At 44.8% G+C, this 144,179-nt stretch overlaps 3 protein-coding genes across 3 annotated transcripts; 1 reads left to right on the top strand and 2 right to left on the bottom strand.

Annotated features, from left to right (window-relative positions):
* Positions 1–55,363: 55,363 nt before the first annotated feature.
* Positions 55,364–57,688, bottom strand: LOC132399061 (small integral membrane protein 10-like protein 2A). Its single transcript, XM_059978987.1, has 2 exons — positions 57,042–57,688; positions 55,364–56,328 (listed from the first exon to the last, which is right to left on the bottom strand). The coding sequence occupies exons 1-2, from the start codon at positions 57,213–57,215 to the stop codon at positions 56,308–56,310; spliced, it is 195 nt and encodes a 64-aa protein (XP_059834970.1). The 5' UTR covers positions 57,216–57,688; the 3' UTR covers positions 55,364–56,307.
* A 6,852-nt stretch (positions 57,689–64,540) lies between these two features.
* LOC132399057 (ras-related C3 botulinum toxin substrate 1) lies at positions 64,541–84,667 on the top strand. Its single transcript, XM_059978985.1, has 6 exons — positions 64,541–64,694; positions 66,671–66,742; positions 67,855–67,972; positions 74,330–74,392; positions 76,553–76,712; positions 82,994–84,667. Exons 1-6 carry the CDS (start codon positions 64,660–64,662, stop codon positions 83,122–83,124), a joined length of 579 nt encoding a protein of 192 aa, XP_059834968.1. The 5' UTR covers positions 64,541–64,659; the 3' UTR covers positions 83,125–84,667.
* A 4,722-nt stretch (positions 84,668–89,389) lies between these two features.
* Positions 89,390–143,355, bottom strand: daglb (diacylglycerol lipase, beta). Its single transcript, XM_059978984.1, has 15 exons — positions 143,137–143,355; positions 135,116–135,267; positions 132,331–132,505; positions 130,497–130,758; positions 127,489–127,614; positions 126,053–126,186; positions 117,753–117,879; positions 115,961–116,044; positions 115,258–115,335; positions 108,142–108,222; positions 102,284–102,411; positions 100,956–101,024; positions 100,797–100,869; positions 100,206–100,459; positions 89,390–93,878 (listed from the first exon to the last, which is right to left on the bottom strand). Exons 1-15 carry the CDS (start codon positions 143,229–143,231, stop codon positions 93,680–93,682), a joined length of 2,037 nt encoding a protein of 678 aa, XP_059834967.1. The 5' UTR covers positions 143,232–143,355; the 3' UTR covers positions 89,390–93,679.
* Between the last annotated feature and the right edge of the window lie 824 nt (positions 143,356–144,179).

Raw genomic sequence — 144,179 nt, 5'->3', positions numbered from 1 at the left:
TCTCTGACAACATGAATTACAATAAATATATACATATACTGTACACACACACAGACACTATAGTTTGTGGGGGGTTTTTTACTATTATTATGGATTGCATTGTACTGCTGCTGCAAAGACAACAAATTTCATGACATATGCTTGTGATACTAAACATGATACTAATTATTTAATTGGTTTAGCACAACATTGTGAAACGAAGGTCCTGTTCCATGTTCTGTAGTCTATGAAATTTGCTACAACAGGGAATGTTTGAAACAAAGACTATAGTTGTATTTGACGGAAGGCTGCATGAACGTATGTAGAGAAGTATGTAGGGAAGAGGGAGTTACACAGAAAGACTTAGATGAGAAGTGAGAGGAGTTCAGGAGAATCATAAGCACTAGCTTAAAACATTGCAACTTAAGTGGCCATGGCTACATCCTATTGTTTAATTTTAAAACTCAAGTGCTTGGAATGAAATTTGAACCACAAGCTCATCATGAGAAGACAAAAGGGTTACCACAGATTGCCACTAAGTTGCAGGTGACAAATTTATAGCCCAAGGTAATTACATCAGCAGAGAGATTTTTTTTACTACAGAAGAGTGATTATCTTACAAAATTTAACACCAAACCATATCTTGTTCTGGAATCCTGAAATTGTAAGAGGTGAAAGCTATAGGAACATGGGGCTGTGGGGCTAAAGATGGTTAAGGGTACAGGTGGGGTGAGGTCATGTAGAGATTTATGAATACAGATGAAAATCAAAATGCAATAAAAATAAAATGAGATTGAATGCAAGTGCAAAGACAGTACATAAATAGGAGTAGGTATAAATTAGGACATAATGTATATCTAACAACTTTATTAGATGCACAGTGGTTGCATCATGGCCTGGTATGGAAACACCAATGCCCATGAATGGAAAAGCATACAAAAGGTGGTGGATACAGAGAAGTCATCACAGGAAAAGCACTCCTCACCACTGAGCACATTTAAAAGGAGCATCCATCATCAAGGATCCCCACCATCCAGATCATGCTCTCTTCTTGCTGCTGTCATTAGGAAGGAGGTGCCAGAGCCTTATGTCCCACACCACCGGGTTCAGGAACAGTTATTACACCTTAATCATCAGGCTCCTGAACCAGTGTAGATAACTTCACTCACTTCAACTCTGAACTGATTCCACAACCTATGGACTCACTTTCAAAGACTCGACAGTTCAAATTCTATATATTATTTATTTACTTTGCTTTTATTGTTATTTATTTTGTTTAGTACAGATTTTGATTTTCTTTGTTTTACTGTGAATGCCTGCAAGAAAATGAACTTTGGGGTAGTATATGGTGACAGGTAGATGGAGGGGACAGTAATGGAGTAGTTAGGGTAATAATGGAAAGTGGAATAAGAGGGTGTGGCCAGGTGAAGTTCAAAAGATAAAGGTTTCAGCAACAGATGAATTGAGATTGAGGTGGATTCGGGTGAAATCACAGAAGTAGACTTGGTGTTTTCAAGGATGTTTGTTCTAAAACTGTAACTTTCAGAAAGATGACAAGGAAAGAGATGGAATAAAACAGAAAAGCAAAGGAACAGCAGCAGGACAGACAGTGTTTGTGGAAGAGTCAAGTTGAGGGCAGAGTATAGCAAATGAGGTAGTTCAGCCAGAATATTGATGAATGCTGAGAATCCTTGAAAATCCAGATATCCTAATATTGTTCCTAATTCAAGGACACCTTCAAACAGTGATGCCTCAAGAAGGCGGCATCAATTATTAAGGACCCTCACATGCCCCTTCTCATTCTACCATCAGAGAGGAAGTAAAGGAGCCTGAAAACACATACTCAACATTTTAATAACAGCTTCTTCCCCGATGCCATTAGATTTCTGAATGGTCCATGAACATGACCTCACTATTTTGCTCTCTTTTTCCACTACTTATTTATTTTTGTATATATAGTTCTTATTGAAACTTGGAGTAAATTTTTAATATATTACATTGCAGCGCTGTCACAAATCCACAAGTTTCAAGATTCAAGATTGTTTAATCTCATTTTCTGTACACAAGTGTAAGGAGAACAAAATAATTGATACTCTGGATCCAACGCAGCCCAAAAAAAGCATAAAAATATAAAACACAATAATAATAATTTTTAAAAGACATGTATATAAATACATTATCTTATACACATAGATTGATTGTATGTCCATAAAGAGATGGTATCTGTACATACGATGACTGACGGGAAATAATAAAGTAGCAGTGGAACATACAGAAACATACTCAGAGATCATTTTCTTTGGTACCTCCTGTATCTAATAAAGTGACCACTGAGTGTATTTTCTGTATCAAATCAACAGTTCAGACAGAATGCTCAGCAGAGAGACAGTGAGGCTGCCAAAGCATAGACAAGAACTCCAGTTCCAGACAGGAAATAAGATTAAGTTAAAGGAAACTTAAGCCTCTTTTTTTTAGAAATTTCAGATTCAATCAGTGGGCCTCACATATCTTATGTATATAAGCATATGGCTCTGCAAGCTTGCTGTACCATTCAATAAAATTATGTCTGATTTGATCTTAATCTTAATTTCATTTTACTGCCTGTTCGTCAAACATCTTAATGTGCTACAGTCCAAAAGTCTTCTTAGCCTTGGAAACATCCTCCTCAACTCTGAGGCAGGAAATTCAGAAGCATTACAATCCTTTGACAGAAGGAATTCCTCTTCATCTTTGTGGACTGTAAGGATGTAATGCTTGAGACTTCATAAGGCATTGGTCAGACCACACTTGGAGCAGTTCTGGGCCCCTTATCTAAGAAAATGTGTGCTGGCATAAGAGAGGGTCGAGTGGAAGGTTAAAAGGTTCATTTTTATTATCAAAGTATGTATACAGAATACAACTCTGAGATTTGTTTTCTCCAGATAGCCATAAAAAGCAGAAAATCCATAGTAGTTGAAAGAAAAAAAACATTAATCCCCCCCCCACACACAAAAAGAAAAAAGAAAACTAAAACTCACAAACCCCAACCCCATCCTGAACCAGCATGGATAGCTTCACTCACCTCAACTCTGAACTGATTCCACAACCTATGGATTCACTTTCAAGGACTGAATAATTCATGTTCTCTGTATTATTTATTTACTTTGCTTTTATTATTAATTACTTTGTTTTGTGCAGGTTATAATTTTCTTTGTTTTACTGTGAATATCTGCAAGAAAATGAACTTCAGAGTAGTATATGGTGACAAGTAGATGGAAGGTAGAGTAATGGAGTAGTAAGGGTGGTTATGGAGAGTGGAATAAGAGAGTGTGGCCAGGAGAGCTTTGAAAGATAAGGGTTTCAGCAATAGATGAATTGAGATTGACGTGGACTCAGGCAACAAGAACATCAAACTCCAAACCCTCAGACCACCAATCAATAACAAGAAAAAAAACAGAGGAATGAAATAGGCCAATATGAAATACAGTTAGTTTGAACTACAATCCAATCCATAAATCTCAGAGTTCTGATAACATTTCTAAGGGCATTGACTGAAACCCAGCAGCCTCTCTAAGGGAAGCTCCTCCTACCCAGCGACCTCTCCATGGGAAGGGCCTCAAACCCAGTGGTCTCTCTGAGGGAAGTGCCTTGAGTATCTATGGTAGCTCGTGCATGGGATCAGGGTCCTTCCCAGAATGATTCTGGGAATTAATGGGTTAAAGTGTGAGGACCATTTGACGGCTCTGGGTCTGTATTCACTGGAGTTTAGAAGAATGAGGGAGGACTTCATTGAAACTTAACTAATATTGAAAGGCCTAGACAGTGTGGATGTGGAAAGAATGTTTCCTCTAGTGGAGGAATCCAGGACCAGAGGGCACAGCCTCAAAATAGAGGGATGTCCACTTAGAACAGAGATAAGGAGGAATTTTGTTCACTCAAGGGTGGTGAATCTGAAATTCATTGCCACAGATGGCTATGGAGACCAAGTCTTTGGGTATGTTTAAAGCGGAGGTTGATAGGTTCTTGATTAACCAGGGTGTCAAAGGTTACAGGGAGAATGGTGTTGAGAGGGATAATAAATCAGCCATGATGAAATAGCAAAGCAGACTTGAAGGGCTGAATGGCCTAATATCTGCTCCAATGTCTTATGGACTGAGACTTCTAGATTCTCCCCCTTTCTATCAGCTCCTTTGGAATATTTCAATGTGATTGGTTCTTGTTCTTGTTAGCTCCAACAAGTTAAGGCCCAGTTTCTAATAATACAACAATAGGAACTTCATTAGAAGTGAAAATATCGTTTTCACGTATGTACATGTAAAGAGGGTTTCTTCTTTTTGTTAACTAGCAGGAATGCTAATTTACTGATAACGAGAATGGTATTCCTTTGTAAACCAAATGGGGATTAATGTTCTTTCTTCTGAGTCTGTAAGCTTTTGTTGACGGGTTTTTGGGCAGATCGACGCGAGGGGGTCGAGAGAGAGGACGCAATGCTCTAAGCTGGGCGAGGATCGGACCCCAAAGGGGGGTCCGAGGCCGGGAGATTCTCCGAGGGGGGAGGGGATGAAGCTAGATGTGCTTGGTTGACCACTCGGAGGGTCCTGAGCTGTTTGGAGAGTCGAGGAGTTCGGAGGGGAGCGAATGGTGGCCAGAAGACTTCAGTAATTGAGCTCCAACGGTTGTGCACGAAGTGGTTTGGACTTTGATAAGTTTGGCGCCTTTTCTTTAATTTTCTCTTCATATATACTGTATCGTTATTAATCACTTAGTTATAGTAACCTTTATAAATTGTACTCATTTAATCGCATATGGTGTACTGTCTGGTTTTGGGCGAGGCGGGGACATCACACAGCATCCACACCAGCTGATTACCCAGTTTGGCGGGGCCGAAGGCTGCTCCCCCTAGACGAGAACGAGCTGAGCGAGCCTGAGGCGACCCAGGGGGTTACATACATCTGCAGACTGAAATTATCAAGATCCAGGTCAATGTGTCCACATTTAAAGATACCCTTCATATTTCACATGCACATCAAAACATACAGTGAAATGTGTCGTTTGAGTCAGATCAAATCAGCAAAGATTGGCCAGGGCAGCCTACAAATGTCATCAAGCTTCCAGCAGCAACATTACATGCTCAAAACTCACCAACCCTAACCCATGTGTCTTTGGAGGGTGGGAGGAATCCAAACTCCTTATAGGCAGCAGTGGGAATTGAACCCACCGTTCAATCACTAGCACTGTAATGTGATGTATTGACTACTACACTACCTTGCCACATAGGGCAGACTTGCCTAATACACCTCATTCTTGCCCTGTACAGTTCTCTTTCATCCACATTTGTCTCCCGTTCCAAATCCTTATGAACTCTCTAATATGAAAAAAATCTGGCCCCTAACACTGTTCACTTATGCTATTCATCCTGACCCTACTTAATGCATAAAATTATACAAGTACACCCATCAACATCACACACTGATTAGCTGGTATGCACTTAAAGGTCTTAGGAATGATTTTTTGTTGTCAGTTTGTATTTGTCTTAAAGTAAATTGTGCTTTTCTTTGACATATTTACTCTAAGATATTAAGTGAAATACTATTCCTTTTGCCCTTGTGTTTAGAGAATACGGTTACTGCCTTTATAGAATCAAACCCATTGAAATAGAATAAAGGACAAACCAACAGTAGATTCCGTGTTGCAAATTAGACTTCCCAACTGTATAAATAGTCACCATCTGTCCTTTGATCTAACAAGTTAGACTGTAGGAGTTGACTTAGTTGACGATGCGGGAAACAGTATTTACCAATTAAAACAGATAAGTAGTATAAAAACAGCTGGATCTGTTTTAGTTTTCCAATATGTTTTTATTCATAGAGCTTCTAAAATGGGATTCTTGTGTTTAACCCAGCTTTTCCTCAGCCAAGCAATCTTTCCTGCGAAGATCTCTCTGCAAGGTCACTGAGTTCAAAAGTGAGGTTATGTTGCAACTATATAAAACTCTGGTTAAGTCACATCTGGGGTATTGCTTACGTTTCTGGTCACTCCACTGTAGGAAAGATGTTGAGGCTTTGGAGAGGATGCAGAAGAGGTCTATCAGGATGCTGCCTGGTTTAGATCGCACGTGCTATCATGAAAGGCTGGATAAACTTGGTATGTTTTCTCTGGAGTATCGGAGGCTAAGGGGAGATCTGATGGAGGTTTACAAGGTTATGAGAGGCATAGATAGAGTGGACAGAGAGTATATGTTTCCCAGGGTAGGATTGTCTAATACCAGAGGGCATGCATTGAAGGTGAGAGGGATTTTTTACTCAGTGATTTGTGGATGCTTGGAATGAACTGCCTGGTATAGCGGTAGAGGCAAATACATTAGAGGCTTTTAAGAGACATTTGGATAGGCACATGGATTTAAGGAGGATGGAGGGATATGGACATGGTGTAGGTAGGAGGGACTGGTGTTTGGGTGCTTTTTGATTTGCTTTTTAACTGGCTCAGCACACCATTGTGGGCCGAATGGCCTGTTCCTGTGCTGTACTGTTCTGTGTTCTATGTTAACCATTTTCACTAAAACCAGACTTGTAACTCAGGAGACTGGTGAATACAGAGTCTCAGCCCAAAACGTTGACTACTCGTTTCCCTGGATGCTGCCCGACCTGCTGAGTTTCTCCAGCTTGTTGTACATGGTGAATACAGGTGTGGCAAGAAGGAGATGCAGGAGACTGCAGATGGAGGAAGTCAGCAGGTCAGGCAGCAACTGTGAAGCCAGAGGGATGGGTGATGTTTTGGGTCGAGAATCTGAATCAGGTCTGAGCAGTATCTGAAAAAAGACATTGAACTTAGAACACGTACAATACTACAGGCCCTTTTCCCCCAGAATATTTTGCCAAGTTTTTAACCTACTCCAAGATCAGCCTAAACCTTACCTCTCACATCACCCTCCATTTTTCCTCCATCCATGTGCCTATCTAAGAGTCTCTTAAATGTCCCTAATGTTAGCCTCTTCATATTAGCTATTTTCACTCTGGAAAGATGTCTCTGGCTGTCCACTCAAACTATGCTTCTTATGCAGCTCTATCAAGTCACCCCCCATCCTCTTTCATTCCAAAGAGGAATGCTCTAGCTCACTCATATGACATGCTCTCTAATCCAGGCACTATCCTGGTAAATCTCCTCTGCACCCTCTCTAAAGCATCATTCCCATAATGAAGTGACCAGAACTGCACAAAATATTCCAAGTGTGGTCTAACCAGCATTTTATAAAGCTGAAACATTACCTTGAGGCTCTTGAACTCCATCCCTTGATTAATGATGCCCAACATACTGTATGCCTTCTTTACCACCCTCTCAATTTGTGCAGTAACTTAGAGAGATCTATGGATGTGGCCCCAAGATCTCTTTCTTCCTCCACAGTGCTATGCCTTTACATATAGTGGGATCTTGCTGTGCAGAAATAGGCTGCCATTTTCTCAGACAACAATACTGACTAGACTTTAAAAGGCACCTCATTGTTAGTCTTGGAAGGCCTGAGGTAATTCAAGGTACTATGGAAATATAAGGTTATATTTTAAACTGCACACTGACAGAACTTGGCAGCTGTGTTGGAAAGGTATTTTTAGCAATATTGTTTATTTAGAATACAGGGCATAGTGAATTTGGATTCTGTCCAACCAGTTGCAATCAGCTGCTTTCAAAAGCTTAATCTGGAGTTTGCCCATACACTGATTCCTGAGATTGCCCACTATATCTACAGTGCCAAATTAACACTCAGTTTGCACTTTTTTAGATACACCTGAACACCTGCTCATTAATGCAAATATCTAATCAGTCAATCTTGTGGCAGCAACTCAATGCATAAAAGCATGTAGACCTGGTCAAGAGGTTCAGTTGTTTTTCAGACCAAACATCAGAATGGTAAATAAAGGTGATCTAAATTACTTTGACTGAGGAATAATTGTTGGTGCCAGATAGGGTGGTTTGAGTATCTCAGAGTCTGCTGATCTCCTGGGATTTTCGTGCACAACAGTTTCTAGACTTTACAGAGAATAGTGCAAAGGAAACAAAAAAAATAGTGAGCAGTCCTGCAGGCAAAAATGCCTTGTTAATGAGAGATCAGAGGAGAATGGTCAGACAAGAAGGCAACAGTAACTCAATAACCATACATTAGAACAGTGGTGTGCAGAAGAACTTCGCTGAATGCACAACACATCGATCCTTGAAGTGGATGGGCTTCAGCAGCAGAAGACCACGAACACACACACAGTGGCCACTTTATTAGGTACAGAAGGTACACAATAAAACGCCCACTGAGTGTTTTTAGGACTTGAATTTTACAGGCTTCATTTTTGGCTCAGATCCTGATCCCAAGCATTTTTCAGTACTATCAATATTTGGCAAATTGGATATGTTCAGTAAATAAATGAAATTTTGGTTCGACAATAAATTGCAACAAATTAGTAATGACAATATACATTTCTTGCATAACACACTCTGTCCATTGCCACCTGTATTTCTAACTATGTGTTCCCCATTGCATTCCTGACTGGCAGTTTCCATTATGTATACACACATAAGTGAAATTGGTCAGGACTTTGACATGATATCTACACTTTGAAAGCCATACTAACCAAGCAGAATGCACAGCTGATGTTATAAAATGTATCATTAGCAGCAAAAAAAAGGCAAGACTTTGGGTGCAAACACAAGGAAATCTGCAGATGCTGGAAATTCAAACAACAACACACACAAAATGCTGGTAGAACACAGCAGGCTAGGCAGCATCTATAGGGAGAAGCACTATCGACGTTTCAGGCCGAGACCCTTCATCTCAGCCCGAAATGTCGACAATGTTTCTCCCTATAGATGCTGCCTAGCCTGCTGTGTTCTACCAGCATTTTGTGTGTGTTGTTGCAAGACTTTGGGTGTTTTTTTTTCATTTATTATTGATACAAACCAAAACCATCCCTCCAGAGACCAGACCAGGCATTACTGTCTGGTGTGGAGGGGCCAATGCAAAGGATCAGAAAAAGTTGTAGAGGGCTGTAGACTCAGCCAGCTCCATCGTGGGTACTTGCCTCCCCTGAGAGTGGGACATCTTCAAAAGGTGATGCATTAAGAAGACAGGATCCTTCATGAGGAACCATAACCATTCAGTACTTACCCTCTTCTCATTACTACCGTCAGAGAGTAGTAATTTAAACGTTACAGGAGCTTTGAGATACACACTGAACATTTTAAAAACAGCTTCATCCCCTCTGCCATGAAATTTCTGAACTGTCCATGAACACAACCACGCTACTTTGCTCTCTCTCTTTGCACTACTTATTAATTTGTTAGACACGGTTCTTATTGAAACTCTTTAAATCTCTTCTTAAAACTGTTCATTGTTTCCTTTTCTGATCCCTTGATGAGGACTGGTATGTGTTTCCTCAACTTCCCCTTCCTGAAATCTGCAATCAATTCCTTGACAGGGAGAGAGCAAACCCACCTAACACTCACCTTGAGTCACTAAACACTACCCAGAGACCTCACCATGAGCTTGTGTTCATCTGCAATGCCTTTAAAGCATAATAGTTGCTTAGGACATAGACTTGTAGAACGAAAGAAGCAGTTCCTTATTTGGCAATGGTGATCAACATCAAGGATTTGAAAATTCATGGAATGTGGGTTTTACTGAAAAGAAAATATAGTGGATTTTGATTAATTGGGACACATCGGGACCAGTACATTTGGACGCAATTAAGCACCTGCCCCAGTTAGCCAGTGTTTCATGGAAATAGTTAAAAAGGTATAAAAAATGCAAACTACCATTTAACTTAATAAATGATGTATTTAAATAAAATACAGAACAAGTTAGACCACTACAGATACTACTACATTACTATACATCAGTTCATAACATTTATCAACAGAGGTGATAATGGCTCATGTTAAATCTTTTCCTGGCATCTTGGCAAGGGTCTGAAATTTTTTAAATCAAAATAAAAGCAAAATTATCAGAAATCATTGCCAGTTGAATCAGTGCCCGTCGCCCCAAATGGATAACATAACACAAGCACATGCAACTGATGTTATTTAAAAGCTGTTTGCTCTAAGCATGGTGTAGTGTCTAAAGGCCACACCAATGTATGCAACTGACAGTAGTTAGAAACTGTTTAGCAGCAGTATCCTGCCCCAATTAAGCAGCACAGTGTCTCAAATAAACGAAGGGAATCCCAGCTATTTTCTTAATTAGATTTTGTTCTTTTAAGAGTTGACCAAATAGCAGAAATTAGCCAATGGCTCAATTAACTGGATCCACTGAATGTTGCTTTTTTTTAAAAAAAGCAGAATTGAACCAATTTAAACCACTGCAGACCTTCCCATCGTCGGGAAGAGATTTCCAAGATCCAAACCCAGCATTAACACAGCAATGACAACGTATTTCCAAGTCAGGATACTTATGGAACTTTAAAATTAACTTGTATGTTCAGGGAAAAACAGCTGGTTTTAATATACTAAATAATGCCAAGAACACAATACGATCAAATATTTCAAGTGGACACATTGTAACTGAGAAATGCAAAAAGGAAATAAATATTATATTTTGGCATTACTGATTTCTCCAGAATTGCCAAATTTTCTGATAGTGCTACAGCTATTAAAGCTGGCATTCAAAGCTTGTTAATTGCAGGACAACAAGTACAAGATGATCTGGACCAGCTGGAAAAATGACCTGAAAAAAAAAACCAGATGGAATTTAATGCAGACAAGTGTAAAGTGTTGCACTTTGACCATAAGAGATAGAAGCAGAAGTAGGCCATTCTGCCCATCAAATCTGCACTGTCATTCTATCATGGCTGATTTATTGCCACTCAACCCCATTTAACTGCCTTCCCCATAACTTTTGACATCCTTACTAATCAAGAATCTGTCAACCTCCACTTTAAATATACCCAATGACTTGAACACCACAGCCAACCATGGCAATGGATTCCATAGAAATCACTTGGAAGAACAAAGCAGGGTAGGGTTTACACAATGAACAGTAGGGCATTGAGAAATGCAGTAGAACAGAGGGATATGGGAATACAGATCCATTATAACCTGCAAGTGGCATCGTAGGGAGATAGCTTTTGGCACATTGGCCTTCATAAATAAGAGTATTGAGTACAGGAGTTGGGATGTTAGGTAGAAGTTGTATATAATATTGGTTTGGCCTAGGTGTGGAGTATTGTGTACACTTCTGGTTGCCCACCTATAGGAAAGATATAAATAAGATTGAAAGTACAAAGAAAATTTACAAGCATGTTGCCAGAACTTGAGAATCTGGGTTATAGGAGAAGTTTGAATAGGTTAGACTTTATTCCCTGGAGCTTAGGAGAATGAGGGGAGATATACAAAATTATGAGGGCTATAGATAGGGTAAATGCAAGCAGGCTTTTTCCACTGAGGGTGGGACTAGAACTAGAGGTCATATGTTAAGAGTGAAAGGTGAAATATTTAAGGGGAACCTGAGGGGAAACTTCTTCACTCAGAAGGTGATGAGAGTGTGGAACGAGCTGCCGGTGGAAGAGATGGATGCAGGTTTGATTTTATAATTTAAGAGAAGTTTGGATAGGTACGTGGATGAAAGGCTGTGATAGAGGTGCTAGGTGGGACTAGGCAGAATAGCAGTTCAGCATGGACTAGAAGGGCCTTTTTCTGTGTGTAGCGCTCTATCACTGTGATTCTATGCTGAGGTCAAATGCTGAAGAATTACAATGTAGATATTCAGAAGATGTGATGGTCTGGGACTTTGAGGTATCATCCATGAACAGATGATTAGGTTCAGGCATGGGAATAGAACAGAGATAAGAATTAGGCCATTTGGCCCATCAAGTCTGCTCTGCCATTTGACTATAGCTGATTTATAGATCATTCTCAACCCAATTCTCCTGCCTTCTCCATATAATCTTTCACACCTTGACTTATCAAGAATCTATCAATCTCTGCCTTAAGAGCACCCTGTGAGCTGGCCTCCTCAGCTGCCTGTGGCAACGAGTTCCACAGATTAACCACTCTCTGCCTAAAGAAATACCTCCTCATCTCCATTCTACATGGACACCCTTCTATTCTGAGATTATGTCCTCAGGTCCTAAACTCCCCCACTATAGAAAACATCCTCTCCACATCACTCTATCTGGACCTTTCACCATTCAATAGGTTTCAGTGAGATCCTCTCTTATTCTTCTAAATTCCAGCAAGTATAGGTCCAGAGCCATCAAATGCTCCTCATATGATAAGATTTTCATTCCCATAATCACTTCTGTGAATCTCATTTGAACCTTCTCCAATGTTTGCACATCCTTTTTTAGATAAGGGGCCCAAAACAGCTTATAAGTACCTCAAGGGAGGCCTCACCAGTGCCTTATTAAGCCTCAGCATTAAATCTTTGTATATTCTAGTTTTCTCAAAATGAATGCTAACATTGCATTTGCTTTCCTCACCACCAACTCAACCTTCAAGACAACCTTTAGGGAATCCTACACGAGGACTCCCAAGTCCCTTTACACCTTGGATTTTTGAATTTTCTTCATATTTAGAAAACACTATACTTTTGTTCCTTATATCAAAGTTCATGACCATAAGCTTTCCAACACTGTATTCCATCTGCCACTTTTTGCTCATTGTCCTAACCATTTTAAGTCCTTCTGCAACCTCTCTGCTTCCTCAACATTGCCTGTCCCTCCACCTATCTTTGTATCGTCTGCAAACCTGGTAACAAAGCCATCAATTCCATCATCCAAGTCATTGACATACAACATAAAAAGAAGTAGTCCCAACACCAACCCTGCTTAACACCTCTAGTCACCGGCAGCCAATTGGAAATGGCTCCTTTTATTCCCACTCCTTGCTCCTACCAGTCAGCCAATGCTCTATCCATGCTAGTATCTTTCCTGTAATACCATGTGCTCTCATCTTGCTAAGCAGCCTCATGTGCTGCACCTTGTCAAAGGCCTTTGAAAATCCAAGTACTGTACATAACATCCACTGATTCTCCTTTGTCTAACATGCTTGTTATTTCTTCAAAGAATTCCAACAGATTTGTCTGACAAGATTTTCCCATGCTGACTTTGACCTATTTTACCAAGTGCCCCAAACCTCATCCTTAACAATTAAATCCAACATCTTCCCAACTACTAAGGTAAGGGTAACTAGGCTATAATTTCCTTTCTTCTGGCTGCCTCCCTCCCTTCCTGAAGCATGGAGTGATATTTGCAATTTTACAGTCCTCCAGAATCATGCTAAAATCTAGTGATTCTTGAAAGAGCATTACTAATGAATCCCCAATCTCTTCAGCCACCTCTTTCAGAACTCTGGGGTGTAGTCCATCTGGTCCAGGTAATTTATCTACCTTTCTTCATATTTCATCTTTTCCCTCCTTATGGCTTTTTAGTTGCCTTAGTTGGTTTTTAAAATTTCCCCAATTGTCTGACTTCCCATTATTTTTTTTCTCTCTACTATATGCCCTTTCTTTTGCTTTTATGTTGGCTTTGACTTCCCTTGACAGCCAATGTTGTCTCATCCTGCCTCTTGGAATACTTCTTCTTTGGGATGTATCTATCCTGTACCTTTCAAATTGCCTCCAGAAACTCTAGTGATTGTTGTTCTGTCATCATCCTTGCTCATGTCCCCTCCTTATCAATTTTGGTCAGCTCCTCTCTCATGCCTCTTTAATTCCCTTTACTCCACTGTAATACTAATACATTTGGCTTAAGCTTCCTCCTCTCAAATTGCAGAGTGAATTCTATTGTATTATGATCACTGTCTCCTAAGGGTTCCTTAAACTTAAGCTCCAAATCAAATCTCATAGACATTCTAATGGAGAGGAATCATCAGATAATTTTGAAGTATAAAGTGAATTTATTATGAAAGTATTTCGCCATATACCACCCTAAGATTCATTTTCTTGTGGGCATTCTCATTAATCCATGATAGAATATTAACCATAATAGAATAAATGAAAAACCACAGTTACTAGGTGTTCAACCAGTGTGCAAAGGACAGCAAAATGTGCATGTTTTGCATGTGTTCCAGGATTCTGGTTATTCCTTTCTTCTATTTTAGGGCAGTTTGATCAGGCCGATCGTTACAGACTGCAACGCTTCAGTGAATGGCCCTGTGACCCGTAGTGCAGTGAAATGAACTAAACTAATACTATTGGTTTGATATTTGATATTCCTCCACAACATCTTATATACTGGCTGGGTAGCCTCCAACCTGATGGCATGAACATTGACTTCTCTAACTTCCGTTAATGCCCCTCCTCCCCTTCTTACCCCATCCCTGACATATTTAGTTGTTTGCCTGTTCTCCATCTCCCTCTGGTGCTTCCCCCCCCCCCTTTCTCCCGAGGCCTCCCGTCCCATGATCCTTTCCCTTCTCCAGCTCTGTATCACTTTCACCAATCAGCTTTCCAGCTCTTAGCTTCATCCCACCCCCTCCGGTCTTCTCCTATCATTTCACATTTCCCCCTCCCCCCCACTACTTTCAAATCTCTTACTATCTTTCCTTTCGGTTAGTCCTGACGAAGGGTCTCGGCCCGAAACATCGACAGTATTCCTCCTTATAGATGCTGCCTGGCCTGCTGTGTTCCACCAGCATTTTGTGTGTGTTGTTTGAATTTCCAGCATTTGCAGATTTCCTCGTGTTTGCTCAGGAAATGAATAATAATAACTGTCAAATACCCTTAATTTATTCAATATCACTGAACCTTAGAACATCCTCTTTCATACGTTCTAACATTGGGTAGTCACTGTCATAATGTAGGAAACATGATGGTCTGCTATCAAGGATCAAGGACCAATTTTTTTTGTAATTAGTAAACACAAAGTACACTGCAGATGCTGTGGTCAAATCAACATGTGCAAACAAGCTGGAGGAACTCAGCAGGTCGGGCAGCATCCGTGGAAACAAGCAGTCAACGTTTCCACTGATGCTGCCCAACCTGCTGAGTTCCTCCAGCTTGTTTGTACATGTTGTTTTTTTGTAATTTATTTTTATTAAGTTCATCATCAAACAAACATTTCCATAAGATGTATTTCAGATATTGTACATATATATCATATAATCATATATGCCACAGATCTCCACATTATATTTATCTGAGGTATACACTTATAGAAAAGAGAGGAAAGAAAGAACAAGCGAAAGTAGAAAACTATGTACAAGTAGGGGGTGATTTTTTTTACAACATATTCATTGATTTGTGAGAATAAAATCAGGCCTATGAGGTGTTATGTAGCAGTAGTCTCTCCTAAAATCATTCCCATCACTACCCACCTTTTCTGAAAGCTCCCTCCTAGAAATCACTTTTTGGCTTTAAAACAAAAACTTCACTCCATTTTAAAAGCTTCTTCCCCTGAGCAGTTAATCAGATCAACCATTCTATTTACCCCCCCCCCCCCCCATCTACTTCCACATCTGAGGAAGACGGATGTGTTGCACAGTCAACATCTGTGGGCATGCATATGACTTCTGAGGCTGAAGTCCGAAGCACAGATACGGTTGCAGATGGGGCAAGGAGCACTGCCTGTTGGGGCAGGAGCGGATGCCTTCCTGTGTCTTTCTTGACTCACCCTGAGGCGCTGCATGCACCAGTTGGCTTGGAAGTTGTTTGCTGCCTTGGAGCATAGATTGCGCCACTCGGACCAATCAGCAGCAGTGTGTTCGAGATCGCGAGGCTGGAGTTTGGCCCACTTAAGGTTTGACTTGAGGTTGTCCTTGTACTTCTTCCTTGGGCGACCTTGGGCATGGTTGCTCTGCTCCAGTTCTCCGTAGAACAACTGACGCGGCATTCTGGACTCATCCATGCAGATCACATGGCCGGTCCATCTGAGCTGAGTCTTCAAAACCTTGGCTTCAATGCTTGTGGAATTGACTCGGTCCAGGACTGTCAGGTTGGAGATACGGTCTTGCCAGCAGATTTGCATGATTGATTGCAGAGTGCGATTGTGAAATTGTTCAAGCTATTTGACATGTCTGCAATACAGTGTCCAGGTTTCACAGCCATATAGAAGTGATGAGACCACAACAGCATTGTAAACTTTCAGTTTAGTGGAGAAGCGAATGTCTTTATGCTGCAGAACTTTGACCCGGAGCCTTCTGAGTGCCTGGCTTGCTTCCTGGATCCTTGATGTGATTTCTTTATCAAGGGCACCGTCGCTGGAGATGGTACTCCCCAGGTATTTGAAGTTGTCAATGTTCGGTGTTATGTAGTTAAACCATTTTTCCCAGTGTGAATCAAATTGTTCCCACTTATAATTAACAGATCCTGTTATCTTCTCCATATTGTAAATGGATCAAGGACCAATTTTAATCACCATTTATAGGCATTTGTTGTGCTGTGTTGGTAAAGATGTGACATGCAACAAAAACAGCATCAACAGTTATAAAGAATAAAGAATTATATAAAAATAAAGTAAGGGAATATGGAATAAAATGTACAACAATACCTGCGTGTATTTACAATATAAACAGCATTCTATTCTAAAAAGTGGGTTTAAGTGTTTACAGTGCATTGGTGAGGGGTAGTAGATGGGGGGGTAAATAGAATGGTTGATCTGATTAACTGCTCGGGGGAAGAAACTTTTAAAATGGAGTGAAGTTTTTGTTTTAAAGCCAAAAAGTGATTTCTAGGAGGGAGCTTTCAGAAAAGGTGGGTAGTGATGGGAATGATTTTCCTGCACTTCTTTGGCCTGGACCTTTTGAGCAATTCATAGCAAGCTCCCATAAGGTAAAGATCATCTGTTTTAGGTAAACAAACATACGAGCAGGGTGAAAAAGCAGAAAAACAGGCCTCTTGGCCCTGAACTGCAATTCATTAAGAATAAAGGCAAGAGATTCTGCAGATGTTGGAAATCCAGAGTAGCACACACACAAAATCCTGGGGCAACTCAGCAGGTCAGGCAGCATTATGGAAGTGAATAAACAGTTGACATTTCAGGCTGAGACCCTTCACTGGAAAGGAAGGGGAAAGAAGCCAGAATTAAATGGTGAGGGGGGAGGGAAGAGTACATGATTAGTGAAATCAGGTGAGGGAGAATGTATTAAGAATGTGTGAGTTGTAATGTTGATTGACTGTAACCTCAGCCCTACAATCCTCCCCCATCCTAGTCATCTTCACCCCTTGCTTGTCAAGAACCTTTCTCCCTTTCTTTAAAAGTATTCAAAGGCTCTGTGCCCACTGCCCTTTAATGAAGAGAGTCCCAAAGTCCCCATGACCTTCTGAAAGAAAAAAAAATCAAATCAGTTTTGTCTTAAATTGGCAACTGTTTAGTTTTTAACAGTGACCCACAGCTCCAAATTCTACCAGCAGAGCAAAGAGCAACTATCTTCTCTGTCTCGACTGTGTCAAGCCTTGGGATTGATAAGTACCAATCAAAACACCTCTCATGTTTCTAAACAGCAGATAACCTAGACAACCTTTTCTCCCAAAAAACTCCTGCACATTTTGAAGATTAGCTTTTACATGTACATCAAAAAAATACAGTGAAATGCTTTTCTGTGCCAAATCAAGTCAACAAGGATTGTGTTTGTAACACATCTGGCACCAACATTGCAATGCCACAATTTACTAACCCTAACCTGAACTGCAATGAAACTCAGGCAGTCACAGGAAAAATGTATAAACCCCTTACAGCATCGGGAATTATACCCTGATCACAGGTCACTGGCACTATAAACCATTACACTAACCACTATGCTACAGTGATGCCCAGAACAATTCTATAACACAGAATAGATTGTAAAAGTAAAAACAGCATTCAATTCCTAATTTGTGATTGAGGATTAAAACCTAAAAGGGTTAAAGAACTTGTTTGGAAACCTAGAAAAGAACACCTGATTCTAATTGGCCCATGCTGCAGTCCCTTCCAACACATTCTCTCTGGCTTCCTGTTGGCCTTCATCCACCGGACCTTTCCTGACATATCTGAGCTTCCTATTTCTGGTTTGCATTCCCTTTCTCTTTCTTTATCCCTCTGCTTTTCACATTACTCTTCAACAACCATTCTGTCTAGATTCCAAGTAAAGAATACGGCCACAGTGAACAAAGTGGAAAATAAAACAGATGCAGGAACGCAGAAGCAAACGTGGAAATAATTGGCCTTTTCTCCTGGGCGTCAGCAGCAAGGCCACGATTTATTGCCCATCCCTGGATAGCGTGTATGGAATGCCATTCCAGAGGGCACGAGGCATAGAGCACTTCAACACAGAAGCAGACTTTTCATCCTACCTGGTCCATGTCGAGCCGCTAATCCACCTAATCCGATCGACTTGCACCTGGATGATAGCCCTCCATACCTAGCTGAAGTGGTGGATTGCCAGTGCAAGTAGTGAATTTGAGTTTGATTTCAACATTTAAGACAAATATGGATAGGTACATGAATATGAAGAGTTATGGCCTGGTCAATGGGACGAGGCAGATTAATAGATCAGCATGGACTAGTTGAGCCAAAGGGCCTGTTTCTGTGTGGTAGTTTTCTGTGATGGCATGACCCTTCCCATCTATGTACTAATCTAAACTCCTTTTAAATGCTGAAATCAAACTTGCATCCACCACATCCGCTGACAGCTCATTCCACACTCAGACCGCCCTCATGTTCCCCTAAATAGTTCACCTTTTACCCTTAACCCATAACCTCCAGTTGTAGTCTCAGCTAACCTCAGTAATAAAAGCCTGTTGGCAATTACCCTGTCTACACCCCTCATGATTTTGTATACATCTATTAAATCTCTTATGCTCCAGAAAGTAAATTGTGGATCTGAAATCACATGTAGGAGACCTTTTGGCTCATTGTGTCCAAGCTAGTAAATATGTCTATTGCAAACTTCATATTAATTCCTCAATTTTGTTTTTGTATTCCTTCATGCCCTGACTAATCAAGAGTCTACCGAACTCTGAGTTAAATAACACTCAATGACTTTTCCTCCAACTGTCTATGGCAATGAATTCCACAGATTCACCACTCAGGCTAAAGAAATTCCTCGTACACATTCTAAATGAGTATCACTGTATTCAGAGACTGTGTCCTCTGGTCTTAGATTCCCCCACCACTGGAAACATCCTCTCCACTTCCACTCTGTTGAGGCCTTTCAACATTTAGAAAATAAGCTTTTATTTCTTCTACCAAAGTGCATGATCATACACTTCCTGACACTGTATTCCATCTGCCACTTCTTTGCTCATTCTTTTAATCTGTTTTAAGTCCTTCTGTAACCTCTCTGCTTCCTCAATGCTACCTGCCCCTCAACCTATCTTTGTAGCATCTGCAAAGTTGGCCACAAAGCCATCAATTTCATCATCTAAGTCATTGACATATAATGTAAAAAGAATCTGTCCCAATACCAATCCCTGTGGAACACCATTAGTTACCAGTAGCCAACCAGAAAAGGCTCCCTTTATTCCCATTCTTTGCCTCCTGCCAATCAGACATTGCTTTATCCATGCTAGTACCTTTCCTGTAATACCACGGGCTCTTAACCTGTTTTTTTGTCCATTTTATGTGTCAGTGTCAAAGTAAAATTTATTATCAAAGTATGTATATATTCCCTTACACTACTTCAAATTTTATTTTCTTGCAGAAAGATAAAGAAACACAATAGAATCTATGAAAAACTATACATAAAGACTGACAAACAATCCATGTGCACATGAAGTCAAATTATGCAAGTGAACAAACTATACTGAAAATATGAGTTGTAGAGAGGGAAAATAAATCAGCCATGATTGGATGGTGGTGTGGACTCGGTGGGCCAAATGGCGTAATTCACCTCCTATGTTTTATGGTCAAAAAATTAAGCACAGCCCTTAAAATGCGTTAGAAGAATTAACAATCCCCAACTTTCCTTAACGTCAGGGAAATATTTTTGATAGATGCAATTTGTCATAGTTCTAAGTGACGAAATCTATTGAGTATTGCAGTTAACGAGAAGGTTCACTGCCCTTCTTTCAGCACCTTGTCTTGATTCTATTCTGTCAACATTCTGATCCCTGTGTCATACCTACGACAATCATTAAGTAGAGTGCACACACGCCTCCTTGCTCATGAATTAATTCTCTGCATTGTTTTACAGTGACGATTTCTGTTGTATAGACCTGATGCCTGCTGTAGTACATCCTCTAACCAAAGCAGCTTTTGGGAACAGTCACACCCATAAATATTAGCAGGTTCCAGCCTGCTGTGAGTGATGTGTCGTCACCAACCCAAGGCCGACAGATGCAGAGAGTGGAGAATTCCTGCTCATGTGAAAGGGAGTGGTTAGTCAGTGCTCATCCAGTGAATAATTTATTGCCTTGACAACCTTTCGGTTATTTTAGTCCAGGCTCATATTGAAGTAACTGTCATTACCGATAATAAAATAACTAAAGTGACTGGGCCCAGAACACACCCACTCTTACAACTCAAGCATATGTTGTGCACACGCAGAGTTAGCATGGGTTCCTGTCACCCACACTGTTCTGAAGTCTGGAGAGAAAACAGCTATTTTTACACAGAACTGGCTTACAGATATTGATTATTTTAAATTGTATTATATTTAAATATCTTACTTGCAAGATCAATGGCCATTCATCATAGTGATTTTAAAATCGATCAAAACTTCAAGCGAACTCCTGATGATATCTTGAAGTTAAAAAAGACAATAGGGCCTTAGTTGTTGAGGATATTTAACATCCTTCTGTTATCTCATCTGTCTCCAGCACCTCCAGTTGTGCAAAGGGACACTATGTTTCAGGAAAATCTTTCTGGAGAAGTCTCACTACAGAGGCCTCACTCGACTGGCTTGAGTACAAACTGCCGCCTAACCCAGCCTATCATGTCTGTAGTAAGAAGTGTCTCTGGTGGTCTCACTTTAAAGGTTTTCCTTGACTACAATTGCCTCAGGCTACCCTTGCCTTACTGTGACTTCCACACTGGTATTTATACCTACCCATGCCTTTTCTTCACCTCGCCACATCAACCATCCTTCCTTGTGTGTTAATCTTCCATCTAGTCCATTTTCTCAAGTCCATCACCACTACTGGGGCATAGGTAGCTGACAGCAGCTCACCAAAGTCTTCTACATTGGGTCAGTCTTTCAAGTTGTCCTCAGGTGTAGCCCATCTTCAAAGATCCTTCTTTTCCCAGGGATGAGATCTTTGGAGCTTCTGTTGGTGTTTCTGTAACTCTGTCTGGGTTTTTACAGGATGGATTTGCTAGTCCCATGTCCAACCCTCCTTTCACAGCTGGGGTTAGGACTAACCATGGTAGAGTTCATCTAGTCAACTCTGAACTGTTATTCTGCCTAATCCCATGACCTAGACCATATCCCTCCATACCTTACCATTCAAGTACCTATTCAAAATTCTCTTTAATGCTGCAATCAAACCCACATTCACCACTTTGATTGCAATATCTAAGATAAATTTTGATAGGTATATGGGTGGGAGGGCTATAGCAGATCTACGAGACTTAGTCATTTCCAATTGTATTCATTGATGTCAATCTTCAACAAACAGCTCAGTATTTTGGTCTTTGCAACAGCACCATTACACGCTGTCTGCCAAATCTTTTCATTGTCCTAAGAATGACAGTCAGGTCACTGCAGCCATCTAAAACAGGAATGGCCTCACCATCTACAGTGTGGGATAAGAAGCTTGAAAGGTCCGTCTCAGAGTTCGATTGCTGTGAACTGTTTGTAACCCGAATAGTTTTCAAGTTGGAACTGTGTCCAACAATCCACACAGACGACAGTAAAACTCTCCTGTCACTCTCCCATGTACTAGTGCATACAAACAGTGAGCATTCATAGAATGTCAGAGCATCATAGAACACTACAGTACAGCCCTTCAGCCCTTTCAGTTCATGCCGAGTCATTAATCTGCCCAGTCCCATCAAGCTGAAATGCATTTAGCAAAAATCTAGAGATGTTACTGTTTTTTTTTGAGGAAGTGAAGACATTATGGAGAAAGATTATAACAACAGAATCCAGTTTAATATCATTGACATACATTGTGGAGTAAGACCATAAGATATAGAAGCAGAATTAGCCCATTTGGCCCATTGAGTCTACTGCGCCATTTCATTATGGCTGATCCATTTTTCCTCTCAGCTCCAATCTCCTGCCTTCTCTCCTGTATCCCTCATTCCTTGACCAAGCAAGAATTTATCAACCTCTGCCTTAAATATACATAAAGACTTGGCTTTCACAGCTGCAGGTGGCAACGAATTCCACAAATTTCACCACTAAAGAAATTCCTCCTCATCTCTGTTCTAAAAGGACACCGCTCTGTTTTGAGGTTGTGTCCTCTGGTCTTAGACACTCCCACCATAGGAAACATTCTCTCTACATCCACTCTCTCAAGGCCTTTCACCATTCAATAAGTTTCAATGAGATTACCCTTCATTCTTCTAAATTCCAGTGAATACAAGCCCAGAGCCATCAGACACTCTTCAAATGACAAGCTGTTTAATGCTGGAATCACTTTTGTGAACCTCCTTTGAATGATCTCCAGTTTCAGCACATCCTTTCTAAGAGGCCCAAAACTGCTCACAATACTCCAAGTGAGGCTTCAGTAGTGCTTTATAAAGTCTCAACATTCTATGCTTTGTATTATAATCCTCCTGAAATGAATGCTCGGATTGCATTTGCCTTCCTCACCAGAGACTCAAGCTACACATTAACCTTTAGAAAATCCTGCACAAAGACTTCCAAATCCCTTTGCACCTCAAATTTTTTGTATTTTCTCTCCATTTAGAAGAAAGTCAACCCTTTCATTTCTTTTACCAAAGTGCATGACCATACACTTCCCGACACTATATTCAATCTGCCATTTCTTTGCCCATTCTTCTAATCTGTCTTCTGTAGCCTCCCTATTTCCTCAAAATTACCTGCCCCTCCATCTATCTTCATATTGTTTGCAAACTTTGTAACAAATTTTGCAATCAAATCCATCATCCAAAACATTGACAGATAACGTAAAAAGAATCAGTTCCAACTCAGACCCCTGTGGAGTTTACCGACAGCCAACCAGAAAAGTCTCCCTTCATTCCCAGTCTTTGTCTCCTGCCAATCAGCCACTAGTTGATCTACGCTAGAATCTTCCCTGCAATACCATGGGCTTGTAGCTTATCGAGCAGCCTCATTATGTGGCACCTTCTGTAATGTGTTGTTTTGCGGCAGCAATACAGTGCAATACATAAAATGTTCAATAAATTACAATTAAAAATATACATATAAATAAATAAGTAGTGTAAAAAGAGAGCAAAATAGTGAAGTAGTATACATGGGTTCACTGTCCATTCAGAAATCTGATGGTGGAACAGAAGAAACTGTTCCTAACACATTGAATGTGTGTCTTCAGGCTCCTGTATCCCCACCCTGACGGTAGTATTGAAAAGAGATTGTATCCTAGGTGATGGCGATACTTTCCAATTCATCAACTAGCAGGGGAGCATGAAGGGAATGTGATTGGGAATAGTAACGGGAGACATACCATCCCTTGTCTATTCTCAATTAGATGAGGTTATGGACATCCTCCATAAAAGGATAAATCCCACCCCTAATGGAAAATGAAGAAATACAATGGAATGTATAAAACACTACGTTATCTTCTGATCCCTATTGGATAATCTCCAGATAGAGTGGAGGTGATTGGGTAAACCCTCCGTCAATGTCTGAGATTCAAAGCTCAAAGTAAAAGTTATTATCAAAGTTATTTATTATTATAAATATATGTTACCTTGATAATCATTTTCTTCATATACTACCTTGAGATTCATTTTCTTGCAGACATTTACAGGAAAATAAAGAAATACAATAGAATGTATGAAAAACTGCACATAAACAAAGACTAACAAACAGTCAATATGCATAGTGCAAACAAAAAAAAAGTACTGAAAACATAAGTTGTAAAGACTCCTTGAAAGTGAGTTTGTAGGTTGTAGAATCAGTTCAGAATTGTGATAATTGAAGTTATCCAGGTGCCTGATGGCTGTAGGGTAACATCTGTTTCTGATCTGGTGGTGTGGGACCTAAGGCTTACTGTACCTCTTTCCCGATGGTAGTAGTAAAGGAGAGCACAACTTGGATGATGAGGGTCCTAGACGATGGATGCTGCTTTCGTGTGGCAGCAGTCTTTGTTAATGTGCTCAGTGGTGGGGAATATGGGCTTTACCTGTGATGGGCTGGGCTATATCACCACTTTCTATAGACTTTTCCATTCCTGGCCATTGATGCTTCCATACTTGGCCATGATGCAACCAGTTAGAATGGTGGTAGTGAGAAGAGAGCATGGCTTGGTTGGTGACATGGTCAAACAGTTCAGACTAAACATCAGAATGGGGAAGGAATGTGATCTAAGTGACTTTGACTGTGGAATGATTTTTGGTGCCAGACAGGGTAGTTTGAGTATCTCATAAACTGTTGATCTCCTGGGATTTTCATGTACAACAGTCTCTAGAGTTTACAGAGAATGGTGTGAGAAACAAAAAACATCCAGTGAGCGGCAGTTTTGTTGGTGAAAACACCTTGTTAATGAGAGAGGTCAGAGGGGAATGGCCAGACTGGTTCAAGCTGACAGTAGCTCAAATAACTACACATTTATAACAGTGATGTGCAGAACACATCTCTGAATGCACAACATGTTGAACCTTGAAGTGGATGGACTACAGTAGCAGATGACCGCAAACATACATTCAATGGCCACTTAGGTAGAAGAGGTACCTAATAAAGTGGCCAATGAGTATATAGATCAAAACTGGGATTGAAAGTGACTCAAAATAGAATTGCCTGTTAGTTTTCTGCATACCGGAAGGAACTTGTTAGTTACCAAATGCTGGGAATAGTTGACCTGATGGAGATGGGAATGCACCTGGCTGGTCTCTCCTTTTGAGAAATGGTTGAGGCAATATTGGGAAGAAATTAAAATTGAGACTGTGCCTGTGGCTGTTTTTTTTCCACTGATAATGATGCAATGATGCAATCAGGTGAACACTTCAGTACAGGTCTGTCTCTTGCCTTATTGTCTAAAAATGCTCTGTTCTAACAATGACGCCCACTGAAAATGCCTACTCTGTTCCACAATCCTTCATCATCTTCACACTTGACTTACACATTGTTCAACTCAACTGCACTCAGTCAAATCACTCAGAGGTCACGAACAATTGACAACCACAGTAATCAAAGAGGAAATCGTAGATACAAAAGTTTCTGTGGATGCTGGAAATCTGGGGCCCCACACACACATCAAGTCACTCACATCCAGGCCATGCATTCTTCTCCAGGAAGGAGCTACAGGAGACAGACCCCACATCACCAGGTTCAGGAACAATCATTACCTTTCAATCATCAGGCTCCTGAAACGTGGTGGATAACTTCCACTGATCACTTAACACAAGCTATGGTCTACCATGAGCACCATGGTAGCATAGTGATTAGTGTGGAGCTGGGGGCATTCCAGAGTTCAGAGTTCAGTTCCAGTGCCATTTTGTAGAGAATCTCTGTACATCTTCCCGTGGAATGCTTGGGTTTCCCCCAGGTCCTCCGGTCCTCCCACAGTCTAAAGATGTGCTAGGTAGGTTAATTGGTCATTGTACATTGTCCCATGATTAGGTTTGAGTTAACTGAGTCTGTCAGGGTTTGCCAGAAGGGCCCACTCTGCGCTGTATCATTAAATAAGTTCAAGGACTCTACAACTCATGGTCTCTATTATTTATTTATTTATTTATATTTCTATCTGCACATTGTCTCTTCTTTTGCACATTGTTTGCTTGTCAGTCTTTGTGTATAGTTATTCATTGATTTTATTGTATTTCTTGCTTCTGGGAATGCCTGCGATAAAATGGTATATGGTGACTATATATAGAGTATGTACTTGATAATAAATTTACTTTTAACTTTGTTCTTTGAACATATACTTCCACAATAAGGCCATATTCAAGATGCCATCCACATCAAGCATTTCATTACAACAGTTCATTGAGGTAGTACAAAGGGAAACAATAACAGAATGCAGAATAACGTTTTATTTTACAGAGAAAGCACAGCACAGGCAGACAATAAAGTGCAAGGTAATGACGAGGTAGATTTTGAAGTCAGCGGTCCATCTTACCCTACTAAGGGACTATTCAATAGTGGAATGTGTTGGAACTACAATGGCGCTAGACAGCGACTTCTTCAAGCTCATCCGCGGAAACAGTTTAGTTTCTACCTTTAATGTCTCTGCTCTTTTCCAAGGTGGACGGGATTCTGTCAAAGACCCAGACCTACAGCTGCACTCAAACTTTGGTCTTTACAATATTGGTTCCCACTCTTGGGCTCACTGACCAGCCGTTTTCGATACCCTAAGGGACAGCCTAGAAGACAAGCATGTCTTCTGGGTTCTGAGGCTTTTTGGCCCAGGGGACAAGCCGATTCTAAGCTGGTGCCACCGACTGAAGCATTGCGGAAGAAAACGGAATATCAGGAAAGCCACATAGACTTTCGGAGGGCTCAGTACTCAGATTGCTCTCTCTCTCACTCTCTCTTTTTCTGTCGTTGGTGAAGGAGAGTTTGCTGCCGATTTGCCAGTCAGAGAACTCAGAAAAACAGTGATGCAGCAGACTTTAACACCATAAATCAGTCAGTGTTTCTATTTTGTCTCCCCTCTAGCTGTGTGATACCTCTCTGTCCTTTTATTGGGCAGAGAGCCTGTGGCATGTCGAATTGTCAGGTGAATGATTAGCTTTTGCTGTACTGCAGATCATGGCCTTTCGTGGGGGCTTTGCTGTTGCTTGCCTGGTGGGTGGTGGGTGCGGATGCTTTTTTTGCTGAAGTAAGAGGGGGAGGGGGATGGTCGATGCTTTGCTGCTGCTTGTGCTTGGGAGGGGGGAGTAAGGGGGCTTTGGGGGTTCTAACATTTTTACTGTCACTAACTCTTTAGAGCACCCTTTTGTTTCCATGGATGTCTGCAAAGAACAAGAATTTCAGGTTGTATATTGTATATGTTCTCTGATATTAAATGGAACGATTGAGCTATTGGGCAATAGAAGCTGCCCTTGAGCCTGGTGGTATGTGCTTTTAGACTCTTGTATCTCCTCCCTGATGGGAGGAGGAGAAGAGAGAATGTCCACAGTGGGTGGGGCTTTGATTAAATTGGCTGCTTTACTGGCAACAGAAAGTGTAGACAGAATCCCTTGGTTGTTGGCGAGTTGGGCGGAAGCAGTATTTACTACTCAAGGCAAGTTGTCTACGGTTCAGCAAACAGAAAGTAATTTTGCTCAGAAGCAAAGTCTAAAGTCTAAAGTCAAAGACCACACCAACTTCTCCGTAGAGATTCAGTGAATGGGGCAAGAGGTGTAACATATACACACAGTAGCCACTTTATTAGGTACCTCATGTACCTAATAAAGCGGCCACTGAGTGTATGTTCGTTATCGTCTGCTGCTGTAGCCCATCCACTTCAAGAATCAACAAGTTATGCATTCAGAGATGCTTCCTGCACATCACAGTTGTCAGACAGAACATAGATCAGCACAGGAACAGGCCCTTCGACCCACAATGTTGTAACGAATGAGCTAAAAAGCAAATCAAAAGCACACAAACACTTATCCCTCCTACCTACACCATGTCCATATCCCTACAGCATTCTTATATCCATGTGCCTATCCAAACATCCCTTAACAGCTTCTAATGTATTTGCCTCTACCAGCATACCAGGCAACAGATTCCAGGCATCCACCACTCTCTGAGTAAAAAACATACCCCTCACATCCCCCTTGAACCTACCTCCTCTCACCTTCAAAGCATGCCCTCTGGTATTAGACATTGTAACCCTGGGAAATAGGGTTTCCTGTCTATTTTCTATCTATGCTTCTCATAATCTTATAAACTTCAATCAGATCTCTGCTCAGCCTCTGATGCCCCAGAGAAATCAACCCAAGTTTATCCAGCCTCTCGTGATAGCACACGCCCTCTAAACCAGGCAGCGTCCTGGTAAACCTCTTCTGCACCCTCTCCAGAGCCTCAACATCCTTCCTATAGTGGAGCAACCAGAACTGTATACAGATGTGGCCTAACCAAATTTTTATAAAGTTGCAACATAACCTCTTCACTTTTGAACTCAATGCCTCGACTAATAAAAGCAAGCATTCAATAAGCCTTCTAACCACGTTATCCTGACAAAGGGTCTCGGCCCGAAACATTGACTGCTCATTTCAATGGATGCTGTCCGACCTGCTGAGTTCATCCAGCTTGTTTGTACATCTTGAACCACCTTATCGACCCATGTAGCCACTTTCGTGGAACTATGAACTTGGATCCCAGGATCTCCCTGCTCAGCAACACTATAAAGGATCTTGCTCTTAACAGTGTACTGTCTCCTTACATTTGCCCCACTGAGGTGCAACACCTCACATTTATCAAATAACTATGACCATGTATGTTGTTATTTGAGTTGCTATTGTCTTCCTGTTAGCTTGAACCAGTTTGGTTATTCTTCTCTGACCTCTCTCATTAACAAAGCATTATCTCCCACAGAACTGCCACTCACTGGATGTTTTGTTTTGTTTTTTGCACCATTCTCTGTAAACTCTAGTGACTGTCATGTGTGAAAATCCCAGGAGATCAGCCGTTTCTGAGATACTAAAACCACCGCATCTGGCACCGATAATCATTCCATGGTCAAAGTCACTTACATTACATTTCTTCCCCGTTCTGATGTTTGGTCTGAATGACAACTGAATCTCTTGACCATGTCTGCATGCTCTATGCATTGAGTTGCTGCCACATGATTAGATATTCATATCAGCAAGCAAGTGTACAGCTGTATGTAATGAAGTAGCCACTGAGTATTTGTGCCTGCGAATGCTCCTTTTTAAATCTCACTCACGGACCTGTGAGTTGCATCCTCTCTCACTCCTGATTCGATTGGACTGTGGGGAATAGCTGCCAGTTTAATCCGGGAGCTTCTAGTAAGGAACTTCATTGGACACTGGTCTCTGAAAATAAGCGAATCTGAATCCATATCCTCTGTTGATTGCATCTTCCATGGGCCGTTGCTGTAGTTTATGTGTCCTCAGCATTTCAGACCTCATTTTTGACTGAGATGACTTTGAACAATGAGATAAGGTGAGAGAGGGAAAAGGAAATGGTGAAGGGGGAGGCACGATTACTGCCAGTTCAAGAAATCAGTGTTCATACCATCAGGTTTAACAATCTTAGGAATAAAATGAAGAATCACCCCAATACTTTCCTGTAATCACCTTAAAATTATACCCTATCGGATTAGCCATTATGCCCCCTCATCTTAGAAATTGTGAAAACTGAAATAGTGCAAAATAATTTGCTAAAGTGACAATAACTAAATAACTGAGAGAGTCTGTGAACATGGCAGCGTCACCAGGAAGGGAATGTGAACAAGGTGATTGGCTCCGAAGTCAATAGCAGTGGGGAAGAAGCTGTTCTTTAAGTCTGGACATCTGGGATTTCAAGCTTCTGTATCTTCTCGCAGAAGGTAGAAGAGAGGAAAGGTAATGGCCAAGGAGGCAGGCATCATTGACAATACTGTTACAGAAGCACCTTCTAGAGTGTCCCGTCATGCTGCATCATTGTGTGGTATGAGGCTGCAAGGCATCACAACACAAGACCCCACAGATGATAGTAAAAACCTCCGAGAAGATAATCGGAGTCTCCTGTCCTCCCATTTGTGACATTTACTGGGAGCTTTGTAAGTGAAAAGCCCAAAGCATTGTTGTGGATCCCTACCACCCATCTCATAATCTCTTTGACCCACTACCATCAGGAAGGAGGTACAGGAGCATCAGGACTAAGACAGCTAGACTGGGTAACAGCTTCCTTCCTCAGGCTGTGAGACTAATGAATACCCTAAGCTACCGAGGTCTTGTCACTAGGAGAGCGAGCTGCTTACTGCAGTGCACCTATATGCATTTTAAATTATATTTTAGTAACTTATTCATGGTAATATTTTGGTTTATGTGCTGTGTGTGATATGTTTTATGGGTGTATGATGGTCCAGAGGAACATGGTTTCATTTGGTTGTATACAGTAGATGTACAGTCAGATGACAATGAACTTGAACTTGAACTACTAGCCTTCCTGAAACAACACCCTGTGAAAATGGACTGGATGGAAGGAAGAGATACCTGTAAACTAGGCTGTGTGATGTGCATTGAATCACTCTTAGTCATCACCTAGTTGGAGAATCAACCAATTGCCTCCACTCTACCTGGTTACAGGGTGTGTATTCTTTATAGAAAGAAAGTATGTTTATTTCTAAGTAAGGTCTTTAAAAAATATTGTTCTAGTGAGCTGTCTTGGCTTCCCAACATCGCTAAGTTTGTTCAAATTCTAAACTATATTCATTACAAACTTGGATTAGTTTAATTCTTCAGAGCTGTGAGTTCAGAATAACAATCTTAGGAATGTAATGAGGAAACTGGGTCGATTGAGAAGGATTTCACAAAGGAACCATTGTAAGTTTTAAAGAATGGCTTCAATGTTTCAGCAAGTATTGGAATGTCTAGACTGAGAGTTTTAATGAGCTTATTTAGGTCATATTACTCCTTGGAGAGAAGAAATTTAAAACATGGTGTCATTTAAACAAATAGTCTTTTTCCTCAATTGGAAAGCTAACTGATCTTAATAATGGTACCAGGAGATCTTCAAGGGAGGGGAGGATTACAGTTGTAAGCTTAGACCGGAAAAGTTGGGCTCCTTCTTCTTCACACAGAGTTTGAGAGGAGATCTGGTTAAGGTGGGCGCAATCATGACTGGTTTAGACATCGTCACTGGGACTCGAGGATCTGAGTTACAAGGAAAGGTTGAATAGGGTAGGGATTTATTCCCTGAGCATAGGAGAATGAGAGGAAATTTGATAACGATATACAAAATTATGAAGGGTATAGATAGGGTAAATGCAAGCAGGCTTTCTCCACTGGTTTTGGGTGAGACTACAACTGGGGGTCATACAGTAGTTTAAGGATTCAGGATGAAATGTTTAAGGGGAATATGAGAGGGAACATGTTCACTCAGAGGGTGGTGTGAGTGTGGAATGAGCTGCCAAAGGAAGTAGTGGCTGCGAGTTGAATTTCAACACTTAAGTTTGGATAAGTACATGGATGGGAGGGCTGAGGTCCAACTGCGGGTCCAGAATAACAGCTTGGGATGGTCTAGATGGGCTGAAGAGCCTGTCTTTGTGCTGTAGTGCTCTATGACTCTAACCAGACAGAAGTTATTCCATTAACGTATTGATTAATTGACCACTGTAAATTGCTCCCCGTGTGTATGTGAGGGGTAGAATCTGGGGGGAACTGAAGGGAATGTGAGGAGAAGAAAAAAGGGATTGATGTAGAATTAGTGTAAATGGCTGGTAAATGTCACACAGACTGAGTATTTCTTCAAAATTCAAAGTGAACTTATTATCAAAGTACATATATTCCCACTGCTGCCTGTAAGGAGTTTGTACGTTCTTCCTGTGACTACATGGGTTTCCTCCAGGTGCTCCAGTTTCCTCCCACAGTCCAAGGACATACCAGTTAGTAGGTTAATTGGTCATTGTTCTATTGAACAATGTAAATTGTTCTATGATCAGGCTAAGGTTAAATAGGTGAGTTGATGGTTGGCCCAGCTCAAAGGGCAGGAAGGGCCTGTTCTGCACTGTATCTCAATAAATAAATAAATGTCACCATATACAACCCTGAGATTCATTTTCATACAGGCATTCATAATAAATAGAGAGAAATACAATTAAATCAATAAAAAACAACACACAACAGAGATGGATAAACAACTAATGTGCAAAAGACAGCAAACTGCAAATATGTAAAGAAAAGAATAATAAATAAATAAACAATGAATGTCAAGAACACAAGTGGTAGAGTCTTTAAAAGTGAGTTTATGGGTTGTGAAATCAGTATTGTGGTGAGTGAAGTTATCCCCTGTGGTTCAGGGGTCTGGTGGTTGAGGAGTAATAACTGTTCCTGAACTGGTGGTGTGAGTCCTGAGGCTCCTGTAGCACCTTCCTGATGGCAGCAGCGAGGAGAGAGCATGGCCTGAATGGAGGGGGTCCCTGATGACGGATGCTGCTTTCCTGTGACAGCGTTTCATGTGGATGTGCTCAATGGTGGGGAGGGCTGTTTCCACCACCTTTTGTAGGATCACAAACAGGAGACAATCTGCAGATGCTGGAAATCCAAGCAAAAAAAAACACACACACACACACCCCACCTGGAGGGGGGTGCAGGCCAGGAAGCATCTGTGGAAGGAAACAAATACAGTCGACATTTCAGGCCGAGACCCTTTGGCAGAACTGGAGAAAACAAGATGAGGAGTAGATATAAAAGGTGGGGGAGGGGAGAGAAAAACACAAGGTGATCGGAGGGAAGGATGAAGGAAAGAGCTGGGAAATTGATTGGTGAAAGAGATACAGGGATGGAGAAGGGGGAGACTGATAGAAGAGGACAGAAGGCCATGGGAGAAAGAAAAAGGGCGAGGACAACCAGAGGGAGGTGATGGGCAGGCAAGAAGATACGGTGAGAGAGGGAAAAGGGGATGGGGAATGGTGAAGTAGGGGGAGGAATTACCAGAATTTCAAGAAATCATTGTTCATCCCTTCAGGTTGGCGGCTACTCAGAAGGAATACAACTTGTTGCTCCTGGCCTCATCGTGACAGTAGAGGAGGTCATGGATTGACCATGTTGGAATGGGAATGGAAAGTAGAATTAAAATGGGTGGACACTGGGAGATCCTGCTTCTTCTGGTGGACGGAGCATCTCCCAAACTACGTTGAGTCTGATCGATATACAGGAGGTCACACCGGGGACACCAGACACAGTAAATGACCCCAACAGACACACAGGTGAAGTGTCACCTCACCTGGAAAGACTGTTTGGGACCCTGAATTGTACTGAGGAAGGAAGTGTAGGGGCAGGTGTAGCACTTGTTCTACTTGCAAAGATCAGTGCCAGGAGGGAGATCAGTGGGGAGGGATGATGGACAAGGGAGCCTTGTAGGGAGCAATCCCTGCAGAAAGCAGAAAATGGGGTGGAGAGAAAGATGCTTGGTGGTGGGATCTTGTTGGAGATGGCGGGAGTTCCAGAGATTTAAGTGCTGGATGTGGAAGCTGGGACAAGAGGAACCCTGGTAGTGTGGGAGGATGGGGTCAGAGCAGACATGTGTAAAATGGAAGAGATGCAGTTGAGGGCACAGTGTTGCTGATGGATGAAGGTAAGACCCTTTCTTTGAAAAAGGAGGACATCTCCTTCATTCTAGAATGAAAAACCTCATCCAGAGCAGATGTCGCAGAGACGGGAATTGAGAGAAGGGGGTGACGTTTTTATAAGTAACAGGGTGGGAAGAGATATAGTCCAGGTAGCTGTGAGAGTCTGTGGGTTTATAATAGACTTCAGTAGATAAGCTGTCTCCAGAGGTAGAGACAGTGAGATTGAGAAAGGGGAGGGGGGTATCAGAAATGGACCGGGTAAATTTGAAGGCAGGGTGGAAGTTGTAGGCAAAGTGGATGAGGTCAATGAACTCGGAAAGGGTGCAGGAAGTAGGACCAATCATCGATGTAGTGTAGGAAAAATGCGGGACAGTCACCAGTGTGGGCTTGGGACATAGACTGTTCCACATAAAAGTCAGGCATAGATGGGGCTCAGGTGAGTGCCCATGGCTACACCCTTTGTTTGAAGGAAGTGGGAGGAGCCAAAGAGAAATTATTAAGAGTGAGGACAAGTTCCTCTAGATGGAGGAGAGTGGTGATGGAGGGGAACTGGTTGGGTCTGATGTCCGGAAAGAAACAGAAAGCTTTGAGGCCTTCCTGGTTGGGGATGGAGGTGTGTAGGGACTGGACATCCATAGTGAAAATAAGATGATGGGGGTCAGGAGACTTGAAATCATTGAAAAGAACCAAAGTGTGTGAAGTGTCACGGATGTAGATAGGAAGGGACTAAACTAGGGGGGTAAGACAGAATCGAGGTATGCAGATATGAGTTAAATGAGACAGGAACAAGCTGAAATAGTGGGTCTACCTGAACAAGTGGGTTTATGGAAATTTGGGTAGGAAGTAGAATCCGGAGGTGCGGGGTATGGGAACTATAAGGTTGGTGGCAGTGGATGGGAAATCTCCAGACCTAATGAGGTCAGTGATGATTTAGGAGACAGTGGTCTGATGCTCCTTTGTGGGGTCCTGTTTAAGTAAGAGGAGCTGTCTGAGAGTTGTTACTGGGCTTCAGCAAGGTAGGGTCAGTTCCCCAGACTACTACAAACCCCCTTTATCTGCGAGTTTGATGGAGAGGTTAGGATTAGTGCGGAGGGAGTGGAGAGCAGAACATTCAGAAGGGGTGAGGATGGAATTGTAGAGAGGAATGTTGAAGTCAAAACAGTTGATATCCCATTGGCAGCTGGCAATGAAAAGGTCTAGAGCAGGCAAAAGACCAGAGTGGGGTGTAAGAGGAGGAGGGTTGAAGATGGGTGAAGGGGTCATCAGTGCAGGTTGAAGAGTCCTTGCCAAAGAAGTAGGCCAGGAGACGGAGGAAGAAGAGCTCAACGTCATGGCGGGCACGGAACTCACTGAGGTGTGGATGCAGGGGGACAAAGGTGAGGCCCTTACTGAGAACATTCTGACTCAGAGAGGGGAAGGTCAGAGGGAATGGTGAAGACCTGGCACGGATGAGAGCTGGGATTGGAGGTGGGGAAGACAGTTGGTAGTGTCTGAGGAGAAGGGAGCTTTGGTGTGTTCAGGGATAGTGCGGTAAGAGAAAGATGGATTCACCAAGGGCCCAAGAGCTGGCGGTAGGACTTGAGAGAGACCAGATTGTGTTTTGTAGGATCTTCCATTCAAGGGCATTTGTTGTTTCCGTACCAGGCTGTGGTACAGCCAGTCAATATACTCTCCACTGCACATCTATAGAGGTTTGTCAAAATCTTTTTGCATTATGCTGCTTCCTGTGTTGTCTCTCCCACTCTGACTCAAAAAGGTGTTAGGGCAGAAACAGTTGATAAGAACGTCTTTAATGGCAGGGAGTTAGGGAGGAGATTTCAGAGCTCACTGTTGGGGCAGTTGAAGGCTCAGCTGACAACTGAGGAATTATCATTTACAGAGTCCAGAACTGGTGAGATCATGTAGCAACAGAAAACTCCTCGACTAGTTTAGCTATCATTTGAAGACTAAGATTACATCAAGGCTGACAACCTAGACATAACAACCTTATCTTCTGAGGCTAAACTGAAAAAGGCCATTCAGCAAATCTGTTGAATTAGGCAGTTAATCTGATCAACCATTCTAGTTAGCCACTCCCACCCCCTCCATTATCTCAGTCGCTGCGTTGCACTTTAAACCACTTTTTATAATGCTGCCTACATTATAAATTGACTCATGGAATCATAGAGTCATTAAACACTGGAGCAAAGAAGCAGCCGCTTTGCCCCATCTAGTTCATGCTGAACCATTAATCTGCTTTGTCCCATCAACCTGCACCCAGACCATCGCCCTCCATACCCCTCCCAACCATGTACCTATCTAAACTTCTCTGAAATGTTGAAATCGAACCCATATCCACCACTTCCACAAGCAGCTTGTTCTACACCCTCACCACCCTGAGTGAAGTTCACCCTCAAGTTCCATTTAAACATTTCACCTTTCACCCTTAACCCATGGCCTCCAGTTGTAGTCTCAATCAACCTCAAATACATAATGGTACTTAGGGATTTATGCACAATTTATTTCATATCTGTACTTTCACTTCAAAGTCGATTTCATATGTAATTCTTTATTCTTATACAGTAATTGTTGAATGTTGTTTTAATTGCGTTTCACGCCAACACACCACAGCAAATTCCTAATATATGTAAGTACACACATATGGCAAATAAAGTCGATCCTTCATCCTTGAATTGTTATTTATCTAGTACTTTCCTTGTAGTTTAACTTTCCTATGCTTGCTTGTATTTTTATATAATCATCTATATACATGTAATTATTCAGTGAATTTTCCAGCAATTATGGTATAGTTGTCTCTTAGCTTTTCTGAGCAGGTGTTACCCCACTTGAATCTGGCTTTTTATTGAGGCCCTCCGTTGGTCAGGGTTGACCATAGATATTCATGAAAATGATTCCAGGATTGAATGGCTTGTCATATGAAGTGTGCTTGATGGCTCTGGGCCTGTATTCACTGGAATTCAGAAGAATGAGGGGTGACCTCATTGAAAGCTATTGAATGGTGAAAGACCTTGATGAGTGGATGTGGAGAGGATGTTTCCTATGGTGGGACAGTCTAAAACACAGCCTCAGAATAGAGAGGTGGCCTTTTAGAACAGAGATGAGGAGGAATTTCTTTAGCCAGAGAGTGCTGAATCTGTGGAATTCATTGCCAAAGGCAGTTGTGGAGGCCAAGTCTATGTATATTTAAGTCAGAGTTTGACAGATTCTTGATTGGTCAGGGCATGAAGGGTTACAGGAAGAAAGCCCGAGACTGGGGCTGAGAGGAAAAATGGATCAGTCATGATGAAATAGCAGAGCAGACTCGATGGACTAATCGGCCTAATTCTGCTCCTATGTCTTATGTTCTTATGATTGTAAGAGGAAACCAGAGCAACCAGAGGAAACCCACAGAGAGAACGCACAAGCTCCTTACAGGCAGAGGCGGGAATTGAACCTGGGTCATCTTTATTGTAAAGTGTTGCACTAACCACTACCCCACCATGCTGTCAGATAAATTGTTACCACTGGATTTTTGTTACATCTCCTCTGAGATGTGCACAGCTATACAAAATCTTCGAGTGCCACATGTGGCAGCCGTATTAGAATGGTACAGAAAACATTGACCATGTATGTACCGAATGGAAAGTCATGAGGTGCATTGTTCTTATAAATAATTTTTATTGTGTATAAAGTTTATTTTGCTTCAAAAAACAACTGCTTTTTCCTTTTTCTTTGTTTGTTCTTTTAACATTTAATGAAAACACCTGTCAGCAACACGTTTTATGCTTCATTCTTGACTTTAGAAAAACATCTGGATTGCAAAAGCATCAGAACCCAGCACATCCTTACCAGCACCACGCCAAGGCACACCATACAACCCTGTTGCTTTGGCCTCTCTCCTCTTGTTTCAGCTACATATCGAGCAGCAGTTTTGAACTCTACTATTGAACCTGCCTTCACTGCTTCCCATCAGCAGCTTTCAGGTCTTAGCCTCTCACAATATCAAAAGCATTTACTCTTGTCCATTTTGCCTCAACGAGGCAAATCCATGATTAGTGGGTCCTTGAGGTGAGGCCCAGAGTTCAGACCCCTGACAGGTGAATTCTGGGGGGTGAGGGCCAAATGTCAAATTTGTGATTGATGATACTTCGAGGTCAGCAAGGTCTGAAAGGTAAAGCCGAAAGTAAAAGACCAGAGCCTGGCTAGTCCAGAGGTAGAAAGCCTGAAGGGTCAAAGGCCTAAAACAGCGAGTCCGGAGGTAGAGGGCGAGTCTGGGAGTCCCAAGTCAGAGACTGAAGGCCTGATGTCTGAGAGTTTGAGAGTCTGGGGCTGAGGACTGGAGCAGCCTGTCCTGGAAATGGTGGAATCAAATCAACAGGCTGAGTGACTTAATTCTGCTCCAAAATCTTTTGGTCTAATACATAAACCTCTCATTGACTCTATTATGTTTATTATTTTATGGATTTACTGTATATGAGATTGTATATGGTGACATATACTGTACAGTATGTACTTTGATAATAAATTTACTCCGAACTTTGAACCTCAGGATAGACTTGTCTTCAGCCTCTAGCCTCCAGTGGATTGTGGATTCACAGACACTGGCTCCCAACTTTCCCAGTGGACTTGCAGGCTCAGGTTTTTATGTACGTGTGATGTGAATGTGAACTTGAATCTCCTTTGCCAGTCAGCTCCATCTCTCTGTCTCCCAGCTCTTCACCCTCTGCCAAAGGGAACAGTGCTGCCACTGGCACATAAAGTCTCAATTTTGGCCAAAGAGAGCATGTTGTAGCTATTGCCTATGTTTTTGTATTTCCACATTCCAGTTTTGTCCTCTTCTGCTTCCATTTTATTGGAATTACTGTTTTGCCACAGGAGCTGGGAAGGGAAAAGGAGATGACAAGAAATACACTCAGTGGCCATTTTATTTGCTACCTCCTGTACCTAATAAAGTGGCCAGTAAGTGTGTGTTAGTGGTCTTCTGCTGCTGAAGCCCATCCACTTCAAGAATCGATGTGTTGTGCATTCAGAGATGCTGTTCCCACACCAGTGTTCTAATGTGTTTCTCACATTCATCATGTATAACTATGACCATACGTGTGGTCATTTGAGTTACTGTTGCCTTCCTGTCAACTTGAACCAGTCTGGCCATTCTCTTCTGATCTCTCTCATTACCATGTTTTTGCCCACAGAACTGCCGCTCCCTGAATGTTTTTGTGCCTTGCACCATTCATTATAAACTAGAGACTAGTGTGTGAAAATCCCAGGAGAGCAGCAGTTTCTGAGATACTCAAACCACCCTGTCTGGCACCAACAATCATTCCATCATCAAAATTACTTAAATCACATTTCTTCCCCTTTCTGATGTTTGGTCTGAACAACAACTGAACCTCTTGACCATATCTGCATGTTTTAATGCATTGATTTGTTGCTACATGATTAATTATTTGCATTAACAAGCAGGCGCAAAAGTGTACCTAATAAATTGGCCACTGAGTGTAGATGTGTGCATTCTGACACTGGCATGGCCATATTTTATACGCTGGTAAATATTATTCAGGAGCCTTGCCACAGAAAAGTAGCATTCGGCCCTTTAGGGTGGTACTGACAGTTATGCTCCACAGCCTCAATTGACCGTCTGCAAGTCAAACTGGAATTTATTAATGTCTGCACAAGTCCATGTGTGCACAGATGCAATGAAAAACTTACTGCAGCAACATCACAGGTGCAGAGCATCAGATAAGTGGCACTCTCAAGAAAAAAAAATAAACTATTAAACTTTCTTCCACTGAGGTTGGGTAGGACTACAACTAGAGGTCATGGGTTAAGGATGAAAGGTAAAAAGTGTAAGGGGAGCATGAGAGGAAACTTCTTCACTCAAAGATGGTGAGAGTGTGGCACGAGCTACCAGCACAAGTGGCGCATATGAGCTCAATTTCAACATTTAAGATAAATTTGTATAGCTATATGGATGGGAGGAGTATAGAGGGCTATGGCCCAGGTGCAGGCAGTTTAAGTGGTTTGGCAGACTAGATGGACCAAAGGGCCGGTTTTGATGCTGTACTTTTATTTCTGTAAATTATTCACGTTTTATGGAAAAAGAACACAATAAAAACCAAAAATCAAACAGATTCAGATTTGTTTATCTCATGTACATTGAAACATACAGTGAAATGCTTCATTTGCATTCACAACCAACACAACCTAGGAAGTGCTGGGGGCAGCCCACAAGTGTCACCAGACATTCCAACACCAACACAGCATGTCCACAATGTTCAGCAGAACATCACAACACAACAAGCAACTAAACAACTGCAAAACAAGACCCGTTCCTCCTTCCCACCCACAACTTCAAGACAGGCCTCTGAGCCTCCAGTTTCTAGGCTTTGACGTCCAGGCTTCAATCTTTGGTATTTACCCTCAGACTAGCTGAGGACTGGACCCGAAGCTCCGGGCTCACCATCTGTTTTCATACAAAGTGATAAAAGTAGTCCGAGTGTTGTCTAATAGCCATGGTTAGGGTCCTGCTAATTGGTTCAAGAGCTGCATGGTTGACCTGTTCATGAACCTGGTGGTGTGGCTCCTGCCCAGTGGTTGCTGTGAACCTGGGTGTTCTCGGAGAGAGAACATGCAGTCACCTTGGGTACAACGGGGGATTTCCATGAATGGTGGGCCCACTAGAGAATTGACTGTTCTATAGACAGTAATAATTACATTTTAATTTGAAATTGTTCGCTATGTTCTCGTTGTCCATGGGAATGGTACCGGAGAATTGGAGGGAGGCGAATGTTGTCCCCTTGTTCAAAAAAGGTAGCAGGGATAGTTTGGGTAATTATAGACTAGTGAGCCTTATGTCTGTGGTGGGAAAGCTGTTGGAAAAGATTCTTAGAGATAGGATCTATGGGCATTTAGAGAATCATGGTCTAATCAGGGACAGTCAGCATGGCTTTGTGAAGGGCAGATCGTGCCTAACAAGCCTGATAGAGTTCCTTGAGGAGGTGACCAGGCATATAGATGAGGGTAGTGCAGTGGATGTGATCTACATGGATTTTAGTAAGGCATTTGACAAGGTTCCACATGGTAGGCTTATTCAGAAAGTCAGAAGGCATGGGATCCATGGATGTTTGGCCAGGTGGATTCAGAATCGGCTTGCCTGCAGAAGGCAGAGGGTCGTGGTGAAGGGAGTACATTCAGATTGGAGGGTTGTGACTAGTGGTGTCCCACAGGGATCTGTTCTGGGACCTCTACTTTTCGTGATTTTTATTAACGACCTGGATGTGGGGGTAGAAGGGTGGGTTGGCAAGTTTGCAGACGACTCAAAGGTTGGTGGTGTTGTAGGTAGTGTAGAGGATTGTCGAAGATTGACAAGAGAGACATTGATAGGATGAGAAGTGGCAGATGGAGTTCAACCCAGAGAAGTGTGAGGTGGTACACTTTGTAAGGACAAACACCAGGGCAGAGTACAGAGTAAATGGCAGGATACTTGGTAGTATGGAGGAGCAGAGGGATCTGGGGGTACATGTCCACAGATCCCTGAAAGTTGCCTCACAGGTAGATAGGGTAGTTAAGAAAGCTTATGGGGTGTTAGCTTTCATAAGTCGAGGGATAGAGTTTGAGTCGTGATGTAATGATGCAGCTCTATAAAACTCTGGTTAGGCCACACTTGGAGTACTGTGTCCAGTTCTGGTCACCTCAGTATAGGAAGGATGTGGAAGCATTGGAAAGGGTACAGAGGAGATTTACCAGGATGCTGCCTGGTTTAGAGAGTATGGATTATGATCAGACATTAAGGGAGCTAGGGCTTTACTCTTTGGAGAGAAGGAGGATGACAGGAGACATGATAGGGGTGTACTAGATATTAAGAGGAATAGACAGAGTGGATAGCCAGTGCCTCTTCCCCAGGACACCACTGCTCAGTACAAGAGGACATGGCTTTAAGGTAAGAGGGGAGAAGTTCAAGGGGGATATTAGAGGAAGGTTTTTTACTCAGAGAGAGGTTGGTGTGTGGAATACACTGCCTGAGTCAGTAGTGGAGGCAGATACACTAGTGAAGTTTAAGAGACTATTAGACAGGTATATGGAGGAATTTAAGGTGGGGGGTTATATGGGAGGCAGGGTTTGAGGGTCGGCACAACATTGTGAGCCGAAGGGCCTGTAATGTGCTGTACTGTTCTATGTTCTATCTTGTAAATGCTTGATGTTTGTATTTTATGTATTTTGGTGAGGATAAACTTGTGTGGTTCTGGGAAAATTGGTTGCCTGCATGGTGGAAATCTTTGCATTTTCAAGGCAGCACCTCCTATAGATACTACCAGTGGTGGGGAAGGATGTGTTGGGCAGAATCCACTACTCACTGCAGCTTCTTGCATTTGAATTGCCCTACCAGACCATGCCACAACCAGTCAGGATACTACCCAGATACATCTGTAGAATGTATGGTGTGTTGGCCTTTATTACTTGGGGGACTGACTTCAAGACACACCTAGCCCCGAGACACCAGGCAGGATCATTTGATTCCTAACAATTGGTTGATTGATCTCTCTCTGGTGCTTCCCTCTCCCTTCCCCTTTTCCCAACCATGATTCCCCTCTCCCTTCCCACTCTCAGTCCACAATGGAGACCCATATCAGAATCAGGTTTATCATGACTCACATACGTCATGATTTTTTTTGCGGCAGCAGTACAGTGCGATACATAAAATGACTACAGTACTGTGCAAGTCTTAGGCTCCCTGGCTATATATATGTGCCTGAGCCTTTTATGCAGTACTGAACAAGGGATGTCAGAGGCAGGTTTTTATTTGCACAGTGTGGTGGGTGCATGGAACACGCTGCCATGGGTGGTAGCAGGGGCAGATACATTAGGGACATTTGAAAAACTCTTAGGTAGGCATATGGATGAAATAAAAATTGAAGGCTATGTAGGAGGGAAGTTTTAGATTGATTTTAGAGTAGGATAAAAGGTCAGCACATTACCTCATCAGCCCACAATATCTGTGCTGACTTAATACGAATTTATACAAATGTCCTTCTCTCGTATGCTCTTTGTATTCATTAGTCTGTCTGAAGATCTCTTATCCCACTATCGTATCAATTGCCATCATAAGACCATAGGAGATTGAAGCAAAACCAGGCCTTTCAGCCCATTGAGTGTGCTCCACTCTCCATCATGGCTGATTTATTATCCCTCTCAGACCCATTCTCCTGCCTTCTCCCATACTAATGATGCCCTTACTAATTAAGTTTATCACTTTAAATAGCATAGCAGTTAGGGTAACACTTTGCCACACCTGCTTTTGAGGATTAGTTTAATTCGGCATTATTAGCTTAAGTAGTTCAGCGCAGCATTGTGGGCCAAGGGGCCTGTCCCTGTGCTGTACTGTTTGATGTTCTGTGTCAGTAAGGACTCGATGGGCTGAAGGGCCTCTGGGAGATTAGAATGGGGCAGCTTCCTCAGCTCAGTGCTGGAGTGACAACACAAAGGAAACTGTTTCAAACTTAACCAAACAACAATTAAATGCAGTTTCCCTTCAGGAGAGCTTTCCCATTGTGAGATGTCTTAAAATAGAAATGTGCACAATACATTACTAATTTGGGTCACGGAGAGAACTGACAATGCTACAACCAAGCTGAACTTAACCCTTAATAGTTTCAGCCTCTTCAACATACAATGTGGAACAAACAAGAGAGAACAGTACAGCACAGGAACAGGCCCTTCAGCCCACAATGTTTGTACTAGCATCCTGTATATCATCCACCTCCCTCCATTCCCTTCCTGTTTCTGCTTCTACTGCCATATCTATTCTTTTCTTACGGAATAGGTTGAGCAGTTGGTGGGGTTGAGGTGTGTCTCTACCAAAGGAGGTGTAAGGTGCTCCTTCCCTCCGCCAGCCTGCAGGTCACCCTTGGGCAAGGTGTAGCACCTGCTTAGCTCCCGATCGGGGTAACACAAAGCCATGGGAGCAGGTGGTGGTTGGTCATATGAGCAGCTGGTGCACATCACAATTACTGGTTATGCGACCACTGATGCCAGGCAGACAAACTCTGAACATTATTGATAATAGTTGGGGTAACAGGACTTGTAAAGACACTGCTCAGGAGAAGGCAATGAAACCACTTCTGTAGAAAAATTTGCCAAGGACAGTCATGGTCATGGACAGACAGAAGGCCATGAACGCCCACATCATACAACTCAGCACAGAATGAAGCAACAAGCTTGAGCAAACAAGGGCTTTTCTCTTTGGAGCAAAGGATAATGCGGTGACTTGATAGAGGTGTACAAGAGACAAAGACTGAGTGGACGGCCAGAGACCTTGTCCTAGGGTGGAAATGACCAAAGGTGGGAGCATTTGGAGCAATGTTGTAGGGGAGATATCAGAGGCAGGTTGTTTATACACAGAGACTGGTGGGTGTGTGGAATGTGCTGCCAGGGGTGATAGTGGAGGCAGATACATTAGGGGTTTTGAAATGGACACATGGATGAAAGAAAAATGGAAGGCTATGTGGGAGGGAAGGGTTAGAATGATCTTAGAGTAGGTGAAAGGGTTGGTACAACATCGGGGCCAAAGAGCTGTGATGTTCTATGTTCTATGTTCTATTCTTTCTTATCCAGGTAACTTTTAAATGTTGTTAATGTACCTGCCTCGACCACTTCCATTGGCAGTATAGACCACCGATACGTTGCCGTTCATGTTCCTATTAAATCTCCCCTTTCACATTGTAAACCCATGCTCTCATACAGGTGTGAACATCACCTATGTCTGTCATGGCCAAAAAAGCTCACCAACACTTCTATTTCCTCAAGAGAAATTCTGCATGTTCCTGTCGACTCTTAGCAACTTTTATCAGAGTTCAACGTTAATTTATTATCAAAGTATGTATACATTATACAACTTTAAGATTTGTCTCCTTACAGGCAGTCATGAAACAAAGAAACCCCCCCTCCAAAAATTAAAACATTCAAAAAAGATTGTCTGGATTTGTAACAGTTTGGTATGGCAACTACTTTGCATGTGACTGCAAGGAACTGCAGAGAGTTGTGGATGAAGTGCAGTGCATCACAGGAGCCAGTCCCCACTCCATGGACTCAGTCCACACTTCTCACTACCACAGAAAAGAGGTCAACATAATCAAAGACACACCCACACTGGACATTTGCACTTTCCTCCTCACCCATCGGGCAGAAGATATAAGAGCCTGGAAGTACATTCCACCAGGCTCAAAGACAGCATCTATCCCACTATTATCAGCCACTCGGATGTGGACCTCTTGTACGATAAGATGGAATCTTGGCCTCACAATCTACCTCATTATGATCTTGCACTTCATAGTCTGCCTGTACTGCACTTTCTCTGTAGTTGTCACATTTTATTCTGCATTGTTATTATTTTACTTTATTCTTCCTCAGTGCACTGTGTAATAATCTGACCTGTATGAACAGTGTGCAACACAAACTTTTCACTGTTTCTTGGTACAAATGACAATATTAAACCAAGTCCAATCTAGTGCTTGATTGCCCAACCCTGAGGAAAAAAACAGACTGTGTGCATTGACCCTGTTTCTGCCCTTCATTCCCTGTCGGTGGGGAGGATTGCGGTCCATAATCATGATGGATCTGGCTGAGCTTACAACCCTCTGCAGTGCCTTGCGATCCTCTGCATTGGAGCCTTCATACCAGACAGTGATGCAGCGAATTGGAATGCACTCAGCTGCACATCTGCAGCAATTTGCTAGTCTTTAGTGACAGACAAATCACCTCAAACTCCTAATGAAGTATAGTCTCTGACATGCCTTCTTCAAGATTGCATTGACATGCCAGGACCAGGATAGATCCTCAGAGATGTTGATGGTGAGGAAATGTGAAGCTGCTCAGCCCTTCTACTGCAGACCCCTCAATGGGGACTGTGTGTAATTCATAGTAATCCTGATGTACTGCTGCAGCACAACAAATTTCACAACTTATGTCAGCGATGGGAAGGAAGGAAGGAAGAGGGAGAGAGGGGGGAGGGGAGAGAGGGGGGAGGGAGGGAGGGAGAGGGAGAGAGAAGGAGAGAATGAACAACCCCTCAACCATCAGGTTCTTGAACCAAAGGGGATAACTTCAAGCAATTTCACTTGCCTATCAGTGAAATTTTTCCACATTCCATAGACTTGTTTTTGGTTTCAAGGACTCCTTGTCTCATGTTCTAGATATTTATTGCTTATTTATTATTATTACTTACTTTCTTTGTGTATTTGCACAGTTTATTGTCTTTTGCAGACTGGTTGAACGCCCGAGTTGGTGCAGTCTTTCATTAAAAATAAATCTCAGGGTTGTATGTGGTGACGATATGTACTGATAATAAATTTACTTTGAACTTTGGGGTACTCAGCAGATCAGGCAGCATCTATGGAAATGAATAAAGAGTTGACATTGCAGGCTCAGACCATTCCTTTCATCAGAACTAGAAAGGAAGGGGGAAGATGCAGGAATAAGGAGATTCCTCCAACTTCTGGTAATTTCCCCCCCCCCCCCTTTCTTTATTCTTCTATTCCGCACTCTGGCCTCTTATTACTTCTCCTCACCTGCCTGGTCCCCTCTGCCTTCTCTTTCCTCCATATCCACTCTCCTCTCCTATTAAGATTCCTTTTTCTCAAGTCTTTCACCTCTTCCACCACAACCCTCCCATCTTCTTACTTCATTCCAAATCCCCCACCCACCTTTTTATTCTGGTAACTTTACCTTTCCTGATGAAGGGTCTCAGCCCGAAACAGCGACTGCTTATATTCATTTTCATGGATGTTGCCTGACTTGCTGTGTCCTTCCAGCATTTTGTGTGTGTGGTTCTGGATTTCCTGTTTGCCTTTCAATCAATATTCCTAAAAGCTGATGATCAGGCTGCTGTCACGTTGATGGTTTTGCTGGTGAGGTGAGGAAGAAACAAGGTGATGGGGGCCTGGGTGGGTGTAGGTGGAGAAAGAGGAGAGGCAGAGGGGGATACAAGGAACTACAGGTACTGGAGCGCTGGAGGGACTCATTAGGTCAGGCAGCATCGGTGGAAGGAACAGTAGACATTTCATCAATACTGGAAAGAGCAAGCCTGTTTAAAAGGGCTGGAGCAAGAGCTGGCAGGTGATGGGTGGATCCTGTGAGGGAGAGGTGATAGGCAGATCCCCATAAAGGGAGTGACAGGCAGATGAGGGATGACAGGAGTGTGGGAGATGTTAGAAAGAGGTGACAAACGGCTGAAGATAAATTTCAGTCGACTAGTTTGGAGATCAATTGGAAAACTGGCAGCTGATGGCCAAAGACTGGAGGCCTGTCCTGCTGGGAGCACTGTTTGTATCGATGTTTATGTGAGAAATGAATCGGAATGATGGAATGTGACAGGAGAGGAAGGTGGAGCATAAGGAGGAGGAGGAGGGAGCTGGGGAGAGGATCCAGTGTGTCAGTACCAGGCAGATGGGGAGGTGAGGAGAGGATCTGAGGGGAAAGATACAAGGTGACGAGGTCCATGTGGATCAGGCGGAAAGAGGAAAGAGAATTCAACATTAATGCCACCAGGCTGGACACTGCCAAAGTGGCATGTGGTGAGATTCAGGTTCATCTATTAATCAAATCGATACAGTGAAATGTGTCGTTTGTGTTAACAACCAACTCAATCTGAGGGAGTGCTGGGGGCAGCCCGCAAAGCATCACACACATTCCGCCAACAGCGTAACATGTCCACCGTGTTTGGCAGAACAACACAAACGACAATAACAGCAAGACAAGCCTCTTTCTGGGCGCCGCTGTAGTGTACTGTTTAGCGTGACGCTTTTACAGCTGGGGACGTTCCAGTGTTCGGAGTTCAATACTGGTGGCCTCTGTACGACCTCACCGCGAAATGCGTGGGTTTCCTCCAGACCTCTAAATTCCTCCCACAGTCCGAGGATGTACCGGGTAGTTTACTGGTCATTGTAAATTGTCCCGTGATTAGGCGAGGGTTAAAGAGGTGGGCTGCTGGGGGGTGTGGCTCATTGGGCCAGAAGGGCACTGTAGCTCCAAAAACAAACAAATAAATAAAGGAGAGCCTATCTCAAGATCAAAGGAAAGAATAGCTGAATGTGTTATTTTAATTTTTTTTCTTTTAGAGATACAACACGGTAACAGATCTGTCAGGCCTAAAGAGCTGCACCACTCAATTAACCTAGTGACCTGTACATCTTTGGAAACCTGAGCTCCTGGAGAAAACCCACACAGTCACAGGGAGAACATACAAACTCCTTATAGATGCTGATGCAAAATGAATTAAGGTCACTGGCACTGTGACAGCTTTACACTAACTGCTATAGCACTGTGCTGCACCAACTTATCTTCTGTTTTCTGTTATCTTCCTTTTTAGTCAAATTCCCGAGTGAATTAAAAACAGTATTTCAATGGTTGTGCTTTCCAAAGAAAACAATTTGTAAAATAACTCTACAAACCTGCTCGTTTACCCTAACATTGCACCAAATCTAAAGGTAACAAAGATTAAAGATGAGCTTTATTGGTCACCTGTACATTGAAACATTCAGTGAAATGTGTCATTTGCATCAACAACCAACACAGTCTGAGGACATGCTGGAGGCAGCCCACAAGAGTCGTCCAGCGCCAATGTAACATGTCCACAACTTACTAACCCTAACCCGTACGTCTTTGGACAGTGAAAGGAAACTGGAGCAGCTGAAGAAAACCCACAGAGTCATGGGGAGAGCATACAAACTCCTTACAAACAGCAGCAGGAATTGAACATTTATCTCACAGCCAGCGATAGAAAGCTTTATGCTAACTGCTACTTTACCAGACTGGATCTGGGGTGGTGTGGTAACATAGTGGTTAGCACAACGCTTCACAGTACCAGTACCCCGGGTTCAATTCCTGTTGCTGCTTGTAAGGAGTTTGAATGCTCTCCCCAGGATCGCGTGTGTTTCCTCCGGGTGCTCCAGCTCCCTCCCACAGTGCAAAGACGTACCAGTTGGTAGGTCAATTGGTCATTGTAAATTGTCTCATGAACAGGTTAGGGTTAAAGTGGGGGATTGCTGGATTGTGCAACTCAATGGGCTGGAAGGGCCTGTTCTGTGTTGCATCTCAGTAAATAAACAGATAAATCAATCAATCAAGGACAGTTACAGAACCATTTCCCAAACTGCTACCATGGCTATGTGAAGTATTTCATAGCAGTTCATCGAAGGTACAGAATCTAATCTTTAGACTATGTCCTCACAGCCAAACCCTCCAACTAGTTCTAAGTTCAAAGTGAATTTATTCTCAAAGTGTTCATACATTACCATATACTGTCCTGAGATTCCATTTCTTGGAGGTATTCACAGAAAAAAGAAATACAACAGAATCAATGAAAAACTACTCACAAAGACTGACAAACAACCAATTGCAGGAGAAGACGATCTGTGCAAAGACAGATAGATAGTGAATTGTAGAGTCCCTGAAAGTTCATCCATAGATTGCGGAATGAGCTCAGAGTGACGTTATCCACACTGGTTCAGAGCCTGTCGGAAGGAAAAACTCTTCATTCACTACCTTATTGATTCCTATGAGTATCTTTAAAACCAATCAAAATTATCACAGCCTTCTAAACAACAGAAAAAATGATTCTTCCCTGTGTAATCTTGTAATTCAACCTTTGGACTTTACTTTTTAATGCGAACAAATCTCAACAGCACTCTGTCAAAGCCACTGGTGTACAAAAAGTGTGGTGCCTGCACTGGAGTACTCCAGGAACATCGATATAAAGGCCACCGATTATCTCCTGTTCATTAGTGTCTGATGTAAATCTATCAACACTTTACACCATTTAGACAAAGCTCTTCATGCTTTTTTCAAAGCATGCAAAGGCTCTGAATTAAGGCTCCAGTCTCTTTGGCATGTGGGTTTGAATCCCTCCACTTCCACTGGGTATACATCCATTCCTCCACATTCACCAGTACCTATTAGATGGTTTGGTAATGTAATGCTTAGCACATCATTTTACAGTTTCAATTCCCATTGCAGTCTGTAAGGAGTTTGTACATTCTTCCTGTGACCACACAGGTTTCCTCCCACATTTCAAAGACATACAGGTTAGTAGGTTATTTGATTAATGCATGTAATTGAGCTGGAAAGGCCTGCTGTACCTCTAAGTTAAAATTAAATCAAAGTTGATGTTAAAGTTTATTGAAATCAACTTATGACAGTTTCAATCAACATATTAAACTCTGCCATTTTAGAAACATAGAAAACCTACAGCACAATACAGGCCCTTCGGCCCACAAAGTTGTGCCGAACATGTCTCTACCTTAGAAATTACTAGGGTTACCCATAGCCCTCTATTTTTCTAAGCTCCATGTACCAATCCAAAAGTCTCTTAAAAGCTCTCTTTTAGCATTCAATTTATCTTGCTTCCTCCAAGAGAACCACAACCTTGTTATTGGGTTTGGAGGCTTGCGTGCCTCAATGACCCAGAGAGCTATGTGGACTGGAGTCAAAGTTTTATGCTTTGGCTCTTGGTAGGGTCACCCATGTCAAACAGGTCAAAGGGTAGAGGCCAGACTAACAGTGGTCCACCAGTCCTCCATGTTTGGGGTTCAGCTCAGGGCTAATAATCCCGATTAGTAAAACAAAATTGTTACGGAAACAGCAATGAAGAATCCTTCTACGTCTGAGTGCGAGGGTATTCCTGAGTCTCCACCTGGGACTTGCATGACTGACAGTAAACCAAGAGAAAGCTACTAACACAAAGAAGGAAGACCTGAACACCACTAAAGATGGAGGACCTTCATTGCTGCCCTACATGTCAACAGCATAACGGACTTTCAATGGCACCTGACATTCAAATGCACAACTTTCTAGTCCCCAACACCAAACTGAGTCGTAATGTTTTATAGGATGGAAACAGGATGTTTGGCCCAACCAGACTGTGCTCACTACCCGAGCTAGTACCAGTTTTCTTTTCGAGATATGGCATGATAACCGGCTCTTCTGGCCCACGTCGCCAACTACATTCATGGCCCTTTATTCGGCATTGTTGTTTTAAAACCTTGCTCTAGCTCACTCCACTGTACAATGAATTGATCTCCATGTATGGTATTTGTTATTCCTCCCTGTGCCTTGTGGTGCATCAGGCAGCAATCTTGCCGTTTCTTTAGCACTTTGTTTTTTTTTTACGAGGCCCAGTTGCTAGCTCAACGCTCAACCCAGCATGGATGGAAAGCATGCAAGGAGCTGGCAGGATTCGAACCCGGGACCACTCGCTTCGAATCCCCAAGCGGATACCCCTGCATCACCAGCCGGCTAAATATAAATGGTACGCAATACAAGCTTTTCCACCATCCCAGTACTTGCGACAATAGTAAACTATTTTAAATATACTTAATGATCCGGTGTAATCTACCTTAGGGACAGAGAATTCCAAAGATTTACCAAGAGAAGCAATTTCTATGCATCTGTTTACGTCGAATCAGCCACGGTGCTGTCAGGTTTTGTGTAATTCCCTAGCTTGGCAGCCTTGTTAGTGTAACCTCCTTCTGAGTTTATTAAAGTCTGTTGTGAATTGGCTACCCATCTCACTAAGGAGGCAAGATAACCTCACCAGCGATATCTCCATCACCCCAGGGAATGCTCTGAGTGGCATTGGGCGATGCTTTACCTTTTTAAATTGTGTTTATTTGGAGATATAGCAGGCCGTTCCGGCCCAATGAGACCCACACCACTCAATTGTGTCCATGTGACCAATTAACCTACTTATCCATTTGTCTGAGATGCGGCAGGAAACACATGCAGTCACAGAAAAACATGCAAACTCCTTACAGACAGTGGCGGGTTTGAACCGGGTCACTGGTGCTGGAATAGTGTTATGCTTACCACTACACTACCATGTTCCCCCCCCCCCCCCCCGATTTCTGAAGAGATTCACAAACCAATGGATCTGCTGACCTTCTTCAAGGCCATGGGCAGCTTGAGTCTAATGGAGGGTCTAATCCTGGGTCTAACGGAGCCCTCACTCCCTTCCCTACCAGAGTACCCTGATGGCTAGTGGCTCCCAACTAGATGTTGGAGATGCAGTCAGCCTCCCCTCCTGGACGTGTCTCAGATTGACACCATTCCTCTCAGGAGCCCACTGTTGAATTCATCATCGTTGTGTTGTGTCGTATGACGTAGGTGATCATAATTCCATGACCGCGATTGTTCTGGGTAAATTCTACAGAAGTGGTTTGCCATTGCCTTCGTCTGGACAGTGTCCTTACAATACAGGTGATCTCAGCCATTACCAATACTCTTCTGAGACTGTCAGCCTGGCGACGGTGGTCACATAGCCAGGACTTGTGATCTGCACTAGCTGCTCATATGACCATCAACTATGTGCTCGCATTGCTTCATGTAACCCTGATTGGGGGTGGGGGGGGAAGAGGGGGCTAAGCAGGTGCTACACTTGCCCAAGGGTGCAAGGGTGACCTGCTGCTAGCGGAGGGAAGGAGCACCTTACACCTCCTCTGGTAAAGAAAGATGCATCTCCATCCCGCCACCCAAAATGTTTTCCTTGTAGTTAAACTTTCCTACACTTATTTGTTTATTTATATCATTACCTATATACATGTAATTATTCAGAGTATTTTCCTGCAATTACAGTACAGCTGCTTCTATATTTTTCTAGAAGTTTCTCAGATTTTCTCCAGGTGTCACGCCACATAAATTTGGCTATTGCATAGGTTTATTGTTATTACTGGGATGTTGTTATCTCCAGTCTAAGAATGAGGCAAACACAACTTGCTTTGCTTTGTTCTTTCAGTTCTTTCTTCGTAATGAAACGGCTGTAAGCACAAGTTTTATGCCTCATTCCTGACTTCCAAAGAACCTGTGGATGACAAAAGCATAAGCATCCAACACAACCCACCTCACAAAACCACAGGACTGCAACAAAAACTGACACCTTCCTCACTCTGCAGATTTGTTGTATGAGGAGAGACTAGAATATGACACAGGAGCAGAATTGTATTGTCTACAAACTTGGCCACAAAGCCATCAATTCCACATCCATGTCATTAACGTCAATCTGAAAAGCAGCAGATCTAACACCAAACCCTGCAGAACACCACTAGTCATCAGCAGCCAAGCAGAAAAGGGCTGCTTTATTCCCATTCTTTGCCCCCTGCCAGTCACATCTGTGTTACACAGAATTCACAGCAAAGATCTTGTTAAAGTTTACCGAAATCTTGCAGGACTGGAAAGGGTCGACGTTTCCCCCACTGAGGCAAACAGAACATAGAACAATAGAGCACAATACAGTCCCTTCAGCCCACAATGTTGTTGCAACCTTTTAACTGACTCTAAGATCAACCTAATCCTTCCCCTCCTACATAAGTTTCCATTTTCCTATCATCTGTGTGTCTATCCAAGTCGATTAAATGCCCCAATGTATCCGCCTCTACCAACACCCCAGGCAGGGCATTCCACAAACCCACCACGCTCTATGTGAAAAAGTTACCTTAGATGTCCCCCCTCTATTTTCCTCCAATCACCTTAAAATTGTTCACCTGTGTAAGCCATTTCCACCCTGGGAAAAAGTCTCCAGTCATCCACTCGATCTATGCCTCTTATCATCTTGTACCCTTGTATTGAGTAACCTTTCATCCTCCTTCGCCCCAAAGAGAAAAGCCCTAACTCAACTCAGCCTTTCCTCATTAAGGCATGTTCTCTAATCCAGGCAGCATCCTGGTAAATCTCTACACCCTCAGTAAAGCTTCCACATCCTTCCTATTATACACCAATTCCAATCCTTGTTACCCCTGGAGGACCTGTCTCACTAGAACTGTTTACTGGAGGGTTTGAGCCAGACATCTCTGACTCAGAACATAGAAGAAAACCACAGAGGCAAACTGCCTGCAGCAATAAAGGGCTGAGGTACCGCTGCTCAAGTCAAGGAAAAGCAGAAACCGCCACTTTTTGATTTTGTAGGAATCTGCTATTTTTGGAAATGACTTGGATGAGGAAATGGAAAGGTAGGTTAGTACATCCGTAGATGACACAAAGTTTGATGGAGTTGTGGATAGTGTGGAAGGTTGGCATAGGTTACAATGGGATATTGGTAGGATGCAGAGCTGGGCTGAGAAGTGGCAGATGGAGTTTAACCCGGAAAAAGAGTGAAGATATTCACCTTGGAAGGTCACACCTGAAGGCAGAATACAGGGTTAATGGCTGGATGACCCTCTCATGCCTTCTCTTACCAAAGCTCTCAATAGTCTGGCACTGGTCTCAATGGTGTGGAACTCAATATCTAAAACTATAAGGGATGCAGACTCAGTTGACACTTTTAAACACCAGCTCTAAACCTATTTATTTAACCTTGCTTTTAAATAACACCTTTTTGTCTTTATTTTCATGTTTGCACTCTAACCCATTGTAAAGCACTTTGAACTGCATTGTTCCTATGAGAAGTGCTCGATAAACAAGTTATTATTATTCTCTTCTCCTCACCTGCCCATCTCCTCCCTCCCCTCCTCCTTCCTTTCCCTTTCTTCCATGGTCCACTGTCCAAGATTCCTCTTTCTTCAGCCCTTTTACCCCCTTCCACCCATCACCTCCTGAATAAAGTTGATCCTTGAACTCCATTCATCAACAGCGACCAAACCTTTTCTGTTCATCATATAGCAGGGAAACAGGCCTTCAACCCAAAAAAATGTGAAGCGACTCACTTTGGAAAGTCGAGTTTGAAGGAAGCATAACAGTGTGGAGGAACAGAGGGATCTTGGGGTCCATGTCCATAGATTCGTCAACATTGCCAAGCAAATTGATAGAGTGGCTAAACAGGTGCATGGTGTGTTGGCCTTTGTCGGGGGACTGAGTTCAAGAGCTGTAACTCTGGTGTTAAGATGCACTGCATAGCCACTTTGCTAGGTACAGAAGTGAAGCTAATAACATGCCACTGGAATGGATCCCAATGTGGTCTTCTGCAGCTGCTATAGCCCATCCACTTCAGGGTGCAACATGTTGTAATGCATGGTTATCTAAGATGCTGCCATTTTCCTGTCAACTTGAACTAGTCCAGCCATTCTACTCTGACCACTCCCTGTAAACTCTATAGAGAATGCTGTGTGTGAAAATCCCAGGAAATCAGCAGTTTCCAATATTCAAACCACCCTTTCTGGCACCAACAATCATTCCATGGTCAGTCACATAGATCCCATGTATATTTTAGAGCCTGAAGTGTGTGCATGTATGTGTTCTGACCCTTTCTCCTTTCTTACTGAATTTCCAATAATCCATTAAGGTGACTCTGTAAGACCACAGGAGAAGAATTAGGCTTTTCAGCCCATCGAGTCTGCTCCACCATATCCTTTGATGCCCTGACCGATCAGGAAACAATCAACTTAAATATACTCACAGATTTGGCGTCCACTGCACTCTGTGGCAGAGCATTTCCCAGGTTCACTAACCTCTGGCTAAAAAAATTCTTCCTTACCTCTGTTCTAAAAGGTCGCCCATCAATTTTGAGGCTGTGCCCTCTAATTCTGGACACCATCAGAAACATCCTCTCCACACCCACCCTATTTAGTCCTTGCAACATTCGGTAGGTTTCAATGAGATCCACCCGAAATCTTCTAAATTCCAGTGAGTACAGGCCCAAAGCTACCAAACGCTCCTCATGTGTTAACCCCTTCACTCCCTGAATCCTCGTGAACCTCCTCTGGACTCTCTCCAATGACAACACATCATTTCTGAGATATGGGGCCCAAAACTCTTGACAATACTCCAAGTGCGGTCTGACTAGTGTCTTATAAAGCCTCAGCATTATCTCCTTGCTTTTATATTCTTGAAATAAATGCAACATTTATAGACTCAATAGAGGTGTACAAGAGGCAAAGATTGAGAGGACAGCCAGAGTCTTTTTCCCCAGGGAGGAAATAACTGAAATGAGGAGGACATAACTTTTAAGGTGTCTGGAGGGGTATAGGGGTAGTTGTCTTTTACACAGAGTGGTGGCTATATGGAATATGTTGCCAGGAGCGGTGGTAGCAACAGATACATTAGGGAAGTTTAACAGACTCTTAGATAGGCACATAGATGAAGGAAAATGGTGTGCTATGTAGGAGGGAAGGGTTAGATCAGGGGTTCCTAACCTTTTTATGTCATGGACCAATAGTGACGCATTTGCATTACAAGCAGGTGTACCTGATAAAGTAGCCTCTGAGTATACAATTGTACTAAGTCTCAAAAAATGCCGTTACCAAGAGAAAATTTATGATCTGTATTTGTTTTTATCAAACTTGAAAAATATTCAGATTTAAACAGTCACTCAGCCATTATTGCACAAATGGAACAGTACATTTGGAAAGGCAGTTATCATGCCATAATTGCAGTCCTGAGGCCCATCATTTTAAGTTAACTATCTTACACCATTGTGCTAAGCACTACATTGCAAAAGGAACACTTCAGATCAGACAGAAGAGGTTTCTATGGAGATTGTCAGGAAGCACAGAGCCTGCTGATACCCAGAGAAAGGTGGTTGGATCACTGCGAGGGGGTTAAAAGGAAAAGCCATCATTTCAATTTTGAAATCATCTCCTAACAGCGAGGGCTTCATGTGCAACTAATAAGATTAATTTGTCTTTTAATATTCCCTCATCTGACTGCAGCCTCTCTTAACAACTGGTGGTTGGCAAAGTGCAGACATTTTCCCCCTGGGTTCCACCATGTCCTGAACAGCTGTAAAACTTCACTCACTCTCCCCAGACAGTCCATCATTGCCGCTGTGTCGGGGCTTTTAAAGTGCTCATCCAGATTTCCCTCTGCTATTGCCAAACGTGGAGAGACATGCACCCTCCGAAGATTCCTTGCTGAAAAGCAATTTTGAATAAAAGAAAGAGGCTCTTTCCCCTCTCTACACAGTGATTTCCGCTGTTCTATTAAAACACCAAGTCCATTTCTTAAAGGAAATGTAGCTTGAAGCTGCCAACTGGAATCCTGCGATTGTGTAGAAAGCCCATGGGCACCTGTGACCGCATCATTCCTTCCGCTGCAGCGCTGATAACTGTTTACATTTTCCAACGCATTCACAGTCTGCGTACTCCAGTATAGTCTGAGATTTGAAGTCACCATTATCAATGGTTGATAAATAGACAGCAATTTCAAAGTCCAGGACTGAATTAACACAGAGACATGCTCCGAATCACCTAGTGGATCTCAATGTGAACCTGTTAAGAAATAAGACATGGAAAATCTCCAAACTCATCTGATAATTCTTTCTCCACACTCACACTGCCTGCCTCCGGCCCTCACTCCCATCCCAAACTTCACACACAAACCTTACTCAGCCTCCTTTTATTCCCCCTCTCCACATACTATCTCATCACCCATCCCTACAACACCACCACCCCCCACCACAGAATCTGCAAACTGCTGTCCCCTCAACTCTCTGATCCCACCCACTCTGACTGCACAATCCCCTCCTTGGCTCGCTGATCCCACTGCCCTCCCACCTCAGTCAGCCCGTTTCTCTCCTTCCCTTCCCCATTCAATGATCCCTAGAGCTTCCAACCCCAAAGTTCTACCTCACCCTCCAACTGACACCTAACATACCCTCCTCACCCAACACCCTCGCTTCCTACACCCCTCTTCCATCCCACCAGCAGCACCCTCCTCCTCCTTCCACACCCCCTCACCAACACCCAAGTCCCCCACCACTCCACCTCCTCTCCCCTCACTTTCACCCCACCTCCCTTCCATTCACTGCTTGCACTTCCCCTCGCCCACACGCTCCCTCCCCACCCCTCCACTGACGGTCCCTCTTCCCTATCCCCTTCTCTCTCCCTACACCTTCCCTCCGAACCTCCTCTCTTCCAATCCCTCCCTGCCCCTCCCCTCTCTCCCCACCCTCTGCATCCTCTGACCTCTCCCTACCCCTCACCTGTAGGCGGACGTTCAGCACCATGGAGGTCACCAGGTAGAGGTAAGGAAAGCGGAGGCGGAGCCGCCAGGCCAGCTCAAAGAAGGTGACGAGGGTGCGGCTCAGGCCTTTGGCGAAACCGCCGTAAGAGATGACGGCGGGGCGGCTGAGGGCCAGCTGGAGCAGGCCCGCCATACAGCGCCGGGCTGGGACGCGGCCCTCAGGCCCAGGCCCAGGCCCAGGCCCGAGCCCGGGTACCTGCTCCGGCCCCCAGCATCGTCCACCCTCCGCCGCACGGAGCACTTCCTGCCCGGGTCACGCCCACTTCCGGCCTCGGCGCCTCCACCACTCGAATTGGGGCGAAAGTTTGGTGATTTGAGCCTGGCTTCCGTCTGCTGGGTCTGTCCGGAGAGCAGGAGGCAGGTCAGCGTTGTGGCGAGCAAGCTGGGGGTGTGACACTGTCACAATTACAACCAGCTTCATTATCACCCACTTGAGTGACGTGTGGGCTGTCCAGGGAGAAGGGCTTGTCGTGTCCATTCCGGGGCAGCTCATCCACCTTTGGTCCCCACCGGACACCCAGCTCTCACCTGTGGCTCCGAGGAGCTGTTTGCAAGTGACAGTGCTCACACCCCAGTACACCAATTCGACAGGTGAGGGTAGCCAGAGAGTACCTCAAAGTAAAATTTATTATCAGAATACATACAAGTCACCGTATGCAACCCTGAGATTCTTTTTCATGTGGGAAAATGTATAGAATAGTAATTGTAAACAGGATCAATGAACAACAAACTGTGAAGTTAGGTTTGGTCGATGATTGTGACCAGGAGGACAGTTGTGCAACACTTTGTGCAGAGCAAAGGGTGTGACAAGGCATAGAAGTCACACTCATCCACTGCCACCAAGGAAGACCCCCGTTCTGATGACTACCTGTACCAAAGGTCCTGGAGATCCAAGGTTGAGAGAGTGGATCTGTCCCAGTGCAACAGCCTCCCCACTTTAAAAACTCTCCCACACAGGTTTCACCGTCTTTCTTGGAAATAATGGACAACCAACACAGAGCAAGACATAAGGGACATAATGGTGCGGGACGCCACTGATCATGGACCTCCAGGAACAAAACTCTGCCTTCTGTGGGCAAGCCAATTCCGAATGCACACAGTCAAGTTTCCAGGCTCCTGTTCTCCTGTAAAATGACCTGATACAATTTTCAATTCATTATTCCCTCAATGATTGCAAGATGTTCAGGCCCTGAGGCAGCAAAGCAGCCTCAAACCATGATGCTCCTTCCACCATGTTTCACAGTTGGGATGAAGTTTTTGTACTGGTGTGCAGTGCTCCTTTTCCGTCCAAACATGGTGTGCATTTCTGCCAAAAAGTTCAACTTTTGTCTCATCTGTCCACAGAACATTGTCCCAGAGTGTTGTTGAACATCCAGTCAGTCTTCTGCAAACTTGAGACATAAAGCAATGTTTTCTTTGGAGAGCAGTGGTTTCCTCTGTAGTGTCCTTCCAGGAACACCATTCTCATTCAGTGCTTTTCTTATAGTGGACACATGGACAGAGACAATAGCGAGTTCTAGAGATTTCTGCAGGTCCCTTGCTGTTATCCTTGGGTTCTTTTTCACCTCCTTCAGCACTGCACGTTGTGCTCTTGGTGTGATCTTTGCAGGACACCCACTCCTAGGGAGAGCAGCAACTGTACTGAGTTTCGTCCATTTGTAGACAATGTCTCTTACTGTGGACTGATGAACACTCAGGTCTTTAGAAATGAATCTGTAGCCTTTTCCAGCTTCATGGATCTCTACATTTCTTCTTCTAATGTCCTCTGAAGGTTGTTTTGATTGAGGCATGGTACATGTAAACAGGACTTTCTTGAGAAGAGCAGGCTCTGTCAGTAACCTGATTTTATTATAGGGCAGGTCACCTCTATAATCCACACCTCCAATCTCCTCTCATTGATTGGAACACCCAACTCCAAATAGCTTTAGTAGAAGGCATTACCCCAGAGGTTCACATATTTTTTTGAACCTAGACTGTGATTGTTCAAATGGCGTACTCGGTATTGACGAGAAGTACAATTGTTTGTGTGTTTTAGGCAGATTGTGTTTGTCTATTATTGTGACTCAGACCACATTTTATGAGTAATTAATGTAGTAAACCAGGTAACTGCAAAGGTTCACAAGCTTTTTCTTGCAACTGTGTACACTTACTGTAATTCACAGGTTTTTTTCTCTATTATTATTTATCCTGTATTGCATTGTATTATTGCTGCAAAGACAACAAATTTCACGACGTTTGCCAGTGATATTAAACTTGATTCTGAAAAAGAGAGGAAAAAAATAGTGAGGTGGTGTTCATGGGTTCACTGACAATTTAGAAACCTGATGGCAGAGGGGAAGACATTGTTCCTGAAATGTTGAGTCTGTGTCTTCAGACTCCTGTACCTCCTTCTTGGTGGTAGCAATGAGAACAAGGCATTCCTGGGCGATGGGGGTCCTAAATGATGGATGCCGTTGTTTGAAGGTATCCTCAGTGCTGGGGAAGCTAGAGCCTATGATGGAGCTGGCAGAGTTTACAACTTTCTGAGGCTTTTTCCAGTCCTATGCAGTGGCCCCTCTATACCAGACGTCAATGCAACTGGTTAGAATGCTCTCCACGGTATGTACGTAGAAATTTTCAAGTGTCTTTGGTGACATACCAAGTTTCCTCAAATTCCTAATGAAATATGGCTGCCATTGCACCTACTTTGTAATTGTGTCAAAATGTTGGACCCAGGTTAGATCCTCAGAGGTGTTGGCACCCAGGAACTCTTTTCACAGCTGATCCCTCAATGAGGTCTGTTCCTTTGACTTCTCCCTCCTGAAGTCCACAATCAATTCCTTGATTCTATGAAGGTTGAGTGCAAGGTTGTTGTTGCAACACCACTCTATCAGCTGATCTATCTCATACTTGTATGCCCCCTTGACACCATCTGAAATTCTGCCAACTATAGTTGTGTGGCCAAGCAAGTTTACAGGTTGTGTTTGAGCTGTGCCTAGCCACACATTCATGGGTGTAGAGAGAGTAGAGCAGTGGGCCAAGCACACATACTTGAGGTGTGCCAGTGTTGATTGTCAGCGAGGTGGAGATGTTATTATCAATCTGCACAGGCATCGGTCTCCTGGTGAGGTAGCCAAGGATCTAGTTGCAGAGGGAAGTGCTGAGGCCCAGGGTTTGGAACTTGTTTATTAGAACTGAGGGTATGACTATGTTAAACTCTGAGCTGTAATAGCTGTAATCAATAAACAGCAATCTGTTGTGACTCTGCAGATTATCCTATATTCTGTTATTGCTTTACCTTGTTCTACCTCAATGCTCCATGTAATGATCTGATCTGTGTGAATGGTATGCAAGAGAAGCTTCTCACTGCATCTCCGTACATGTGACAACAATAAACCAATTCTAATTACAATTACTACAATCCATATACACCACATCCAGTGTTCACTCTAAGGTGTGCACATGCCTGAGCGCACACATCTTTTGTTACTAGTGCACAAAGGAATTTAAACTGCACACAAAAGCTTGACACCCTCTACCTTGTTGGCAGGTTAAGTATATGTCATGATCGTACACAATCATGCTTCCTTTTCCAGTTTCTGATGTGGACGGTTTAAAGCAAGCAAATCACATATGGACGGTGTGCAAAAGCTGCTGGTGAGAAAATCCTTCATTACCCGCTACAGGCCTGCTACGTATGTGTTGTGAGAGTGGAAATGATCAAACCCAGAGGAGGTCGAAGTTCTTTATTATCAGTGTTATCGGTGCTAGCTGTTAAAATGAATAGCTACAGATAAAATCTGGTGCATGCATGATGTCGTTACTGGGCAAAAAAACTGCACAGCACAAGATTTTTGCTCACACTGATCATTACAAATTAGACCACAATTTGTTTTACTAATTTTGTTCCCTAAGTTTGTTATAATCAGGGGTGGTAATGGGAACAAGCTCCCACTACCCATTAAATGCTCCCAATGGTGTGCATTTCAAATAGCCTCTGGCAACCAAGTCCAGCTCCTGGCCTTCATGTGTGGCTTAGCTACTAAACCCAGTGTAACAGTTTTTACTGACAGGAGAAGGGGCAAAGGCCGGTTACTGAAGCCGTAAAACCAGTTGCTTCAGGTAGATGGGGCTTGTCAGCATGGTTGGCAGCTCATCTAGGAGAAGGAAAACTCTGATCTCAAACCTCCACTGCCTTGTGGCGGTACCCACCCATGGGGAAGGCTTCAGGAGTAAATCCTGAGAAAAAGTCTAGAGCTGGGGTCACTAAGGCAGTCCTACATTGAGTTCAAAGCTGACAGGCAGCTCCTGCGATGCCCCTGATGCCAAACTGTATCAGCTACTGCCATTCCTTTGGATTCATCAACTGTGTGGGGTGGGGGAGCCTGATGCATGGGTAACAAACAGCTTGCTCTCTATATAGTACTGCCCAGGCTTAGATATCATATAGACAGTTGGGACACAACATCCATGGTCAACCCCAATCAATAGAGGGTCTCAAATTTTGTTAACTTAACCCCTTGAGAAACTCAATCCAGCTGATAAGGCATTTTGTGCCCCTCACAAGTCAACACTCCACCTTGCTGTCTGGCTTCTAACTGGAACCTGACCTGAAATGATGAGCAAAGACTTTTAGAGCTTTTTCACATTTGTTTCAACCAAAATCTCAAAGTTGATTTTATTGTCACCAGGTGCACAAACGCGGTTAAAAAAAAACTTACTTGCTGCAGTGTCACAGGCACGTACCATCAGAGACACAGTAAAATTAAAGGCAAACTATATACAGATATGAGGTCAGCTGAATAACATATCTTCAATATCCCTGAGTCCTATTTGGCAAACGACAAAGTAAACTTGTTAATAGAATTTTCGAGTGGAATGATTGATGAGTCGGATCAAGGGAGAGGTTTTTTTCCAGCACAGAAAATATTATCAGTTTGAAAGCCCATCTTGACTGTTTAAAAACAAACCATGCAGCAAATAAGGAGGAAAAAAAGATTCCACAATAGCACACACAAAATGCTGGAGGAACTCAGCAGGTCAGGCAGTGTGAATGGAGAGGAATGGACAGTCGATGTTTCGAGCCGAGACCCTTCATCAGGGCTGGAAAGGAAGGGGAGAAAAGCCAGAATAGCAAGGTGGAGGGGGAGGAGTACATGCTGGCGGGTGATAAGTTAGACTGGGTGGGTTGGGGTAAGTAGCAGGAAGGGGTCATGCCTTCTCTATCTACTTGCACTGCGACTTTGATGAAATTATGGCTTTGGATCCCAAAGACCCCTCTTTTCCTCCACAATGCTTCGAATTCTGTCATTAGCCCTATGTTCTTCTTTCATGTTCCACCTTTCCAAGGTGTTACCATTCATATATAAAAGGCAGACAAAATTGAAAGGGTGAATACAGGACTGAAGGTGTTGTATTTGAATGCGTGCTGTGTACAGAATAAGATAGATGAACTTGCAGCACAGTTGCAGGTTGTCAGGTATGCTGTTGTAGGTATCACTGAATCATAGCTGAAAGATTACAGCTGGGAGCTTAACGTCCAAGGCTTAGATTCGAAAGGACAGGCAGGAAGGCAGAGAGGACGGTGTTGCTCTAACATAAGAAATAGGAGCAGGAGTAGCCTATCCAGCCTGCTCCAACATTCAATAAGATCATGGATTCATCTCCTCCTACCTGCTATTTTCCCCATAATTCCCCTACTATGCAGAAATCTATCCAACCTCGTCTTAAGTATATTTACTGAGCTAGCCTCCACTGCTTCATTGGGCAGAGAATTCCACAGATTCACCACTCTCTGGGAAAAGCAGTTCCTCCTCATCTCCGTCTTAAATCTACTCCCTCGAATCTTGAGGCTATGTCGCCTAGTTCTAGTCTCACCTACCAGTGGAAACAATTTTCCTGCCTCTATCTTATCTATCCCTTTCATAATTTTATATGTTTCTACAAGATCTCCTCTCATTCTTCTGAATTCCAGCGAGTAGTCCCAGGTGACTCAATCTCTCCTCATAGTCTGGAATCAACCTGGTGAACCTCCTCTGCACCACTTCCAAAGCCTTACTTAATGAAGGAGACCAGAACTGCATGCAGAGCTCCAGGTGTGGCCTCACCAGTACCCTGCACAGTGACAGCATAACTTCCCTGCTCTTGAATTCAATCCCTCTAGCAATGAAGGCAGACATTCCATTTCCCTTCTTAACAGCCTGCTGCACCTGCAAACCAACCTTTTGTGATTCATGCACAAACACTCCCAAGTCCTCTGCACAGCAGCATGCTGCAATTTTTACCATTTAAATAATAATCTGATCTTCCATTTTTCTTTCTAAAGTGGATGACTTAGTGGTTCTTGTTGCTTTTTAAAGTTCTCCCAATCTTTCAGCTTCCCACTAGTCTTGATGACTTTGTACACACGAGCTTCTAGTTTGCTGCCTTCCTTTATTTCCTTAGTTATCCATGGCTGGCTCTCCCCACACTAAAAGACCTTGCTTTTAACTGGAATATACTTTTGTTATATAGGGCTGGAATATACCATGAAAAGCCTCTTTGAAAGTCTTCCACAGTTCCTCAACTGTTCCACCATGTAGCCTGGGTTCCCAATCTACACGAGCCAAATCCTCCCTCATCCCATTGTAGTCTCTATTGTTTAGGCATAATACACTGGTTTTAGATCGAACGACTGCACCCTCCACTTGCAATTACCTCTGTTGGTAAAAAATTAAATCAAATCATTAGAAAGAGGTGACGTAGGGTCGGAAGGTGTTGAATCATTGTAGATAGTGCTAAGGAACTGCAAGGGTAAAAAGACCCTGATGGGAGTTGTATACAATACCCCAAACAAATTACAACGAGAGATAGAAAGGCAATGTTACAATGGTCATGGGGGGGCTTTAATATGCGGGCAGGTTGGGAAAATCAGATTGGTGCTGGATTACGGGGGGGGGGGGGGAATTTCGAGAGTGCCTCTGATATGGCTTTTAGAGGAGGTTGTGGTTGAGCCCAGAGGAGATTCCGCTATTCTGGATTTGGTGTTGTGCAATAAACCAGAATTAATTATAGAGCTTAAGGTAAAAAAAAAATCCCTAGGGGAAAGTGATCTTAAATTCAAGACATTTATAGGAATTAGTCATTTATCGGAACCTGATAAAAGGTGCGAGAGCAGTAACTGTCCACTGGATGGAGTGGAGGTCCAGCGGTTCCAAGCGACGCTGCAATGACCATGGGAGCCGCCGGGCGGGTGGCGCTGCCGAGAACAACTCAGCGAGGTAGCTGTGGTATCACTGAACGCGGGGAGGCGCTACTGCGCTGAGAGGAGAGACTGCAGTGTCTTTAGGCACCGCAGGCCGGGGCGGCGCTGCTGAGAGCCGAGAGCGCGGCGTTGGCTGCAGTTTCCCTGGGAGCCGTCGGGTGGCGCGGCGTTGCTGAACCCGAGGAGTTATGTGCAGTATTCCTGGGAGACGTCGCCTGGGGTGGCGCTGCCGCAATTCCCGTCCGAGCCCACGGGGAGGCAGGTTCCGGAAGTGGGGGTTGGTAGGGCTGGGCTGGACTGGACTTCCGGTTAGGGAGCGAGGCTGCGGTGAAGAGGGACGCGGAACGTTGGACTGATGCAGGCCATCAAGTGTGTGGTGGTGGGCGATGGGTGAGTGTCGCCGCCGTCGCTCCTCAGCTCCGGGACCTTTCCTCTCACCTAGTCCGACCCGGAGCCGCTCTCTTCTCTCCCCCCTACCCATGCCGTCCCACCTCAGCCCCCGCCCTCCCGGCCTGGGCCACGGTTTCGGTTGGAAAATCTCCGGGCGGCAGCCCCGCCCTTCTCCACCGCCCCCCAGACTCCCCCCCCCCCAATTTGCCCGCCACCACTCCGGCCCCTAATGTCTCTCTCCCACCCCCCCATTTGCACCCCTTCCCCTCCTCGCTCCCATTCCCGACCCTTTCCTCCCCCCTCACTCCCTATACCCGAATGGGTGCCTTTCCCCAACCCCATTCCCGGACGTCCTCTCACCCCACCGGACTCTTCTCACCCAACCCCACTGGCTGTCTTTTCATTTTTCCCTCCAACTCTCTACTCATAGACTCGTTGTCACAGTGGAGAACAAACAGTCTCTGATGTTTACGGCTTAGTTGATCATTTGTACATTTTCTTGAGGAATTGGTAGTTTTTACAAAATTCCAGGCAATTATCTTGAGTAGTTTTCTGGATGATTCTGATAATTCCTCCGTCACCCGAGTTTCAGGCAGACTGGAGATCTGTACAGTTTGTAAATAGCCTGTACTGTTTGTTTTCGTACATAATTTTGGATTTCGTATGTATTCATCTAAAAGATCGATAAAGTGTTCTTTAACTTGCTCCTAACGTGCTCCGAGACCCATTCCTTCTAACTTGCATTACCGCCTGGTTAAAAACACCCTGATTATGTTCTCTTAACTCTTCCAATCCATTCATGGCATTGCTCTTCTCCTCCTCCCTGTGTCCTCCTGCCATCTGATCCCCAATTCTAATCTCTTGTCCGTCCTGTATTACTAGCGGCTTTGCTGTCAGATGTCAGTGTTTATAGGTATGTGCTCCCCTGCCTATAAAACTCTACCCCCATGAACAATAACACAAGAGATTCTGCAGATGCTGGAAATCCAGACCAATTCAAACAGAATCCTGGAGGAACTCAGCAGGTTGGGCAGACCTGATGAAGAGTCTCAGCCCGAAACGTTGACTGTTTATTCCCTTCCGTAGACGCTGCCTGACCTGCTGAGTTCCTGCAGCATTGTGTGCGTGTTGCCCTCATAAGCAACACTTTACACTGCAGCTAAGTTAAAGGTTTGCCATTCCTGTGATATTTTGTAGAGTTTGTCGTTCTGCATTCATCCAGGTACCTATCCAAATTTCTCTGAAATGTTGAAATCAAACCCATATCCACCACTTCCACTGACAGCTCATTCCACTCTCGTGCCCCCCTGAGTGAAGAATTTTCCCTTGAACATCTCACCTTTCACCCTTAACCCATGACCTCTAGTTGTAGTCTCACCCAACCTCAGTGGAAAAAGCCTGCTTGCAGTTACCCTATCTATACCCCTCATAATTGTGTATACCTCTTATCAAATCTCCCCTCATTCTCTACACTACAGGGAAAAATAATTTCTAACCTATTGAATCTTTCCCAGTAACTCAACCCCTGACGTCCCAGCAACATCCTTGAAATTTTTTCTCCGCACTTTTTCAGTCTTGTATCTTCCCTGCAGGTAGCTAACCAGAACTGCTGATAATTTTCTAAATGACTTGTACAATTTCAATATAACATCCCAACTCCTGTATTCAGTATCCTGACTTCTGAAGGCCAATGTGTGGAAGAGGACTCTCCAAAAGTTAGTGGTCCCTCAGTGACAGGACTGTTAGTGGGTGACCCCTCAGTCTGGCTCACTGCTTGCAGTGCGTCTATTTTGAAAGTTCCTTCAGCTGGCGTTCTTGGAACTAGTGCATTCTCTGTTAAATGGCTGGTCGATGGTGTGGAACCAGTGAAGTCACCACCGGATGTATCTCTTTTAAAGCGACGCGCGTCAGTAAAAAGTCTCTTCCCCCGTGGGAGCTGGTGGTCCCGTCTAACTCCTCTCTGCTCTCTTTTGCAGCGCGGTGGGTAAGACCTGCCTGCTCATCAGCTACACGACCAATGCCTTCCCTGGCGAATACATCCCCACTGTGTGAGTCTACGTCTCGCTCTCTGGGTCTGGGTTCTGGGTGTTGGGAGGCTGGTGGAAGCTGAGTGTGATGGCATGGACATTAGGGAATTTACTGAAAGTTCAGCTTTAAGTGTCATAAATTCTTACAGAATGCAAACAGGACCTTAGGCCCAACATGTTTTTAAGTATTGCTAATGTACCCGCCTTAACCTTGGCCCAAAACATCAGCTGTTTATTCATTTCCATAGATGCTGCCTGACCTGCTAAATTCCTCCAGCAGTTTTTGAGTGTTTACACGATTTCTGGCAGTTCATTCCAAACACGCACCACCCTCTGTGTGTAGAAGCTGTTCCTGATGACCCTTCAATATTCTCCTCTCTGAACTTAAACAGGAGGGCACATATTGCTGGCAAAAATACCGAATAGAAAGGTTAAGCTGCCATTTATCCACTAAATATGGTGGAGCTGATTTTGTTTGTGTGTGGGGGGGGGAGGGTGGTACAGATTATTTGGAGGGTTAAAAAAGGGTGTTGGTTATTGGGACAAAGATTGTTGGTGGGCTTTCTGTAAGTAACATCCAGGAATCCTGACAATCTAGTCTTGCAGTGGATTGAAGGGAAAGAGGTAAGAGCAGGCTTGGTAGTGTAATCTTTATACTGCCAGCAAGTGGTCTCCGTTTCCCACCGCTCTCTGAAAGGAGTCTGTACATTCTCCCCGTGATCGTATGGGTTTCCTCCGGTGCCCCAGTTTTCCCCCACATTCCATAGACATACGGGTTAGAGTTAGCAGTTGTTGGCACTGGAAGCATGGTGCCACTTGTGGGTAGCCCCCAAACATCCTCAGACTATGATTGTTGATGTAAAGCAACACATTTCACTGTATGTTTTGATAAATAAAGCTCATCGTTTTTAATCTTTGCAATGTGGATGGGGGTGGTGCAGGAGCAGGGGCAAGAAGTCAGTTGGGGTGATGCTGCCAGGTGGCTGGTCTGAGTCTGGGTTGACCTCAAGTTAGGATGGAGCCTTGGTGAACTCATGGCTGTGTGGTGTTGAGAGGGGTTTAGCTGCTCCTTTGGGATGCTCTCTCCCCACCCAATACTCCTGCGTGCTTCTGAATCTCTGCTCTTCCTGCAGTTTTGACAACTACTCTGCCAACGTGATGGTGGATGGGAAGCCGGTGAACCTGGGCTTGTGGGACACAGCGGGACAAGAGGATTACGACCGACTGCGCCCACTTTCCTACCCGCAAACTGTGAGTGTATGACTCTCGCCAGAGGTCAGGTTGTTGTGGGATAGTGGTGGTGTGGAGTTCGCTTACAAGGGAGGGGAACTTCCAGTGTTTGCAGGAGAGGATGGCTGGTCATGTAGCAGCTAGAGTAATGCTTTACTGTGCCAGCGATCGGGATTCGATTTCTCTCACTGTCTATAGAGAATTTGTACGTGCTTCCTATTTTCCATGTAGGTTTCCTCCTGCATTCCCAAAGACATAGAGCTTAGGGTTTGTAAGTTGTGTTGGTGCCAGAAGCATTTTTACACCTGTAGGCTGCCCCCTGCAGAATCCTCAGACTGTGCTGGTAATTGATACAAGTGACGCATTTCACTGTATGTTTCATGTGACAGATAAAACTAATCTTTAAAATTAGGCATAGGACGGGTGCTCAGTAGAGACTGGTACATGCTGTCTGAGGTAGCAGGACTTAATAATGCAGTGATTAATACAGCGCTATTACACATCGGGGTGTTGGGGTTTGATGTTTAATTCTGGCGTCCTCTGTAAAAAGTTTGTACGTTCTTCCTGTGAGCACGTGGGTTTCCTCCTTGTGTTCCAGTTGCCTCCCACTGTCTAAAAGCATACTGTTTAGTAGGTGAAATGGTCATTGTAAGTTGTTGTGTGAGTAGGCTAGTGTTAAATAGGCAGGTCGCTGTGTTGGTGAGCTGGAAGGGTCTGTTCCACATTCTATCTCTAAATAGAACAATTTAAAATTAATTTATCAACAAGGAGGGGTCTAAGTGAAGGATGAGTAAAGGCCAGGTTTGTTATTTAAAGATGATGTTCTGACTTTGCAGCAGATTGACGGAGCCAGTGGTTAATTTTCCCTTGCATCCTTCTCTCCTTGTTTGTGTTGTCAGCTTGCTGAGCAGGTAATGGAGGGATGATAAAGGCTGTATAGACGGGGGAGGAGTTGATTTGGGCCTATTAAAGACTCTGGATTTCCCCAAAAATTTTTGCTTCCTCCTTGCAGTGGAGCAATGATTCGAGTCTGTTTCTCTGACACTTTAACCATATCCTGTTGTTATCCCAAATTCTCTCTCACTCCCAGGTACGGGCAAGTCTTTTGTCCTTGACACCAAATCATGCCATGGTTGTTCACCCTGACGTTTTTCACCACCACCCATCATGTAGCTTCGTGGTTAGAGCAGCTCCTTTACAAGTGCTGGCTTTCAGATCGAGGTTCAATTCCTGCCGCTGTCTCAGTAAAGTAGCCAGCATAATCGAAGACCCCACCCACCCTGGGCGTTCTCGCTTCTATCCCCATTATCAGGCTCTTAAATGGACCTTTTGTCTGGTGGAATGGTCTCTTGCCTCACAATCTACCTCGTCGCGGCCTTGCACCGTACCGTCTACCTGCACTGCACTTTCTTTGCAACTGTAATGCTATATTCTGTTTTCTGCCCCAATGCACTGTCGAGATGGCAGCTTCTGCCCGTTACACCATTGGTGTTTAGGGCAACAATAATGGTCTTCCATCTCTGGCAGTGTTCAGGGCTTCCTTCATCACGTCAGTCACTCTTTTTCACTCCTGTCAGCCATGCTGGGTGGCTACTGTAGAAAGATGTAGAAAGATTCTTTATTGCTGTTTTCATAACAATTTTGTTTGACCAGTCAGGGTTGTTAGCCCTGAGCTGAACCCCCGAACCTGGAGGACCAGTGGATCACTCTTGGTCTGTACACTTTGATCTGTTTGGCATGGTTGACCTGACCAAGAGCCAAAGCATAAAGCCCTGGCTGCGGCCAGCAGTGAGGCACACAAGCCACCAAACCACAGCAAGGCTGTGACCCTCTTAGAGGGTAGAGATGGCAGGCAAAACAAATATTTTTATAGTAGCTCAGTGAACCAGACATTATTGGAAGACCCCAGTTTGTGCAGAGTACTCATATCACTAGACTCAGACTTTTGAAGTCAAGAGAGTGAAGCTCCCCAGCACGTTGTCTTTTCCGCTTTAAAACTATGCCACATAGATCTCCTGTTATTGTTGGATATGGTGGCCAACCAGCAACTGGGATTGGTTTCTTATTGTTGCATTTATTGAGATACAGTGAAAAGTCTGTCTTGCACTTGGTTCATACAGATCAGAGTGTTATACAGAGCACTAAGGCAGCGGAAGGTAAAACATTAACAATGCAGAATCAAGTGTAAAAGCTACCAAGAAAAGTCATGAAATTTGTTGCTTTGTAGCAGTAAGGCAGCGTGAAAGAGGAACGACGAGGCAGTGTTCCTGGGATCATGGTGGAGGCGAAGAAGCTGTGTGTCTTCACCACCTGATGGTAGTAGTGTGACGACCTGTCCTGGGTGATGAGAGACATGTGCCAGTAATAAAATCATTCACAATAAAAATAGCATTGCTGGAAATACAGCTGAATGCTTGGCAAGAGAAATGGTTGTCTTTGGCACTCAAGGTCAGGTGTAATTGTCATTCAGCCATATACATGTATACAGCTAAATGAAACAAGGTGCAAAATCAGTACATACAGTCACACAAGCACATATAGTTATGTTAGCACATACAGTTACAAACTAAACTTCTTGAGTGACATTGCCTGAAGATTGATGGGACCTGGGATGTTGTCTTGGAGCCATGTTTCTGTAAGAATAAACACTGCAGAGCAGCACCAACAAGGGAACACTCCTAGGATCCAAGTTTTCTCAAGCTATTGGAAGCTCAGCCTGATCTACAGAGCCCTAATCTCTTGGAATTAATCTCTGAGCCTTGCCCTTTAAAGGAGGAAATGCAGTGATTTTTTTTTTAAACCATAATTGGTTGCATCAGCCTGGCACGGAGGCTTCAATGTCCAGATTCTTAAGGTGCTGCAGAGTTACAGACAGACAGCTCCATTGTAAGACACGGGAGTGGAATTGGCCATTCGACCATCGAGTCTGCTCCGCCATTCAATTTTAGCGGTTTTATTGCCCCTCTCAACCCTGTTCTTGTGCCTTCTCTCTCTAACCTTTGACACCCTTACTAATTAAGAACCTATCAACTTGCACTTTAAATATACCCAAGTGACTTGGCCTCCATTATACAATGGCTAATTTAAAGGGGCATAATTTTAAGTGGTTAGAATAAAGTTTTGGGGTGGGGAGAAGTCAGGTAGATTTTTGTTACTCAGACTGGTGTGCATAGAATGTGCTGCCAGTGGTGATAGTAGAGGCAGATACTTTAGGGGCATTTAAAACTCCTAGATAGAAACATGGATGAAAGGAAATTGGGAGGGAAGGGTTAGATTGGTTGAAAGTTTGTTAAAGGATCAGCACAATGTCGTGGACCTCAGTCTGTAATGTCTATTTTCTGTTAACATCAACTGCGTGCAGTGTCGGGCGGGTTCAGTGTGAGTGTGAATTCCTTGCTCTGGTGCTTTTGTGACGCAGGCAGAGTCAATGTGTTGTAACTTGCCGTCCTACCTGCGTCCGTATGACAGGAACGGTCTGAGCCACTGTTGTTTGTTTTCAGGGTGTGTACACTTGGCTGTCTGCTGCAGTCTCTCGGAGAGGTGTTCAATGCTTGGGGGTGGCAGGTTCAATAAGTGGGCAGGCCACTGCAGTGAGGGACTGTGCCCTTAGGTCAGTCCTCCGTGTTCTGACAGAGAGGGGATCTCTGTCACCTCACCCACAACAGGGAGAAAAGTGCATTCAGCCCATAGAGTCTGCACCACCATTCCAATGTGGCAGATTTATTATCCCTCTTAAATCTATTTTCCCGCCTTTTCCCTGGAACCTTGTACACCTTTACTAATCATGAACCTATCAGCTTCTATTTTAATGAGTGGACCCCCACAGCTGTCTGTGGCAACAAATTCCACAGATTCATCACCCTCTGGCTAAAGAAAGTATTCTCTGGTCATAGACTCTCCCATTATTAGAAACATTCTCTGAATGTCCATTCTATCCTTAGCCTTTCATTATGAGATATCCCCTCATTCTTCTAAACTCAAGTGAGTACAGGCCCAGGGCCATCAAACACTCCATTTATGTTAACCTTGGGATCATTCTTATGAAACCTCTCTGGTGATTATTCTTATGAATCTTCTCTGGACCCTGTTTAATACCAGCATATCCATTCTAAGATAAAGGACCCAAAACTGCTCACAGTTCTCCCAAGTGCGGTCCAACCAGTGCCTGATAAACCCTCAGCGTTACATAACATAAGAAATAGGAACAGGAGTAGGCCATTCGGCCCATCGAGCCTGCCTCACCATTCAATAAGATCATGGCTAATTTGTCTGTAAGCTCAGCTCCATTTACCTACCTTTTCTCTAACCCTTAATTCCCTTACTGTGTAAAAACCTATCTGTTTTTAAAATATATTTAGTGAAGAAGCCTCAACTGCTTCCCTGTGCAGAGAATTCCACAGATTCACCACTCTCTGGGGGAAAAAACAGTTTCTCCTCATCTCCGTCCTAAGTCTCCCTTGAATCTTGAGGCAATGTCCCTTGCTCTTATATTTTATCTCTTTGGAAATGAATGCTAACATTGTATTTGTCTTCCTTATCACCAACTCAACCTGCAAACTTACATTAGGGTATCCTTCACTGGGTCTCCCATGTTCTTTTGTATCTCCGATTTCTGAATTAGTTTCCTGTTATAAAAAGTGATTTAAAGTATTAAACTTAACACTTAATACAGTGTTAATTGCAGGATTCTTAGCATGTGGAGGAACAGAAAGATCTTGGAGTCCACGTGCATAGATCCCTTAAGGTTGCTGTGCTAGTTATTAGTGTGATTAAGAAGGTGTTCAGTGATTGAGTACGAGAGCTGTGAGGTAATGTTGCAGTTCTATAAAACTGCATAGATCATACAGTACTTGGAATATTGTGTTCAGTTCTGCTCATCTCATTATAGGAAGGATATGCAAGCTTTAGAGGGTACAGAGGAGATTAACCAGGATGCTGCCTGGATGAGACAACATGTCTTATGAGGATATGTTGAGTGATCTAGGGCTTTTTTCTTTGGAGAGGAGGATAAGAAGTGACTTCATAGAGGTGAACAAGAGATGTAGATTGAGTGGAGAGCCAGAGACTTTTACCCAGAGTGGAACTGGCTAATATGAGGAAGCATAACTTTAACATCACTGGAGGAAAACATAGGGAGAGGGGATGTCAAAGGTATTGAAGACAGTGGTGACTGTGTGGAACACTCTGTCAGGGGAGTTGGTAAAGACAGATATATCAGGGTCTTCAAAGAAACTCTTAGATAGGCACATGGGTGATAGAAACATTGAGGGCTATGTGGTAGGAAACAGTTAGATTGATCTCAGGGTACTGTTGTATGTTCCATTGTCTGAGAGGTTGCTTGTGTTTCCTACCTCGCATTTCATGACTCTTGGTTGTGAAGAGGTTGGGATGGCCCAAGGTGATGGCAGCTAGGGCAATGCAGGTTCGTTCTTGAACAGAGACCTAAGAGAGTACAGATGCTGGAATCTGAAGCAGCACGAACTTTCCTGGAAGAACCATAATCCACAGCTATAAAACGCAGGAGCAAAATTAGGCCACTTGGCCCATTGAGTCTGCTCTGCCATTCCAGTGACTCTGCCTCCACAGCCGTCTGTGAAAATGGCTGAAGTAATTCCTCCTCATCTTTGCTCTAAATGGACTTCCCTCTGTTCTGAGGCTGTGTCCAGTGGTCGTAAACTCCCCCACCATTGGGAACATCCACTCTAGATCCCCCTACTCTTCTAAACTCCAGTGAGTACAGGCCCAGAGCCATCAAACGTTCCTCATACATTAACCCTTCCATTCTCAAAATCATTGTCATGAACCCCCTCTGGACCCTCTCCAATGCCAGCACATTTCTTAGATAAGGAGCTCAAAGCTGCTCATTATACTCCACAAGTGCGGTCTGACCAATGCCTCATAAAGCCTCAGCATTACATCCGTGCTCTTATATTTAGTCCTCTTGAAATGAATGCTAACATTGTATTGCCTTCTTCAGCACTAACTCACCCTGCAAGTTAACCTTTAGGGAATCGTGCACAAGGATTTCCAAATCCTTTTGCGCCTGATTTTTAAAATTTTCTGCCCTTTTAGAAAGTAGTCTACAGCTGTGAGGGGGGGAAAGGAATTGTGAAATGGGGTTTTTAACATCCGTGGTCATCCCGCTTCCCCCACTGAGTCACTCTAGTGGATTGCTGGAGATGCTTTTCTTTGTCAGTTGTAGGAGGTGGTGACTTGCTGGGCCGAGCCAGCTGCTGGTGGATTTAACAGTGTCTCCCTCCCTCGCCATTGAGTGTCTTCTTGAGTCAGACACCCTGAATGGGGAGGGATAGACACCTGGGGGAGATAGTGAAACAGGCCTTTGTAACCTATATGATTCTGTTTCTTGTTTTTGAACAGGACGTGTTTCTGATCTGCTTCTCCCTGGTGAGCCCAGCCTCCTTTGAAAACGTCCGTGCCAAGGTAAGTGCCGACTGTCACCGCGCGATCTGCTTCTTGTCCCGTGACACTGCAGTCAAAATCTGTGGTGTCAAGTTTTGTGGACGTACAGTAGTATAATGCTATTATAGCACCCTTGACCGGGGTTCAATTCCACCAATGATATTTTGATTACATGACAAATGAAGCTAATATTTATAATCTTCATACAGCACACAACTGGGGCATTCATCCCAATTCATCCATACTGACCATTGCCTGACTGAGCTTATCCCATATCCCTTGAACTCCTTTCTATCCACGTGCCTGTCCAAGTATCATAATTGTACCCCTGCCACACTCAAGATAGAATGTAGAACGTAGAAACAGTGAAGGACAGGAATAGGCCCTTCCTCCTACACAATGTCCATATCCTTCCATTTTCCTCACATTCATGAGCCTATCTAAACCTCTCAAAAACAATGTTTCTGCCTCTACCACCACCCCGGGTAGTGTATTCCAGGCACCCTCCACTCTCTGTAATAAAAAAAAAGCAACTTACCCCTCACATCCCCTTTGAAATTAATCTGTCTCACCTTAAACAGTGCCTGTAAAAAGTATTCACCCCCTTGGAAGTTTTCATGTTTTATTTTGCAACATTGAAATAGTGAGTTTAATTTCATTTTTTGTGACACTGATCAACAAAAAAGACTTTTATGTCAAAGTGAAAACACATTTCTTCAAATAGGTCTAAATTTATTACAATTATTAAACACAAAATAATAGATTGAATAAGTATTCATCCCCCCCCCCAACCAATCAGGTCAGTAGTTAGTAGATGCACCTTTAGCATCTTGAGCCTTGAGTCTGTGTAGAAAGGTCTCTATCAGCTTTGCTCAGGGCACTGCAATTTTCCCCATTCTTCTTTACAAAACTGCTGAGCTCTGTCAAATTGAATGGGAATCATGAATGAACGGCCCTTTTCAAGTCCAGCCGCAAATTCTCAATTGGGTTGTGGTCTGGTCTCTGACTTGGCCACTCCAGGACATTTACTTTGTTGTTTGTAAGCCATTCTTGAGTAGCTTTATTTAGCCTTACGTTTGGGGTCATTGTCTTACTGAACAGGAGATCTTCCCCCAAGTCACAGTTCTCTTGTAGACTGCATCAGGGTTTCCTCCAGGATTTCCCTCTATTTTGCTGCATTCATTTTACCTTCTACCTTCATAAGCCTTCTAGGGCCTGCTGCAGTGAAGCATCCCCACAGCATGATGTTTCACGGTAGGGATGTTGTGTTTTTGATGATAATGGGCTTAGTCTGATAGTCAAAAAGCTCACATTTGGTTTCATCAGACCATAGAACCTTCCAGATGATTTCTGAGTCTCCCACATGCCCTTTGGCAAATTCTACCAAGATTTCATGTGAGTTTTTTTTTAACAATGGCTTTCTCTTTGCCACTCTCCCATAAAGCTGTGACTTGTGAAGCACCCGGGCAGTAATTGTTGTATGCACAGTCTCTCCCATCTCAGCCACTGAAGCTTGTAACACCTCCAGAGTTGTCACAAATCTCCACTTCTTGCACGGTCACTCAGTTTTTGAGGACGGCCTGTTTTAGTCAGATTTACAGCTGTGCCATATTCTTTCCATTTTTTGGTGATTGACTGAACTATACTCCAAAGAATATTCAGTGACCTGGAAATTTTCTTGTTTCCATTTCCTGATTTGTGCTTTTCAATAACCTTTTTGCAGAGTTGCTAGGAGTGTTCCTTTGTCTTCCTGGTGTAGTTTTTGCCAGGATACTGACTCACCAACAATTGGACCTTCCAGATACAGGCGTATTTTTACTACAATCAATTGAAACACCTTGACTGTGCACAGGTGATCTCCACTTAACTAATTATGTGACTTCTAAAACCAGTTGGCTGTACCAGTGATGATTTGATGTGTCATATTAAAGGGGTGAATACTTTTCTTCTCTCCAAGGAGTGATATGACCTAAATAGGCACATTAAAGCTCTCAGTATAGACATTCCAATACTCACTGAAATCGTGTGCCATTTCCAGAATCATTGCTCCAGTAGTGTGTTAGCAAATGTTTCTCAAAATTGCTGTAGGTGGGATTGAGGATTACCTGTGATGTTACTGAATGTGGGATAGTTTGAATGGTCTGCTGTGATTTATGTCTCGTCCTTTTCCTTCCCCACTAGTGGTACCCTGAAGTGAGGCATCACTGTCCAAACACGCCCATCATCTTAGTGGGGACCAAGCTTGACCTGCGAGATGACAAGGACACGATTGAGAAGCTGCGGGAGAAGAAACTGACCCCCATTACCTACCCACAGGGTCTGGCTATGGCCAAGGAGATCGGTAGGCACCTCTTTCCCCTTGTGCAACTTTCATCGTCAGCCCTCTGCATCCCCAGCCGCTGAAAACCCCTGTCGAGGATGTCTGTGTGATGAGAGACCTGCTCTGGTTGGGGGCAGAGAGATGTCTCCTTCCTCCTGGATGGATCGCTAACCAGAAAGCTGTTCTGCCCCCCATCTTGTGGGCGGCACGATAGCATAGTGGTTAGCGTGATGCTATTAAATCTTGCGCAGTCTGGGGTTCGGAATTCAATTTCAACATTGTCTGTAAGAAGTTTCTTCGTTATTCTCCGGTTTCTCCAGGTGCTCCGGTTTCCTCCCGCAGTCCATAGACTCACTGGTTAGTAGGTTAATTGGTCATTGTAAATTATCCTGTGATCATGCTGGGGTTAAATGGGGGGTTGCTAGCGAGCACTGGAAAGGGCTGTTCTATGCTCTAGCTCAATAATTAAATACATTTACATAGGGACACAGGACTGGGTGCTGCAATCCCAGCACTAGCGTCACTGGAGGAAGGTGAAAGATTAACTTTATCTGTCACTTATACATTGAAATTTGTCATTTGCATCAACAGCTAACATAGTCTGAGGATGTGCCGGGGGCAGTCAGCAAGTGTTGTCCTTGCATCTGGCACCAACGTATGATTCCCACAACTTACTAACCCTGACCCATACGGCTTTGGAATGTGGGAGGAAACCGGAGCACCCGGAGGAAACCCCCCATGGTCACAGAAAGCGTATAAACTCTGGGTCATTAATGTTAAAAAGTGATGCATTGACTGCTGTGTTACTGTGCCACCCAGTTATTATTACAGGTAATGAGATAAAATGGAGCTGGATAAATATTTGTAAGTTCAAGGAGCAGTAGTGGGGTTTGAGGCCATCGTGGATCAGCTGTGACCCTATTGCGTAGGAAAGGTTGTGGGGGCTAAGTGGCATTCTCATGTTCTTGTGTCCAAATAGGTGAGAGCAGTGGGTGACAGGGAGGGGCAGATTCCAGCGCTTGGGGTCACCAGTGGTTGAGCAGTTAACAGGATAGTGTAGAGTGGGACGGTAGCATAGCATTAGCACAGTTGCTTTCCAGCGCCAGCAAACACCGATTGGGGTTCAATTGCCACCACCGCCTGTAAGGAGTTTGTACATGCTCCCTTTGACTGTATTGAGTTTCCTCTGGGTACTCCAAATTCACCCCACCCCACCCAACAATCTGATTAGGATTAGGGAGTTGTGAACTCCCTTTCTGGGTGCTGGAAGCTTGGCAACACTCGCGGGCAGCCCCAGCACACCCTCAGACAGTGCTGATTGTTGACGCAAACGACATTTTGTTTCTATGTTTGATATGCGTGCGACAAATCCAGAAGTAAAGGAACTCCAGCCTGTTTGATTCATTTATTTACCAGTGTAAACCGAAACATCATCTGCGTTAACCACGGTTGTTCAGGAGGAAGCCAGCAAGAGTCACCACACACCACGGTGTCAATATAACATGCCCACAATGTTCAACAGAACAGAAGCTCCCTTACCTTCCTCCCACCCAGCCCCTCACACAGACAGGCCACCTCCAGACTTCAGTCCTTGGTCCCAGATTCTCACACTCGCACAGGGACTCGTTGACACAGCCTTTACTGGAGGTGATACTCCTTTCATCTTTCAACAAGTTAAAATTATGATTAAACTAAAGCACTTTTGGACCTGCAGTTTAACTCTGTCTCTGAATAAGACCATAAGACACAGGAGCATAATTAGGCCATTCAGCCCATTGAGTCTACTCTGCCATTCCATCATGGCTTGATTTGTTATCCCTCTTAATCTGTGGCAATGAATTCCACAGATTCACTAGCCTGTGACTAAAGATTCACTAGCCTGTCATCTCCATTCCAAATGGACGACTCTTCTGAGGTTGTGCCACTATTAGAAAGATCCATTCTATCTAGGTTTTTCAATATTTGATAGGTTTCAAAGAGATCCCCCCCCCCCATTCTTCTGAACTCCAGTGAGTACAGTCCCAGAGCCTTCAAACACTCCTCATACATTAACCCTTTCATTCCCAGTCTTGCCTTTGGGTAAATTACCTGAGTTGTACAGGATGAGCTTTATGACAGAAACTTTGGGCTTTCCTTTCACAATGTACATTATTTTAGATCACTTTCCCTCTGTTGAATCAGTGATCTCAATTTCAGCAGTAGCTTCAGGGCTTGTTTGTTGCACAACTTGTTTCACGGCAGGGAAGGTGAGCAACTCACTCAGCGTGTTTTCAAAAAAATCTCACCTCACTCTTTGGAATGTAAACTATTTGTTGTTTTTCAACTTTGTTAAAGCTCCTTCAATGAACAGACTACTGCACAAACTTTTGGCCGGGTGTTAACGGGAACAGAACTCTACAGACACTTTTACACGCAATATTGTACTGACCTTTTTATCTTCTCTAAGACCAGTCTAACCCTTCCTTCCTACATTGGCTCTAGGGGGAGAGAAGCTAACTACGATTCAGATCACCAAGGAAATGGTACCTGCTAAATTAATGGGACTGAAGGTGGATAAATCCCCTGGACCGGATGGCTTGCATCCTAGGGTCTTAAGGGAAGTGGCGGTCGGGATTGTGGATGCATTAGTGATAATTTTTCAAAACTCGCTGGACTCGGCAATGGTCCCGGCAGATTGGAAAAATGCTAATGTAACTCCTTTATTTAAAAAGGGCAATAGACAGAAGGCTGGGAATTATAGGCCAGTTAGCCTAACATCTGTGGTTGGCAAAATGTTGGAATCGATAATTAAGGAAACAGTAACAGGGCATTTGGATAAACATAGCTTAATAGGACAAAGTCAGCATGGCTTTACAAAAGGGAAGTCATGTTTGACAAATTTGTTGGAGTTCTTTGAGGACATAACACATAGGGTAGATAAAGGAGAACCAGTGGATGTGGTGTATTTGGACTTCCAAAAGGCATTTGACAAGGTGCCACACCAAAGATTATTACTTAAAGTAAAAAAATCATGGGATTGGGGATAATATTCTGGCATGGGTGGAGGATTGGCTTTCTAACAGAAAACAGAGAGTTGGGATAAATGGTTTATTTTCAGACTGGCAGTTGGTGACTAGTGGCGTTCCGCAGGGGTCGGTGTTGGTACCCCAACTCTTTACAATCTATATTAATGATTTGGAGAAAGGAACTAAGTGCAACGTATCAAAGTTTGCTGATGACACAAAGATGGGAGGGAGTGTAATGAGTGCGGAGGACATTGAAACCCTGCAGGGGGACATAGATAGGCTGAGTGATTGGGCAGACATTTGGCAGATGAAATATAATACTGACAAGTGTGAGGTCTTGCACTTTGGCAGGAAAAATAATAGAGCAAGTTATTATCTAAATGGAGAGAAACTGGAAAGTGCTTCTGTGCAAAGGGATCTGGGGGTCCTGGTGCAGGAAACACACAAAGTTAGTATGCAAGTGCAGCAGGTGGTCAAGAAGGCCAATGGAATGCTGGCTTTTATTGCTAGGGGGATGGAGTATAAGAACAGGGAGGTCTTACTGCAGTTGTACTGGGTATTGGTGAGACCACACCTGGAGTACTGCGTGCAGTTCTGGTGTCCATATTTAAGAAAGGACATACTGGCTCTCGAGGCAGTGCAGAGAAGGTTCACTAGGTTAATTCCGGGGATGGGTGGGTTGATGTATGATGAGAGGTTGAGTAGATTGGGACTCTACTCATTGGAGTTCCGAAGAACGAGAGGCGATCTTATTGAAACATATAAGATTGTGAAGGGGCTTGATCGGGTGGATGCGGGGAGAATGTTCCCAATGATGGGTGAAACTAGGACTAGGGGGCATAATCTTAAAATAAGGGGATGCCGTTCCAGGACTGAGATGAGGAGAAATTTCTTCACTCAGAGGGTAGTGGAGCTGTGGAATTTACTGCCCCAGAGAGCTGTGGAAGCTACTACACTCAATAAATTCAAAACGGAGATAGACGTTTTCCTGGATAAAAATGGCATTAGGGGATACGGTGAGCGAGCAGGTAAGTGGACATGAGGCTAGGTTTAGGTCAGCCATGTGATCTCCTGGGCCAGTTTTCGATAGCCTGGATGGATTGGAGAGGAATTTTCCAGATTTTTTCTCCTCAATTGGCAAATCGTTTTTTTTTCCCCCGGGTGATCACATGGGTTTGGGCGCGATGAATAATAAAATAAAATGGGCGGCATGGTGCCCTGCTGGTTGGCACTGTTGCCTTGTGGGATTCGGTGAAAACTAGAGTTAAGATTGGATCAGCCATGATCTTGTTGAATGGCGGAGCAGGCTTGAGGGGCCGATTGGCCTACTCCTGCTCCTATCTCTTATGTTCTTATGTACATAACCCTCCATCTTTCTATCATCTATGTGCCTATCTAAGATCTCTTAAATGACCCCAGTGTATCTACCTTTGCCCCCACCCCCCACCAGCCTGGCAATTTATTCCATGTGATAGAGCAGAATTGGACCATCTCTGAAATTCAGTCATGGCTGATTATTTACCCCCAACCCCACTTTATGTCAAAAAGAAAATCTACCTTTGACATTACCCTCTCCAATCACTTTAAAATTATGACCTCTTGTACTGGGTGTCCAACTTTCTGTCTTTTATCTTGTTACCCCTCTATCAAATCACCTTTCATCCTCCTTCACTCTAAAGAGAAGAGCCCTAGCACCCCCTACCTATCCTCATAAGATATGCTCTCCAATCCAGGCAGCATCCTGGTAAATCTCCTTCTAAAGCTTCTTTATTGTTCATAAGAAGTGGTGACCAGATCAGAACAGAGTATGGGAGTGATTTTTCAGTGTGTGCGTCTGGCACTGATGCGTAGTGCAAGCAGGTCTTTAATCAGCTAGAGGAGATAAAAATGATGGGGTGGCATGGTCTTTAAACACTATCTGCTCTGTGACAGCCACCTGTAGTCAAGGTGGTGGGGCCTCAACTAGAGAATGTAAAGATTCACTCACTTTCTGTGATTCCATCTATTTATTTAGAGATATGGCAGGGTAACAGGCCGTTCCAACCCGATGAGCCCCTGCCACCCTGTTGAGCCTTACTACTTTGGAATGTGGGAGAAATCCAGAACACAAACATGGTCACGGAGGGACTCCTCAGAGACAACGGCGGTCACTGAACCGGGGTTGCTGGAACTTTAATAGTGTTACACTAACCACTATGCAATGGTGCCGTACTACTTGTGGGAAAGAATTCTATAAATATTGTGTTCTGTGCTTCGAGTCTGTTAATACCTGATCTGATACACCAATCGCACTATGGTTATTCAATCAGGCTTCTCTGTCAGAACTTGCCATTTGGCCCATTTCTCTCAATACTAGCTGTTGGGAAAAGCTCTCTGATTAGATCCAGTTTCCTTTTTCTTTTCCCTTCTCCCTTCAATGCTTGTAGTTTCTCAGGGTGTGTCCAACCCCTGTTTGTAGATAAAATGTTCATTGTGGGCCTCTGTACCAGTTGGAGGGCGAGTGGGGGTAGTTAGAATGTGTCTGTCTGTCTCCCTTTCCCCACATAGACTTGACTTCTAGTTTATTTGTTTACGAAGAATCAATCAGGTTTATTATCACTGAGATGTTGTGAAATTTGTTGTCTTGTGGCAGCAGTACAGGCCAAAATATAAAATACCACTATAACTTACAATAAGAAATACATAAGGACATGCCCACTTCTCAATGCTACCATCAGGAAGGAGGTACAGGAGCTTGAAGGCACACACTCAATGTTTCAGGATTAGCTTACCCTCTGCTGTCTAATTTTCTGAATAACCTTTTCTTTCACTTTTTGCGCTATTTATTTTAACATTTCAAACTATATATATTTACTGTAATTTAGTTTTTTATTATTATGTATTGCCCTGTACCATTCCACAAAACAAATTTCACAATTTGATATGAAACTTGATTCTGATATTTATTTAAAAAACAGGTAGTGCAAAAAGAGAGCAAAATAGTGAGCTAGTTTATTTAGAGATTCAACATGGTAACGGGCCCATCCGGTCCGATGGGTCTGCGCCACCCATGTGACTAGTTAACCTACTGACCGGTACGTCTTTGGGATGTGGGAGGAAACCGGAGCATCTGGAGGAAACCCAGAACATTCAGACAGCACTGGGAATTGAACCCAGATTACGGACACTGTAATGGTGTCCTGCTAACACTAGGCTGGCATAGTTGTAGGATCTTTCTCCGCAGTCTCTCTAGGGGGTGGGGGGAGGGGGGAAGAGGCTTGTATAAATGCTGCTGTCATAACCTGCTTATCCCCCCAGGTTCGGTGAAGTATCTGGAATGCTCAGCACTAACCCAGCGAGGCCTTAAGACTGTGTTCGACGAAGCCATCCGTGCAGTGCTCTGTCCTATTCCTGTCAAGAAGAAGAAGAGAAAATGCTTCATTCTGTAACTCTTCTTTGTACCAGTTTACCAGGCCTACAGCATTGATTCAAAAATGCCAATATTCTCCCTTTCATTGTGATCACTTGCCCTTTTAGAATTGCTATCGAACACACCCACGTACTTTTTCCAATATTTAATGAGGATTGGTTACTACTTGCTCCATCCGCCTTCCCTCCCCCATTTCCCCTCCTTACACTCATTTGTATTTAAATTGCCAAATTATCCACTATAAACTAGCAAAACACTTCATTTGCACTGCAAACACTAAATCATAGAAGGAATTGCACCTTTCTGTCATCTGGTACTGTTTACAGCCTTTCCAGAACTCTAACCATACCAGTGTAGAACCTACTCCCTAACCATCTCAGGATCACTCCAAGTTAACGGTCAGCACACTCTGGAGGTGACGGTGTTGATGTAGACTGACTCAGTACAGCTCTGAAGGTGTGACTGGATTTAGAAAACTTCAGAGGCTGTAGATGACTTTTGTTGGCCCTGGTTTTTTCTATATAACATTACGTGCTAACACATTACCTTGCTAGCTCCAAGTTGGCACAGATGCTTTAGCGTTAAGTACGAGTTAATCATGTCTGCTGCTGTGTTATCCGAACTTTTAAAAAAAACTAACACTTAACACATTGGAAAGTCTACGCAAATAACTAATAAGGCTAGGATGTGCTCCAGTTTGGAGGTGCAATTAACAATAAGGCATTGGACTGAGAATTTTCAGTATTCTTGGATAGAAGCAAAGCAGATGCTAGATTATGGAAGGACCCCCGAATGTGTTCTTGTTGAATTGTATATTTTTGAGTAATGATGCTAGAGGAATGAATAATCTCAGGAACAGATGTAAAACTTGGGGATTTAAAAAGAACAATTGAAAGCATTGACTGGGTCCTAACAAGCTCTGATTTGTATTTTGTAAGGGATTTTTCTGTAACATAACCTCTCGTGTTTCTGAAATAGTTAACTTCTCAGCTGTATGTGGCTAACAAAATCTTTAAAGAAAAAAAGTAAATTTTAACAGTAAGTTGTATGGAAATGTCATTTTTCATGTTGCATAAACTGGAAATTAGAACAAAGTTGCAAATTTTAGTTAACACCTTTCTGTGTCATTGCTTCAAGTAACAATCCTGTCAGTAAAAGAGCATTTTTAGTACCTTGGTTGTAATCCTCCATGACTGCAGATCTTAAAATACTTCCCTGCTTCAACATCGAGAAGCCTTAAAGACCAAATCCTGCGGCGAGTCACTAACACCTGCTTGTCCTCGTGCTTGGTTTAACTCTACCATAGACGCCTTATCTAAAATGTACATAATCCCAATGTATTTTCTACCTAATTTTTTCTAATGGTTATGTTCTGTGCATGTTGCTAATCTGTTTTTGGAACAGTGAGTTCCTTGGGTGGGAGGGGACAGCTGTTAACAAAAATTAATCTGCTTTTTATATAAACGTGTTAAAATGTTGGAAAAAAAAAGGAACAGCTTGCTTGCATTCTAAATACTGTCTTATGTTTACTGTGTGATTTAAATAAATGGTTAATAATCTGATTGTTTAGAGATTTGCATGTGACTATCTTGTCAGAAATGCTTGTGTTCAGTGATACAGCTAGAAAAGAATTGCATTAAAATTTTCCCATTCGTATAACGCAAAAGATTCTGCAGATGCTGGAAATCCAGAGGAGAACACGGAAAATGCTGGAGGAACTCAGCAGGTCAGGCACCGTCTATGAAAATGAAATAAATGATGTTTCGAACCAAGACCTTCATCGGGGTATATAATATGAAGCATTAAATGCAATGCTGTTAGCAGGAGTTTGTAATGAATGAGAGGGGGGTGACTAAGCTGAAGGTTTGTCGAGGTCTGGGAGGGATATGTGAGGCTTGTTGAATTGCAGATGCTAAGTGAGAATGTGTCAGGCTGTAAATGAGGGTTTCAACACTGGGTACGTTGGTTTACTATTGTCACATACTGGGGTACAGTGAGAAGCTTTGTTTTGCAAGCTGTCCATGTACGTTGAGGGAAACATTAATATTACAGAGTGTGAGATGAGTCCATCTTGTACTAGGGAACATTCAAATCTTTGCGGTTGGTGGTACGTGCTTGAAGGCTTTTCTATCTTCTGCCCCATTGGGGGGGGGTGTGAGAGTTGGAGTGGATCCTTGATTATTTTGGTTACTTTACTGAGGCAGTGAGAAGTATAGACAGTCCGTGGAGGGGAGGCTGCTGTCTCCGATGTGGGTTCAACTTAGCTCAGTTTATTGCAGTCTTGGGCCGAGCAGCTGCCGTACCAAACCGAGGTGCATCAGTAAAAATCGGTGATGGTCAACAGGGACATGCTAAATTTCTTTAGCCTCTTGAGGAAATAGAGGTGCTGGTGTTGAGCTGGTTGATCTGAGACGGTATTGGCAATGTTGTGGACAGGGTAGAAACTCTGGATGTGACTTAGTGTTGAAAATGTTGTCACTGAACTACTATGCATTATCTATTCCTTTGTTGTCTGGTGTTACAGGGAGAATGGGGTTGAGCTATGCTGGAATGGCAGTGCATCCCAATGGGCTGAATGGCCTTATTCTGCTACTATGTCTTAGTAGTCTAACGAGCTTTAAGACAGTAATTTATAATAATTTATAGAGCAGTTTTCATACAACGATGTAGTTCAAAGGCAAACATGAAAATAAAAGATGGTAGTTAAAGGCAAGGTTAAATAAACAGGTTTTGATTTGATGTTTAAAAGTGTCAGCTGAGTCTGCATCCCTTATAGTTTTAGGTATTGAATTCCAGTTTAAGAACGTAGTTCAAAAAAGCTGATTTCCCAGTTATTTTTTGAGCAAGATTGTTTAAATATGAGAGACCGGCAGAAGAAGACCTGAGAGCTCGAGCGGGATTATAAAACAAACGCTTCTGTGATGAACTAGGAACCTGGCTGGAACACCTCAGATGAGTTAAAACGCTTGATTTCTCTTGTTCCATGTGCATGCGATACGCAGGTAAGTTTGCGCTTGTTGCCAGGAGATTTTACATGAGCTTACTCCTGTCCTTTGAAGAGCTAATTAGTAGGTTAAATGGTCTTGGGTCTGTCATTACACTCCAAACCCATATTTACAGAGGCAGCTGTTCACTGGGTGTGCTGGAATAGAATGGCTTGCATTTTTCTATAGATTTGATCAGTACAGTAGTTTCAAATTCCAGCTGGAGCGGGTCCATTAGAGGAAGTGGTTGTTTAATTTCTGGTTCTGAATTACTTCTCGATTTTGCACGTAATCCAGAGAAAAGCTAGCTTGTACAGATAACACACAAAATGCTGGTGGAACGCAGCAGGCCAGGCAGCATCTATAGGAAGAAGTGCTTCTCCTTATAGATGCTGCCTGGCCTGCTGCTTTCCATCAGCATTTTGTGTGTGTTGCTTGAATTTGCAGCATCTGCAGATTTCCTCGTGTTTGAGCTTGTACAGATGTCTGTGACGGTTCTCGGTCAACCAGCTCATTGTATATCGAGCTGTAGTAAATCAAGGCAAACTGGACTTGCTGTGTTGTCTAGATGATGTTCCGGATGACTACTCATCCGGGATGTTTCTTCAGTTATGATCCTTGCTAGGTAGTTTTCCGGCTTATAAACATGCCTGAACAGAGAGTACGACTCACCTATCAGCTACTTGCAATGCAGTCCCAATATCTCCACAATAATTCACACCTCATCATCTCTGTGACCCTTAACGACCCTCGTGTGATTGCGATACATTTAAACAACTCAGTTTATAAACCGGAAAACTACCCACCATGGATCATGAAGCCTCTCGCAGGAGTGGTGAACCTTTATTCTAGACAACACAGCAAGTCCAGTTGCCTGATTTACTACTGCTTGCTATCTTGTACATTAACCACCGTCTCGTTTCGACAAGCTGTGAGCTAGAGGGGGAAAAAATCCGAAACATCTGATCAGATTTATTATCAACGGCATAAACAGGAGATTCTGCAGATGCTGGAAATCCACAGCAGCACAGACAAAATGTAGTAAGAATGCAGCATGTCTATGGAGGTGAATAAAGAGTTAACATTTCAGATGGTGACCCTTCATCAGGACAGAGTTCCTCCAGCACTTTGTGTGTTACTCAGATCTATTATCACTGACTTACGATGTGAAATGTTTCCTTACAAAGATACTGTAAACTTCGGAATAAATGGTGCAAAAAATAGTTGTTTTCGTGGCCTGTTCAGAAATCTAATGGTGGAGGGGAAGGAACGGTCCCTAAAGTCCTCAGGCTCCTGTACCTCCTTCCCCCTGATGGCAGCAACAAGAGGGCATGTCCTGGGTGGTGGGGCTCATAATGAGGCATTATCTTTTGCAGATATCCTCAGTTTTGGGGATGGTTATGCCTGTGGTGGAGGTGACTGAGTTTACCTTGTCCAGTGGCCCCCTCCATCCCACATTGTGATACAACCAGTCAGAATGCTCCGCAGAAGTTTGCAACAGGCTTTGGTGATATTCCAACATCTCAAACTCCTCACAACGTAATAAAGTCCCTGCATTCTTTTCTGGATGAAGAGAGGAGGGGGTTTGCTTGGTACAACTTTCCACTGGGTACCTACATTGCGTCAGTGCCATCAGGTATCATCGAAACATAGTGAAATGTGTTGTTTCATTGTTGTGCTGGGGGCAGCTCACGAATACATTCCCACTGTTTTCGACAACTACTCTGCCAATATGATGGTGGACGGGTAGCCAGCAACCCTGGAACACAAGGACTATGACTGACTGCACCCACTATCCTAACCATAAACCGTGGTAGTGTGAGTGTCACCAGGCATCGGGGTTGTCCTGGAATGGTAGTGGTCACACTCAGTTCCAGGGGTGTTCCCGGTAGCATAGCTACAGTAATGATCAAGATTCATTAGCCATAAGGAGTTTGAATTTCTAAGTATATTTATCAAAGTATCTATACTGTATACAACCTTGAGATTTGTCTCCTTACAGGCAGCTAGCTGCAAAACAAAGAATTTAACCCATTAACAAAAAAGTTAATCAAATACCCGATGTGCAGAGAAAAGAACAAATTGTGCATCAATAAAGGTAAGCAAATAACATTCGGAACTGGTTCATAAAACCGTAAGATATAGGAGCAGATTTAGGCCGTTGGGCCCATTGCGGTTTGTTCCACATTTCATGGTCGATCCAATATTCCACTCTGGCCCAATCTTCAGCCTTCTCCCTGTCTCCCTTCATACCCTGACCAATCAAGAATCTATCAACTGTTGCCTTAAATATACTGTACATAAAGACTTGTCCTCTGCAGCTACCTGTGGCAAAGAATTACACAGATTCACCGCTTTCTGGATAAAGAAATTCATCCTAATCCCTGTTCTGAAAGGATGCCCCTCTATTCTGAGGTGTGTCCTCTGGTCTTGGACCATAGGAGACATCCTCTCCATATCCACTCTATCAAGCTTTTGTCCCTGTGGTTGAGGGGAAACAAAAATTTCACATAATCTTGCCAGTCTGGTTATAACATCCTTGAATCTTTAACATTCTATATAATGGAACCAGCAGATCACACAAGGGCTTTAATTTCATTGCTTCATGCAAGTGAGGCCAGTCAAGAAGCCAGTCATCACTACAGCCGATTCAGGAGCCACAGCCTGCAACTACTGTACCGAATTTGTACATTCTCCACGTTTTCCGCACGGGCTTCCTCCCACATTTCAAAGGACGTATGGGCTAACAAAGGTTAGCGAGTTGTGGCTATGCCAGAAACATGACAACACTTACAGGCTGCCCCCAGGACCTCGTCTGCGGACTGTTATTGGTCGTTGATGTAAATGGTGTATTTCACTCTGTTTTGATACTTAAATGTACGTGACAAATAAAGCTAATCTTTAATCTATAACCACCAGCATAGCATGTCCCTAACTTACTAACTTTATTTGGAACGTGGGCAGAAGCCCACGACAAAAACACAGTGGCAGAAACTGAACTCTTAGCGTAATACTATTACAGCACCAGCTCACTAGTCACTATGCAACCATGTCGCAGTTCCAACAGTGCAGCCAAGCTTGGCTATGAAGGAAAGGTAACCCCGAGCAATAGCAGTCCCGACTCACTCCCAGCCCCCACAACACCAGTAAATCCAAGGATAAACCACAAGGGATTCTGCACATCCTGGAAATCCAGTGCTGGAGGAACTCAGTGGGTCAAGCAGCATCTATGGAGAGGAATAAACAGTCAGCCTTTCCAGCCGAGACCCTTCATCAGGACAATTCGATCAGCTTAGAAAACATAGTTTGACAACTTTATTTTGTATATTGGCTGGTGTGATGCACATTGCAGTTTTCAATATTTACAGAACAGGATTAAATATCACTTGGTCCACACAGCTTTACAAACCATTAGTGGCATTCATTGTACAAAAAAGCTGTACACAAACTCTCATACTCCTGGGCTTTGATAAATAAAGTTCGAAGCAAACTTGTCATGATTACTTATTTATGCAGATTACAAGAGTCAGCTGCTTTACGAACACATTGCTGTGGTAACATGTTTTGCACCTTAGCCCCAGAGAAACGCCACTTTGTTTTGTTATATTCATGTACAGTTGAATGATAATTAAGCTTGAGCATTGAAAAAAGTGAGTTGGGGGGGGGAATCACTGAACAGGAGGGTTTCAGATGTGGGCAACCAGTGATGTCAGTTGCCATAAATACTAGCACCAAGCTACAAGCGGGTATCTTAACTTCCTGTAGTAATCACACACTGACGTAAAGATCAAGATGAGGAGCTGAGCTAAGCAACGGTGACCAGCATCTGCTGGGGTAGTCAGCAGGCAGAATATAACTGCTGCAAAAAAAGTTGCCCTTTGAAGTTGTTGCGCCAAGTCACCACAACTCAACAATCCCCCAGCTCCAAAGGTTCCTTGGTTCAGTTCTCAATTGAGAGCGACACCCCCAGAGTGCAAGGTTCTCCCACAGGCAGCTCAGCCTTGATACGTGTACACGTGGCACAGAACGTCCCAGCCCACAGAGTCAGAACAAGTTTATTACCAATGTCCCCTCTCAGCCTGCGAGATATGTGCCCAATATCATAATACTCAAGCAAGCTTCATGAGCTGAGATTGGCACAGGGGTTCAGTGTTAGTGCTTGGCCATAGCTATTTTGACTCACATTTTGCTATTAAGACTGTTGTTTGTGATATTTCAACAGGTAAGAATGAAAACAAAGGTGAAGATTTCTGGGTAGAAATGCTCATGGTGAGATATATACAAAGATCTTGAATCTGAAACAATCTTGAGATGAGGATGAAAGCACAGAGGTGGAAGTTCAGGTTAGATAGCCCATGGTGAGAGCTGTCACACAAGTCAGTTGTAAGGCACTGGAGAGTTTAAAAGCTTCCACAATCCACATGCAAACCGGTGCCCAAAGTCTCTCCGCACCTTTGGTTATTGGGTCCATGGGGTGAAGTAACAGACAGCCAGAGGCATGGGTTACTGTTGTTACTGTTAAAAATAGTATCATCAGACTTCAACGGACCTTTCTAACTTTGCTGGTAAGTGACCCAGTTACGGGGTTCGTAACACTGAACAAACATCTGCCCTCCTGTAAGCTTTGGAGGAGGCACCAGATACCCCCCACCTTGCCACAGGGATGAAGACAGAGGATCAAACACCAGCAACCTCCTCAAGATCAAGGTTTCCGCTCAAAATTTCACAGGGAATGGATTGCACAATTCCCATGACCAACACTGGACTCCACCACCAGAGTATTCCAGGAAAGCAAATACTTCAGTACATTCGCCAGTGGAAGAGTACCTCGTCCCTTGGGTACAGAAGCACAGAGACAGTAGAAATGTGTACTGAACCACACAGGGTGGACATCTCATCCCCTGGGTACTGAACCACACAGGGTGGACATCTCATTCCCTGGGTACTGAACCACACAGGGTGGACATCTCATTCCCTGGGTACTGAACCACACAGGGTGGACATCTCATCCCCTGGGTACTGAACCACACAGGATGGACATCTCATCCCATGGGTACTGAACCACACAGGGTGGACATCTCATTCCCTGGGTACTGAACCACACAGGGTGGACATCTCATCCCACGGGTACTGAACCACACAGGGTGGACATCTCATTCCACAGGTACTGAACCACACAGGGTGGACATCTCATCCCATGGGTACTGAACCACACAGGGTGGACATCTCATTCCACAGGTACTGAACCACACAGGGTGGACATCTCATCCCCTGGGTACTGAACCACATAGGGTGGACATCTCATCCCCTGGGTACTGAACCACACAGGGTGGACATCTCATCCCACGGGTACTGAACCACACAGGGTGGACATCTCATTCCATGGGTACTGAACCACACAGGGTGGACATCTCATTCCATGGGTACTGAACCACACAGGGTGGACATCTCATCCCCTGGGTACTGAACCACATAGGGTGGACATCTCATCCCACGGGTACTGAACCACACAGGGTGGACATCTCATTCCATGGGTACTGAACCACACAGGGTGGACATCTCATTCCATGGGTACTGAACCACACAGGGTGGACATCTCATTCCATGGGTACTGAACCACACAGGGTGGACATCTCATTCCCTGGGTACTGAACCACACAGGGTGGACATCTCATCCCACGGGTACTGAACCACACAGGGTGGACATCTCATTCCACAGGTACTGAACCACACAGGGTGGACATCTCATCCCCTGGGTACTGAACCACACAGGGTGGACATCTCATTCCATGGGTACTGAACCACACAGGGTGGACATCTCATTCCCTGGGTACTGAACCACACAGGGTGGACATCTCATTCCATGGGTACTGAACCACACAGGGTGGACATCTCATCCCACGGGTACTGAACCACACAGGGTGGACATCTCATTCCATGGGTACTGAACCACACAGGGTGGACATCTCATTCCCTGGGTACTGAACCACACAGGGTGGACATCTCATCCCACGGGTACTGAACCACACAGGGTGGACATCTCATTCCACAGGTACTGAACCACACAGGGTGGACATCTCATCCCCTGGGTACTGAACCACATAGGGTGGACATCTCATTCCACAGGTACTGAACCACATAGGGTGGACATCTCATTCCATGGGTACTGAACCACACAGGGTGGACATCTCATTCCACAGGTACTGAACCACACAGGGTGGACATCTCATCCCCTGGGTACTGAACCACACAGGGTGGACATCTCATCCCCTGGGTACTGAACCACATAGGGTGGACATCTCATTCCATGGGTACTGAACCACACAGGGTGGACATCTCATTCCACAGGTACTGAACCACACAGGGTGGACATCTCATTCCCTGGGTACTGAACCACACAGGGTGGACATCTCATCCCATGGGTACTGAACCACACAGGGTGGACATCTCATTCCATGGGTACTGAACCACACAGGATGGACATCTCATCCCATGGGTACTGAACCACACAGGGTGGACATCTCATTCCATGGGTACTGAACCACACAGGGTAGACATCTCATTCCCTGGGTACTGAACCACACAGGGTGGACAAAAATAGAAACAGCACCTAACAGCCGAGACAGAAGGACTCCATGCTCTGTGGCTCTACCCTGGAGTGAAATTACACACAAGATTTGCAGCATCTGCAGTTCCATTCCTCCCCCCCCCCCACTATAAATAACTATTAAAGAAAGAGGAATTGAGCTGAGACTGGACAGTTGCCATTTCAACAATCCCAAACAGGATCTGAAAAAAGTGAAGTGCTGAGTGGTGGCACAGGGCTGGAGGTTGAAGAGTGGTTACTGAATCAGAGCGGCCAGTTTTAATAATGATACAATGAACCAGCTGGGTGTACATCTTCCTCCTACCCTCCTCCCCCTTGTGTATCTTAACATTTCAATTACTTTTCTTATCCCTTTTTAACCAATTTTTAAAACTATTTTAACCAATTATGTCTCTTAACTTTCCAACGAGGACACCTAGCAAGCAAAGACAACAAGGCACAAGGCAACAGTGCCCACATCCCCCTAGCAAGCCTCAGACCAAACTGGAAAGGGAACAGCAATAACCTCAGCCACACAGCAGAAGACTGTGAGCGGAGGAAACACGCCAACCTCACCGGGCAGGGAGAGCAGTCAGTGCCTGCATCCCAAACCAATCACCAAGGGAGGAAATAATTATATAAATATATATCCATCCTACAATATGGATTTATTCATTCAGATTTATATGTTAAACTAACCACATAAACTCCACTTTGAGTGATCAGAAAATAAATTCTGGCCTAGATCATCCCAATAGTTCTTTTTGGGAATCTCAATCTCCTCACCTTACCAACATTACAAGGTGCTTGAGGTTAGTACAAACAATCAGATCCATTATGTTGTCCTAAGAGAATATCATCACTAATTCAGTGTCTTTATGAGAGAAAACATCCGGAACGATAGAGACAGATGTGAGGAGTCCACACAGCAGGTACAGCCATGGCCATGGGTAACACTGTTCAGCTCTCTCCTAGCATGCTTCACTCTCTTCAAAGGGCTCCAGCTAGACGGGGAGGGTCTCACTCGGTGTGGCGTCAGGCGAGGGGCAGAGGAGATAAGGAGTCTCTTGCGTTAGATCCCGCAGGACATCCAACAGCAAATCTGGCATGTGATCCGTTATCATCTTGGGGCTGATGAGGATCTTGTTGAGGGAAGAGGCATCGCTCCACACAGCGTGGTACTTCACCTTGGAAAAGCACAGGCTAGACGAGAGACAGCAAGAGAGAGAAGGATTAAATTAAGATTAAAGATTAGCTTTATTTGTCACGTGTACATCAAAACTTCCAGTGAAATGTGTCGTTTCCATCAACAACCAACAGTCCGAGGAGGTGCTGAGGGCAGCCTGGAAGCGTTGCCATGCTTCCAGCATGTCGACAACTTACCTCTGGAGTCTGCGATGATAGGGTACAGCCTCAGAACAGGACGTCCTTTTAGAACGGAGATTAGGAGGAATTTCTTTAGCCAGATGGTGGTGAATCAGTGGAATTCACTGCCACAGACAGCTGTGGAGGCCAAGTTGTTGGGTATATTTAAGGCGGAGGTTAATAGGTTCTTGATCAGTCAGGGCATGCAAGGTTATGAGGAGAAGGCAGCAGAGTGGGGTTGAGAAGTTAATAGATTAGCTCATGAAATGGCAGAGCAGACAAAATGGCCTAATTCTGCTACTACATCTTATAGTCTTAACCCAAAAACCACACTCAGAATATTGTGTTCATTTGAGGAAAGATGTGGAAGCTAAAGAGAGGGTGCAGAGGAGATTTACCAGGATGCTCCCAGAGAGCACATTTATGAGGGTAGGTTGAGGGAGTGAGGGCTTTTCTCTTTGGAATAAAGGAGGATGAGGTTGGCTTGACAGAGGTGTACAAGATGATAAGAGGTTTAGATTGAATGGACAGCTAGAGACTTTTTCCCAGAATGGCAATATCGAAAACCAGAGAACATCAGTTTAAGGTTAGCAGAGGAAAGTTCAGTAAGAAAAATGGAAGATTATGGGCTGTGCAGGAGGGAAGGTAACATTGATTGTGGAGAGGGTTAAAAGATCAATACAACATCACTGTCTAAAGGGCGTCGTTGTACAATGCTAAACTGGTCTATTAGGCTTGTGCAAGAATATCTATCATCAAGGGATCCCACTATTCAAAGTCCTTTCTCACTGCTGCCATCAGGGAGCTGGTACAGGAGCCTCAGGACCCACACAAGAACAGTTACTACCCCTCAACCATCAGGCTCTTGAACCAAAGGGGATAACTTCACTTGCTCCATCACTCCTTTGCCACACAACCTATGGTCTCACTTTCAAGCACTCTTTATTTCATGATCCAATATTTGCTGCTTATTTATTTATCTATCTATCTATTTATTTATTTATTTATTATGCTTAATTTTTCTTTTTCTTTCTTGCACAGTTTGTCATCTTTAGCACATTTGTTGTTTGTCCATCTTGGGTGTGGGTTTCTTTGATCCTGTTGTATTTTTTTGTATTTATTGAGTATGCTCACCAGAAAATGAATCTCAGGATTATATACAGTGACAGATATGTACTTTGTTAATAAATTTATTTACTTAGTGATAAAGAGTGGAGCAGGCCCTTTGAGTCACACCACCCAGGGAACCCCCGACAACCCCGCTTTACTTAGCAGTGCAGTTGCCATTGAATGGGTTCAGGAGGCCTCATGCAGGTCCGGGAGCGAGAGGTTTTAGAAAAAGCTTTTATAACCATAACCATATAACAATCACAGCACGGAAACAGGCCATCTTGGCCCTCCTAGTCCGTGCCGAACCCTTAATCTCACCTAGTCCCACCTACCCGCACTCAGCCCATAACCCTCCACTCCTTTCCTGTCCATATACCTATCCAATTTTACCTTAAATGACACAACTGAACTGGCCTCTACTACTTCTACAGGAAGCTCATTCCACACAGCTATCACTCTTTGAGTAAAGAAATACCCCCTCGTGTTTCCCTTAAACTTCTGCCCCCTAACTCTCAAATCATGTCCTCTAGTTTGAATCTCCCCTACTCTCAATGGAAACAGCCTGTTCACGTCAACTCTATCTATCCCTCTCAAAATTTTAAATACCTCGATCAAATCCCCCCTCAACCTTCTACGCTCCAATGAATAGAGACCTAACTTTCTCTGTAACTTAATTGCTGAAACCCAGGTAACATCCTAGTAAATCGTCTCTGCACTCTCTCTAATTTATTGATATCTTACCTATAATTCGGTGACCAGAACTGCACACAATATTCCAAATTTGGCCTTACCAATGCCTTGTACAACTTTAGCATTACATCCCAACTTCTGTACTCAATGCTTTGATTTATAAAGGCCAGCGTTCCAAAAGCCCTCTTCACCACCCTATCTACATGAGACTCCACTTTCAGGGAACTATGCACAGTTATTCCTAGATCTCTCTGTTCCTCTGCATTCCTCAATGCCCTACCATTTACTCTGTATGTTCTATTGGATTATTCCTGCCAAAATGTAGAACCTCACACTTCTCAGCATTAAACTCCATCTGCCAACGTTCAGCCCATTCTTCTAACCGCCATAAATCTCCCTGCAAGCTTTGAAAATCCACCTCATTATCCACAACACCTCCTACCTTAGTATCATCGGCATACTTACTAATCCAATTTACCACCCCATCATCCAGATCATTTATGTATATTACAAACAACATTGGGCCCAAAACAGATCCCTGAGGCACCCGGCTAGTCACCGGCCTCCATCCCGATAAACAATTATCCACCACTATTCTCTGGCATCTCCCATCTAGCCACTGTTGAATCCATTTTATTACTCCAGCATTAATACCTAACGACTGAACCTTCTTAACTAACCTTCCATGTGGAACTTTGTCAAAGGCTTTGCTGAAGTCCATATAGACTACATCCACTGCCTTACCCTCGTCAACATTCCTCGTAACTTCTTCAAAAAATTCAATAAGGTTTGTCAAACATGACCTTCTACGCACAAATCCATGCTGGCTACTTCAAATCAGATCCCGTCTATCCAGATAATTATAAATACTATCTCTAAGAATACTTTCCATTAATTTACCCACCACTGATGTCAAACTGACAGGTCTATTTGCAGGGCTTTTGCTTTTAATCGGCAACACAATCATGATTCATTAGCGAGGACAAATAAAAATAAGGCAGGGACAAGTGGAGCGGCCATTATTGGTGTGGACCAGTGTTAGAGTGAAGCAGCGATGGGTCATCAGGCTTCAGTGAGAACAGGCTTAGCCCAGGTACAATGTGGTAAGTTTCCTTTCGTCTGTTAATCCACAGGTAGAGCACTGAGGTTGGCTCTAGGGGTTGTGTTGTGTTCTTTGTGCGAGGTGTGGGAATTCTGGGATACCTGCAGCCTCCCAGGTAACCACACCTGCACCGAGCTGCAGCTGGATGACCTTCAGCTCATACAGGAAACCTAGGCGGTGACAGATAGGAGCTAAAGGGAGGGAGCAGGATCGCAGGAGGCAGGTAACTGTCAGGAGAGGGAAGGGGTGCAGAGTACCCCTGTGGCTGCTCCCCTCAATAATAAGTATACCGCTTTGGATACTGTTGAGGGGGGTGGCGGGGCGAGAACAAGTGGGTCACTGGCGCTGTGGCTCGGAAGGGAAAGGAGAAAGAGAACTGCACTAGCCATAAGGGATTCCATGGTTAGAGGAGACACAAGATTCTGTGGACATAATAGAAACACATGGATGGTATGTTATCTCTCAGGTGCCGGGGTCAGGTATGTCTTGGATCAGGTCCATGACGTTTTAAATGAGAAGGGAGAGCAGCCAGAAGTCTTGGTACATACTGGCACCAATGACATAGGTAGGAAAAGCAAGGAGCCCCTAAAGGGAGTTAGGCAGAAAGATGAAAAGCAGCTTCTGGACTGCTGCCTGTGCTACACATCAGTGAGGGAAAGACTAGGACGATTTGGCGTACGAATGTGTGGCTACAAAACTGGTGCAGAGGACAGGGGTTCCAGATTTCTGGATCATTGGGATCTCTTCTGGGGAAGGAATGACCTGTACAAAAAACCAGAGGGGGACCAATATTCTTGTGGGCATGTTTGCTAGAGCTGCTGGTGAGGGATTAAACTAATTTGGCAGGGGTACAGGAGATGGAGTGATCGGGCTGAGGATGGGGCAGTTGACATGCAACAAGACTTTGAGGAAGGACGGGCAGATGATGGGGCAAAATTGCAGTCAGTGGGATGAGTTGCAGTGTAACAGGGAGACAAATTTGAAAAGGGTGACAATATAGGATAGGAGGTATTATATTTGAATGCACACAATATACAGAATAAGGTTGATGATCTTGTAGTGCAGTTAGGGATTGTCAGTATGACGGTGTGGGCATCTCTGAGTCATGGCTGAAAGAAGATTATAGTTGGGAGCTTAATGGCAAAAACGCAGGTTGTTTGAAAGGACAGGCAGGTAGGTAGAGGGTGTGGTGTGGTTCGTTTGGTAAAAAATAAAATCAGATCCTTAGAAAGAGGTGACATAGGGTTGAAAGATGTAGAACCCTTGTGGATAGAGTTAAGAAGCTACAAGGGTAAAAAGATCCTGATGAGAGTTATATTCAGGCCTGACAGCAGACCAGCAATAGCTGGAGTTTCTGGGAGCGTTCGGAAGGCACAGAATGGGTACATTCCAAAGATGGAGGAGAATTCTAAAGGCAGGATGATGCAACCGTGGCTGACAAGGGAAGTCAAAACCAACATAAAAGCAAAGGAGAGGGCATACAACAGAACAAGAGGATTAGAGGATTGGGAAGCTTTTAAAAACCTATAGAAAGCAATGAAAAACCCACAAGGGAGAAAAAGATGAAATATGAAGGTAAGCAAACCAACAATATCAAAGAGGATACCAGATTTTTTTCAGATATACACTGCTTAGAAAAGTATTCAACCCCCTTGGAAGTTTTCATGTTTTATTGTTTTACAACATTAAATCACGGTGGATTTAATTTGGCTTTTTTTTGACATTGATAAACAGAAAAAGACTCTTTTGTGTCAAAGTGAAAACAGATCTCTACAAAGTAATCTAAATTAATTACAAATATAAAACAATAATTGATTGCATAAATATTCACCCCCATTAATATGACACACTAAATCATCACTGGTGCAGGTGATTGGTTTTAGAAATCACATAATTACTTAAATGGAGCTCACCCACCGGGTGCATTCAAAGTGTTTCAGTGCTGTGGAGATGCTTCACTGCAGCAGGCCCCAGGAGGCTTGTGAAGGTAGAGGGTAGGATGAATGAGTAAAATACAGGGAAATCCTGGAGGAAAACCTGATGCAGTCTGCAAGAGAACTGCGACTTGGGAGATTTGTTGTCCAGCAAGACAATGACCCCAAGCATAAAACCAAAACTACAGAGGAATGGCTTAAAAAAGAACAAAGTTAATGCCCTAGAGTGTCCAAGTCAGAGCCCAGACCTCAATCCAATTGAGAATTTGTGGTTGGACTTGAAAAGGGCTGTTCACTCACGATCTTCATGCAATCTGAGTTTGAGCAGTTTTGTAAAAAATAGGGAAAGATAGCAGTTTCCAGACGTGCAAAGCTGATAGAGACCTATCCACACAGACACAAAGCTGTAAGTGCTGCCAAAGGTGCATCCACTAAATATTAACTTGAAGGGGGTTAATACTTTTATAATCTATTATTTTGTTTATGTTTTATATTTGTAATTAACTTAAGTCACTTTGTAGGGATCTGTTTTTGCTTTGTCATGAAGGAGTTTTTTTCTGTTGATCAGTGTCAAAAAGGAAGCCAAATTAAATCCACTGTGATTCAATGTTGTAACACAACAAAACATGAAACCTTCCAAGGGGGTAAATACCTTTTATAGGCAGTGTATAAAGAGTAAAGAGGTGAGGGTGGATATCAGACCACTGGAAAATGACTTTGGAGAGCTGGTAGTGGGGGACAAGGAAATGACAAATGAAGTGAGAATATTTTGCTCCAGTCTTCACTGTGGAAGACATTAGCAGTGTGCCAGAAGTTTGAGAGCATTAGGGGGCAGAGTGAGTGCAGTAGCAATTACTAGGGAGAAGTTGCTCAGGAAATTGAAAGATCTAAAGGTAGATAAATTACCTGGATTGGACTACACCCCAGGGTTCTGAAAGAGATGGCTGAAGAGATTGTGGAGGCATTGTTAATGATCTTTCAAGAATCAATAGATTCTGCAACGGTTTAGGAAGACTGGAAAATTGCAAATATCACTCAGCTCTTCAAGAAGGGAGGGTTGGCAGGTTAGCCTGATCTCAGATGTGGGGAAGATGTTGAAGTCGATTAAGGATGTGATTTCATGGTACTTGGAGGCACATGATAAAATCAGTCAAAGTCAGCATTCACTGATTCTCCTCAATCTTGGCTGATGAATCGGTTAGAATTCTTTGAGGAAATAGCAATCAGGCTAGATAAAGGAGGATCGGTGAATGCTGTGTACTTGGATTTTCGCCACATGGGGCCTGTCTTGAACTTGGACTGAACAGTGAAGCGGAATGGGTAACTCACCATCCAGTGCTGGTCTCCTCCCTGATGTGAATAACCCTTCCTGGTGGGAAGAGGGGTGGCCCTCGGAAGGGCGATCCTGGAGGCGACACGTCGGAGGTGCAGCCACTGGAATCGGCGTGGCCGCCCCGCAGAGTCTGCTCGGCCAGCAGCGGCTGAGTGAGCTGGGCCCGGTGCTCTCCGTCCAGCTCCGTGGGGAAGCCTCCTGGGTCTCCGCCAAAGACTTCATACCAGCAGCCTCTCAGGAGAATTTGATACTGGAGGGGAGAACAGTTAATGAAGCAAGATCTCCCTCAGTTCTGTCATAGAGCACTAAAGCATAGCTTAGAGAATAACAAAATTGGGATATGTATAAATAGAATAAATGCAATCGGGCTTTTCCACTGACTTTAGCACTAGTCAGAATCAGATTTAATATCACAGACATATGTTGTGAAATCTGTGGTTTTGCAGCAGCAGGACTTGTGAAATTCTGAATTACGACTGAGTGGTGGGGTGAAGGCTCTCTACCAAAGGAGGTTCCTTCCCTTCGCTTGCCTGTAACACCTGCTCAGCACCTCCCCCCGGCCAGGGGCACGGTAAACACCTCAATACCTTGGGCCGGTTGCAGTGAGCGACTATCCGGAGTATCCGTTTCTTCAGATCCTCAATGTTGGGGAGGCTCAGCCTGGGGAAGAGGAAGTGAAAGCAGGTGTCAGGATGGCAGTCGGGGTATCTGAGGCGAGCCGAAGCATGTGGAAGTGGTGGACTGACCTTGGGATGAGATCCCTGCCCAAAACGACAGACAGGACAAATCCTCTGCTGTAATCGGCCAGCGCTTTGCTGTAAAACAAAACCAGTTTCCCTGTATTACAACGGAGGCGAAGGTTGCGGCTGCTGTTGATTTATTTAGTGATAGAACACGGAGTAGGCCACACTGTCCGGCACCCTGACAAACCCAAATCAACCCTAAGCTGATCACGGGGCAGTTCACAACAACCAGTCAGCCTACCCAGCAAGTCTTTGGGCTGTCGGAGCAGGTGGGGGAAATCACACAGGGAGAACGTATTGACTCCTTCCAGATGACACTGCAATCGAACCCCAAACCCCTGAGCTGTAATTGCTAACGCTACACTACTGTGGCCCAACTTGACTAAAAGGAGCAAGACAGATGCCCTTCGTAAATCTGGATGCAGGAGGAACCATGTTTAGATGAGGGGTGAGATTAGAGAGACTGGCTTTAGTTGTCACAGGTACATCGAAACTGACAGTGAAACCCAGGCTGAGGGTGTCCGTGCTGGGGGATCACACAAGTGTCACCATGATTCCAGTGCCAATAGAGCACGTCCACAACTCACTAATCCTAAAGCAGGTTCCGTTGTGTATAGCTACATGGACGGATATGGTCTCTATTATCATAAAATAAAATAAATATATAATGCAAAAGAGGAATAGTGAGGTACTGTTCATGAACCCTTCAGAAATCTGATGGCAGAAGCTGCTCCTGAATTGTTGAGAGTGTGTTTTCAGGCTCCTGTACCTCCTCCCTGGTGGTAGCATGAGTAGAGGGCCTGTCCTGGGAGATAGGGGTCCTTGATGATTGAATAATAATAGTTTTCAGGTAAATCTGCAGAAAGGCACAATAGTAAACACCACTAAAGTAGATTGAACATTCCTAGCAATTGAGAAATGACTGTGCCTGGCTGTGTCTATACCTCAGACTTTACCAGTTTGAGCTGAGAAATAGTAAAATTACAGTAATAATAATGGATTAATATTAATGTTTAATGATGAACTAGCCAGGGGCCTGTTTCTATGACCGTACTCATTTACAATTCCACAATCAACCCAGGAAAAGCAGAGTCCCCAAGTTAACATCGACTAGGACCATAAGACAAAGGAGCAGAATTTGGCTATTTAGTCCATCGAGACTGCTCGGCCACTCCATCATGGCTGATTTATTACCCCTCCTTACCCCATTCTCCCCGTAACCTTTGACACCCTCCCTGATCAGGAACCGATCAGCCTGCGCTCCAACCGGACGTGGCCACAGAGCACCCGATGGCGCTGCCCGAGTAATCGCGGGATGTCCCTTGCCTCACCTCAGCAGCCCGCCTGGCGGCGAGAAGGCGTAGCAGCGCAGCGTGGGGAATGAGGCGTGAAGCTTGATGGCGAGGACGGCAGCAGCACCTGCACCCAGACTGTGTCCCGTCACCACCAACTTGTACTCCTGAGGAGAGACACAGGCTCAGTCTGACAGCACACACAGATTCAGATTCCTTTACCTATCACACAAACAGACCGTGAAGTGTGCCGTTTGCGATAGAAAACAATACAACCCAACGGTGAGCTAGGGCAGCCTCGCACACATTCTGGCATCAACAGTCCAGGCCTACAATGTTCACAACAGAAACAAACAGCAGCAAAACAAACCCCTTCGACTGAGGAAGCCAAATCATTTAGTCTATTTAAACGGGCATTGTTGTTCTTGATGAGTAAGGTTGTTAAAGATTACGGGGAGAAGACAGGTGAATGGAGTTGAGAGGGATAATAAATCAGACATGTTGGAATGGCAGCGCAGACTTGATGAACTGAATGGCCTCATTCTGATGCCATGTCTTCCTCACCCCACAACCATCACCCAACCCCACTCACACACACAGAAAGGCATCCAATCACAGGACTAGCATCCTCCAGTGGCCTCACAGCCCTCTGACCATCCCCTCACAACCCCCCCCCCCCAGTAGCCTCATAGATGTCAGCACTCTGACCACTGCCCCCCCCAGTGACCTTGCAGATGTTGAGCGTCTGATCTCACCCCCCACCCAAACTGCCTTGCAGATGTCGGGCCCCCGACTTTCCCAGTGACCTCACGAACATCAGCCCTCTGACCACCCCAACCCCAGGGGCCTCGATGTTGTTGGGTCTCTGAACCCCCCCTCCCCACCCAAACTGCCTTGCAGATGTCGGGCCCCCGACTTTCCCATTGACCTCACGAACATCAGCCCTCTGACCACCCCAACCCCAGGGGCCTCGATGTTGTTGGGTCTCTGAACCCCCCTCCCCACCCAAACTGCCTTGCAGATGTCGGGCCCCCGACTTTCCCAGCAGACCCGCAGACTTCTGGCCTGATTCCCTAGTGGGCTTGCCAACTTACTGGCCCTCAGTCACCCTTCCTGCATGGCCTTCAGATCTCAGAGCCTGCTGACCTGAGGGAGAGGGCCCATCAATCCTCGTCCACACTGGTTGCTATCTGGCCACGGGGATCACTGGCCTTTGGCCTAGACTCTGGTCTGACCTCAAACTGATCTATATCTCTGACCCTTGACCCTAACCTGATCCCTAACTTCTTTACAAAACCATTATAAACTACTGTAACTCTGAGCTACAACCCAAGTCCAGTAAACGGCCGAGACCAGGCTATCTCAAGGATTTCACACCGAAGGGAGGCAGACGCCACAAACAGAAGGTTCTGGGACTGTGTCCCATCTCACACGGCCCTGCTGTCACAGGCAAGGAATCTACTTTAGTGGGCAACACGCGCAAAATGCTGGAGGAACTCAGGTCAGGCAGCATCGACGGAAATGAAGGAACAGCCGACACTTCCAGTTGAAACACTTCATCCGCACTGGAAAGGAAGGGGGAAGAAGCCAGAATCAGGTGGTGGTGGGGGGGTGGAGGAGGACAAGTTGGCACGTGATGGATGAAACCAGGTGAGGGAGAAGGTGGGTGGGTAGATGAAGAGAGAAACAAGGAGATAATGGGTGGAAAAGGTAAAGGGCTGGAGGAGAAGAGTTGACCTTGGGAGAAAGGGGAGAGGGGAAACCAGAGGGAGGTGATGAGCAAGGATGAGATGGGAACCAGAACAGGAAATGGAGAAGAGGGACGGGGGAAAATTACTGGAAATTGGAGAAATCGATGTTCGTGCCTGATAGACAAAAGGACTAGTTTCGATAGACACCTTGGTCAGCATAGATGAGTTGGGCTGAAGGGCCTGTTTCTGTGCTATACAACTCTGAATCTGTAAGCATGAGGATTAAGTGGTTATTTCCTTCCTGAGCAGCAAGTGAACACTACAGGGAAAATCCGCTGCTGGCCTCACACCTCTGTCTATACCACTGCTACAGAGGGTGCTGGATATGGCCCAGTCCACACAGGCAAAGTCCCTCCCCATCACTGAGCACATCTACAAGCAGCACTGCCACAGGAAAGCAGCATCCATCATCAGGGTCTCCCACCACCCAGGCCACGCTCTCTCCTCACAGCTGCCATCATCAGGGTCTCCCACCGCCCAGGCCACGCTCTCTCCTCACAGCTGCCATCATCAGGGTCTCCCACCGCCCAGGCCACGCTCTCTCCTCACAGATGCCATCATCAGGGTCTCCCACCGCCCAGGCCACGCTCTCTCCTCACAGCTGCCATCATCAGGGTCTCCCACCGCCCAGGCCATGCTCTCTCTTCACAGCTGCCATCATCAGGGTCTCCCACCGCCCAGGCCACGCTCTCTCCTCACAGCTGCCATCAGGAAGGAGGTACGGGAGCTTTAGGTCCCACACCACCAGGTTCAGGAGCAGTTATTACCCTGAACCCACATAGATCATTTCAATCACCCCAACTCTGAACCCATTCCACAGTTTATGGACTCACTTTCAAGGATCCTTTACAATTTATGTTTTCAGTATTAATTTTATAGTTGCACGATTTGTCTTTTACACATTGGTTGTTTCTGTTTTTAATTATATTTTTAGAGATAGCAGTGTTACAGGCCCATCCAAGTGATCAGCCAACCCTGGAACACCTGGGCAGCAGAGATGCACACATCGGGATGCTCTTTATTGATTACAGCTCAGCATTTAACACCATCATCCCCTCAAAACTAATCAGTAAACTCCAAGACCTGGGTTTCAATACCTCTTATGCAACCGGATCCTGGATTTCTTCACTTGAAGACCCCATTCAGTCTGGATTGGCAAAAACATCACCACAATCTCCATCAGCGCAGGAGCGCCACAGGGATGTGTGCTTTGCCCCCTGCTCTACTGGCTTTACACTGATGACTGTGTGGATAAGTACAGCTCCAGCACCATATACAGGCTTGCTGATGATACACTGTTGTGGGCTGTATGAAAGGGGGTGATGAATCTGCATTGAAGAGGGGTACTGAAAACCTGGCTGAGTGGTGTAATAACAACAACCTCTCACAATGTCAATAAAACCAAAGAACTGGTTGTAGATAACACACACAAAATGCTGGAGGAACTCAGCAGGCCAACTGATTATAGACTGCAGGAGAGGGAAACCAGAGGTCCATGAGCCAGGAGTCAGAGGATCAGGGGTGGAGAGGGTCAATTCCTGGGTGTCACTATTTCACAAAACTGTCCTAGACCCATCAGATAAATTAAATTCCAAAGAAAGCACAAAAGTACCTCAACTTCCTCAGGAGTCTGTGGACTTTCCGCACGTTATCGCAAACCTTGGCAAGCTTCTATAGATGTGTGGTGGAAACTGTGCTGACTGGCTACATTACAGCCTGGTATGGGAACACCAATGCCTTTGAGTGGAAAATCCCTCCTAACATTCGGACACATCTACATGAAACGTTGCTGTAGAAAAGCAGCCTCCATTGTCAACGATTCTCACCACCCAGGCCATGCTCTTTCCTCACTGCCGCCTTCAGGTAGAAGGTACAGGTAACTCAGGACTCACAGCACCAGGTTCAAGAACAGTTCAACCATCAGGCTCTTGAACAAAAGGGGATAACTATGATCATTTAAGGACTATTATCATGTTATTTCATGCTTGTTACTTACTGCTGTTTATTTATCTGCATTTACACAGTTTGTTTACAAGTTTACAGATCCTGTTTACAGTTACTGTTCTATAGACTTGCTGTATCTATAAACTGTATAGAGAGTTTACAGAAAGAGAAAGAGAATCTCAGGGTTGTACGTGGTAATCTGATAGTAAGTTTTGCTCTGAATTTGTAAACCATGCCTCTCTGAAATGTGCAGAGCTGCCCGAGGAAACCCACACAGTCACGGGGAGAAGGTACAAACTTCTGACAGGCAGCAGCAGGGATTAAACTTGAGCATTGTGCTAACCGCTATGCTACTGAGCCGCAGTAATATAGCTTTTCATAAATTCCAATGTATTTCTTTAATTTCCAGTAATTGCCCCTGGAAAAAGGTAGTATATGTGGACATACATGTTCTTTGATAATAAATTTACTTTGAATTTGGACTTAAACTGAAGCAATCATTACTGGGGCCACCGCAGTACCATAGCGGTTTATACAACACTATTACAGCTCGGGTGTGGGAGTTCAGAGTTCAACCCCAGCGTCGCCTGTGCATCCTTCCCGAGGAACGTGTGGGTTTTCTCCAGGTACCCTGGTTTCCTCGCACAGCCTAAATTTGCACCGATTAGTAGGTTAATTGATCATTGTAAATTGCCCAGTGATTAGGTTGGGGTTAAATTAGGGTTGTCGAGGGTTGCTAGGCTGGATTGGCTCGAAGGGTTCTGCACAGCATCTTTAAATAAATAACATTAGACAAAGTCTCTTAGCATGCAGAATGTTCATAAATAACTCCTTCATTACAGGAAAGTGCATAGGTTAACATTCAGCTGCTTAAAGGGAAGTCCCTTAAAGAAATTCCAGGAAGCTCTCCACAAGGGAAATGGTTTAATCATTCACAGACCACACTAAGGATGTACAGAACACAAAGACAGGAGGAGGAGTTTTGGGGACTGGATAACCTGCTGGGCCTGCAGTCGTTTTGTGTTTACAAGGGTTGCCAGGAGAGTGACTTGACCTTTTCAATTCAGGTATAGAACCAGAATAAAGAGTTCTTTTCTTAATAATTATCCATGTTACACTAAGATCTAATATCCTCCCCCAAGAGGATGTGAACATGGATTTAATGGCTGTTTACAGCAGGCATTTTAAGTAGAAAATCATAGGGCTGTGGGGTGGGGGGGGGGGGCAAAGAGTAGGATTAACTGGAGGCCCAGAGGCAGCCTGTCTTGTGATTGGAGGAGAGTGAGAGGGTGGGGGGAGGAGGGGAGGGAGAAGGGGGGAGAGGGGAGGCGAGGGGGGAGAACATTTAACAATTATAAAGAATAAAGAATGATAAAAAAATAAAGTTAGTCAGAGTAAAACTGTGGAATAAAATGTGCATAAATCCATGAATACCAGCATGTATTTACAATGAAAACAGCATTATAAAAAGTAGTTTAAAGGTTCACAGTGCAGTGCAGTAACAGGGTAATAGTCAGAGGAGGGAGAGGGGCTAACTAGAATGGTCGATCAGATTAACTGCCTGGGGGAAGAAACTTTTAAGATGGAATGAAATTTTTGTTTTAATAGCCTCGTAATGCTTCCCAGAAGGGAGCTTTTGGAAATGGCAGTTTGCAGAGTAGGTAGTGTCTACAATGACTTCTCTTGCCCAGTTCATTGTCCTGGACACATGCAAGTCCTGCAGTGATGGTCAATGACCTTTTCTGCTGACCTGACAGCTTGCTTAGTTTTCATATATTGTGAGAGGACGCTGCACTAAACCAGGGAGGAAATAGCTGATGTGAGGATGCCGTAGAATCGTACCAGTAGGTGCTGGGGAAGATGGAATTTTATCTATTGTACAGTCTCCGACAGAGAATGTTGTTATACAGCTGTTGTACACAAAGACAACAGTGCGGGCAAGCAAGGACAGGCAGAACAATTCACAACCTTTTCAGCAAGGAAACGACAGTAACAACAATGTTTTCCTTAAAACAGGATATGTGGATGTCCTGCATCAATAGTGAAGAGAGTTCAAATAAACTTTATTGGAACTGCAATTTGAATTCCCTACAGAGCTACAATAGTGAACAAGACCCTGCCTCAATTCTCCCAGTTATGCACACCCAGCTATTCTCAGTAAACAGGTTAGGCAGGATGAAGATTTAACATTGACAGACTCACAGGAGCAACTGCAAAGGCTTCACTCAAAATCCCGTTGTTCATCAGCTTCTCGTAGATGTAAGTGGCCGCCTGGAGGATGCCCTGGAAAGAAACGGTTTCTGTGAGTTAGTTAACTGTGGCAAAACACGTCCACTGACAAGGCACAGAGACTCCAATGTGCTGGGTCACAAGAAACTTGCAGAGGGGAGTAGGGGATTTAGGAGTTTTAACTTTTTTTCCTGTCATTCATTCTTTGGGATTTTTTTTCTTGTTTCAAGGATGTCTGGGCAGAGTGAGAATTTCTGATTTAAATGGAATCATTAAATCCTTCCCCCACCCACTTGGCTTCAGCTCCTAGCTAATCTTCCTTCCCCCACTTCCCTCCTTTTTATTCTGGTATCTTCCCTCTTCCTTTCCAGTCTTGAGTCTTGAAAAAGGGTTTCTGCCCAAAACGTCATTTCCTTAGATGCTGCCTGACCTGCTGAGCTCCTCCTGCAGTGTGTGTGTGTGTTGATATGGTACAGTGTTTACAGCCCAGCACTAGTAACCCAGGAGCTTAGGCTACTGTTCCAGGGAAGGCAAGTTCAAATCGCAATACATTATAACAACTGAGAATTGAAATTCCATTTGTTAGTGAACTGGGAAACGACCAGGTTGTGAAAAGAAGGTTCATCTAAGAGAGGAAATCTCAGTCCATACACATTTCAGACCCGGCAAGCAAAAGAGTTCGGTGCCATTTTAAACCTGAAAGCACCTAACGCCAGGCTTAATGACAGCTCCTCCGTTACAAGTCTATTGAATGGTTCCTAGCTGTATGAGCTACACTGCACTTTCGCTGTCGCTCTTTATTCTGCATTGTTATTGCTTTACCTTATTTTAGCTCGATAAACTGTGTAACAATCGATCTGTGTGAACAGTATGCAAGACCAAGCGTTCACTGCACCTCAGTACATGCAACAATAATAAACCAATACCAATATCATTTATAGACGGACAGTTGGTGTCAGCCTTGCCAGAGACATCCACACCCTGACAGCAATCAACATCTCACTTCCAACTTATCCACGTAGGCCAGGGGTTCCCAGCCATTTTTACGCCATAGAGCCTTACAGTTAACCGCGGGGTCCATGGATCCCAGGCTGGAAAACCCGTAAGTAGACCAAAAGACATAGGAGCAGCATTAGGCCATTCAGCCCATCAAGTCTGCTCCACCATTCCATCATGACTTTTAATATCTCTCTCAACCCTATTCCCCTGTCTTCACCCCATAACCTCTGACGCCCTGCTGACTAACCAAGAACCTGTCAATCTTTGTTTTAAATATACCCAGTGACTTGCCCTCCACAGCCATCACATTCCATACCTCATTCTGCACAGCAACACACAAAATGCTGGAGGAACCCAGCGGGTCAGGCAGCATCGATGGAGGGAAATGAACTGACTACACTTTGGCGTGAGACCCTTCGTCAGGACTGGAAAGAGACTGAACACAGGCTACAGTGTTGTGCTGAACTTGTCACCTACCCTTCCCTCCACTTCCATCACCCACATGCTTATCTAACAGTCACTTCAATGTCTCTAATGTATCTGCCTCTGCCCCTACCTCTTGCAGGCTGTTTCTACATGGAAAAAATAAACATCTGACATCCCCTGAACTTTCCTCCAATCACCATAAAACTGTGCACCACAGTAGTATAATGATTAGTGTCATTACAGCTGGGGGCAGCAGAGTCCGTTCCAATGCCATCTATTCCGACACACCAGTCCATGGCCTCCTCTACCGTCATGATGAGGCCACACTCAGGTTCGAGGAGAAACACCTTGTATTCCAACTGGATTACCTCCAACCTGATGGCATGAACATCCATCTCTCAAACTTCCAATAATTGCAATCCCCTTCTCCTTCACCGTTCCCCATTCCTATTTCCCACTCACACCTAACCTCCTTACCTGTCTATCCCTTCATTGCATGGCCTTCTATCAGATTCCCGCTTCTCCAGCCCTTTATCTCTTTCACCAATCAACTTCCCAGCTCTTTCCTTCAACCCTCCCCCTCTCCTGGCTTCACCCACCACCTACTTCCTCACACTTTTCCCCCCACCCCTCCGGCCTTTTTACACTGACAACTAATCTCTTTTTTCCTGGTCCTGAAGGGTCTCGGCCCAAAATGTCGACTGTTTATTCACTTCCATAGATGCTGCCTGACCTGCTGAGATCCTGCAGAATTTTGTGTGTGTTGCTGCATCTAAGGATTTGTATGACCTCCCCATGGATGCGTGGGTTTCCTCTCGGTTAGTAGGTTCATTGGTCATTGTAAATTGTCCCATGATTAGGCTGGGGTTAAATCAGTGGGTTGCTGGGTGCTGCAGTTCACTGAGCTCTAAATAAAAAATAAAAATTATGCCCACACCTATTAACAATTCATTGCCACCCTGGGAAAAAGTCTCTGGCTGTCTATTTGATCTATGCCTCTTATCATCCTGTACAACTCTATCAAATCATCACTCCTCCTCCTTCACTCCAAAGAGAAAAGCCCTAGTTCACTCAACCTACCCTCATAAGACATGCTCTCTAGGTAGCTGATATAAAGAGGTTGTTTGGGGGGGTGGAGGGGGGAAGAGAAGGGGAGGCACAAGAACTGGCAGGTGATAGATAGATCCAGGTGAAGGGGGAGTGATAGGAATGGTGCAAGAAGCTGGGAGGTGATAGGTGGAAGTGACACAGGGCAGAAGATAGAATCTGAAGGGACAGGACAGAGGACCCAAGAGTCAAGGGAAGGAGGATGGGAGGGGAATTTGAGGGAGGAGTGTGTGTGTGTGTGTGTGTGTGTGTGTGTGTGTGTGTGTGTGTGTGTGTGTGTGTGTGTGTGTGTGTGTGTGTGTGTGATGGGATGATTGAGAGTGCAGGGACAGAGGAAAGTGTGATGAGGGGGGGAAATAGAAGGGGGGTAGGGATAGAAGTGAGTGGTTAATGGTCAATGTTCATGCCGTCAGGCTGAAGACTACCAAGAAGGAATATGAAGCATTATAGTCATGGAAAACTTCAATTAACCCCAGTATTGAAATGTTCCCAAAACCAATGAACTTACTTTAAGGATTCTTCATCTCATACTTGCTATTTATTACTTATTTATATTATTGTTTCTTCGTTTTACATTTACAGAGCTTGTCTTTTGTACTCTAGTTAGGCAGTCTTTGATTGATTCTGATTTAGCTATTATTATGTCCACAGAAAAGTGAATCTCTGCATTGTATACTGTGACACATATGTACTTTGATAATAAATTTACTTTGAACTTTTAAGTTAAGTCTCACCAACATCTTATAGAATTAACATCCCATCTCCTGTACTCTGCCAATGTGCTAAAAGCTTTCTTTATGACCATATCTACCTGTGACACCACTTTCAATGAATTATGGATCTATATCCCAGATCCCTGTTTGTTCCTCTAGCGTGTCTAAGCTGAACTCAGCAGTAGAGGAGACCATGGACAGATGGTGGGAATGGGAAGTGGAATTAAAATGGGTGGCCACAGGGAAACCTCAGTAGGTACAGCGGATGGAGTGAAGGTGCTTGATGGAGAAATCCCCTAATTTGAGTCATGTCTAACCCATGTAGCGGAGGCCACAATGGGAGCATTGGAATAAAGGAAAGGCTGTCTCCAGGCCTCCAATCTTTAGACATAGGCTCTCAAGGAAGACTCACAGACATCAGGCATTCAACTACAGTCCATGGCCTGAACTCGTTCAATTTCAAGTTCACGGTCATTCAGCCATAAACATGTGTATTGCCAAATGTAAGAATGTTCTTCCAGGGCAGGGTGCACCACATGGTACATATAGCTCACGGACATAAGACAAGGTAATATCACCACAAATAAGGTACATTTATGACACAAGTTCAAAAGCAAATTGTATAACAGTCCCGGTGCTTCATGCACAAGTCCCGAGTTCCCTCCCGAGCAGGGAGTTCAGTAGTTTTACATCTTGGGGGAAAAAGTTGTTTCCAATCTTAACAGCTCTTGTCCTAATGCTACGCTACCTCCTGCCTGATGGTAGAGGGTCAAAGAGATTGCTGGACCGCTGGGAGGTATCACTAACAATGCTAAGGGCCTGCTTACGCAGCTTCTGATAAATATCTCCAATGGCTGCAAGAGCGACTCTGATGATTTTCTTCTCACAACCCTTTGCAGGGGCTTGGATGTGCAATGAAATGCTGCCTGGCCCACTGAAGGTCAAGCTGCTGACATCTCGGGTCAGGAATCCAGTTAAGGGTTTCAATCCGAAGCATTCATTTCCCTTCACGGATGCTGCCTGATCCAGAGTTTAGCCACTGGAACACTCTATGAAAGCCTATTAGTGCCCTCTGCTGGAGAGATCGTGCCTCTCACCCTCCAAGGTCTCAACAACAACCTCTCACTCAATGTCAGCAAAACCAAGAGCTGGTTTTCAATCACAGGATGAAGCAGATGGAGCTCCATTAGGGGATAGGTGGTGGAGATGATCAGTAACTTTAAATTCCTTGGCATTATCATAGAGGTTCTGTCCTGGGACCGGCACTTCTAACCTATCAATCTAACCGAATAAATCCTTCTCAGACTTCCAGTTGGGTACAGGTATCAATTTTCAAAGACAAACTCTGCCGTCTCCATCAGGGATGATGCCTGGGTATGTTTAGTCTGGTGGTATTTATACCCCACTAGTCTATCCCTCCTGATTGGTTACTTCTCATCCAATCAGGTTTCTGCAGACCTACCTTGCTTACAATCGAATTCCAGTTCTTGTTTAGAGCGAGACCTTCGTCTTGGTTAAAATTCTTTTCCTCTAGCTTTATTTCAATGGCTTCCTTCAGCAGGTGGTCCCAAAGGCCATTGGCAGGACACAGTAGTTTGGTGCCGAAGTCAATCCAATGGCCATTGTGAATAAAACATCAGACACGAGGAAATCTGCAGGTGCTGGAAATTCAAACAACACACACAAAATGCTGGTGGAGCTCAGCAGGCCAGGCAGCATCTATATGGAGAAGCGCTGTCAACGTTTCGGACCGAGACCCTTCGTCGGCAGCACTTCTCCCTGTTGATGCTGCCTGGCTTGCTGTGTTCCACCAGCATTTTGTGTGTGTTGTGTGAATAAAACATGCTGCTATCGCTGATTTCTCCGGGTAATCCAAATGGATACACCTCCTGTACTCCTCAATCAAGGTTTTCACCATGCTCCCTCTCGTCTGGCTGATATACACAGACTCCGCATTCACAGAGAATCCTGTAAATGCCAGTTGTCCTGAGTTCCAGGTCATTTTTGACCCGCATAATCTAGGATTTGAGCTTCCTTACTGGTTTGTGGATGGTGTTCATCCGGTATTTCCTCAGGAAACTGTGGAAATATAGGGAAGACAGGCGGCAGCGATGGGTTGTTCTTTGTTGTTAGGTGTCCTGGTTTTTCCGTCAATCCTTTTAAGGAAATCAATGAATGTGGAGCAGCATAAATTGGCCAGGCGGGGCATATGGAAACTTGTATCAAGGAGCATGAGGTTACCCAGAGAAATCAGAGGCAGCAGAACATTGCATTCGAAATGGCCGTTGGACTGTCTTCAATGGCACAAAACTTCTGTGCCTTGCCAATGACTTTTGGGACTATCTGGTGAAAGACACCGTAGAAATAAAACTAGAGAAAAAGGATTTTAATGAAGATGAAGGTCTTGCTCTAAGTAAGAACTGGAATTTGAATGTAAACAAGGTGGGACAGCAGAAACCCGATTGGATGAGGACTAACCAATCAGGAGGGACAGACAGTGGGGGCACAAAAACCACCAGACTAAATGTGCCCAGGCATCATCCCTGATGAAGATGGCAGAGCCTGCTACCAAAACGGTGGTTAAATTCAATACTCGTACCTGGCTGGAAGCCTGAGAAGAGTTTATTCATCAGCATAGCCAGCAAAGCACAATTCTTTTTTTTATCAATCTAACCCTTTCCTAATGCTCCATTTTACTTCCATCCACAAGACTGTCCCAGAATCTCTTAAATGTCCCTAATGTATTTGCCTCTACCAGCATACAACCATTCCATGCACATACACGCTGGGTAAAACTCCTACCACTGACATTCCAATTACCTTAAAATTATGCCCCCTAGTATTAGCCATTTCCACTCTGGGGAAAAAGTCTCTGTCTATCCACTCAATCCCTTCCTCTCATCATCTTGTACGTCTCTATCAAGTCTCCTCTCATCTTCCCTCACTCTAAAGAGAAAAGCAATAGCTTGCTCAACCTGTCCTCCAATGACATGCTCTCTAATCCAGGCAGCATCCTGGTAAATCTCCTCTGCACCCTCTCTAATCCAGGCAGCATCCTGGTGAATCTCCTCTGCACCCTCTCTAATCCAGGCAGCATCCTGGTGAATCTCCTCTGCACCCTCTCTAATCCAGACAGCATCCTGGTAAATCTCCTCTGCACCCTCTCTAATCCAGGCAGCATCCTGGTAAATCTCCTCTGCACCCTCTCTAATCCAGGCAGCATCCTGGTAAATCTCCTCTGCACCCTCTCTAATCCAGACAGCATCCTGGTAAATCTCCTCTGCACCCTCTCTAATCCAGACAGCATCCTGGTGAATCTCCTCTGCACCCTCTCTAATCCAGGCAGCATCCTGGTGAATCTCCTCTGCACCCTCTCTAATCCAGACAGCATCCTGGTGAATCTCCTCTGCACCCTCTCTAATCCAGGCAGCATCCTGGTAAATCTTGTCTGCACCCTCTCTAAAGTCTCCACACCCTTCCTGTAGTGAGGGGACCGGAAATGAACACAACACTCCAAGCATTGTCTAACTGGCGTTTTACACAGATGCAACGTTACCTCATAGCTTTTGAACTCACTCCTCTGACAAAAGAGGACCAGCACACCAAAGGCCTTCTTAACCCCCCTTTCAACTTGCACGGCATTGAGCAAAGGTCAGTCCTTGATGAGAAGCTGAAGAAGATTGGGCTTAGGACAATGCAGTAATAGCCCAGGCCAGATGATTATTAACACAGCACAGAACCACAATGGAGCAGTGATTTCCTGAAGCAGAAACGTAGCTTTCGGAGTTTTAATAATTGATCATTCTCACTGGTCTGCCAGCCTCGGTTGGGCAGAAACACCTACCTTGTGTGCCAAACTTTCTCCCGTCACCCCGCTTACGTTCACTGTCTCGCAATCTGCGCACAGATCTGTCAATGCATCCTATGGGTTAAAGCAAACATTAGAGCCAGCACAGAACTTGGACATTCATCCTCCTGAGTGAGTGAGGACTGAGAGCATTTCCAGCCACTTCTGATCAACCTGTTCATTCCTGGGTCGAAATAGTTAAGACTTTATTTCCCGGAGCCTAAGAGAAAGAGGGGAGATCTGATAGAGGTACACAAATTCATGAAGATATGGTAAATGCAGGCAGGTTCCCCCACCCCCAGAATGAGACTAGAGACCAGGGAATGAGGGTGAAAGGTTGAAGTTTTAAGGGGAAGCTACTTCACTCAGACGTTGGTGAGGGTGTGGAACAAGTTGTGGATGTGGGTTTGATTGTAATGTTTATGAAGAGTTTGGATATATACAAGCACGGGAGGAGTACGGTCCAAGTGCAGGTCGATGGGAATAGTTCAGCACTGACCTGCTGAGTTCCCTTAGCATCTTGTGTGTGTTTTTCTGGATTTCTGGAATCTGTAGGATCTTGTGTTTATGATTATGATTCAGGTCAGGCACCACGTTCAAGTGACTACAGATAAACAAGTGGGTGCCGGATACCTTCCACAGTACTAGTTAGCCTGCAGAGCTGCCCAAGTGAAGTTCAAAGAGACGAAGCAGGGCTCACCTCCAGTGACAGTGTTCCCCGGACAGCCACCACCACCGCCTCCTTCTTGTGATCCAGCGCCACAAAAAAGGGAATTTCGTAAATCTGCGAGGGGGGGGGAGGGGGGAACAAAAACAAAACATGAAGACTTATATCTGCCCTCCCTCAACCAGCAGCTGCCAAACCTCCGACATCACCTCTCATATTCAATATGTGGATATTCCTACGTGATTAAACAACACTACAAGAAGGAAACTAGCTAAGGTTGTCAATGGGCAGACACCCACTGCCTTTGTCGTGGGATAGATTGGCTGACAGGCAGGAGGCAAAGAATGGGAATAGAGGAGACCTTTTCTGGTTGGCTACTGGTGTCTAGTGGCCAGTGTTGGAACAGATTCTTTTCACATTATTTGTCAATGACTTGGATGACAAAATTGATGGCTTTATGGCCAAGTTTGCCGACAATACAAAGAGAAATGGAGGGGCAAGTGGTGTTGAGGAAGCAGGGAGGCATTAGAAAGATTGGGAGAAGGGGCAAAGTTTACAGATAGAATAGAATGTGGAGAAGTGTACGGTTATGCAGTTTGGTAGAAGGAATAAAGCCTTAGACTACTTTCTAAATGGGCAGTGAATTCAGAAATCAGAGGTGTAAGGAGAATTAGGAGTCCTCAAGCAGGATTCCCTAAATGTTAGCTTGCAGGTGGAGTCAGTGGTAAGGAAGGTAGATGTAAAGTTAGCATTCATTTTGAGGGGACTAGAATATAAAAGCAAGGATGTAATGCTGATGCTTTATAAGGCATCGGTCCGACCGCACAAGCAGTTTTAGACTCTTTATCTAAGGATGGGCTGGCTCTGAAGAGGGTCCAGAGGAGATTCACGAGATTGATCCTGGGAATGAAAAGGTTAACATATAAGGAGCATTTGATGGCTCTGAGCTGTCCTCACTGGAGTTTAGAAGAATGAGCAGGGATTTCATTGAAACTTATCAAATATTGAAAGGGTGAATGTGGAGAGGATGTTTCTTATGGTGGGGAAGTTATAAATAGAAGAACGTCTCTTTAGAACTGAGATAAGGAAGAATCCATCTAGCCAGAGGGTGGTGAATCTGTAGAATTCATTGCCACAGACAGCTTGGACACATTTACAACAGAGACTGATAAGTTCTTGATTATTCAGGGCATCAAAGGTTATGGGGAGAAGGCAGGAGAATGAGGTTGAGAGGGATAATGAATCAGCCATGATGGAATGGCGGTGCAGACTCGATGGGCCGACTGGCCCGGTTCTGCTCCTGTGTCTTATGGTCTTGTCTACACTCACTGAAGTAGCTCCCTCTTCTCATTGCTACCATCAGAGAGGAGGTACAGGACCCTAAAAACATACACTCAGTATTTTAGGAACAGCTTCTTCCCTCCCGTCATCAGATTTCTGAATGGTCCCCGAACCTATGAACATATCTTACTATTATGTTCTCTTTTTGCAATATTTATTTTTTATACATGTTCTTTTTGTGATTTATAATAATTTTTAAGTTATAGCACTGTACTGCTGCTGCAAAACAAATTTCAAGACACGTCAGTGATTATAAATCAGGCTCTAATGATTTGGAATGACCGGACAGACAGTACTCAGTCTGATAAACAGTATCACTGGCCCTGCAGTAACGCTATCCTGACCACAAAACACCCTCTGGGACAGACCCCTCACTAATAAATCATCCTGCCACTAGAGTGAGCCTAGAACCATATAATTGAGCAACAAGTGAATGGTTCGCAAGCTAAGGGCAGGGATCCAAGTTTGTGGCAATAGCCATTACCTTGTTGTGCAAACTGATGTGGATAAAATCGCGGGACTGCAGCCCTGTGGTCTGCAGTATAGATTGGAAGTGACAGTTCAGGCAGTCCCCACCAACTATGTCGTGCTCAGGAACTTGGCGTCTGCAACTGGAGAAGAAAACAATCACAATATGGATCATCGCATCTGCAAAGGGCTCAACGAACACTCCAACATGTCAAGTTCCTCATGTTCAGGGCAAGGAACTCAGCACCAAATCCCCCCAATACCATGCCTGACCCCAACACAACAACAGCAACAAGGCTGGACTTCGTTTAAAGATTGGCTTTACTTGTTACACGTACATCAAAAGATACAGTGAAATGTATCATTTGTGTCAATGACTAGCAAAGTCCGAGGATTTCAAATGAGGACCCCACCCCCCCCAGTCCCATTCCCCTAAACTCCAGCGAGTGTAGCCCCAGAGCCATCAAATGTTCTAGTACATCAACCCAGTCATTCCTAGAATCATCACTGTGAATCTCCTCTGGACCCTCTCCAACGTCAGCACAGCCTCTCTCAGATACACCAAGTCTGAGCAATGCTTTATAAAGTCTCAGTATTAAATCCTTGGCTAGTGAAGGTAGGTATCCCGAACTTTACCCCCTTTGCTCGCACCTCCCAACTGTGTGTGAATATTCTCCTAATCTTGCGTCGCCAGCATGCACTCAGTTCATGTTCTTCACAGGGCCAAGAAGTTTCAACCTCAACTTTGAAATCGGTGCAGGGGGCAGCCCCCTTCTCATGATTCCTGAGGCAGGAAGCCCAGATTTGGGAAATGGCAAGATTTCATTACTTTTTCATGTTACCATCAGGGAGGAGGTACAGGAGCCTGAAGACACACACTCAATGTTTTAGGAACAGATTCTTCCTCTCTGCCATCAGATTTCTGAATGAACAATGAACCCCTGAACTCTACATTATTATTCCTTTTTCTCACTATTCATTTAATTTTGTAACTTATGGTAATTTTTATGTCTTGTACTGCTCTCAAAAACAACTAGTTTCACAACGTACGTCAGTGATAAACCGGATTCTGATTTACTTACCTCACAAGGTTTAAGGGGAACATGAGGGGAATTTCTTCACTCGGAGTGTGGAACAAGCTGCCAGCAGAAGTTGTGGCTTCAGTTTCGATTTCAACATTTACAGGAATTTGAGTAAGTACACGGATGGGAGGCTTTTGGAGGGCCATGATCTAAGTGCAGGTTGATGGGACTAGGCAGAACAAGTTTGGCATGGACTAGATGGGCTGAAGGGTCTGTTCCTGTGCTGTAGTGTTCTATGATATCAGTAGTACTTACAGGAGGTGCTGCCTCAAGAAAGCAACATCCATCAAGTGATGAAGGGACTCGGTCTAAAATGTGGATTCTTTATTCCTCTCCATTGACGCTGCCTGACCAGCTGAGTACCTTCAGCACTCTGTGTGTGTTACTCTGGATTTCCAGCATCTGCAGAACCCCTTGCTTATCCAAAGATACCCACCATCTGGGCCATGCCATCTCCTCACTGCAAACGTCAGGCAGGAGATACAGAAGCCCGAAGTCCCAAACCACCAGGTTTAAGAACAACTATGTCCCTTCAAACGTTATTTAACCCTAGCCCAATCACAGTACAACTTACAGTGACCAATTAAGCTAATAACCACTGGACTGTGGGAGGAAACCAGAGCACCCGGAGGAAACCCGTGCAGACATGGAAGGAACGCACAAATGTACTTGAGCTGTCATAGCATCTTGCTAACTACCCCAACTGTTGCAAGTAAGTGTTCCCATTGCGCTGTGATATAACACTTCTCAGGCCACCCAGTCATTGAGGAATCAGGATGTCAGCATGGACAAGTTGCTGGAATAATATCCAAGCCTTGCCACAGGCCGCATTTGTCAATAACTTCATTCAGAACAGCCCTAACTTGCACACCACACCTCGGGGTAGACATTGTGCAATGTGCTTGACACAAAGGAAGTTCAAAAGCCTTGCATTTACACAGCAGTTAGCAATATTCTCTTCACTGAAGGTAGATACACAATACATATTCCGTACCCAACCCTTTATACCTCTTCTGACCTTTATTGCGATACAGCGTGGAATAGGCCTTTCCGGCCTTTTGAGCCGCAACACCCAGCTATCCCCAGATTTAATCACTGGACAATTTACAATAAGCAATTAACCTACAAACCAGTACGTCTTTGGATTGTGGGAGGAAACCAGAGCACCCAGAAGAAACCCACGAGGTCACGGGGAAAACGAACAGGCTCCTCACAGGCAGTGATGGGTATTGAACCAGGGTTTCTGGGATTGTAAAGCGTTATTCTACCACTCCACTACCATGCTGCTCAATTAACTTTTAATTAAGCATTAAATCAAAATCTGATTTGCTCTTGCAGGTGGACACGGGCTTGGTGCTGTGGATATCAGGGAACCAGCCTCCTCTCTTTGGATTGTCTACACTTGGCACTGCCTGAGAAAAGCAACCAGCATAATCAAGCACCCCACCCACCCCATCGGGCAGAAGATACAAAAGCCTGAAAGCACAGTACAGTAAACAGCTCGCTGTCCTAGTGACGAGACCTCGGCGGTGGCAGGGTATTCATTAGTCTCACAGCCTGAGGGAACAAGCTGTTACCCAGTCTGGCAGCCCTAATCCTGATGTTCCTGAACCTCCTTCCGAATGGTAGTGGGTCAAAGAGATTGAGGGATGGGTGGTAGGGATCCTCAATGGTGCTTTGGGCCCTTTGTGTACAACTCTCCTGGTAAGTGTCACAAATGGGGGAGGTGGGGGGAGAGATCATGGTGCTCCTCTTGGAGATTCTTACTATCCTCTGATGGGTCTTGTGGTCCAATGCCTTGAGGTTTTTGTACCACTCAATGATGCAGCCTGACCTGCTGAGTTCCTCCAGTATTTTGTGTGTTGGGTTGCTTTTGTGATTGGAAACTTCTGACCCGTGGTGTACCATGACAGTCAGCGCTATGATCCTTCCTACTATTTACTCCTTTAGGGATACAGCACAGTAACAGGTCTCTCTGGTCCATTCAATCACACCCACCTGACCGATTAACCAACTAACCCGTGCATCTTTGGGACGTGGGAAAACACTGGACCACCCGGAGGAAACCCACGTGGTGACGAGGAGAACGTACAAACTCCTTACAGACAGCAGTGGGAATTAACCCCGAGCCGCTGGCGCTGTAACAGTGTTACGCTGAATACTGCACTTCCATGACATCCTACTGTTACACACTAAATGATTTAGATGTGAATGTAGGAGATGCAGATAGCAGGAGTACTAGTGTTGACAGTGAGGGGACAGTCTTATATTGATCAGTTGGCAAAGATTGGTAGAGGATTGGCAGATGGAATTTAACCCTCACTGATGTGAGGTGATAGACTTTGGGTGTCCTATAAATTGTAGAACATGAAAGGCAGACTACAGAGTTAATGACAGGACTCTTAGCAATGTGGAAGAACTGAGGGATCTTGAGGTCTCGAAGTAGCCACGCAAGTTGTCGGGTGGTTGAGAAGGCACACGGTGTGTTGGGCATCATTAGTCGGGGGAATGAGTTCAAGAGCTGCAAGATAATGTTGCACACTATAAAACTCTGGTTAAACCACATTGGAGTATTGTGTTCAGTTCTGGCCACATTATAGCACGGATGTGGAAGCTTTCGAGAGGGAGCAAAGGAGATTTACCAGGATGCTGCCTGGATTAGAGAGCATGTCTTATGAGGAAAGGATGATCAAGCTAGGGATTTTCACTCTGGGGAGGAAAAAAGAGATGAGAGATGACTTGATAGAGGTGTTCAAGATGACAAGTGGCATAGCTAAAAGTGCACAACCAGAGACTTTTTCACTGGGTGGAAATGGCGAATACGAGGGAGCATGATTTTAAGGTCACTGAAGGAGATGTCAGAGGTAGTTTTAAGTGCAGAGTGGTGAGTGTGGAACAGGCTGCCACGGGTGGTGGTAAAGGCAGATACATTAAACATTTAAGAGTCTCTTAGCTAAGCATATGGATGAAATAAAAATGGAGGGCTACGTGGGAGGGAAGGGTTAGTTTGATCTTAGAGTAGATTAAAAGGTCTACTTACAATTTCAAATTAAAATACAAATATTGCTATCTACAACACATTCATGCCCCTGAGGGCTCACCAGTTCTGGAAATCCCTCACATTTCTTTTCCATGGATACCCGGGCATGGATGTAACTCCGAAAGAGGGTCAGGCAGAACCCGTGACTGCCCGCCACCCAGACCTGCTAACGGCCAGCCTGGTCAGGCCCATGAACAAGTCGACAGGGAGATCCTCTTTACTGGATGACCACAGATCAGGAGTGTGGGACTGAAGTATAACCAGAACTTCAGCAGCAGCCCCATTTTGATGTTAAAAGAGAGGCTGCAACCTGACCTATTCCATATATACCTGGTACCACTGACTATACCTGGCAACAGTCAGTGAAATGGCTCAAAAATCTGTTGCATGGCCCTGCCCTATGCAACACCTTCCACTGCAGGCCCCCAAAGTCACTCTAGCTATGACTTTACACACAGCCTAGGCCGGGGGTCGGCAACCCGCGGCTCCGGAGCCACATGTGGCTCTTTTACGTCTGTGCTGCGGCTCCCTGTTGCTTTGGGAAATAATTGGTCAGTATTTAATTAAAATGTATTTTATGTTAGTTTGTTAGTTTTTGAAATATAATTCTAAATTTGAAGATTATGGTGATCTTGTACAATCTAAATAAGACGTTGTGGCGACCCATTTCCTGACACATCCGAACCGGCTCACAATTAGCCAGCGTTCAGGCTAAGGGAGATAGCCTACGGGGGTTTGTGAGTACGTGTCTTTTGCAGCATCCGCGCCCATGGGGGGCGGGTTGAGGGATGCTTAAAAGCAAGGCTGTTTAGTTCGAATAAAGCTATCTTTGACTGCAGTTTACTGACTGCGTGTAGCACACCGCTACAACGTGTTTTTATCGCTGGCTGTCCAGAGGGGAGGTGCTGAAACGCTTTGTCGCGTGTCTGGAAGAAGTGAAAACTTTCCTGGGCAGCAAAGGGCTCACCTTTCCTGAGCTGGAACAGCCAGAGTGGCTGGAAAAGCTACACTTCATGGTAGACATGACAGCGCACCTGAACACGCTGAACACAGCTCTTCAGGGGTAAGGACGTACAGCCCTGCACATGTTGGAGGATGTTTTGGCATTCGAGCGCAAGTTGACAGTGCTTGCCAGAGATTTACAGAAAGGCACATTGTCTCACTTTCCCAATTTGAGAGAGTTCAAACAAGGTCACAACATGATAAATTCGGAGTATTTACATTCTGCAATCATCGCAATGCAAACATCGTTTGGGAAACGCTTCTGTGAGTTCAGAGAGGAAAAAAACACATTATCCTTCCCGGTCACTCCCCTAAGCATCGATCCATCCCTACTGAATACGACTGCATTGTCAGGTGTGAGTCAACCTGACCAAGTATGATAAATATTTTAATTGCCTATTATTTTACGTATATTCATATGTTTTCATTGTTCAGTGAAATAGTCCTTTTATTTTTCAGGTTGACAGCTGGCTGACGTTATTTTTGGTTTGCTGCTGGCGGCAAATTTAAGTTTGGCGTTTTTCATAAATACAAGAAGGACTCAAATAGACGTTGAGTATTTTACTTAAAAGTAACCTTCAACCCAACGTCATTTTTTCGGAGTTTAAAATGTTTTTGTTGCATGCAGAAATGTAATTTCGTTTTCTCTGCAGGAGTTCATCAATTTCATAAATGCAACACATTATAGTTTGTTTATACATAGCATAAAGGCAAAACAAAACGTTGTATGCAGTGTTATTTCATTTTAAATGTCAAACGGGTTTTGCGGCTCCCAGTGTTTTCTTTTCTGTGGGAAACGGGTCCAAGTGGCTCTTTCAGTGGTAAAGGTTGCCGACCCCTGGTCTAGGCCATATTACTACAAACCCCATTTCCAGAAAAGTTGGGATATTTTCCAAAATGCAATAAAAACAAAAATCTGTGATATGTTAATTCACGTGAACCTTTATTTAACTGACAAAAGTACAAAGAAAAGATTTTCAATAGTTTTACTGACTAACTTAATTGTATTTTGTAAATATACACAAATTTAGAATTTGATGGCTACAACACACTCAACAAAAGTTGGGACTGAGTTAAAATAAGATTGAAAAGTGCACAGAATATTCAAGTAACACCGGTTTGGAAGACTCCACATTAAGCAGGCTAATTGGTAGCAGGTGAGGTATCATGACTGGGTATAAAAGTAGCGTCCATCAAAGGCTCAGTCTTTGCAAGCAAGGATGGGTCGAGGCTCACCCCTTTGTGCCAAAATTCGTGAGAGAATTGTTAGTCAGTTCAAAAGGGAACATTTCCCAATGCAAGTTTGCAGAGAATTTAGGTCTTTCAACATCTACAGTACATAATATTGTGAAAAGATTCAGAGAATTCAGAGACATCTCAGTGCGTAAAGGGCAAGGTCGGAAACCACTGTTGAATGCGCATGATCTTCGAGCCCTCAGGCAGCACTGCCTAAGAAACCGTCACGCTACTGTGACAATTATAGCCACCTGGGCTCGGGAGTACTTCGGAAAACCATTGTCACTTAACACAGTCCGTCGCTGCATCCAGAAATGCAACTTGAAACTGTATTACGCAAGGAGGAAGCCATACATCAACTCTATGCAGAAACGCCGGCGAGTTCTCTGGGCCTGAGCTCATCTCAGACGGACCAAAAGACTGTGGAACCGTGTGCTGTGGTCAGATGAGTCCACATTTCAGCTAGTTTTCAGAAAAAACAGGTGTCGAGTTCTCCGTGCCAAAGATGAAAACGACCATCCTGATTGTTATCAGCGAAAGGTGCAAAAGCCAGCATCTGTGATGGTATGGGGCTGCATCAGTGCCCACGGCCTGGGTGAGTTGCATGTATGTGAAGGTACCATTGACTCTGAGGCATATATTAGGATTTTAGAGAGATATATGTTGCCATCAAGGCGAAGTCTCTTCCCGGGATGTCCATGCTTATTTCAGCAGGACAATGCCAGACCACATTCTGCACGGGCTACAACAGCGTGGCTTTGTAGACACAGAGTGCGTGTGCTTGACTGGCCTGCTGTCAGTCCAGATCTATCTCCTATTGAAAATGTATGGCGCATCATGAAGAAGAGAATCAGACAACGGAGACTACGGACTGTTGAGCAGCTGAAGTCTTATGTGAAGCAAGAATGGACAAAATTTCCATTTGCAAATCAACTACAATTAGTAACCTCAGTTCCAAAACGATTAAAAAGTGTTATTAAAAGGAAAGGTGATGTAACGCAATGGTAAACATGCCTCTGTCCCAATTTTTGTTGAGTGTGTTGCAGCCATCAAATTCTAAATTTGTGTATATTTACAAAATACAATTAAATTGGTCAGTAAAACTATTGAAAATCTTTTCTTTGTACTTTTGTCAGTTAAATAAAGGTTCACGTGAATTAACATGTCACAGATTTTTGTTTTTATTGCATTTTGAAAAATATCCCAACTTTTCTGGAAATGGGGTTTGTATATGCAGTGGATTCTGGTTAATTTTGCCATCAGTTTACTGTTTATTTGGGACGACTCTAAAAGAGCAAAAACTAATCAAGAAAATAGCTGGATTGCCTTTGTTTGTTTGAGACACCATGTCGCTAAATCAGGGCAGGAGACTGCGATTGAACAGCCTCCAACCAGCGTCAGTTGCGAGGCTGTGTGGCCATTGGGCACTACACCACATTCAGAGTGGACAGTTTGCAAACAGCGCCAGTTGTGCGTGTTTGTATTATGTTATTCAATTGGGCCAACAGACTCAGAATCAAAAAGCACTGATTTTTGACACTACTTCATGCAGGAAGACAATGAAGGCAGTCCAGTATCTGCACGAGGCGTCTGCCCTGATCCTGTTCATTTGCATTCAGTCAAAAGACATGGCAGTGTACTCTGAATTTCTCCATCAATAACTATAAAGAACTAATACTGTAGTACTGTGGTAGTGTTCTAATTTGTCCTGTACTTCATTGAAATGCATAATTTATATCTCAGTTAAATGGTAGTTTGTCTTTGTCATACCTTTTTAACTATTTCCATGAAACTTCAGCTAAATGGGGTGACTACTTAATTGGGCCAAGAGGTACTGGCCCCAATGTGTCCCAGTTAACTGGAATTGAAGGTACTTTATATTTAAAGATTAGCTTTATTTCTCACATGGACATTGAGGAACATGGGACATGTGAGGTAGCGTCAGGTGCGACTCACCAGCTGCAGTTCGGGTTCAGCTTGCACACGCCGGTCAGCAGGTGGCTGAAGATGTACAGGGGCCAGCCGTAGATAGCAGCAGCAAACTGCATGTAGTGCGCCGCATTCTCCAACTCCTTGTCCAGCTCTTCAGCCTGGAGACAACAACAATCACACAATTTCAAACTACACAAGAAATCACTTCATGGTCTTATTGTCCCAAATTGCATCATAGCCAATTAAATATATGCCAAGAATATTACTAAACAGTTGGATATTTAGCACAGCAGTGGCATGGTATTGTAATGCTTTACAATGCCAGTGGCCAGAGTTTAATTCCTGAAAGAGCTCGTACGTTCTCTCAGTGACCACATGAGTTTCCTTTGCTTGCTCCGGTTTTCTCCCACATTCCAAAGGCACAAGGGTTTGGGTTACTAAGGTGTGGGCATGCTACCTTGGCACCAGGAGTGTGGCAATACTTGCCAGCTGTCCAAGCACATCCTCAGACTGTGTTGGTTATTGATGCAAACAGTCCATTTCACTCTGTTTTGATGCACACGTGCCAAATAAAGTAAATCTTTAAGATCTTTCTCCTCATCTACTTGCAAATTAGCAACAAAAATATATAAATTGAATTCTTTGTAGTTATATGTCTATTTTGTTAAAAATTTCTGTTCACCTCCAATAAAATGGCAGATGACAATTAAATAAAAAGTTGGAAAGTTAGAGTAAACATTGGATGATGTCACTTTAAAAAGATACGGAGGTTGAATGAAGCTGCTTCCACTCTCACCCTCTTCAACTCCAGCCACTCTCCGACACCCAACAGGGGCGAGTTACAGCGGCCAGTTAACCAATGGACCCACACAGATGTGGGGGAAAAGCAGAGCCCCCAGAGGAAAGCCAGGCAGTCACGAGGGCAATTACCAGCTTTATATTCACAGGTTGATTTTACACAGGAAAATCTAGCCTGGGCCCTACATATTGATGCAATTACTAAGAAGGCATGACAACGGCTACACCGTATTTCATTAGGAGTCTGAGGAGGCTTGGTATGTCACCAATAATTCTAGCAAATTTGTCCAGATGTACTGTGGAGAGCATTTTGACTGGTTACATCAGCATCACCCCCCCACCTTCCGCCTCCCGGTACAGAGGCAACACCGCACAGGATCACAAGAGGCCACAGAGGGCTACAGACACAGCAAACTCCATCACGGGCACAAACCTCCCGGCCAGGAAGAGCATCTGCAAAAGGTAACTCCTCAAGGTGGCATCCATCATTAAGGACCCCCATCACCCAGGACGTTCCCTCTTCTCATTATTTCCATCAGCAGGAAAATCACGGTCATGGAAAGAGCATGATCAGCCATGTCATACAACACATAACGATCAAACTGTATGCCAGTGATATTAACCCTGATTCTGAGCAGAATGACTCTTCATAGCAAACTGACCGCAGACGCTGTTTGTGGGTCCACGCACGCTTCATCGTCCAGGTCCCTGCTTTGCTCTATCTTATCCTGCTCCAGGTGTAGGAGAGCAAGCCCCGCGGCAATATCGCCCGGCACTAGATCCGTGTCCTGTCCACGAGCAAGCAGAGAAACAGAAGAACATTCACAATTCAGTTCAATGTAAATTTATTATCAGCATACCAGATATTACCCTGTACTACCTTGAGATTTATCTTCCTGCTGACATTTACAGTAAAAAGAAATACAGTGGAATTATTAAAATTATACTTAAACAAACACTGACAAACAACCAATGTGCAAAGACGACAAATTGTGCAAAATCAACTAAATAAATAAATACTGAGAACATGGATTGTAGAGTCTAGGCTGTGGAATGAGTTCAGTGTTGTGGTGAGTGAGCCTGATGGTTGAAGAACTGTCTCCTGACTCTGGTGGTGGGACCCACGGCTCTGTGCCTCCTGTCCGATGGTAACAGCAAGAGGGAATGCTGCTTTCTTGTAGCAGTATTATTGCAGCCATGCTCAAAGATGGATGAGAGATAAAACATATTAAAAAGGTATAGTGGCAAAGTGCCCAAAACACTGCACTAGTAATTTGAAAACACAATTTTAAATCCCATCAGTGCAGCTGAGGAACTTAAATCTAGTGCCAGTAACAGTAACTGTGAAATTGCGTCACAACCCATGCAATTCTCTCACTTCCTTTCAGAATGCAATGTAATGTAACTTGATTACTTAAATAAAAACAGTAAAAGTTGGAAATATTGTGAAAACTGAATGAGTTTGAGGAGATTTGGCAGGTCACTAAAATCGCTAACAGATTTCCACAGATGTATGGTGGGGAGTATTCCGACTGTGGTTACATCGCCCCCTCCCCGGTGGGGGCCACTGCACAGGATCACAGGATGCTCCACAGGGCTGAAGACTCAGCCAGCTCCATCATGGGCACAAACCTCTCCACAATCAAGGGCATCTACAAAAGGTGGTGCTTCACCAAGGCAGAATCCATTATTAAGCAGCCACACCATCTGGGACATGCCCTACTCTCTTTACTACCATCAAAGAAGAGTTACAGCAGGGGTTCCCAACCATTTTCATGCAATGGACCAATACCACTTAGCAAGAGAAAGGAACCTGAAGATCCACACTCCATGATTCAGGAATAGCTTCTTCCCTTCCACCAGATTTCTACCCACGAACACTTGCTCGTTATTTCTTCTTGTTACACTAGTTATTTTGCAGTTGCTCAGTACTGCTACCATAAAACAACAAATTCACATCGAGTCAGTGACAATAAACCCGATGCTAAAAATTCATCAACCTGAGACACTCACTCTTGCTTCTCTCTCTGCAGACGCTGCCCAACCAGCTGAGTACTTCCAGCATTTCTATTTCCAATCTCTGGTTCTTGTACCCAGTGTGACCAACAAGTCTGAACACCCATCTAAAACACTTAACCAAATGCCCTATAACCCAAAAAACCAATTCATAAGAGGTTTCCGCTCTAAAATCTAAAACTAGGGAGCAGAACTTTGGGCTGTTCTGGAGTGCTGGATCTTTAGACCCCTAATCCCCCTACTCTGCAGCAGCAATACAGAGTAAGACATAAAAGTTACTATAAATCGCAAAATTACTTGTGCAAGAAGAAATAACAAGGTACCATTCATGGGCACCATGGTAACGTAGCGATTGGCATAACGCTATTACAGATCAGGGTGTTCCAGAGTTCAATTCCGACACCATTCTGTAAGGAGTCTCTGTAGGTCCTCCCCATGGGGCGAGTGGGTTTTCCCCAATGGGCCACAGTCCAAAGAAATCATTGTAAATTGTCCCGTGACTGGGCTAAGGCTAATCAGAAACATAAAAAGTTCTGTACGCTGTATGTCATTAAAATAAAATAACACACACAAAACGCCAGATAAACAGTCCATATTTCTAGGCATGGCTGCACAAGCAATTAGTGTGCCTCTAGACAGATCAGGTCTGTACGTTCTGGATGGGCTGAAGAGCCTGCTTCTTCGCTATTGTGCTCTACTGACTTTAAGAAAAACTGATGAAGTATTTAGCAGACATAATGATAACCTGAACACAAGGCAAAAATAAATCATACTGCATTGTGTCTGACTAAGGATAATCTGAGTCAAAACCCACTGATAAAAGCCAGCAGTCAACAAACCAGTTTTCAGCAAACTGAACTACACATTAGTTCAGCTGGTAATCAGCTTGCCTGACCTTTAAACAGGCATTTTCTAAGTGTTCTTAAAATGTTGCAGAGAGATTGGGAACCAGAACTGGTTTATTATTGTACCAAGATACAATGAAAAGCTTGTCTTGCAAACTGTTCATACAGATCAGATACCACAGGGTGGCACAGCAGTGTACTGGTTACCATAATGCTTTACAGTACTGGTGACCCGGGTTCAGTTCCTGCTGCTGACAGTGCGGAGTTTGCAAGTTCTCCCTGTGACCATGTGGGTTTCCTCCCACAGTTCAAAGGTGTACTGGTTGGTAGGTTAACTGCTCATTGTAAATTACCCTGTGATTAGGCTAAGTTTAAATTGGGGGATTGCTGGGCAGCATGACTCGAAGGGCCTATTCCATGCTGTATCGCGATAAATAAATTTTTAAATATCATTACACAGTGCATTGAGGCAATAACAATGCAGATTGCAGATCAGAAATATGAGAGATTATGAAGATGCTGGAAATCTTGAAAAACAAATACAAAATGCTGGAGGAATTCAGCAGGTCAGGCAGCATCTATGGAGAGGACTAAACAGTAGGACTGGAAAGGAAGAGAGAAGAAAGCAGAATAAGAAGGTGGGGGGGTGGGGAGAGGGAAGGAGTACAAGCTGGCAGGTAACAAGTGAGGGGGAAGGGGTGATAGGTGGAAGAGGTAATAGGCCAGAGAAAAAATTTGATAGAAGATGAAAGTGGACCAGGGGAGAAAGGGAAGGAAGAGGAATGCAGATGCAGTGTTTAGGAACTCACCATGAAAAAGCTGCTGAAAAGTTCACCGATGTGCGTGAAGGCGGCTTGGATATCCGCGTCCCTCGTAATGCAGCAGCACAGAAGCTTAAACCTGTACTCCCACACCCGCGCAGCCATCGAGCGGGCAGTGTACAGAAACTGCAATGACTCACTGCTCTCCAGGTTACGCTCATCGCCTGCAGCCAAGCCCAGCCGCTTGGGCCTACCCAGAGGGTCGAAGACAATGAGAACTGCAATCACCGTGAACAGTAAGAAAACCCAGCTGCAAAGGGGATAGTCAGATTAGCAACAACAAAAAAATGTACTTTCCTCAAAAATATCTTTTGGAACTGAAAGCCACTACTTTAAAATATGTTCAGAGAACGCCAGTGGCTCTGATTCTGAGCGAGCTTGAGGAGATTTTTATATATCACATCGATGTAAAGTAGAGAGCATTCTAACCGGCTGCATCACGGCCTAGTAGAAGTTCAAGTGCTACCAAGCCAGCTCCGTCATGAGCACAACCACCCCCATGATTATCTCAACAAAGCAGCAGTCATCAAGGACTCTCACCTGCTCCAAGATCACTCTAACCCTCACCTCCCACATCGCTCTCCATTTATCTCTCATCCAGATGCCTGTCTAAGAATATCTTAAATGTCCCTAATGTTTCGGTTTCTACTACCAATTCTGATAGCATGCTCCATGCACCCGCCACTCTGTGTAAAAAAAACCTGTCTCTGACAATCCCTCTATACCTTCCTCCCAACACCTTAAAATTATGCCCCACCCTGGTAGCCACTTCTGCCCTGGGAAAAAGTCCATGGCTGTCCACTCTGTCTAAGCCTCTCATCTCCTTGTACATCTCTATCAAGTCACCTCTCATCCACTTACACTCCAAAGAGTAAAGCCCTAGCTCGCTTAACCTATCTTCACAAGACATTCTCTCCAATCTAGGCAGCATCCTGGTAAATCTCCTCTGCACCCTCTCTAAAGCTCCCACATCTTCCTGTAATGAGGTGACAAGAACTGAACACAATATTCCTAGTGTGGTCTATCTAGAGTTTCATACAGCTGTAACATTACCTCGTGGCTCTTGAATTGAGTTTCCTGACTAAAGGCGGCCAACACAACATACACCTTCTTAACTAGCCTATCAACTTATGTGGCAACTTTGAGGGATCTGTGGGCATGGACCCCAAGATGCCTCTGTTCCTCTACAATGTTAAGAATTCTGTCATCATTACAATTTCAGGATGTATGTTGTATACATTTCTCTGACATTAAATGTACCAATTGAAACCGACTGAATCATTGAGCCTGCATTCTGCCTTCAAGTTCAAGATTAACGATTCAGAATTGTTTAACATCATTACCAACACACAAGTGTAAAAGAACAGAATAATTGCCACTCCAGATCCATTACAGCACAAAAAGAGAAACAAGATAAAGAAAACAATAATAAGCAAATACACTAAATATAAATACATATGATAGCTTATATGCATAGATTGATTGCATGCCCATACAGTGACACTAGGCACAGGAGTGACTGTACACAAGGTGAATCTGACAGGTAATGATAAAGTAGTGGTAGCTGGGGGCGTGGAGGGGAGGGTTAGTGGGTAAAGGTGTTGATCAGCCTTACTGCTTGAGGAAAGTAAATGATTTTGAGTCTGGTGGATGCTATGTAGCCTTCACCCTGATGAGAGTGGGATAAACAGTCCATGAGCTGAGTAGGTGGGATCCTTCATAATGTTACTGGCCCCTTTCCATATATACGCACTTGATGGTGGGTAGCTTCACACTTTTCCAGTTGCTAATCTTATAACTGAAGATTAAGAAAAGTTCTTACCTTGCAATGACAGCTATAGAGATTGTATTAACCAAAGTGGCAGGGCAGCCCATTGTTTCATCATTGACCAAGACTACGCCCAAGATAGCCCAGACCAGTTCGGGTAGGTAGAGTGCAGTTCGGATGTAGATCAGAACTGGGATGTGCCGCCGTGGCCGCAGATTAGTGATTGTCCCTGAAACGGGTGAAAAGTGGTGATGAAATGATCACAGTATGGGGGTTGGGGGAGGGGGTCACTTTCAGCTACAGAAGCTTAACATTGTCCAGTATTTTTGAAATTAGATGAGGGAGTAGGCTAAACCGCTGTAGTGTGGAGCCAGACTGACAATCTAATTCAGCGTGGAATTCCAAACTTCCTGACTGCATTCCAACACCGGAAAATCCCCAGGCTCACCCTGCCTCAGGTTAGGTGAATGTTGGAAGGAAGAGGAATATTCTGGGCAGTAGAAAACACTGGTAAGGAGGAACAATGCTTTGGGTCCATCTGAAGCATAAGACAGAGGAGCAAAATAAGGTTATCTGACCCATGAAAGCTACTCCACCAATCGGTCACAGTGGATTGATTAACCCTCTCGGCCCCATTCTCTTGCCTTCTCCCCGTAAACTTCAGTGCACTTACTAACCAACCTCTGCCTTGAACATACCAAATGACTTGCCCTCCACAGCCCTCTGTGGCAGTGTCCAGATTCACACCCTCTACCTAATGAAATTCCTCCTCACCTCTGTTCTAAAGGGACATCTTTCTATTCTGAGGCTATTCCCTCTGGTCCTAGACACTCTCACTACTGGAAACATCCTCTCCACGTCCTCTCTGTCTAGACCGTTCAATATTCAGCAGTTTTCACTAAGACCCCTCTCCCACTCAATCTTCTAAATTCCAGTGAATTCATGCCCAGAACCATCACACACTTCTCATACATTAGCCCTTTCATTTCAGGATTACTCTCATCAACCTCCTCTGGACCCTCCCCAACACATTCTTTCTTAGATAAGGGGCACAAAACTGCACACAATACTCCATATGCGGTCTGACCAATGCCTTACATAAAGCCAGAAGGAAAAGAGCACGTGTGTTTTTAAACTGCATGAAGGGGAGGTGATGCAGAGGGATTGTTCGTGAAAGAGTAGGTTGTCTAGCAGATTGCGGCTTCCCCACCTACCATAGCTGACAGAGCGGTCAAGTACACCCACAACACTTACCCCTCCTGCCTCTCCCGTCTGCCTCACTAAGAGCTAGAATCAAGTTTAATATCAGACATACCTTGTGAAATTTGTCGTTTTGCAGCAGCAGTACAGTGCAATACACAATACAAAAAACTATATGTTACAATTAAAAATATATAAAGTATAAAAAAAATTAGATTAAGTTCTGTAAATAGTACCAAAAGAGCACAAACAAAGTGAGGTAGTATACATGAGTTCATGGTCCATTCAGAAATCCGGTATCATAGGGGAAGGAACTGTATCTAAATCATTGAGTGTGTGTCTTTAGGCTTCTGTACCTCCTCGCTGATGGTAGCAAAGAGAAGAGGGTATGCCCTGGGTGATGGGGATCCTTAATGATGAACGCTGCCTTTCTGAACCGCCACCAGCTCCACAGTCAGTGCACTGTCCTCTATTCAAGATGGAGGACACAATAAGATGGAAGTGAATGAACCTTTGGATTTCTCCACCCTTACAGACTACAATATACTCACTGGGTAGACCCAAGCTGAGGTTTTTAGGGCACCAATAAAGTTTGGAGACATGGGGGAATCCGGCCGAAACACAGCGCCAGCCTTCATGTTCCCAAATTTCATTACAGAATCCAAGGATTCGTTGCCTGATCCAACTTCCATTTACGTGTTTACATGCAGAATAATTCACAGCAAAATCCATTATCCAAAAGTTAAAGCTAGACATTTCCCAGTCATGGAGTCAGAGTACCCTGGCACAGAAACAGGCCCTTTGGTCCATCTAGTCCATGCTGAACTGTTATTCTGCCCAGTCCTATCGACCTGCACCCGGACCATAGCTCTCCATATCTACATACTTAACTTAAACATTGCAATCAAACCCAAATCCACCACTCCCGCTGGCAGCTCGTTCTACACTCTCACCACCCTCTGTGTGAAGAAGTTCCCCCTCACGTTACAATTAAATATTCTACCTTTTATCCTTAATACATAACCTCTAGTCCTAATCTCACCCAGCCTCAGTGGAAAACACTTGCTTGCATTTACCCTATCTATACTCATAATTTTGTATACCTCTATCAGGTCTCCCCTCATTCTCCTGCACTCCAGGGTAATAAAGTCCTAACCTATTCAACCTTTCCCTAAAACTCAGGTCCTCTGTACTCTTTCAATCTTATTGAAATCTTTCCTGTAGGTAGGTGACCAGAGTGGCACACAATACTCCAAATTAGGCCTCAGCAACAATTTCAACATACAACCAAACTCCTGTACTCAATGCATTATATAATGTAGGCCAATGTGCTCTCTTTACAACCCTATCAACCTGGGACACCACTTTCAAGGAATTATGGACCTCGATTCCCAGTTTCCTCTGTTCTACCACACTCCTCAGTGGCCTACCGCTCACCACACAAGACCCATCGCGGGTGGTCCTACCCAAAGTGCAACTTGTCTGCGTTAAATTCCATCTGCCATTGGTAGCTGAAACAGGGTGGTCCAGGTCCTGCGGCAAGCTTTGATAGTGTTCCTCGCTGTCCGCTATGCCCTCAATCTTGGTGTCATTCGCACATTTACTGAACTGTAGCATGGTAAACAGAAATAATACTCACCTTGCATGCTAGTGCACACAATTACAAGTAAGATGATTATGATTGCAGCCAAAAGGACAAGCAGCACCAGGAGATAGCTGGGGAGAATTCTTCCATGTTTACAGTCAAGCTGGCCTCTGTACGTCAAGTACAAGACCAGGATCCCAATCCACCTGTAAAACCAAAATAACGTTAGCCAGCTTTCCAGCACAGCAGCAAGATTCCTGGTATCATAGGACCAGATTTATACCTGGCAAAAGAAATAAATACACGAAACCAGCAACAAAAAATAAAATTATCTCAACCAAGATAGAAACAGGTGACCAATTAAAAACAAAATCTTCACTAAATTTGCTGTATAATTCTGACTATTGCATTAATGTTTAGATTCAGAGAGTCACAGAACAAGAAGAGTTATTCAGATTTATTTATCCCATGTATCTCTCTCTCCCCCACTGCCCCAATGCTGTCAGAGGATGGTGCCAGAATAAGGTTATGGGTTGAGGACTCTAATTCATGTATAATTATGTTTCTAGTCCTTTTGGCCATGGCTAGTTTGGACAATTTTGAATCCGAGTGGCCCCTGCAGATAAAGAACACTGAGCTGAACTCAATGTGCCTTTTCATTTTGTCATTTATATTCGGTGTTTCCACTCTATTTTTCTGCTGCCTTTTGAGCATCTTGTGATTTTTTCGTGCATGGGGGGGGGGGTGTTGATGTTTGATGCTTTTCTTTGAACAGTTCGGTCCCATGGTGGTTCTTTCTTTCGTGGCTGTCTGTGGGAAGATGAATCTCAGGGTTGTTCACTGCATACATACTTTGAATCAAAAGATATGATGACATACCGCTGGACCATGCGCATCACTACTTCGGACCTACCACAGATGTGTGGTAGAGAGCATCCTAACAAGCTGTATCACTGCACAGTACGGAAACTGCACCGCGGCGGACAAGAGGACTCTATGACAGGTAGTCAAACCTGCCCAATGTATCACCGGCACCAGCCTACCCAGCATCAAGGACGGACATACAGAAAAGTGACAGGAAAAGGCCAGCAATACGAGGGGTGATTGATAAGTTTGTGGCCTAAGGAAGGAGATGAGTTATACAGCTCTTGTTACAGGCACATGCAGTTCAACTCTGAGTGATTATGCAAAAAGTTTGAAGTTAATAACTCATCGAGGTGATTGATAAGTTTGTGGGCTAAGGTAGAAGGAGATGAATTATTAACTTCAAACTTTCTGCATAATCACTCAAAGAGTTGAACTGCATGTGCATGTAATGAGAGCTGTATAACTCATCTCCTACCTTAGGCCACGAACTTATCAATCACCCCTTGTATAAAGGATCTGTTTGTCCCGTTCTCATCAGGAAGGCTACAGAGCATCCATGCCAGGGCCACCAGACTCAAAAACAGTTACTTTCCCCAAGCAGTAAGACTGACCAACACCTCCACCCACTAACCCACCCCTCCACACCCCCAACCACCACTACTTTATCGTCACCTTATATACAGACACTCCTGTGCCCAGTGTCACTTTATGGGCATACAATCGATGTATACAAGCTATTTTACGTATTTATATTTATTGTGTGTTTTTATTGTTGCATGCTTTACCTTTTATGGGTTTTTTTGTGCTGCATCGGATCCGGGGTAACAACTATTTTGTTCTCCTTTACACTTGTGTACTGTAAATGACATTAAACAATCTCGAAATACAACACTTACATTAACAACCAACACACCCAAGGTTGTGCTGAAGGTCACATATTCTGATGTCGACACAGCATGCCCACCACGTTCAGCAGAACAACACAAACAACACCAATAGCAGCAACAAACGAGCCCTTTCCCCCCATCCTCCCACCTACCCACACACTCCAGCCCCAGGACAGGCCACCTCTGGGCCTCCAACCTCCTGTCCTTGGCCCTGGACTCTCAGACATCGGACCTGCAACCTCCAGTCCCTGGCCCAGACTCAAAGAAATCAGGCCTCGACCTCCAGACTCACTGATTTTGGTCTTCAACCTCAGGACTTGACTTTAACCTCTGGGCTTCAACCTCGGACCTCCAACCCCCGGGCACACCAACCTGGAGAGATCACCAGCCTTAGGGGCCTGCTGTCGTCGGCCAATGACCATAGGGATTGCCGGTCTATCGACATTTGGAAAATACTCTGCCCTTTTGTTTTTTCTACCAAACTGGACGATCTCATTTTCCCCCTGCACATTACATACCATCTTCTACACAGTCACTTATTTGCCAGTCTGTATGATGGCAATGCCTCACTGCACACTGCTTACTGCCACTTCATTCGCATCAGCTGTGAGTAATGTGCTCCAGTGATCAGTGCCTGTTCATAGCCTGTATCAGCAATTTGGATGAAAGCACCAAGTGCAAAGATCGGATGCCTTCTCTGGGCAGTATATTTAAGGTAGCAAAAGGTTGTCATAGCCAGGGGGTGGTACTGGGGACAAGCTCCCACTACCTATTAAATTCTACCAATGGCGTGCATCTCAAACAGCCTCTGACAACCAAGTCCAGCTCCAGGCCTTCACGTGTGGCTTAGCTACTAAGTCCAACGGAGCTGCTTCTACTGACGGGAGAGAGGATAAAGGCGGGTTACTGGCGCTGTAAAACTAGTCACTTCAAGTAGAGGGGGCTCGTCAGTTGTGGTTGGCAGCTCATCTAGGAGAAGAAAGTCTCTGATTTCAAACCTCCGCTGCCTTGTGGCTATACCCACCCATGGGGAATCCCAAGAGAAACCCCGGAGCTGGAGTCCCTGCAGCAGTCCTATGTTGAGTTCAACGCTGACTGGCAACTCCTTTAATGTCGCTGGTGCCAAACTGTATCAGTCTCTGTTGTTCCTTCGGATTCATCAGCTGCATGGAGAGGGGAGCTTGCTGCTTGAACAACAGCTTGCTCTCCTATTGTACTGGCCAGGCTCACGTCTCTAGACAGCTAGCTGCAACATCCACAGTTGACCCCAACTGACAGAAGCCTCACAGTAGCATGACTAGTTTTCCTAGTTCTGAACAAAGGCTATAACCACAAAATTTGAGTCTTATTCTGGATGTCAAAATAATTATCTAGTCAACATCATCTCCAGATCCAAAATCCTTGAGTGGAAACTTATTTCAAACATATCGCAATCAACGGCCCCCACTGCACGTTCCAGAATCCGCCCGGTCCCAATGTGCACTCCGCAATTCATCAGCCCCCACTGCATGCTCTGTAATCCACCACACATTCTTCTTTTGCCCATTATGACATCAACGTTTAGGGCAGCAATGAAGATCCTCCATGTCTGGCAGCATTCCACAAGACCATGAGATGTAGGAGCAGAATTAGGCCATTTGGCCCATCGAGTCTGCTCCAATTTTCCTCTCAGCCCCAGTCTCCTGCCTTCTCCCTATATCCTTTCATGCCCTGACCGATCAAGAATCTATCAAGCTCTGCCTTAAATTATATACAGAACTGGGCCTCCACAGCCACCTGTGGCAAAGAATTCCACAGATTCATCTCTCTCTGGCTTCCTTCATCTTGTCAGTAGCTTCCTCTCAGATTCAGGAATACCATTGTACTCCGATGTAGAGGATTCTCTATTGTTGTTTCTGTAAAATTTTTGTTTCACCAGTCAGGGTTGTTAGCCCGAAGCTGACAGCCTGAACCTGGAGGATTGGTGAACCACTCTGGCCTCTACCCTTTGACCTTTTTGTCATGGATGACCTACTGAGAGCCAAAGCATAAAACCCTGATTCTAGCCGGCATAGTGCTCCATAGCCTCTGGACTTTGACAAGATTGTGGTCCTCTTGATGAAACTGCACTTGAAAACACCAATATCGATTTGTCCTGCCCAGTCTAACTACTTTATTTAGTGATACAGCATGACAACAAGCCCTATGAGCCTGCGCCATCCAATTACATGACTAATTAGCTTACTAACCCCTGTGTCTTGGGAATGTGGGAAGAAACCCATGCTGTCACAGGGAGTGCGTAGAAACTCCTTACGGTCAGCGATGGGAATTGAACCCGGGTCGCTGGTACTGTAATAGTGTAATGCTAACTACTATGTTACTGTTCAATAACAAAATGACATTATAAAATAATAAAATACATCAATAGATTTGAGTGTCTTGCTGGCTGTCAGGTTAAATTATCTTTAATTTCCTGTTGTCTCATCCTCCTTTCTCAAACTGAAGTTACGTTGCTACTTTCAAACCTGCAGGAACAATTCCAGAACCTGTGATTGAGCAAGACATTTCTAAACTGCTACTTGTGCAAACTATCATTGTGCAATAGGGCTGTTGGAGTCCTGTTAATGGTATTCCATTAATGAGGCACGGGTACACACACGGGGAATACCGGTGGGGGGGGGAGAGACACGGGGAATAGCGGTGGAGGGGGAGAGAGACACAGGGAATACCGGTGGGGGGGGAGAGACACGGGGAATACTGGTGGGGGGGGGAGACATGGGGAATACCGGTGGGGGGGGGGAGACACGGGGAATACCGGTGGGGGGGGGGAGACACGGGGAATACCGGTGGGGGGGGGAGAGACACGGGGAATACCGGTGGAGGGGGAGACAGAGAGACACGGGGAATACCGGTGGAGGGGGAGACAGAGAGACACAGGAAATACCGCTGGGGGGGGGAGAGACACGGGGAATACCGGTGGGGGGGGAGAGACACGGGGAATACCGGTGGGGGGGGGAGAGACACGGGGAATACCGGTGGAGGGGGAGAGACAGGGAATACCGGTGGGGGGGAGAGACATGGGGAATACCGGTGGGGGGGGAGACAGAGAGACACGGGGAATACCGGTGGAGGGGGGGAGAGACACGGGGAATACCAGTGGGGGGGGGAGAGACACAGGGAATACCGGTGGGGGGGGGGAGAGACAGGGAATACCGGTGGAGGGGGAGAGACAGGGAATACCGGTGGGGGGGGGAGAGACAGGGAATACCGGTGGGGGGGGGAAGACAGGGAATACCGGTGGGGGGGAGACAGAGAGACACAGGGAATACCGGTGGAGGGGGAGAGACAGGGAATACCGGTGGAGGGGGAGAGACACGGGGAATACCGGTGGAGGGGGAGAGACAGGGAATACCGGTGGGGGGGAGAGACATGGGGAATACCGGTGGGGGGGGAGACAGAGAGACACGGGGAATACCGGTGGAGGGGGGGAGAGACACGGGGAATACCAGTGGGGGGGGGAGAGACACAGGGAATACCGGTGGGGGGGGGGAGAGACAGGGAATACCGGTGGAGGGGGAGAGACAGGGAATACCGGTGGGGGGGGGAGAGACAGGGAATACCGGTGGGGGGGGGAAGACAGGGAATACCGGTGGGGGGGAGACAGAGAGACACAGGGAATACCGGTGGAGGGGGAGAGACAGGGAATACCGGTGGAGGGGGAGAGACACGGGGAATACCGGTGGGGGGGGAGAGACACGGGGAATACCGGTGGGGGGGGAGAGACAGGGAATACCGGTGGGGGGGGGAGAGACACGGGGAATACAGGTGGAGGGGGAGAGACAGGGAATACCAGTGGGGGGGGAGACAGGGAATACCAGTGGGGGGGGGAGACAGGGAATACCGGTGGGGGGGGGAGACAGGGAATACCGGTGGGGGGGGGAGACAGGGAATACCGGTGGAGGGAGGGAGAAAGGGAATACCGGTGGGGGGGAGACACAGAGACACAGGGAATACCGGTGGGGGGGAGACAGGGAATACCGGTGGGGGGGAGAGACAGGGAATATCGGTGGGGGGGAGAGACAGGGAATACCGGTGGAGGGGGGGAGACAGTGAATACCGGTGGGGGGGAGACAGAGAGACACACGGGGGTTAGCGGTGGGGGGGAGACAGAGAGACACAGTGAATACCGGTGGGGGGGAGAGACAGGGAATACCGGTGGGGGGGAGACAGAGAGACACAGGGAATACCGGTGGGGGGGGGAGACAGGGAATACCGGTGGGGGGGGAGAGACAGGGAATACCGGTGGGGGGGGAGACAGGGAATACCGGTGGGGGGGGAGAGACAGGGAATACCGGTGGGGGGGGGAGACAGAGAGACACAGGGAATACCGGTGGGGGGGGGAGAGACAGGGAATACCGGTGGGGGGGAGACAGAGAGACACAGGGAATACCGGTGGGGGGGAGAGACAGGGAATACCGGTGGGGGGGAGACAGAGAGACACAGGGAATACCGGTGGGGGGGAGAGAGACAGGGAATACCGGTGGGGGGGAGAGACAGGGAATACCGGTGGGGGGGAGAGACAGGGAATACCAGTGGGGGGGGGAGACAGGGAATACCGGTGGGGGGGAGACAGGGAATACCGGTGGGGGGGAGAGACAGGGAATACCGGTGGGGGGGGAGACAGGGAATACCGGTGTGGGGGAGGGACAGGGAATACCGGTGGGGGGGGGTAGACAGGGAATACCGGTGGGGGGAGACAGGGAATACCGGTGGAGGGGGAGTGACAGGGAATACCGGTGGGGGGGAGACAGAGAGACACGGGGAATACCGGTGGGGGGGGGGGAGACAGAGAGACACACGGGGGATACCGGTGGGGGGGGGAGACAGAGAGACACGGGGAATACCGGTGGGGGGAGACAGGGAATACCGGTGGGGGGGGAGACAGAGAGACACGGGGAATACCGGTGGGGGGAGACAGGGAATACCGGTGGGGGGGGAGACAGGGAATACCGGTGGAGGGGGAGAGACAGGGAATACCGGTGGGGGGGAGACAGGGAATACCGGTGGAGGGGGAGAGACAGGGAATACCGGTGGGGGGGAGACAGGGAATACCGGTGGAGGGGGAGAGACAGGGAATACCGGTGGGGGGGAGACAGGGAATACCGGTGGGGGGGGAGACAGGGAATACCGGTGTGGGGGAGGGACAGGGAATACCGGTGGGGGGGGGTAGACAGGGAATACCGGTGGGGGGAGACAGGGAATACCGGTGGAGGGGGAGTGACAGGGAATACCGGTGGGGGGGAGACAGAGAGACACGGGGAATACCGGTGGGGGGGGGGAGACAGAGAGACACACGGGGGATACCGGTGGGGGGGGGGAGACAGAGAGACACGGGGAATACCGGTGGGGGGAGACAGGGAATACCGGTGGGGGGGGAGACAGAGAGACACGGGGAATACCGGTGGGGGGAGACAGGGAATACCGGTGGGGGGGGAGACAGGGAATACCGGTGGAGGGGGAGAGACAGGGAATACCGGTGGGGGGGAGACAGGGAATACCGGTGGAGGGGGAGAGACAGGGAATACCGGTGGGGGGGAGACAGGGAATACCGGTGGAGGGGGAGAGACAGGGAATACCGGTGGGGGGGAGACAGGGAATACCGGTGGGGGGGGAGACAGGGAATACCGATGGAGGGGAAGAGACAGGAATACCGGTGGGGGGGAGAGACGGGGAATACCGGTGGGGGGAGACAGGGTATACCGGTGGGGGGGAGACAGAGAATACCGGTGGAGGGGGAGACAGAGAGACACACGGGGGATACCGGTGGGGGGAGACAGGGAATACCGGTGGGGGGGGAGACAGGGAATACCGGTGGGGGGGAGAGACAGGGAATACCGGTGGGGGGGAGACAGGGAATACCGGTGGAGGGGGAGAGACAGGGAATACCGGTGGGGGGGAGACAGGGAATACCGGTGGAGGGGGAGAGACAGGAATACCGGTGGGGGGGAGAGACGGGGAATACCGGTGGGGGGAGACAGGGTATACCGGTGGGGGGGAGACAGGGAATACCGGTGGGGGGGAGACAGAGAGACACGGGGAATACCGGTGGGGGGGAGACAGGGAATACCGGTGGGGGGGAGACAGGGAATACCGGTGGGGGGAGACAGGGAATACCGGTGGGGGGGAGACAGAGAGACACGGGGAATACCGGTGGTGGGGAGACAGGGAATACCGGTGGGGGGGAGACAGGGAATACCGGTGGGGGGGAGACAGAGAGACTCACGGGGGATAGCGGAGAGGGGAGTGTGCGTTCAGGGGGTGGAACGGGGCCGCTCTCCTTACCACAAAACCCGGAGGAACAGCTCAAAGGCCCCGGGAAAGACCAGGTCGTCACTGGCCAGGGCCCAGCGCCTCCCGAACACCACCAGCGCCGGCATCTCTGGGCCGTGCTCGCGTTCGGCTCAGCCCGCGGCCGCCGGGCCCACAAGAAGCCAGCGCCGGACAGCAGGAACCTCCATCACCGCACAGTCCCTCCGGCGACCGGCCCGCCTCTCAAACGCTCCGCCCGCCCTCACTAACGTCAGCCTCGTTTCTTTGCGATTTGACATTTCTGCATTGTGTTTGAAATGCAGCCCGCCTCTTGTAAACTGTCGGGCCATGTCACCTCAGAGGAGATCAAGAGTTCAGGAGCCGCGAGTTAATAGAAACATAGAAAATAGGTGCAGGAGTAGGCCATTCAGCCCTTCGAGCCTGCACCGCCATTCAGTATGATCATGGCTGATCATCCAATTCAGCACCCTGTACCTGCTTTCTCTCCATACCCCCTGATCCCTTTAGCCACAAGGGCCATATCTAACTTCCTCTTAAATATAACCAATGAACCGGCCTCAACTGTTTCCTGTGGCAGAGAATTCCACAGATTCACCACTCTCTGTGTGAAGAAGTTTATCCTCATCTCGGTCCTAAACGGCTTCCCCTTTATCCTTAAACTGTGACCCCTCGTTCTGGACTCCCCCAACATCGGAAACAATCTTCCTGCATCTAGCCTGTCCAATCCCTTTAGAACTTTATACGTTTCAATAAGATCCCCCCTCAATCTTCTAGATTCCAGTGAGTATAAGCCTAGTCTGTCTTCACATGAAAGTCCTGCCAATACGGAGACTGCAGGGGAGATTCGCCAGAATGTTGCCAGGATGAGAGAGCATGTCTTCCGAGTAAAGAGAAAGGCTTTACTCTTTGGAGAGAAGGAAGATGGGAAGTGATTTGATAACAGGCATAGTCAGCCAGAGACTTCCCCAGGGTGAAAATGGTTAATACTAGGGGTCTTATCTTTGAGGTGATTGGAAGTAGGGGATCATCGATTTAGAAATTTTACACCGAGTGAG

Source organism: Hypanus sabinus, chromosome 9 (assembly GCF_030144855.1).
Source record: "Hypanus sabinus isolate sHypSab1 chromosome 9, sHypSab1.hap1, whole genome shotgun sequence".
NCBI lineage: Eukaryota > Metazoa > Chordata > Chondrichthyes > Myliobatiformes > Dasyatidae > Hypanus > Hypanus sabinus.
Note: the sequence above shows the minus strand (reverse complement) of the source record. Positions and strands in the feature narration are given on the sequence as shown.

Coding starts and splice junctions, on each gene's coding strand:
- daglb (XM_059978984.1), bottom strand. CDS start 143,231: ATGCCGGCGCTGGTGGTGTTCGGGAGGCGCTGGGCCCTGGCCAGTGAC. Junction 108,223..115,257: donor GAGAAAGTTTGGCACACAAG/GTAGGTGTTTCT, acceptor GTTTCTTTCCAG/GGCATCCTCCAGGCGGCCAC. Junction 100,870..100,955: donor GGCAGGGATCTCATCCCAAG/GTCAGTCCACCA, acceptor CCTCTTCCCCAG/GCTGAGCCTCCCCAACATTG.
- LOC132399057 (XM_059978985.1), top strand. CDS start 64,660: ATGCAGGCCATCAAGTGTGTGGTGGTGGGCGATGG. Junction 64,695..66,670: donor TGTGTGGTGGTGGGCGATGG/GTGAGTGTCGCC, acceptor TCTCTTTTGCAG/CGCGGTGGGTAAGACCTGCC. Junction 67,973..74,329: donor CACTTTCCTACCCGCAAACT/GTGAGTGTATGA, acceptor GTTTTTGAACAG/GACGTGTTTCTGATCTGCTT.
- LOC132399061 (XM_059978987.1), bottom strand. CDS start 57,215: ATGGCGGGCCTGCTCCAGCTGGCCCTCAGCCGCCCCGCCGTCATCTCT. Junction 56,329..57,041: donor TGCTGAACGTCCGCCTACAG/GTGAGGGGTAGG, acceptor ATTTCTTAACAG/GTTCACATTGAGATCCACTA.